At 32.1% G+C, this 125,818-nt stretch overlaps 19 protein-coding genes and 1 non-coding gene across 35 annotated transcripts; 14 read left to right on the top strand and 6 right to left on the bottom strand.

Annotated features, from left to right (window-relative positions):
• Positions 1-1,248: 1,248 nt before the first annotated feature.
• LOC101208210 (ribonuclease H2 subunit B) lies at positions 1,249-6,253 on the bottom strand. Of its 9 annotated transcripts, none has more exons than XR_004214326.1 (12): positions 6,113-6,253; positions 5,899-5,956; positions 5,373-5,432; positions 4,875-4,976; positions 4,474-4,550; positions 4,024-4,147; positions 3,874-3,938; positions 3,450-3,519; positions 2,694-2,769; positions 2,405-2,492; positions 1,554-1,768; positions 1,249-1,310 (listed from the first exon to the last, which is right to left on the bottom strand). XR_004214326.1 is itself a non-coding variant. In XM_031880615.1 (12 exons), the coding sequence occupies exons 5-12, from the start codon at positions 4,942-4,944 to the stop codon at positions 1,634-1,636; spliced, it is 705 nt and encodes a 234-aa protein (XP_031736475.1). In that variant the 5' UTR covers positions 4,945-4,976; positions 5,373-5,432; positions 5,542-5,675; positions 5,863-5,956; positions 6,113-6,253; the 3' UTR covers positions 1,341-1,633. The 9 variants fall into 9 exon arrangements, 7 of the variants coding, with proteins under 7 accessions (XP_031736475.1, XP_031736474.1, XP_031736476.1 ...); XR_004214325.1 differs by lacking the exon at positions 1,249-1,310 and adding an exon at positions 1,335-1,460; XM_031880615.1 differs by lacking the exon at positions 1,249-1,310 and adding an exon at positions 5,542-5,675 and having other exon boundaries at positions 1,341-1,768; positions 5,863-5,956.
• Positions 6,254-11,581: 5,328 nt separating this feature from the next.
• LOC101214710 (probable LRR receptor-like serine/threonine-protein kinase At4g31250) lies at positions 11,582-15,315 on the bottom strand. The gene is made up of 3 exons (XM_004138835.3): positions 14,558-15,315; positions 12,561-13,166; positions 11,582-12,466 (listed from the first exon to the last, which is right to left on the bottom strand). The coding sequence occupies exons 1-3, from the start codon at positions 15,213-15,215 to the stop codon at positions 11,724-11,726; spliced, it is 2,007 nt and encodes a 668-aa protein (XP_004138883.2). The 5' UTR covers positions 15,216-15,315; the 3' UTR covers positions 11,582-11,723.
• A 1,237-nt stretch (positions 15,316-16,552) lies between these two features.
• Positions 16,553-18,768, top strand: LOC101214952. The gene is made up of 4 exons (XM_011651449.2): positions 16,553-17,212; positions 17,417-17,771; positions 17,928-18,234; positions 18,486-18,768. Exons 1-4 carry the CDS (start codon positions 16,719-16,721, stop codon positions 18,617-18,619), a joined length of 1,290 nt encoding a protein of 429 aa, XP_011649751.1. The 5' UTR covers positions 16,553-16,718; the 3' UTR covers positions 18,620-18,768.
• Positions 18,769-22,406: 3,638 nt separating this feature from the next.
• Positions 22,407-24,621, top strand: LOC101208455 (gamma-glutamylcyclotransferase 2-1). Its single transcript, XM_004138727.3, has 8 exons — positions 22,407-22,694; positions 23,001-23,127; positions 23,204-23,280; positions 23,370-23,426; positions 23,507-23,563; positions 23,674-23,714; positions 23,803-23,874; positions 23,966-24,621. The coding sequence occupies exons 1-8, from the start codon at positions 22,407-22,409 to the stop codon at positions 24,240-24,242; spliced, it is 996 nt and encodes a 331-aa protein (XP_004138775.3). The 3' UTR covers positions 24,243-24,621.
• A 2,320-nt stretch (positions 24,622-26,941) lies between these two features.
• On the top strand, positions 26,942-31,483 carry LOC101208696 (proteasome subunit beta type-6). Its single transcript, XM_004138728.3, has 8 exons — positions 26,942-27,204; positions 27,919-27,995; positions 28,215-28,270; positions 29,024-29,096; positions 30,021-30,132; positions 30,404-30,477; positions 30,863-30,937; positions 31,042-31,483. The coding sequence occupies exons 1-8, from the start codon at positions 27,096-27,098 to the stop codon at positions 31,171-31,173; spliced, it is 708 nt and encodes a 235-aa protein (XP_004138776.1). The 5' UTR covers positions 26,942-27,095; the 3' UTR covers positions 31,174-31,483.
• A 1,752-nt stretch (positions 31,484-33,235) lies between these two features.
• On the top strand, positions 33,236-35,914 carry LOC101208941 (AIG2-like protein D). Its single transcript, XM_004138729.3, has 5 exons — positions 33,236-33,485; positions 33,759-33,831; positions 34,551-34,643; positions 34,948-35,031; positions 35,445-35,914. The coding sequence occupies exons 1-5, from the start codon at positions 33,322-33,324 to the stop codon at positions 35,589-35,591; spliced, it is 561 nt and encodes a 186-aa protein (XP_004138777.1). The 5' UTR covers positions 33,236-33,321; the 3' UTR covers positions 35,592-35,914.
• A 1,297-nt stretch (positions 35,915-37,211) lies between these two features.
• LOC101209184 (AIG2-like protein D) lies at positions 37,212-40,617 on the top strand. The gene is made up of 5 exons (XM_004138730.3): positions 37,212-37,503; positions 37,746-37,818; positions 38,262-38,354; positions 38,945-39,031; positions 40,255-40,617. The coding sequence occupies exons 1-5, from the start codon at positions 37,337-37,339 to the stop codon at positions 40,399-40,401; spliced, it is 567 nt and encodes a 188-aa protein (XP_004138778.1). The 5' UTR covers positions 37,212-37,336; the 3' UTR covers positions 40,402-40,617.
• Positions 40,618-41,541: 924 nt separating this feature from the next.
• On the top strand, positions 41,542-41,664 carry LOC116402268. Its single transcript, XR_004214782.1, has one exon. It is a non-coding gene; the product is annotated as a small nucleolar RNA snoR77 (small nucleolar RNA).
• Positions 41,665-44,487: 2,823 nt separating this feature from the next.
• Positions 44,488-46,711, top strand: LOC101209431 (chaperone protein DnaJ 2). Its single transcript, XM_011651447.2, has 3 exons — positions 44,488-44,698; positions 44,778-44,909; positions 46,204-46,711. Exons 1-3 carry the CDS (start codon positions 44,579-44,581, stop codon positions 46,288-46,290), a joined length of 339 nt encoding a protein of 112 aa, XP_011649749.1. The 5' UTR covers positions 44,488-44,578; the 3' UTR covers positions 46,291-46,711.
• A 9,742-nt stretch (positions 46,712-56,453) lies between these two features.
• LOC101209677 lies at positions 56,454-59,119 on the top strand. Its single transcript, XM_004138732.3, has 2 exons — positions 56,454-56,813; positions 58,494-59,119. Exons 1-2 carry the CDS (start codon positions 56,646-56,648, stop codon positions 59,052-59,054), a joined length of 729 nt encoding a protein of 242 aa, XP_004138780.1. The 5' UTR covers positions 56,454-56,645; the 3' UTR covers positions 59,055-59,119.
• An 8,077-nt stretch (positions 59,120-67,196) lies between these two features.
• On the top strand, positions 67,197-72,175 carry LOC101210908 (basic leucine zipper 9). Its single transcript, XM_011651446.2, has 6 exons — positions 67,197-67,586; positions 67,897-68,017; positions 71,032-71,182; positions 71,289-71,364; positions 71,449-71,574; positions 71,672-72,175. The coding sequence occupies exons 1-6, from the start codon at positions 67,362-67,364 to the stop codon at positions 71,948-71,950; spliced, it is 978 nt and encodes a 325-aa protein (XP_011649748.1). The 5' UTR covers positions 67,197-67,361; the 3' UTR covers positions 71,951-72,175.
• Positions 72,176-72,847: 672 nt separating this feature from the next.
• On the bottom strand, positions 72,848-73,670 carry LOC101215192 (calmodulin-like protein 2). Its single transcript, XM_004138836.3, has one exon. The coding sequence runs from the start codon at positions 73,478-73,480 to the stop codon at positions 72,956-72,958; it is 525 nt and encodes a 174-aa protein (XP_004138884.1). The 5' UTR covers positions 73,481-73,670; the 3' UTR covers positions 72,848-72,955.
• Positions 73,671-76,673: 3,003 nt separating this feature from the next.
• On the top strand, positions 76,674-83,695 carry LOC101209922. Its single transcript, XM_004138733.3, has 14 exons — positions 76,674-77,021; positions 77,372-77,499; positions 78,008-78,079; positions 78,166-78,279; positions 78,433-78,501; positions 78,588-78,644; positions 79,720-79,803; positions 80,023-80,085; positions 80,783-80,947; positions 81,078-81,233; positions 81,556-81,636; positions 82,046-82,116; positions 82,223-82,351; positions 83,432-83,695. Exons 1-13 carry the CDS (start codon positions 76,844-76,846, stop codon positions 82,302-82,304), a joined length of 1,320 nt encoding a protein of 439 aa, XP_004138781.1. The 5' UTR covers positions 76,674-76,843; the 3' UTR covers positions 82,305-82,351; positions 83,432-83,695.
• On the bottom strand, positions 83,607-84,598 carry LOC116402162 (the record flags this gene model as incomplete). Its single annotated transcript, XM_031881326.1, has 1 exon — positions 83,607-84,598. A coding segment is annotated over one exon (573 nt), but the record flags the coding sequence as incomplete, so codon positions are not given.
• Positions 84,599-85,875: 1,277 nt separating this feature from the next.
• LOC101210422 (protein CUP-SHAPED COTYLEDON 2) lies at positions 85,876-87,497 on the bottom strand. Its single transcript, XM_031881201.1, has 3 exons — positions 87,326-87,497; positions 86,936-87,239; positions 85,876-86,225 (listed from the first exon to the last, which is right to left on the bottom strand). The coding sequence occupies exons 1-3, from the start codon at positions 87,329-87,331 to the stop codon at positions 85,876-85,878; spliced, it is 660 nt and encodes a 219-aa protein (XP_031737061.1). The 5' UTR covers positions 87,332-87,497.
• A 5,947-nt stretch (positions 87,498-93,444) lies between these two features.
• Positions 93,445-96,233, top strand: LOC101211407 (tRNA (guanine-N(7)-)-methyltransferase). Of its 4 annotated transcripts, none has more exons than XM_031880628.1 (3): positions 93,481-93,599; positions 94,407-94,455; positions 94,899-95,882. In XM_031880628.1, exon 3 carries the CDS (start codon positions 94,907-94,909, stop codon positions 95,663-95,665), a length of 759 nt encoding a protein of 252 aa, XP_031736488.1. In that variant the 5' UTR covers positions 93,481-93,599; positions 94,407-94,455; positions 94,899-94,906; the 3' UTR covers positions 95,666-95,882. The 4 variants fall into 4 exon arrangements, with proteins under 4 accessions (XP_004138787.1, XP_031736488.1, XP_031736487.1 ...); XM_031880627.1 differs by lacking the exons at positions 93,481-93,599; positions 94,407-94,455 and adding exons at positions 93,840-93,864; positions 95,907-96,233 and having other exon boundaries at positions 94,899-95,674; XM_004138739.3 differs by lacking the exon at positions 94,407-94,455 and having other exon boundaries at positions 93,445-93,599.
• A 767-nt stretch (positions 96,234-97,000) lies between these two features.
• Positions 97,001-99,033, top strand: LOC101211157 (hypothetical protein). Its single transcript, XM_004138738.3, has 2 exons — positions 97,001-97,380; positions 98,216-99,033. Exons 1-2 carry the CDS (start codon positions 97,170-97,172, stop codon positions 98,884-98,886), a joined length of 882 nt encoding a protein of 293 aa, XP_004138786.1. The 5' UTR covers positions 97,001-97,169; the 3' UTR covers positions 98,887-99,033.
• Positions 99,034-99,977: 944 nt separating this feature from the next.
• LOC101210171 (serine/threonine-protein kinase AFC3) lies at positions 99,978-104,402 on the bottom strand. The gene is made up of 12 exons (XM_004138734.3): positions 104,060-104,402; positions 103,797-103,917; positions 103,112-103,138; positions 102,871-103,024; positions 102,738-102,786; positions 102,328-102,442; positions 102,063-102,154; positions 101,842-101,989; positions 100,980-101,044; positions 100,800-100,897; positions 100,609-100,714; positions 99,978-100,518 (listed from the first exon to the last, which is right to left on the bottom strand). Exons 1-12 carry the CDS (start codon positions 104,147-104,149, stop codon positions 100,381-100,383), a joined length of 1,203 nt encoding a protein of 400 aa, XP_004138782.1. The 5' UTR covers positions 104,150-104,402; the 3' UTR covers positions 99,978-100,380.
• A 1,044-nt stretch (positions 104,403-105,446) lies between these two features.
• On the top strand, positions 105,447-108,616 carry LOC101210665 (two-on-two hemoglobin-3). Its single transcript, XM_004138736.3, has 4 exons — positions 105,447-105,878; positions 106,191-106,321; positions 107,613-107,757; positions 108,198-108,616. Exons 1-4 carry the CDS (start codon positions 105,742-105,744, stop codon positions 108,292-108,294), a joined length of 510 nt encoding a protein of 169 aa, XP_004138784.1. The 5' UTR covers positions 105,447-105,741; the 3' UTR covers positions 108,295-108,616.
• Positions 108,617-109,922: 1,306 nt separating this feature from the next.
• On the top strand, positions 109,923-125,489 carry LOC101215433 (helicase and polymerase-containing protein TEBICHI). 5 transcript variants are annotated; one of them, XM_031881070.1, is made up of 28 exons: positions 109,932-110,135; positions 110,682-110,784; positions 110,874-111,100; positions 111,251-111,461; positions 111,573-112,451; positions 112,719-112,783; positions 113,801-113,906; positions 114,018-114,218; positions 114,450-114,650; positions 115,657-115,818; positions 115,898-116,137; positions 116,215-116,427; positions 116,607-116,957; positions 117,130-117,282; positions 118,028-118,246; positions 118,529-118,747; positions 118,842-118,959; positions 119,357-120,450; positions 120,619-120,816; positions 121,162-121,421; positions 122,135-122,324; positions 122,417-122,506; positions 123,031-123,383; positions 123,595-123,703; positions 123,842-123,976; positions 124,091-124,187; positions 124,268-124,419; positions 124,515-125,489. In XM_031881070.1, the coding sequence occupies exons 2-27, from the start codon at positions 110,746-110,748 to the stop codon at positions 124,366-124,368; spliced, it is 6,231 nt and encodes a 2,076-aa protein (XP_031736930.1). In that variant the 5' UTR covers positions 109,932-110,135; positions 110,682-110,745; the 3' UTR covers positions 124,369-124,419; positions 124,515-125,489. The 5 variants fall into 5 exon arrangements, with proteins under 5 accessions (XP_031736932.1, XP_011649742.1, XP_011649741.1 ...); XM_011651440.2 differs by having other exon boundaries at positions 109,931-110,135; positions 110,682-111,100; positions 124,518-125,489; XM_011651439.2 differs by having other exon boundaries at positions 109,931-110,135; positions 110,682-111,100.
• Positions 125,490-125,818: the final 329 nt, after the last annotated feature.

The following is a 125,818-nucleotide window of genomic DNA, read 5'->3' as shown; positions in this document are numbered from 1 at the left end:
AAACTTTTAAAATAAACAATAGGTCAACTTTTAAATAAACAATTAATCGACCTATGTCCTCCATGAAAAATTACAGATTCGTATTTGATATTTGTAGTCGTAATGCTTAAATTTGGAAGCAATTTCTTAATCAAATATCAAAATTTCAAACTTATTTCGTTGTGGAGTTAAAATTTGTAATTGAAACAGATGTTTAAACTAAAATAGAATCAAACTAACGATATTTATCTTTTAAAATAATAATAATTGACGATGGTAATTTAGTGGCTTTAAATTAAAAATAAAATAAATAAAACTTGGATTAAATTTTTTTTGCAAAGATATTGTAATAAATACTAGGGTGGGAATATGAATCCGAGACCTCTTATCCACAGAAGCATACATGTGTCAACTTGGATTAAATTTTTTTTTGCAAAGATATTGTAATAAATACTAGGGTGGGAATATGGATCCGAGACCTCTTATCTACAGAAGCATACATGTGTCAGTTGGGCTAAGCTCATGTTGGCAACTTAAATTAAATTAATCCCTTACCTATGAGCTTTTGTGTCCACTTGGACTTTGAAAAGTGTATAACAAATAGTCATTTTAAAAAATGTTCAGTCCTTTTAAGTTTTCTTTTTTTCTACTTTATAAACAGTTTCAATTTTTTCTTCCAAAAAGAGTCACTTTAATAAACCTATCAAGTATTCCTTTTAATTTTGTGTAAATAATTAGTGAAAGTTTAAAGCAGGTATGAAATTCAAATTTAAATCTAGTAAATCAATTAAATTTTAAAAACTACAAATACGTGAATCATAACATACAAGATTCAAAGTTTAACACTTAGTAAACATTTCTAAAATTTAAGGACTTGTTAGACACAATTGAAAATTTTAAAGACCTTTGTTTTAAAAATTCATAAATTAAACTGACACAGGTATCAAAATCCACGTACCAATGAACTATTTGAATTCACTAAAGAAAGAAAAATGAAAATGATTTTTTTTTCTCAAAAAGTGATTTTCATTTAAACCATTTGAATAAAACTTGTTTAAAATCAATTTTAAAAATATTTCAAAACATATTTCGAGTGGATTTCAAAGTCTACAATTTTTTTTCAAAATGACATTTCCAAAACTAAACATAAAACTAAACCAAAGACACCCTAAACCACCTAAACGTGTAACTGCTTTGAAGTAATCTAAAAATCTTAAACCACATCGTAGGTCGTAGGTGCCTATTTCAGCACCTCAGATGAGATGGAAGTTAGAAGTTGAAAGTCCTGCCTAAAAAATGCTTTGTGAAATCGGTTTGAAGTCCAATTCTGCCTGCATCAATATAAGCATTTCAAATTTTCAAGTAGAAGATGGTATCAAAAACATATTTTCAAATGGCTAAAAGAAACAAATAGTCCTAAAAGTTTTGCCTTTAGTAAGTTGGATAAGTATACCATTCCATCCATGGATTGCCTCATTTACCTATATACGTAAAGTGAGAATCACTTTTCTTCTATTTGATAAGAAAGTAAAAGGAGAGGCATTGCATGTGTAGGCGTAAGTTAATGTTTTTACCAAATTGACTTGCTGTGGCACAAATGAGAGAGTGAGGATCTAATTTGCTGGCTTTTAAATCATCGCATATCTCAAATGCTTCATCTTTTTCTTTTTGCGGCCTTTGAAAACATGTCCTTGATGTTCCGTGATTCTGTCTCCACCTTAGGCTTCTTGGCTTGCTTTCCATTTCTTGTATTCTTTGCGCCACTCCCACTTCTACTCCCACTCTTATCCTGTCGTTTCATATTTTGCACAATCAATTTGAGAACGTAATGACATATTTTTATCAACAATTCTATGCGTTTAAACCAATGATTTGATGTGAAATACTCCATGAGCATATTTGGATTGGTTAAAGAAAAAGTTTTTGAATGTTATGAAAATGTAAGCTATTTTGAATGGTTGTCAAACATTTCAATCTTTTACAAACAAGCTTATTTTAAAAAATAAGCACTTTAAGATGTTGAACCGTGCACATTCTATGTCTTTCTTCTAAAAACGTTTTAAAATCCTTTTTAAGTACTTTTCATCATTTAGCCACGTCTAAGATAAATTTGAAATGTGATTTTGATTGATGGGAAGATATTTTTCAATAATTAAAAATTCATGCCCTGCCAACTTCCACCAACCACCCAAAAGTAGTTGAGGAAAAGGATAGAAGCTAAACCGTTTTCTATGTACTTGAACTATTTCTTCCTAGTCTCATCAAATCATCTGTGGACCCAAGTCATAAAACATGAATGGGAATATTTCAACATGGCCACACACATCGGACAAGAATAATAATAGAAGCGACATAATAATGTATGTAGCATGTACGGCAAAGGAAATAGAAGATAGATGCAGTTACAAGTGATTGGGTATTTTACCTGTGAGATAGAATCAAAATTGTTCTCTATACTAGTAGGAGCCCTTTCTGAATCCGATGCTTTTCTGGTTGCTTCAGCAAAATTTAACCTACAAACAAACAAAATCAGCAATCCATGACCTCAGAACAATCAAATACACCTACTTCCATGCCGCACAAAATCAGCAATCCATGACTTCAGAACAATCAAATACACCTACTTCCATGCCGCTTAAAATGTGTCCATTTACAGAATTGTCAAATATACAACATCTAATTGCTAAGAGTTAAAGGAGTTGAGGACTAAATACTTGAGATGGTCACATAAAAGCTTCAACCAAGGTTGATCCTTCAAGTATTCCCCTAAAATTGAAACGGCGTCGCATACTGTATCAAGAAAGAAAACTTGTCAGAGAAGCTATCCATTTATTCAAAGACAAATAGTTGCAACCAAGGAAACGTAATAACTCAAACAAACTTTCCTTAAGTTTTCATGTAAAATGAATGCAATGACAGTACGATATCATCACCAGATGTTGGGTATTGCCATGCATAGGGCACCAACCTCACAAATCGATTAATTTTGTTTCTTTTTCCTTATCCAATAGTTGTTCTTTCTTTCGTGTTCTTTTTAACCACATCAACTGCCACATTATCATACTACATATTGAATTAAATAAAACCCATAACAATTTCCTGAATTCAACTACACTTGACTAAGAAAATTAGCACCATAACATGCACGTCCAAAAGAAAGTTTCCCATGAATCACAAAGTTTCATCGATTAGAAGCCTAATTCATATAATGATTATCAAGTTCAACATAGAGGTCCCAGAATATGGAGGTTCTCTTTCATGTCTGAATACAATTGCTTCAGACTATTCAAATCCAAAAGGTATAATGCAAAACTACGGATGATACCCTTCAGACATGCAAAGTGATAATAACGCATACTCTAAAATGTGACACTAGACTGATGAAGATAAAAACAAAAGAAACCCAGCTGCAGAAATTAAAAAAGAATGACATAAAAGGGTATTAAATTGTCCTCTCCCCAGAAATATACATGTTTCTTTTTCTTCCCTTGCAGCATAGTTTTTATCCAGTGTGCATAGAGTTCTTTTTAGTTGGCATACCTGCAACAATAAAAGCATAAAATAAAATAATAAGAAAGAGGATCTAGCCAATCCCTTCCAGAAAATATTATGGAAAATAATAATTGTTTAATGAAATAAAAAGAGCTAGAGAATGGCGATTAGGAAAACAGCAATAAAGCATGAAGAAGTGGCTTGAGATAATCCTGTGTTAGCAACATGCTGGATGACAACTAATATGAAAGATGGGTCAACCATCTAGTTCCTACCAACTGATTTAAAACTAGGATTTGTCAATCACCAATGCTAAGTCTATATGAACATGCTGATCATGACGTGTATTGTTAATTCTTTTCATCTTATTGAAAAGTGCTAGCGGAGAGGATGAACACAAACCTTGTGATATAACCATGCCAATACCTTTGAATCATCGAGCCTAAAAAACCTAGATGATCCAACTTCTGCAGGAAATAAGGTTAACAGAAATGAGAATAGATTGTAGTCATGCTTGAACTATTTTTCTAATTTTATGAACTACATGCCCACCTTTGACCTCACAAACTACTTGCATAAACTTCTCTGCAAGGGGCAGTAAATGCAGATATCCAGGATACCCATTGATGAACATTATGTCATCTAACTGCCTGAATTTCCCAAGATCATCCCCCTTCTTCAAGAAATTTGGAAGAAAAATCACAAAATTTAGCATTAAATTAAGAGACAAAATGACTAGTTTCAGCAACCATAAATATATTATAATGAATTTGAATGGACACAATTAGATCAAACATTTCACGATAAACAGATAGGCATCTAAATTGAAAAGCAAGCCAACAAGGGAAAACTTGAAATTGTATTTCTAATTTCCAAGCACATTGCAAACATATATCCAAACTGCTAATGTTGAAGACTGCAAAATAATGGCATGCGTATGCAGCATATAATTATGTCGCATCTCACGTTTATGATATCATACAGATTTTACAGTAATAGTACCTTCATTCTAGCTTCCTCAAAAATGGGCAAGAAAATGAATACAGGATCTACTGGAGTGGCAGAATACAGACGGCCATCTGTAGATACAAAATAACATAACAAAAACTTATTGTTGGTATCCTTTTTGCATTTAGACCACAAAATAACATACAGAATACAGCAACCATGTCTCTCCCGAGACTGAAGGGAAGAAAAAAATGCAACGTGGTCATTCTAAGATAATTTTGCAGCATAAATAAGACCCAACTACAATCATGTACATAGATTTAGTTTGCAATTTTCAATACGTTATTCTTGAGTTTGTGAAATCTTCAGAAGATTTTAGTCATTTAATAGTATACTATAAGTTTAAGAAATAAGCCATCCACAAAAAGATTTTCAGACCGATGTAGCTGGTTTACCTTCAGCAACATAGTCTCCCAAAAACCACGATGAATATGACTGCTTAAACCAGTGAATTTCCTCTAACATCTCATTTACATATAGGAAACATGTTGGGTTTCCTGTCAAAGTACATCAAATTTAATCAATTAATTGAATGGTTTAATAAGAATATGATGAACATTCGCTAAAGCTTACACTTTCATAAAGTACAGTTATCCATGATAAAGTCATGCAGAAAGATGGTCTTAATTAAATAATCAAGCCACCCATCAACAGAATACTCAACCAAACAAAGTAATTCAGATAACTATCATTTTCCCTCCAGTTGCAAACACGCTCCATCAAACAAAAAAGGATGAAGACCATTGTGGAGATTGGAGGCACAACACAGTATTTTAACTTCAAAAGTATTTTTCCTCCTTTTCTTCATTTTTTATATTCAAAGTCAAATAGGATATAGGGAAGCCATTATGACCAGGGGAGGAGATGTGGTGACAATGTGTCCTTTAAATTACCTGATTTTGGATGGCGAAGTGAAAGAAAGCATCCAGTAACATTTTCTTTGACCCCATGATCTGTAATGGAGGAAGAAAAACCAAACGAGTCAAAATTTAGAGAATGAAGATGAAATAAGTTCAAATTTTCTTTTGAAGTGTCAAAAAAACCAGAAGCAATAACTTCAACCTACGATCTTTCAGTTCCAAGTACCATATGATGGTATCAATCAAGCGTTTACAGTCAGTCAGGAAACTTTTAGGGGGGAAAACGTACTACGGGAACACACACGATCGTAACTATGGCTATCATCCACATCTCTTCTGCTAGTGACCAGACATTAGTACAAGCAAGTAGATATTAAGAAAACCGTGAAGAATCTAACGACTCCAGAGAGAAAACCCGACCAAATAAGAGAGTGCCATTAAGAAATACCGAGATAAAGAACATGAAAAGTAAATCGAACGCAGAAATAACAAGTAAATTAAAATATCAACGATAACAGAACACCTCAAAAATCCAACGATCAAGCGAGACGACACCTACCAGGAGCAATGAGGATACGAGTTTCCTCAACGCCTTCGCACCAAGCCATGGAACAACCCTGACATTAACCGAAGCAGTGACATCACAACAAAGATTTGAAAATAATATGAACTAAATTGCAACATTGAGCTTCATTCCCAAAACCTAGACTTAGATTATGCGTATGATACTCCAGTTTCAACTACAAGTGCTATAAAGAAGGTGGGAAGCGCACCGTCGGCCACAAAGAAAAGAAATGCAGTGAACAACTCGCCGGAAAACGTAAATGTGGATGTCGACGGCGGGAAACAAACGAAATCGAGAACCGAAAAAAACCGCGCGCGCCAGGGAGAGAGATAATAATGAACTGTTCGAAGCACGAAGCACAGGCGTTTTGAAATGGGCTGAATGAGGCCCATGACATCCATCCAGGGCCCAATACTTTCCCATACGAAAAAATAGCACGAAGCATACGCACTTCGGTTTGGCACAAACATGCAATTCAGTCCGGTTTCATATGAGTTTTATTTTATTTTATTTACAATTTGCGATTGGATGCGGTTTTAGCTTGAAATCGAACCAAACCGCGAACATCCCTAATGTTTAAAAATGATTGTCAACAAACAATATTTTCGAATTATTTAAAAGAAATGTATAGGCTAACGCATACTATGTATCATTAACAAAAAAGAATGGCTATGAAATTACGCTCCTTTCTCGGATTAGCTAACTACTACAATCCATTTGCAGAAGGATTCTCTGATAGGACATCTTTCATACGACAACTCTTTGAAGTTTCTATTACTTTACTTACCCAAAAGAACCAAGTTTCAAGGGCTATAGAATGAATTCAATATGAAAACAGCTGCTGATATTATTAATAAAAGTTGGTTTAGTTCACATAATTACTTACTAAGATGAGACAAATAAAGATGTATTAGACACTATAGAGAGAACTCATGAAGCTAATAAATGGTTTCATTGGGTTTCTATCCCTCCTTGCTTTTACTACTAGAATTATAAAGAAATACCTTGAGTGTGACTTTGATGTTAGACGGAATGGAATTGATTTTATTATTAGTAATGAACCAATCTGTAAATTACAAATATTATATTGATTTTGTTGTGCTTTTTGTTTTTATATATTGAGAATTTTTTTTTTACTATGGTTGGGTGTATAGTGATGTGAAACAGTTAAAGTACCGAAGATTTTTGTTAGTTCGTTTTCTTAATGAACTAGGTTATAGAAATAAAGATTTTCAAGCTCTTTAATACTACGTTGTTTTTTAAACTTGATTTGGTTGTTCAACAACAAAAGCAATACCTGTATGATGGACTTCTATGTGTGGGGCATGGAATCAGGTAAAAAGATTAGTTAACCCTACTAATGATTGTTGTATATCCGATTATCCTTTTCGAAGTTCTTCAACAGCTTGTTCTACCAACTACAAGCGTTCGTCGAAAGAGGCTTCTGTGTCCATGGTTATGAGTGGTAAGATCCAAGTTTTTGGAGGAATAGTGAGTTAGGATCAAGCCTTTTTATAGGCGGTAAGTTTACAAGAGTTTGTTAGAAGTTAGTTGTTTTAGAACTAACTTGGAGATACAAGATTAGTAACTCAAGACACACAAGTTTTAACTAAAGAATAACTAATTTTAAAATACAAGAATGAAAATTTAAGATACTAAAAAAGTATCTAAATAATACTAAAGAACTTAAAAGAAACATCAAGAAAGGAGGATGTTCTACATCAGGTAGGTTATTGGATTGGTTTGGCATTCTACTTTTCTCCCACTTTCGATAAATACTACTCATCGCTTCATCCCTAATCTCATCCTCGACCATGCTCTCATTTTTTTCTAGTTTTATTTTTTGTTATTTTGTGGAATTCTTAATTTTCTTTTAATCTTTATATGTAGAGATAGGAAGAAAATATCATGCTCCAAATACCAGTCCTTATGTTCCAATTGGCACATTTATTTATGTGTCCCAAGAAAATCAATAAAATTGCACGATACCTAGAGCTTAAGGATGGATATATATACCTTCCACTTAATAATGGAAGGTATTTAAAAAAAAAATTACAAGATCTCCCGATGCATAACATGTAGCCTCGAGAGTTCAGCGGTCTCGACGGGCATTTATGCGTCGGTGATCTTTTTTTGACGCATTTTTGTAAGTCTCCTGACGAGTTTGTGCATCGGGAGATCCCCTTTTTCGCGTAGTGCATCATTGCGTACTCCAATGGGATGGTGCTGTTATCACACCCCCTCCCAGAGCTCCTTCTTTCCTGGACACCTAATCTCGTTTTGTAATAGGGTGTGAGGGCTGGCAAGGATTGCCATACTTTGGCAACACTCACCAACCGACTAACCTTTCTAACTTAACTAGTAGTCACAACATGAATGCATGCTCGAAAGGAACAACGACACAAGCTACATCCTGAACTTTTCTTACAGAGTCAAAACTAACTTTCAAAATGACTTTAACAATTTCTAGTAATTGGTTGGTCTGGCAGCAATACGCCTAACATTAGGGAATGGCAATCCATATATGAAAAGTGAGAAGTTAGTTGAAAGGATAAGTCGAAAGATTTAGTAAGTGACGATTTTTATAAAACATGCTTTCTAAAACAGTTAAACATAAATCTTTGACTTATAGAAACATTCAAGCTGTTGGAAATCATTTGAAAGACATGATACTCAAACTTTATTCTTGATTATAAATTCACAACCGTTCTTAGCATGAAGTTTAGGTAATTATAACACCCCATCGTCAAAAGACGGACATAGGATACAGTTTGTATCCTTCTCTTCATGGGCACAACAAAGTATACCTTTCCTGATGGATTGAAGCATAGGCTCGTCAACCTTCCCATCAGTAGCAGCGTTAACCTTATGTGCACGTAGGATTATAGAGAGTACATAGAACATACGGGCTGCTGGTTGCATGCCATAGAACATCTGCATGCCTGAACATCCAATATTTGCTCAAAATTTCCCAAAACATCAAAACAACCCAAAAATTGTGCCATGACACTGCTGGCTGCATGGCATGGGTGCATGCAGCATGCACGCGCGCATAGAGCATCAGAATGCCCAGCTACATGCTTATCTTGAGCGCACACATGTCGTATGCGCCTGGCCACATGGTGTCATAGTTGCAACTTTTCAAATATGGGATGGGCGATTGTTCGACACTTGTTCTAGGTCATGGGTAAACAATGCCTTGGAAAAGCATGCTCGTGACGTTCTCCCCCACTTAAACAGTTGACGTCCTTGTTGACTGGCGAAGCTGGAACTCTTCTATCTTTTGCTTCCACGTTTCAAGGTCTTTGACACGTTCCCAATTTGTTTCTTCCACGGGGAGATTCTTCCACTTGAACAGGAATTCTTGGATTCTTGAGGACTTCCACAGGCCCCTCATATTTTCGGATGAGGCGTTGGTCTTTATGCCTTCTGAATCAAATTTTTTCCGCTTTTAGCTTGATGAGGACATGATGTCGTGCACGAAACTCAAGAGGACGCTCCTTCTTATTAGCCTACTTCTTCATCATACGCTTCATCCTAGCCCACGCCCACGCATGTCATTCGGCCTTACCCGCGTCCTCTCCATCTGCGTAGGTCTGGGCCTGTTCTGGTTGATTGGGTCGGTTCAAGCCCAATGAATTTGGTGTTGGGTCGGTTCAATTGTTTCTATTGGTTTTTCAGCCGGTTTGAAGCGTTCGGGAGTGGTTCTGTACTACGCCAAATTAGTAATGTAATAATTTAGTACTTAGCTTAATTTTGGGGGCCAAAATCAGTCCATTTTATTGTGTTTTTTTTATGCATGTGATGTATGTTTTAATTATTTTAAATTTACATTGCATTTTGAATGTCATATATATAGATTTGAAATCCCACCATAGATTAACATGTTCATGCATTAAAAGTACGATATAGTGGTTATATCGTATAGTATGCATGTTAATTGATTAATATGGAAATTAATTAATATGATTAATTAATTAAGTTATTCTTGATTAAATATGATTTAACTAAATTAATTCATTATTGATTTATTTAAATTTAATTAAATATGATATAATTAAAGGTTAAATAAATTAAAATTCATATTAATTGATTGTTTTCTATAATGGTTATATATTGTTAAATGATTGGTTTTAGATTATGTCTAATGTTTTTATAAGTGTTATAAAAAAAAATTAGACTTTTAAAATCTATAACAAAGATAAAATGCATGCTCACTTAGGTTAAACATATCTTCCAAAAAATTTCATAAAAATAAGTTGATATCATGTAAAACTGGTTACAATAGGCTTACTTGATTCGATCTTGTCAACAAGTCAGATAAGATGACTAAAGTTGAAGGTTCTTAAGTTGACGGTTTACAGAACACCTCCTACCTGGAGATCGTAATCAATTCTTAAGTCTACTTAACCTAGTTTTATGAGCATGCGTGAGAGGTGTGAGGTAATAAAAATGATTTATCAATTATACATTTTATTCTATATGGTCATGAATGAAATGTGCCTTTGTTTTTTATGGTAGTTTTCATTTTCATTTTGGAGAATTGTGTTAGATTTTGCCTTATTTCTAGGAAAATCTTTTGGTCAACTTTTTATTTGGTTTTAATTGGAAGGTATTTTTTTTTATAAAAAAAATAATAATCAAACTCGTGACTAGGGGCGTAAGAATATGGGTTGAACCCGAATAACCCAAACTATCCAACTCATATTATAAGGGTTGAGTTTGTGTTAGATTAAATATAAGCCAAATGCTTGTACGATTGAAATGTCTCAAGGATTCAGCATCAGTCCAATCTTCAATGTAACGGACCTTAGAAGCTACAATGCACCATATGAATTTCAGCTTTCATGACAAACTCGAGACATTATATTTCATACTATTTTGATTTTAAAATATGGCAAGTTATTTGTAAAAAAAAGTTATTAGATAATACATTTTTTGTCATCCTACAATTGTGCTAATTATGATTCTACACTTAATTATTTTACTTGATCTTTTATTTAAGAAGGTTAATTTATTGTGCCTCGTATCAAATATTTCATACTATTTTGATTTTAAAAATATTCTTATTTATTTTAATTAGATTTTTTATTTTGTATGTTGCTGTTTTTTTCAAAGCATTCCTTTAGCTTAATACTGTGTTGGCTTTCTTTACATTATCGTGTGGTTTATGTATATGTTCCTTTGCCAGCTTCGTATCAAGATTTAAAGACGAAAAGAACCAAAAGTGTGAAAGAACCTGATTAAGTAAATGGATGTGAAGTGTGAAAGTGTGTGCAAAAGTAAATGGCAAGTGAAGAAGATGAAGAGATGGGAAACATATGTGAAATCGGTGATTTGACAATGAAAAATATGAAGAAGATGAAGAGATGAGTTTCAAATGTAACAAAAATTTCTTATGATTTCAAATGGAACGAACGAAGATAAATTGACCGAAGTTCAAGAATGATTTGAACGTTTGAAGAGATTATGAAACTTCCCATTAACGAGAGTGTGTATAATTTCATGTTTTTGGAAAATTGTGGATATGTTTTCATATATAAAAACGTTATAATATAGAAGTAAACACAAGTTTTTTTGAAAATTAAAAGCTCATAAATAATAACACATCAACCTATCATTAATCCACCATAAAAGTTCAAATCTTTACCTTTATCATCTAGAAGAAAAGAACCAATAAGTTCAAATACAAATAAGAATATATATTTTTTAAAACTAAATTTAATAAATTTATATTATACAAATTTTGGACGACCTAAGTTCAAAATCCATATTTATAATGAACAAACTGTCAGTCACATGGCCCCAAATATTACTACCTAACTCAAAAAGGAAGATTCATCCTCATTAGTAATCATCTTCCTTGTTTTTCTTCCCTTGACATTAGAAGAATTAGAAACAAAACTCCCATTATAATCACTCCCATAAGAAGAATAATACTCTTCACCCTCATCATTCAAATTCAACTCCTCAATCTTCTCGACAGCTTGTTTCAATCCCCATCTTTTCCCAACCTCCCACTCACAACAACACATCCCAATCTTCAAAAGCTTCAACATGTCTTCATTACAATCCCAATCACAACAACCCTCCTCCTCATTTCCGCCCCCGACGACCAGATCGCCGTCGAAAACCTCCGCCGTCCACTCTTCCCTAACAACAGCATCAACCCAAGCGGCGAGATCGGAGTCGGCGCCCTTGCCCTGGCGGAGATAGTTGGTGGGGAACTTTCCGGTTAGAGTTTCGAGGATAAGGATTCCGAGGCTCCAAACGTCGGTGGATTTGGAGGTACGGTCGGCGGTGGCGGGGGAGAACTCCGGCGACTTGAAGGCGGCCATGTGGGCGTGGGCGTGGGATTTTTGGAGGAGAGGGAAAAGAGCATAGTCGGATAAAATTGGAGAGAAATTATGGTCGAGAAGGACGTTGGAGGATTTTAAATTGCCGTGTGGAAGACTTAAATTTGGGAGCTCCTTGTGGAGATAGGAAAGACCTCTTGCTACCCCCTTTATGATCTTCAGCCTTTTTCCCCAATTTAGCCTTGCATTTCCCTCTGATTTTCGCCCTGTTTTTACACAATAAGTAATATTCAATGAACATCTTCAAAAATAGAATGTTCAAAAATCAATCCAAAAGAATTTTGATAAAAGTAAAATTACCATGGAGATGACTAGCCAAGCTGCCATTGGGAACAAAGTCGGACACCAAAAGCTTGTCATCTTTCCCATAATAAAACGCAACAAGTGGAAGTAAATTTGGATGCGAGAGCCGTCCAAGCCGCCGCATGTGGCTGTAAAACTCCCCTCTTCCGGCAGCGTTCATTTCCCGGAATCTCTTCACCACCACCGACGACCCATTTGAAAGCATCGCTTTATAAGACTTCCCAAAGCTCCCACTCCCAAGAACTTCCGCCGACGCCCCAAGAAGTTCTTGAAAGTCGAACCGGAGCCGGTCGGTTCTCACAAAACACAAAGCCGACCCGCCCGGACCACTTAAATTCGAGTTCTCGTCCGAGTCGGTCGAGGAATATCGGTGGGGTCTTTCCGGCCTTTTGAAAAGAATTTTCGGAGAGAGAAATAAATTGGTTCTGGTTTTGGCGTCGTCGTGTACGGCGGCGGAGGATTTGGAAGGGCGGAGAAAACAGTAGAGGAGAAGGAGAAAAAGGGTTAAGGCGGCAGCGCCGGAGAGCACTCCGATGAGAATGTACCATTTTTTTGTGGATGATTTGCATGGTCCTAGTGGCTCTCCACACAACCCATTGTTACCTAAAATGAAAAGGTAAAATCGGCTAACAAATTGATCGAAGTTTAGAGAGTTGGTGCATATGTTTATAAATTTCAATTACCAATGTGACATTGCTACAAAATTAACTATATATTATATATGTTTTTAAGGGTTTGTGAATCTATTGAGATTTTAAAGTTATATATAAAAGATTAAGATGACAGCAACAATAAAATTAAAGATTAATACAAAGTTGTAATTTAGTCCATGAATATTAAATTGAGATTTTAGTTAATATGCAATGATCTGTTTTCCGTTTGTATGCTACAACGTGTGTGACACTCAGGATATATATTCTATGTTGAAATGCATGCACTCTTTATTAAACAATAATGTTATTATACTAATTTATTTGATTTATTGTATAGCTATGTTTTCGTTATTATTTGCTTGTGAAAATAACATCAATTATCACTTTGGGGATGAGTGTGAGGGTGTGAGAGGCTATTTTTTTTCTCTAAATGCCGTATATATAATTTTCCGATTTTATTAACTATACACATTTATAGAATGTCTATATAGATTTTATGTATATCAATTCACTAAATATCAATATAATTTGAAATTTGGGATGCTTACAAAAAAAAAAGTTACAAAAAAAATATAATAATAAAGTTTATATCACTATATTTATTTGACATATTTACAATATACACAAAAAGAAGTGTCATATACGATTATTTTCTAGATGTTTTTGTCATCTGATGCAATTTCTCTTTAAAATTTGTTATATTTTGTAAATACGCTAGTTGATTAAGAAAATTTAAACATATAAATTTTGTTTAAATTATTATCTTCTCATGATCAGCTTTTAGTTTTATAAATTTGGATAGTCTATCATCAACCAATATTTCAATTGTTACCATACATCAACTTTAATCATACCACTTTGTCCATATAAAATAACTATGAATAGTTTAACACAAATAAAATGGATATAGTTATTGGAGAGAGAAAAAAAATCAACATCGTGTAAAGTTTTTGTCACATTTAAATTATGCATTTTCTTTTGTTTTATTTTTCCATGATAAGTATTTAAAAGTAAATTGTTGAAAATGTTCACAAATGCAACAACTTTTGAATTTTATCACCTATGAACACTACAAAAAAAAATCTATTGATATTTATAATCATGAAATATGAAATATTGTTAAATTTGGTATATATTTTAGTTAACTTTTGTTATATTTTAAAACAAATCCTATATATATATATATATTAACCATTTGACGTTTTAGTAAAAGTTAGTTTAAAAGACTATAAGAAAAATATGCATTCAAATCTTAAGGATATATATTTATAATAACAATGATTAGATGCATCTATTTTAATTTTATTTAGTTAAGCAAAGGATTTAGAAGAGTGAACTTACCAAGGTAGGAAGTGAAATTACTGTCTTTACTCAATCCATAAGGAATCGGCCCATCCAAACGATTCCCCGAAAAATTCAAATATTTCCAAACCCTTTCACCCAAATCCGGTATTCTTCCTTCAAACATATTATCCTCCAATCCCAACTCCACCACCGCTTTCAACTCCACCAACGACCCCGGAATCTCCCCGGAAAATCCATTCCCACTCAAATACAATCTCTTCAAATTCCCCATTCCTTCAAACGCATCTCCCGAAATCGAACCCGAGAAGTTATTATTCGAAAGATACAAAGCCCTAAGAGCTCCTATTCGCTTCACATCGGGCATTGGGCCTTCAAATCTATTGTTCATCACACTCAGAGTCCTCAACGTCGGGAGGCCGGCTAGAGCGGCGGTGTCGACGGTCCCGCCAAGACTCATGTTCTCGAGGCGGATGCCGTACAGTTGGTCGTTTTTGCAGATTAGGCCGGTCCAGAAGCGGCGGTCGCCGGAACAAAGAGGAACGGAGGAGTTCCAGTTGGATAATGCGAGGGTGTTGGTGAGAGAGGATTTGAATCGGAGGAGGGTTTCGGTGGAGGTAGGGACGGCGGAGGTGGACGGTGGGAGGTTGAAGAGGAGGAAGAAGAGGAAGAAGAAGAAGAGGGGAGGTTTGGCCATGGTGTTATTTGGGAATTAATTAATTAAATTATGGAAAATGGTATATAAAAGAAAGGGGGGAGTTGGATTGAGAGGGCATTGACGATGTCGTATTGACGTTCTTGGCGCTAACGATGAGCTGGTGCAGGCCGGCCCCCGGTAGTGTTGTTATTATTATTATTATTAATTTAATTATTATATTACGTGTTATTTGTTTTTCTCTCCCTCTAACTCTCTCTTAGTCCATATGCTATGATTTTCATTCCACCATGAAAGCAACCACGTCAATATTCCTCCATTTTGGGCCCATTTGAAGGCACGCTGGCCCTTCTATTCAGGTCTTTTGTGGTGGGCCTCGGCCCACTTTTTGAAAATAAAATATCATGGTCAACTCTGAGTGTAATTTTATAAAATAATAATTAATCATATATAAATACGTAAAAAGTCGACAATTCAATGGGTAAAACCCTGTCTTATTGAAATCAATGAATCTATAACAAATTTTAAATCACTCTAAAATTTAGTAAATGAATTGGAAAAAACATGACATCTCTCTACATTTATCATAGAATTCGATAAAATTGATCGTGCAATACTCTTGAATAACAAAGAAAAAGATTTTTTAGAAAATAAAAAGTACTTTTTTCTTAAAAAGAAATATATAGTTTGTGGTGAGAAAAACTTTTGTTTTGTGGATTGTTTGAATGAAGAAAAATGAAAACGTGAGTTGTAGTTGTAAAGAGGGAAGGAATTTGTGGCCAAAAGAAACGGCAGGTGGCGAAATTAGAAGGTGTTTTCCCGATGCTGTCCGCCCGTGAAAGTCGTTGGAGTACCCTTCACCCGGACATTAACTTTCCTCTCTCCACGTGGCAGCCGTTGGAAGCTCAATTAATATTCAACCTTTTTCTTTTCATTTTTAAATTTACAATCATTACTACTTTTAAAAATATCAACCAAATAGAACATATTAATATCCCTTTTAGGTTTGAGCTACATTTTTTTAATTGAGATTTATCTAATCTGGTTTCAATTTTTAACATTATTAAAATAATAAAAACGGTAAAAAATAGGAATTTTGAAATATTGGCTATCAAAATATTTAAGATTTTTAAATAATAGTTAGAGGTGATTATCATAGTATTACCCAACCCTAATCTCAAACAACCCTTAGTCATTGCTATGTGTCGGTTAATAAAAGATATATGTACTTAAATTAATAAATAGCTAACAACTTAATTAAAATTACTATTTGGATTAATTGAACCGTATAACTTACCAATTCAAAAAATTAGGATTAGTCCAAAATAAAATATTTTACTAATATACATAATGAGTTTTATTTTCTCAAAATAAAGAAAACTTTTGGCGGTAACCTTATTCACAAGGCAGAACTCAGCACCTTCCTTCGTCACTCTCTCCATTGTTTCCCCTCTTTTGTTTCTTAACACAAAACTCACCGCCATTGTTATTCACTTTCCATAAATTGATTTCTCAATTACGAATTCTCTCCCCCCGTCCATCGCCATGGACTCCAGCGAATCAAACCTCCCTCTCCTCCTCCAACATTCTTACTGCAGGTCCAAATCCATAACCTCCGATGATCTGCGCAACTATCGAATCAGCTTAAAATGGTGCGCTCTTGACCACTCCTCCGCCGCCGGAAAGTTCTTCTCCTACCTCGTCTTCACTCTCCTGACCATCGTCGTCCCTGCCGTGACGATCCTCGCCGTCCAAGATCCGGGGGACGATCCGATCTCGTTCAATAAACTGGTTCAGGTTCCGGAATCGGGACTGGCGGCGGTGGGATTCTTGAGCCTGTGTCGATTCTTCCGGCGGTACGGACTCCGGCAGCTTCTGTTCCTGGAAGGATTGCAAGAGGATTCGGTGTACGTACAGAAAGGGTATGCGCGTGAATTGGAGAAATGGTTCCGTTCCGTTGCGTATATTCTTTTCCCGTCGTTCTTCGTTGAGTTGGCCCACAAAATCATATTCTTCTCCACCGTTAAGATTTATTTTCCGTAAGTTTTATTTTACTTGTTCTTAACCTTAATTAACACATCAATTAATATACTTTTTACTGTATACATACAGAAATTATATCTTTTAGTTTATATATTACTAAAGTTATTCTATATCACAAAATTTCTGAGAATATTTACGAAAATTGAAAGGTAACATTAGTCTTTTTATTCATATATTTCTTACAATAATGGATTGAACAGGGTAGGATTTCCGGTAAATTCGATCTTGTTCATATTAGTACTGGGGTCGTGGGTGTACAGAACTGGAGTGTTTTTGCTCGTGTGTGTATTGTTTCGGCTCACATGTGAGTTACAGATTCTTAGACTTCAAGGGGTTCACAAGCTATTTGAAACGAGCAACGGGTCAGAATCGGACTCGGTGTTGATCTTCAACGAACATTTGAGGATCAGAAAACAGTTATCAATTACGAGTCACCGGTACCGGTTCTTCATAATTGTGTGTTTGCTCGTTATTACGGTTAGCCAGTTCGTCGCATTGCTCTTGGTTTTGGCCTCTAAAACTGACAAAAATTTCTTCAACTCCGGCGATGTTGTGGTATGCTCTAACTTTTATTATCATCGTATATTTTCAATTTAAGACGTTAAAATTACATGCTGAAAAAAAATCCAACGAAAAATAGACTCAAAATGTAAAGACCAAAACCTCATTTATTAATAAATTTTGTATTCAACGATGGAATGGAATATTCAGGTTTGCTCAACGGTTCAATTATGTGGATTCTTCTTATGTTTGTTTGGAGCTGCAAGAATTACTCACAGAGCCCAAGGAATCGCTTCTGTTGCAACCCGATGGCACATGCTAGTCACCTCCGCTGCCTCTGGATCCAACTCAACCAAACCTCCGCCACTACTACAACCGCTCGTTAACCACAAGAAAAACAACAACAGTAGCAGTAGCGGCGAGGATGAAGACGATACCGATTCTGATTCTTCATCGGACGTTTTAATTTCAGTAAGGCCACGAGAATCTTCTTCCTTCCAAACCAGGCAAGCTTTAGGTAAGTAAATTTACACTCGTAAACTTTTAAGTAATTATCCATTATATTTCTACCATTTTGAAAAAATAAAATGACTTTTACAATTTTTCTAAAAAAGTATATTCTCAGTATAATTATAAATAGGTAAGATTTCTAACCATTCCAATCGTGAATTTTAGTATATAATATTGATTTTTGGTGCAAAATTATATATAGAGAGAGAGAGATTTGGAAATTTGAATAATGAAATTGTATTGTGATATTTGGTGCAGTGTCATATTTACAACACAACAATGGAGGAATTACATTGTTTGGATATGCATTAGATCGAGGATTGCTTCATACACTCTTTGCATTTGAATTCTCACTCGTCATGTCGATTTTGAGTAAGGTTGTCGTATTATGATCTTAGTCGACCTTAATTACTATTCTCTCTTTATATATATATACCAAATATTGTGTCTTATATATTATAGTATAAAGTATAATATAGTATGAAGTGTAATAAATATTGGTTATTGTTAATCAATGTAGTTGATATTGATTTAGAAATCATATATTTAATTTTTCTCTTTCTATATAATGTAAAATACAAAAATGTGTTTTTATGTTATAAGAAACGTTAAAAATAGTCTTATTTTCTACAATATGTTAGTGTTATTTTGTTCAATCTATTTTTTTTTTTAACAAATATACGTACTACTTCTCAAAGTATAGTAAACAATAAAAAAAAAAGAAATTAAAATATCACCTGATTTTGACGTAATAGTTTAGAATTTGTTCAATTTTAGTTCATATAATTTTAATAAATTTTATATTAAGTGGTTATTGTAGTTCTTTATAATTACTTTTTAAAGCATTTTCAGTCTAAATTTTAAAAATATATTTATATATTTATGTTTTTATTTGCAGAAAAATTACTAGATTATTTAATAAATTTGAATAATAACGGATTCATTTATTAATTGAACTAACAACAAAATATTTTTTAATAATACATTTCATTTTAAACATTTTTGTAAAAATGAATTTAAAATTTAAATATTTAATGTTTGGTTATACTTTTTTTATAAGGATTTACACGTTAATTTAAATTTTTCTAAAATAGATTATTTTATAAATGACCATCTTAAAAATGCATTATTTTAATTTCTCAAACCAAACACACTCTAGCAAAATTACATATTTGTATAAAAACTAAAATTAGACACATTCAAATTAGAGAATAAAATAATAGGAATTATATGTGAATTATTAAAGGCTAAACTATTACTTCACACCTCGAAAAACTAATTGTTTTTTATCAATGAACTTTAATCCTATTTATTTTTTATTTTTTAATTTGAAATTGACTTTCATGTTTTCTAATTTAGTAAATTCAATAATCAAAACACAATAAAAATAAGAAATTATTTAATTACAATAATCTGAATAGTTATTTAATTTCATTTCATAGATCTCAATTTCAAAGAACATCTATACTAAAAACTTTTTTTACTCATTTATAACACCGTTCAAAAATAACATTCTTTAGTCCAAAAAAGAATAATACTTTATATATATATATATGAAGAAGCATATATATACACATACTAAATATTTAAAATGTTTGTATTAGAAAGGGTTTATGTAAAGGAGAGAAAGGGATGCGTCCAATAATCGAAACACGTGGTCAATTTCAAATCTCCAGTTTTGAAAAACCAACAAAAGAATCACACCACCTCTATACTTATTTTATTATTATTATTACTCAAAAGGTACAACATTTCACTTTCACAAAATTAATAAATTTGGACACTTCAATATAACCAAAACCAACTTTAACATTTCTATTTACCAACCCTAAACCATCTTGGCACGTAAAATAGGTTATTTTAAAAGAAATCTATTTAAAATGTACATCTAAATTTTAGTATGAGGTATGATAGATTAGTATTTTTAATGTGATTTAAGAAATAATAAGGTTAGAGAGTAGAAAATTGAGAAAGATAAAAGAGTTAAAATATTAAAACTTAAAAAGAAAAATATAAGATTTATTAAAACTATGATATAATATAATAAAAACTTTTTCCTTCAACTTTAGTGGTTTGGTTGAATAACCCTGTTGGCTCTAATGTACGAAGTCCAATGTGTAACTTGAAAGACAAGAAAGGGCATTCAATTGTTTTTGAAAAGCCACAGCTAATACATTATATAATTTAAAATTTGAAACAAGGTGTCAATATGAACCCTCCAAATTTCATATCAATTCAAACATTATTCTTTATCGCCTCAAATAAAACTTATGCACTCATCCGTAGACTTTTGTTTTTGTTGTCAATATTTTAAAATGACATCGTCAATCTTGATATCATAGATTCAATTATCACACTTCGTGTATTCTAATTAAATGAGACTAGTGGATTATTTTTTTACTCCACTAACTCAAACGAGTTAAATATTTTTCATTTTTGACAAATTTCAAAAAATAATAAAAACTAAACCCATAAATATAAAACAATGACAAAAAAATATATTTTACCATTATTTATTATCCAATGTTTTTATCTTTTTAATAATTTTCTCATATTTGTAATATGTATATGTATGTATATGCATGTGTAGATCTATTAAGGGTTGGGCACATGCCATTTCACATTCTCGATTTCTGTATTTTAATATTAGTTTTGAAGTGTCAAGTTATAATATATCTTAAAAAGTGTGATATTTTTACTATATTTTGTCTTTGATATAGTGGTTATATTCTTTTTGAAGTTCTGAGGTACTATTTATATAAATAATTTATGGATACGTGAGTGTGTATATGTATATATAAAAAGAAGGTTATTAAATGTGACCTATGGGAAGTTATTAATAATAACTTAAAATACCTAATTGAACAACTTGATGTGTTAGAAATAGAAAGAGTTGAAAGGGAACATAAAGGAGGCGAAAAATGAGGGAGTCTTGAAATGATGAATTAAGTGAAGATTTTGTTTCTATTTATAATTTAAAATGTCCAAATTCATTGTATCTAATTCCACGCGAAATGAGAAAAACAGTGAATTTTGGATATCAATTCCACGGGCGTCGGTAGTAATAGTAAATAAAATTGGGCTCTCCACAACCCCAATTTCCAGCCAGGTTCAATGAATCTTCCACTCAAAACTAATATTTCACTTTACGGAAAACAAACAAACAACAACAAAACTTTACCTCACAAAGATTATGTTGCCATTGCCATGCATCATGGTGATGCTTATATGAAATGCATTCATTTATCTTTTTCTTAAATTGCAAATTTAATCCTCAATGTATATATTACAAAACAAAATTTACGATAGTAGAGTTCATGCCACGATATTTTCTAAATTTAAAAGTGATGATCTCTTATAACTATGTAATTACCGTCTGTTAGCCATGTAATTATATCACTGATTTTGTTATATTCGTTCGCAATATGCAAAATATTAGTGTCATGATTTGTTTTTTTTTTTCCTTCTAAATGTTTTTGTTATTTGATGTAACTTTTCTATATATACTTTTTAAATATGGGTATTTTTTTAAATACCAAAATAAATTAAAATATTTATAAACTATAGCAAAATTTTGTATTTTATAAAGAATAAGAACTGATAGATTTTTATCACTGAACAGTCGATTAATGCCATTGATAAAAGCTTTTATTGATAGAATTTACAAATTTTGCTATATTGTCAACTTTACTATTTTTTACAATTCTCTTTTAAACAAAACAAAATATCACAATCCGTTTACAATTCTCTTGTGATATTTTGTTAATATTTGTAAATAGTTATAGATATGATATCAACTGAGATACTTTTTCGCGTTGAGAAACGTATATTAGATTTAAGAATCTTCAATCACTCTCTTAAATTCCTTTTTTTTATAGTTAGATCCTACGAAATAAAAAAAATAACTAAAACGTTTTTTTAAAATTTATTCCTTAAAGTTTAGAAATTAATTCGATACATCCTGACCAAACGCACTTATTCTAAACACAAAAGATTAAATAAATTATAAAGTTTATGTTAGAGTATAAAGTTGGTACTAAAATAACATATAGTAGAAAAAGTAATTTAGGGATAAATGTTGAAATCAAATTCCGACTTCCAAAGTTGGGACTAAAATAACATATTTTGAAAATTAACTCTTCTAATCTTTTGAGTAAAAGAGATGTATAATAAAAAAAAATGAGATGGATGTGCATGGAAGAGAGCACCATCCATGGCGCCATAGCTTTCCGTTTTGATGAGACATTGCCTATAAATTCATTCTCTCCTTCAACCTTCCATCTCGCACAATCAGAGCACAGTGGCAGAGAGAAACGCCATAGCTTTTCTTCTCTTCCGCTAAACGTAATTCCGTTTAGCCCTTTTTTTCGTTTCTCTCTTGCTTGTTTCTGCTACTTTCCGTCTCCTCTCTCTCTCTCTCTCAATTGGATCACAGGAATTCTTCCGCTTAAATTCGTTGGAGTTCTTGTAAGAATCGATTACTCCCTTCCCCCGTCTCTCTCTCTCTTTTCTGTCTCGGCGTTTTTCGAATCAAATCATGTAACTAATTATCGCGGGCGTGGATTTGTGCTCAATTCCGTTTTCTCTTTGATTTCTTTACAGCGAGAAGGAATTTGAGTAGTTTTAGGAGGTTTTGTTTTAAACTGAAATGAATTTGTTGATTGAATTGAGTGATGAGTTAATAGTTTAGTACATAGTAAGAAAATGAGGCAAAATTTTATTGATTTGTTTCTGCCCTAATTGGTTGATTTGGGGGAAAATTTGTTGTTGCAGGGTATCATCAATTCAATCATGGTTCTTTGGGTTTTTGGCTATGGATCTCTTGTATGGAATCCAGGATTTGACTTCGATGAGAAAGTGATAGGTTTCATTAGAGATTATAGACGTGTGTTTGATCTTGGTAAGTTCCTGCCTTAAAATCCCAATTTGTTTAATAGCAACAAAAGTTCTCTAATATCTCGTTTGTCATTCCGCAGCTTGTATTGATCATAGAGGTACACCTGAAAATCCTGCTAGAACTCTCACGCTAGAGCCCAAAGAAGGATCAATTTGCGTAAGTTTCGAGTTTAATCATTTTATTCTTCATCTATAATGGAAAACTTCTGATAACCTTAGCTAATTAGCCTTATTTCTTTCTGTTAGTGGGGTGCTGCATTTTGCATCCGTGGAGGTCCTGAAAGAGAGAGAGAGGCCATGGAGGTATTTCCTTCAAATTTAATTTGATTTTACTCAAAACCCGAATGTATTTTCTTACCTCGTTCAATCTTTCTGCAATGTAGTATCTGGAGAAGAGAGAGTGCGAGTATGACCAAAAGACTATTGTGGACTTCTACAAGGTAAAGCTAAGGCCATGTGCAAGAATTTGCTACATTATTAGTTGTGTATCTATCGATCTTTTTTTGTTTATTGTTTCTTATTTTTCGATCCGTGTCATTCTTTGATTCAGGATGAAGACTCCATGGAACCCACATTGACAGGAGTTTTAGTGTACGTCGTCTATCAATGGATTGTTTTGTTTTTCTTCCTAAACATCTCTGTTTTCTTTATCTCATAAATTTGTGTTTTATGTATGCAGTTTCACATCTACATTTGATAAAGTGCTAAACAAATACTATCTAGGACCTGCCCCCTTGGAGCAAATGGCTAGGTAATGACAGGTTTTAACACTGCGCTTTCCATTGTTCTTATTCATTCTAAAATGGGTTCCATTCTAAATCTCTCGTTTGCTGACTTTTCAGCCAAATTGCAACTGCATCTGGTCCATGTGGGAACAATAGAGACTATCTATTCCGGTTGGAAAAGGCCTTGTTTGATATTGGCCACGAAGACGATATGGTGATTGAGCTGGCAAACGAAGTGAGGATTATCCTTGGGAAGGTTGGGAAGGTGGGGATGGTTTTGAAGGACAAGAAGAAGCCGATTGGACCGACGACGACTCACCTGCCATTCATGTCCTTCATCTCTGGTGTTCAGGTGCATCCGATGGTAGATGCCACCGTTGCCATGGATTCTTAGCAATTATCGACTGATTGATGTAGTGAAAAAGGTGGAAAGTTAAGCTAACTCAAGAGCTAAGAAGATTAGGCATTTGGATTTTTATTGATTGCCACGCTTCTTTCTTCGGCACTCTCTCATTCAAGCTTCTTTGATTCATTTATAATTTACACCGCTGTTTCTGATATGACCCCAATTAGGTTTGTTGTTCTTTTACGTACTTAGAGCTGTATCAGCACCTAGGTTTTGCCCCTTTTAAAGATTAAAGGTTTCCTTACACTTCCCATTTCTTCCATTAACGAGCTTTCTTTCATCGTTGGAATTACTTAGTGCATTGGGTACTAACAGTTGAATGTACACTCTATGTTATGGAAAATCAAATTACCGTTTGTTTGCTCAAGTGTTTTATTTGTTGATATTTGTAGTGAATGATTGAATTGTGATATAGCTCAAGTGGTAGGATACTATAAATTTGAAAGTTTATGGAGAAGAAGTTTGATTAGAATGTTATATAAAACGATGGACAAATAGGGCAATGATTTGGTGTGCGTTTTTTCATTTTTATAATGTTTATGGTACGAGTCTGCTGGTTATCGAACTAATTCTTCTCCTCTTTCTCCCTCACTTCTTCCAACTTGGATTACACCTTTTATGACTTTTCATTTCTTTGTTTGACAATTGAAGAGTTGGACTACACCTTTTACAACTTTTCACTTGTTCTCCTCTTTCTCTCTCGCTTCTTTCAACTTGGACTATACCTTTTACCACTTATCACTTTTTTTTTTTTGCCAATGTGACAAAATAAAGATTAGGTTCTACTATGATATCACTTGTTAGAGATAACATGCTGACATAGTCACAATTACATAAACTATCCGTTTTAGATATAAACTCTTATAGTCACAATTATATAAACTATCCGTTTTAGATATAAACTCTTATAACTTTAGTTTTAATTTTCCACGAAAAACCCTTATACCATGTGATAATTTGCCTTCCCGTGTGTACCCAACCATGGAACACACAAGTTGTCTAAAACCACTAAATTTCTTGATTAGCTCTCTCTTTGCCGTACGTATTCCATCATTTCGAAAGTATGTTGTAATTTGTTGTTTGCATGAAACAGAAATATTTTGTCTATATCAAATACAAGGATTACGTGTGCAAAATTGTAATAATATTATTATATGTGTGAATGAGAATATGTGTGCTAACTTGATGGTAAATTATATTTATCAAAACTCACCTTTAGAAAAAATAGAATTAAAGGGAGTAGATATAATTGTTTTTTAAAAAATATAAAAGATTGAGAAACTATTTACATTCTAACAGCCATATTATTTAGGTTTATAACAAATTAGACAAAATACACCAACTTAACAAATCAACCAAGTATCCAAACCCATATTTTCTAATTAAAACAAACTCATACATCCGATACACATACACATGAAATTAAAAAATATATATATGTAAACTCTACGAACATGTAAGTTTTAGACTCAAGTATTCAACTCATTATCCCAAACAACCGTCTATATTTACTTAAAAGTCGTAAACCTTTCATGATAGTGAGAAGTTAAAACCTGGCTTGGTAGTCGCAATTATTTACGGCCTTTTGTAACCTTTCTCCTAACTACAATCCTAATAGCTCATAAAACAAATTTGTAAACACAATTCAACATACAATAGATTTACTATCTACTTACACGTTCCCTTCCTCTCTTATCTTTCGTGTTCTTCTCGATAAAACAATGGCCAACGAAGATATTCACAAATTTAGCAAAACGAACCAAAATAGTTACAGATATATATTAAAATATTACCATTATCTCCAATGAACCACAATTGACTAAGATAGATCACTGACCATGTCTATTTACTATCTTAGTTGAATCCTTATAGATTGGAATATTTTGTTATAACTTGTAATTATTTTTTAAAATTAATTTAATTTTCTAACTTAGGTGTGTCTTTTTTCCAATAGGAGATGGGTTTTTTTTTAAAAAAAAAAATATATCGAACCCGCAAAATATTTACATGATAAAAATCAATTTTGAAAAGAGAAAAAGCTCAAAGGTTTATAAGGTAAAATATCAAAATTACCACAGTCAGCAGGTGATAAATCGACCATACGTGCGTGGTACACGATCGTGTAGAATGATCATGTAGAATGATCATGTAGATTTTGATACACAATCTCGAACATATATTGCCCCGAGATGAAAGAATTATTTATTTAGTTATTGAATCTCAAGCCTTGATGTCACCAATATTACCTAAAATGAAAGAATTGTGCCTTTATTTGATTTGATCTCGAGCATATATTGTTCAAGACTCCTCGAGATTAAAAGAATTCTTTAGTTATTGAATATGGGGCTTTAGTGACATCGAGATGGTTTGAAATGGAAGAATTTTGCATTTATTTTATTTGATCTCAAACATACATTGTCTAAGATGCCTCGGGATTGAAAGACTTATATCTTTAGCTATTCGATGTTTGATGTCAATTGTACCGACATATCCTGAAATTAATAAATCGGAGAGAAAATATAAATTAGAAGAGCATAAGTGGAATTTATGAAAAAATGATCCCATGGACTTAAGTAAATATTGGTTGGGTTTCTACCATACCTGGGCTTTAACTACGGGCCGTAAATATTGGTTATACGGCCCAATTGTGTGGGTCGAGCCCAAAACATAACGAGCAAAACGCGAGGGGGAAAAATAGAGAAAAAGAGAGAGAGAAACAACTTGATCGAGAAGTAAAGTCGGAGAACAAAAGCCTCCCAACACCAAAATCCGGCAATCCATTCTCTTTCACTTCCGTTTTTGAATATCGCTCTAGTTTCTTTGCTATAGACACTCACCGCCATGGATCTCAACATGGATCTTAATGCTCCTCACTCCATGGGTACCACCATCATCGGCGTCACATACAAGGGCGGCGTTGTCCTCGGCGCCGATTCTCGTACCAGCACTGGTAATTTCATCGCGTTCACTTTTTGGCCCTAATTTCTTAGTATGCTTATCATTTTTCGTACGAATATTATCTTCAAGAGATGTTCGAAATGATTAAATGCAAGTGGAGTAAAAAATAGGTAGAATTTGCTTCTATGAGGACCTTGGATGTAGATCATTCTGTATCCTTCACATTTGGAATTAAGTTTAGCTTTGTTGTTTTGAGTCTCTACATGTAGGTGTAGTCATTTAAAGATTTCATTTCTCGTGTTGTTTACTAGTTTTCGTTCCCCAGCATATAGCGAGAGTAATTAAGTGAATTTCGTCGTTGGTCGGATCCTCTTCATGTAAATCTCCAGCATTTTTCAGAACATTAAACGACTGAAATTTAGGCGGGTATTTTGAATCCTAGCCTGCTTAAAATGACGAGATTTAGTATATACTAATTGTGTGTTACAGTGACAGGTTTTGAAAATTTAAGTAATGTAGTGGCGGGGATGAACGAGCTATATTCCATGAAAAATTATGTACTGGAGGAAAAAGTAACTTGTTAAAACAGCTACCACATTATATTAATTAGTTTTTGTTTTGAAAATCGGGGTTTTTTTTAAACTGAACTCCCAAGCTATCTTAAATGGAAAAATAAATCTCAGTTGGTTTGTTTGTATCAGTCTTTTTCCTATACACCTTGTGCTGAATTGATGTTGACATTTTTCTTTCATTGTTCTTGTGATAGGTGTTTATGTGGCTAATCGTGCATCTGACAAGATTACAAAGCTTACCGACAACGTCTATGTTTGTCGGTCTGGCTCGGTATTTCCATTTCTACTGTTTCTCTTATTGAATTGTCGAGTCAGATGTTGATGGTGAACTTCACTAGTTTTCTCTGCTTAAGTTTAGTGTTTAGTTCAAGTCTTCTGTTCTCAAATGTTTCCTTCAATTTCTTGGTCTATAATTAAGATGTCAAGTAATCTCTCAGTTCATTGGTGTCTGCTATTGTTTCATACATGATTTATTCTGTGCCTCTTGCAGGCTGCTGATTCTCAAGTTGTTTCTGATTATGTGCGCTACTTCCTTCATCAACATACGTAAGTGCTTTAGTTATTGGTGATAGTATGTTGCAACTTTGAATTTGTTGGTTCTATTATAACTATATCACTTTGAGAAATTTTCTTTTATTGCCTGAATGATTGTGATGGATTTGGGGAGGTTGGATCTGTTTGCAACTGCATTTCTTTTCATCTGTTTTTCAATGGGGTTCAAAACTATACGATAGAGTTGAAAAATATTTACTTTATTTCGGCGTTGTCAAAACAAGTTGACCCATGAATCAACGATTTAGGTGTTGGGGAAAAAAGCATGATGGTTTGATTTTCTTTTCACTTATTGCGATGACTAGCCACTATGTTAACTATCTTGATGAGGAATATGGCAGTGTATGGGTGTCATGCCTTGCTGGGGATTACTGTTATAACACTAGATATGCTTGATCTGGTGGTAATGTGTACTTAGGAGTTATTGAAGATGGTTTTATTTAGAGCTTCTCTAGGTAAATATACCTGTTTGTCCATCCTCTTTGAACGATCTTAAGATTTTATGTGATTGGTAATTGTAATTTGTATACTGTTCTTCTTAATCCTAAATTGTAGTTACTATCTACTTTTCATTATTGTCTCTTTGCTGATATGTTAACCTAAAGGTAGTTTTAATTCTTTCTGATTGCTGGTTTTAGTTTTGGTTAACAGTACTTTCTTTGATATAAATAAGGAAGCCGCTTGAATTCATATGCAAGTTTTTACCTGTTGAGTTCTTGCTGATTGTATATTGTTTTCAATGCCCAGGATACAGCTTGGCCAGCCTGCAACTGTTAAAGTGGCGGCAAACCTTGTTAGGCTATTAGCATATAGCAACAAGGTAGGAATTCACATTAGTTTGTCTGAAATTAATGCATGCTAAATATGTATGTAAAGCAATTTTTTATAAGAAACAATAATAATTCATTGAAACAAAGCCAATGCCCCAAGGACCCCAACCCAGCCAAGGAGATAAATAAAAACTCTCCTGTTGGCCAAAGTCGCTGAAATGACTAATCGTGCCAGGTGCTGGACAAGAGAAACTTCTTTTCCATGGATAATCGTTTTTTGTTTCTCCAACCAGGCTTGAAGAAAATAACCACAATCATATTGACCCTCATAATCATTCCCTTTCCTCTGAACAGGAAACTGGCATACTGCCCATTTTAAAACTACATATTTTATCCTTAAAGATTGAATATTGATAACTTTTACCCTCCTTTTGGAATAAAAAATTAGTTTATAAGTCCAAATATGAGTTAAAAAAATGGAGGGAACATCCGGGACTAGCTAAAGTAGACAAAAAGATAATTCTTCAAGTGAGTCGAACATCATAACAGTTGTCTTCGTTCTTGTGTAATGAACATATCAGAGTTGCATGTTAAAATAAAATGAGAAAGAGAGGAAAATAAATGAATTAGTTAAAATATAAATGAGGTATGGGTTTTTCATACTTATATTCACTCACAATACACAACGTTAGACATGTAAAATTGTATGAATGTGTATGACCTTTATGCTTATTATATTTGTTCTAACTCTTATTTTAATTGTTATCCATTCGACCAATCCAAAACCAAGTCCTCCCTTCACTTTAATTCTTCACGAGAATGTTCTTCTTCTTCTACTACTACTTCTTCTCCTCCTCCTCCTCCTCCTTCTTCATGAGAGTGTTCTCTGCTATGTTTAGATGAAGCTATATTATTGTTCTTTGATCCATCTAAACACATGCTTTAATATCGATGTCATTTCATTGAATGCGCAGAATATGTTACAAACTGGCCTTATTGTTGGTGGATGGGATAAGTATGACGGTGGCCGAATCTATGGTATTCCTCTTGGTGGAACAATAATAGAGCAGCCATTTGCTATTGGAGGTAAAATATTGTGTGGCCTATTAATTAGACCCCAAAAAATATATATAGTAACGATGTTTGGTGATTCTTTTTTCTGGCATCTTAGTGTTTCTAACTTTTTATGACTGACATGGTCTTCTGCTTTATCAGTCTTGAATGAACGAGTTGTGATTAGATTTTTATGATCCCATCTAGCTTTTGTTATGCTTAATCAATAGCCCCCTCCCTCTCTTCTTTGTGATGCTTGCAAGCAAGTATGACGGTCACTCTGGTTCCTCTTATTATTTCATAGGATCTGGCTCCAGTTACTTGTATGGATTTTTTGATCAAGCATGGAAAGAAGAAATGAGCAGGGAAGAAGCTGAGGTATTTCTACTACTCTTCATATATATACGTATATACAATACATATGTACACACACACACATATATTTACAAATATGAGCATTTCCCTTTGGGATGACATCTAAGAGAAGTATTTTTAAAGTGAAATTCCTTGGGCACATTTGGAAGTTGTTAGTGGAGTAATTTTGGAATAGTTAAAATCATCTTGAAATATGTTTGCATGGAAATAGCGATTGACATCTTTTAGAGTGGATTTTGAACATAACAAAGTGAGATTTCTATTTCAAAATTACTCCCTAAGCCCCTTCGAGAAAGCACTAACTAAGTTGGGTTTTGCTAACTGCAACCTCTGAGGCATGAACTTTGTTGATGAGATTTTCTCTCTGATCATATGCTATAATTTGCAGCAATTGGTGGTTAAGGCCGTTTCTCTTGCCATTGCCCGAGATGGTGCTAGTGGTGGTGTTGTCCGTACTGTTACTGTAAGATAAATCTCATCTTATAATCACATAAACTACTCCAAAACATGCCCAATCTTCTATTATTATAGTTAACAAGTGTGACATGAGCTCGGCCATTTTTGCAGATAAATTCCGAGGGAGTGACAAGAAAATTCTATCCTGGCGATCAGCTACCGCTCTGGCACGAGGAATTAGAGCCTAAAAATTCATTACTGGACGTGCTGAATGCCTCTAGTCCTGAACCGATGAACATATAAAAGCTAATGCAGGGATCTTTGCCAAAAGTTCTTCCCGTAGGTGTTATCTGGTTAGGCCATTCTACTTTTCTGGAAACAAGAGAAGAAAAAAAAAAAAAGGAAGGAAAAGACGACTGTTTTTATTTGCATTTTTTCTTCTTTGTATTTTGCGTGAATTTTCAATGTACAATGTTTGAATTTACTCATGTTGGTATAATGACACATGCTTATTCCTGGTAGCATATGAGAAGATTGTAACACTGTTCTTTGTGATTAATCTTGGGATTATAGGCAGTAATATGATCCTTTTCATCTAAGGGGTTTTTAATAATGTTGTGATTGATTTTGGGATTGTTGGTTAGGGGTGGAAGCAGTTTCATGTGGTTTTTGGCTCAATTTTATATTTTGGTGTATTTAAATCTTTTTTGAAAAATTTGGATTTTTTGTCATGAGCTCTTCTTCTTCTGCTCCTCTTTATTTACTAGAAGCTAATAATATTATATCTTCTCTTTCTCGATTGTTGAAAATGTCCAAGTACAAGGATTGGTTTGTTAATAGTATTTGAGAAGTTGAAGAGTTATACCAAAGTTTGGGAACCAAAAGAGTTTTCCAACCTACAAAAAGTTGGATGTGCATATATCATTTTTATCACTTAAATGATGTTTAAATATTATTTTCGTCAATGCATATTTTCTTTCTTTGTTTGTGTGTTTATTTTTGTCCAATTAACAAAATTGACAAAATATTTTCAGTGATCTTTCTTCAAAAAAGTTATTTATGAAACTCCAATAATATTTTTATTGGGATTTTGTACATTTAGTTTTTTTCTTTTTCTCTAATGAAAACACTCATTAGAGAACCAAACGCTCAAAAAGCGACAAATTAGTTCTCTTCTCACTATAAATTAAAATTTTAAAATATTAAAAAAATTAATCAATAATTTCAGCCATGTCTTGAACTTCAAAATTCAAAATCCACGTTCTCCTAATTTTATATCAAACAATAGCAGAAATCGAGTTTAATTTGAGTAAACAAAAAATATGTAATATTTAATTTTAAATTACTTGTATTTATAAATAACTAGTAGTTGATTGCTAGGAGTCGTTTGAATTGAATAAAAAATATATTTTCTAAATACTTATTTTTGTTTAATTATTTTCAAAATAACTTGTTTTTTAAACTAAATACTAAAAAATTGTATTCTGACAAAATATTTATAAATTTGCAGTTCATTCTAGGCTTTCTAAATTCAAAGCCATAAACCCATTTTCTAAACACAGCTTTTTTATATTCATAGTATTTAAATTGTAAGCTAAACCCTCAAGTTTAAACCTCCCAAATCTGCACGCCAAACGTCTATTAATCTCTGTTACGATTACAACTCTTTTCTTTTGATCTTTTTCATTTTGTTTGTTTTGATGTATACTTTTTGTAGGGACAACGCAAGTTTTATCAGTGAATGGTGTTGACAAGTTCGTTCGGGCTGCCTTTCTTGCATCTCAATTCCAAACACACACCAACAACCAAAAAAAACAAAAATTAGAATAAAAAACGAAGAAGAAACTTGAAAGAGTTTTTTATTACATTTTACAAAATATTGAAAAGTTAAATGTAATTAATTTTGGTTTTGTTTTGTAAAATTTTATATTTTTTTTAAAAAACTCTTTTTTATTACTTCATTTATGAGTTTAGAATGAAAATTTTAAAGCAAGTTGATGGGAAAATATCCAAATCATGGGAGTTGTTAAACTTTGCAGTTTCGTAACCAAATTAATTTTGACATATAACTTAAGGTGTTTGTTGAAATTTGTTGTTCATTTCATTAATATGATATTTGAATGATTTTACACACGTGTACTATTTAATTTCTACACATTTTTAATCAATTTTCTAAATTGATTCCCATTTAAAAATTCAAATGTTTAATTTCAAACAATGAATTATGAGCAAAAATGCAAAAGAAATTAAACTTTTAGAAACGTTTTTTTTTTTTTAATCTTCAAACTTTGGGTTTGTTTAAAAAGAAATATGAATAAGAAGATAGAAGGAAGTTTGATTTTAAAAAATAAAAAACCAAAAATAATTACCGCGGCTTAAACTTCCTTTTTAAATTTTGGATTCAAGTTGATTGCTCAATAACTGTGTAGTGGACAATTGTCGCTGTGAACGATGGGTTCGATGGCGCCGTCGCCTGCGGTGGTTTCTGCTCCTGATTCCGATCAATCTAACAGTCTTCACAACGTTTTCGTCTATGGGACCCTCTTAGCAGACGACATCCTTCGTGTTCTTCTGAAGCGCATTCCTCAATCGTCTTCTGCTGTTCTCCATGGCCAGTCAGTCTCGTCCTACCTACTCTCTTTCTATCTATTTCGCGTATTTTTCTCCGTCTAAACTGAAAATGAAAACGAATGGAACGAATTTCTCAACTAATTTGGTTTCGTTACTTCTTAAGCTAATGAATTGTGATGTTTATTGCACAAAATCGATGTCTAAAACTAGGATGGAGAATGAATCTGGCTACTTGCTTTTGATTATTCGTCTGATCATCATTTAGGATTTCATATGCACGAATTTTGTTGTGAAAATTGGTTGTTTTGATTCTGCAGTCAGAGATTTAGCATTCGAGGACGTTTGTATCCAGCTATTTTGCCTGTTGTGAATGAGAGAGTTACCGGAAAGGTAACCAAAACTTACATTCTTCTCTTTGAAGCTTTGGATTTAATTTTTATTTGTTTTATTTCTTTCTCACCATTGGATTAATTCATGAGATGTTCTATCTTCCTCTCTTGTTTTGGCTTAACAATTTACGTAGTTAGTTGAAAAGTGATCAATATACTTCGTTTTGAGGTGGAGTCAGGATCATCATCAACAATTCATACCATTCATTTCTCTAAGTCATTTTGCTAACCATTTCACTTTCCATTCTTATGCTTGTGAGGTGTCAAAAGACTTTTTTCGATTTCTTGTGTAATCTGAACATGCGCACAGATTGGAACAGTGATATTAAACAATAGGAGCATCACTTTGTTCATGCATGTTGAATTGTCCGAATAGCAAATACAAACGATGAAGTCTAGAACTATAATTCAACATCTTCCTTAACTGTGAAATGTGAAGCAAACAGTAGAACTGAATTCAGTTCGAGTATAGGATGACCATAACCTTTGCATCTCAACATAGAGCATATGTAGTGATAAAAAGGACTGACCAAGAGGTGTTCAATCTATGGTGGCTATCTATCTAGGAACCACAAATGTTGTAGTACAGGTGGGTTGTCTTGTGAGATTAATAAGGTGCATGTAAGCTGCTCGGACACTCATGGATATAAAAGAACATATGGCATATGATAAATTTGTACGTATTCCCTTTTCACAAGGAACGTTTATGCTCATTGGCAGGTTCTCTTTGACATCACGAAACCAGAACTGGATATTTTGGATATATTTGAAGTTGTTGAATATGAAAGAAGGGCTGTTGAGATTTCCTTGGTGGTAAGTATTGGAACCTTTTGGTTCTTAATTCTTTTAATTTAAAAGGCAAAGATGATAATTGAATATGCAGTACCTGGTGGTTTGTACTCCTTGTTTGTGATTGCATATCAGACTTTTCACTTTTGAAATTTCTTTGAGTCTCACGTTTGCTTTTTTGATTTTGAAAATTTATTAACATAATGTTTACTTGGAGAAAACGAAACAAAACCCAAAATCTAATGGTTATGATCAAACGGAATTCAACAGTAGAGGTTGGTTTAATGTTTTGTAGCCATTTTTTTCATTAATCCTTCTTTCTTCTCAGGATGGTTCCGAGAAATTACCAGCTCTTACTTATGTTTGGAGGAACAACGTAGATCCAAACTTGTATGGAGAGTGGAGTTTCGAGGTAATACTTCTTTCTTTACTCCTTTTGTTCTTACCAAAGTGTGTTATAAATTTTAGGCTCAATACATCAAATCATCCCTAATCTACAAGGCAATTGCTCAGTTTGTTTCTAATATTTGAAAAAATTTAATGTATCCCTAATTTCTATGAAATCCTTTCCAGAAAAAACCCATTGAAATTTAAAAGCTTATGTCATTGCCTAAAGCTTGTATTGATAATTTTCTATCCATTGCGAGTTTTATGATGAAGTATTTGAAGTGGAAGGACTTCTTGTCTCCCCATTGTAGACGTGTTTACTTGATAATTATGACATTATTTTCAATTTAGTTATGAATTTATATAATATCATTCGTTTTGATTCGAAACTCGAAAAACGACCTTATTTCTCATTACCTACTACCACATTGAAACCAGGAATGGAAAAAGTTGCGAAGGGAGGAGTTTGTAGAGCTGGCTACTAGATTTGTGGAAGAGTTGCAATTGGCTGAGCCAAAGTCTGACGTGGCAATTTATGACTCGTTTTACAATATAGAACGAGGTGATATCACTCTCATTGATTGATATCAAATAATAAGTGGTATCCAATGTTGAAGAATTTAAATCATTGTTGGTCATCTTACTATCTCATGGTCCATAAAAACAAAGATAATTACATAGCTATGTAATTCCTCTCCCATAAAAGAAAAACAAAAACAAAAGTAATGTATAACAACTTAGAATTGTGTGTGGATATAAAATGTAAATCTATCAACTTCTATCCGTATGTGTGAGATACATTGATAGAAGTTTTTCAATAATGTCTATAACGAGTCGTTTGGATTGTAGATATTATTTCATGGTTATATATATTAATGTATGGATTGGGATGAATATTATTAATTAAATTATATTTATTATTAAATAAAATATTTAATGTTCAATGTTTTCTTTTTCCTCAATTACAAGATAAAAAAAGCACTCACCAAACCCACATTGTTTACACGCAACATTGATTGTGTATTTTCGCCATTGTTTATCATTTCTCATCTTAAATCATTAGCTTACCATACCACCTTTAGTAATTCTTATTTTAAGAACTCATTCTCTTTCTCTCATCATTCTTTATTTTATTTTTTACTTCAAAATCAAAGTAACGTGAAACTTGAAGATTCATGCTTCTAATATTTTGAATCAAGAATTGCATGACGTGGGCTATAGAATTGTTGCTTCTTTTTTTAAAGTTAAATGTTGAGAAATTCTCATGAATAACACAAAAAAAAATATATAGCAAAAATTTTTAATTGGTTAAAGTGTTTGATGAATTTTATTATACTTTACAAATAGTTTTAATATTTTGCTATTTTTTAAAATGATCCATAAATATTTTTGTTGGTGTTTATTATCATTTTATAATTTGTAACAATACCAAAATTTTTAAAAATTATACTAAACAACAACGGTTAAAATTATTCATAAATACATTAAAATTTTAGGTAGAACATGATAGATCCATCCAAATAGACATTTACCAATTAATAAGTTGGAAAATAAAATTTTGTTACATGGGTAAATAAAACAACTTCTCATTACAAATAATAATATACATTGAATAATAAGGAATATATTCATAAACATAACCCAATCTCTCATATGCTACCTTTCCAATGCATATATTATTCCTTATTAGTAGTTAGCCTTTTAATTTAAGAAAATTAACTTTGGAAAAAAAGAAGTTAAACTCTAAAAAATGCCAGTGTTCCAAAATTAACAGTGTAATTTTATACGAAAATTAAGTTATAATTGCGTGACAACGTTTTAGAAAGAAAATTTAGATCACTACATCATTTTAGATCGTATAAACATAATTCTCAATATTGATTTATGTTGAAATTCTAAACAACTTATATTAGAAAAATTGAGATATAAAATGCTTAGAAACTTTAGGGTATGTGACAAATTATAAATCACAGGGTATTTGACAAATTGTTTATAATTATCAAACGGTTAAATTATACGAAATATTCCTAAACTTCTAATTTTTTTTAAAATAACCTAATTTTCAAATTGGACTAAAAGAAGACTAATTTTCAATGAAAACTATGATAAAGTTTTGTTTGAAAAGTATATCGTTTGAAATTTGAAGGGTATTTTTGGAACGTTTAGGTCGTAAAATAAAAGTTGAAAGTTGAAAGTACTTTTTTTAATTCATTAAAATAATGTATTTTATGTGCTACGTATTCTTCTTCAGCGATCAAACAAATTTTCAAATATTCGGTTCAAATAAATTCCCCAATAGCTTTGGTGGAATCTTATCGTCGCTGTGAACGATGAGTTCGATAGCGCCGTCGACGGTGGTGGTTCCTGCTCCTTCTCATTCCGATCGATCAGACAGTCTTCACAACGTTTTCGTCTATGGCTCCCTCTTAGCCGATGACATCGTTCGTGTTCTTCTGAAGCGCATTCCTCAATCCTCTTCTGCTGTTCTCCATGGCTAGTCAGTCTGTTTTTTTTACAAACTCTTTTTCTATCTATTTCGCCCAATTTATCCGTCTAAATTGAAGAGAAAATGAACCCAGTGAATTTCTTTTCCAATTTGTGTTTCATAATTTCTTATGCCAATGAATCGACATCTTAACTTTTCTGGAGAATTAGTCTGTATATTTGTTTATAATTATTCATCTACTGATCATTTAGGTATTCATATGTGTGAAAAAATTGGTTGTTTCGAATCTGCAGTCAGAGATTTAGCGTTAGAGGACGTGTGTATCCAGCTATTTTGCCTGTTGAGAATGAGAGAGTTACCGGAAAGGTAAACAAAACCTACATTCTTCTTTTTGAAGCTCTGGATTTGGGTTTGTTTGCTTCCTTCTATTTAGTTATGATTTTCCCACCATTGGAGTTATACCTGAGATGTTGTTATTGAATTCTCTGATGATTTTTCTTCTTCTTCTTCTGTTTTGGCTTAATAATTTTGTAGTTAGTTGAAAAATGATCAATACTTCGTTTTGAGATGGAGTACTAGATCATGATCACTCATTCAAACTGCAACCATTCTAAATTTGAAGTCAATGATAGATTTTTCAAAACAAATCATGTTGCAAGCGGTTTCATTTTCCATTGTAAACATTCATATGATTGTTGGATGCCAAAGACTTTTATGCTTTCTGACTTGGATTTGTATGATAAACATTGACAGGGGATATGATAAATTTTTATCTCCTTCTCACAAGGAATAGTTATGCTCGTTGGCAGGTTCTCTTTGGCATCACGAATCCAGAACTGTATATTTTGGATATGTTTGAAGATGTTGAATATGAAAAAAGCGTTGTTGAGGCTTCCTTGTTGGTAAGTTATTGGAAACCATTTGGTTCTTATTGGAAACCATTTTGTTCTTCTTAATTCTTAAATGCTTTCCTCGTCTTTAACCATTTTATAATGGACGAATAACCTCAACTTTAGCTATGGATAGTGATGTAAATAGGACAATTCTACATGAATTGCTTGGTGCTTTGAACTCCTTGCTTGTGATTTGATATTAGACTTTTGGTTTGTGTACCAATAGGTCCACTTGAATGCCCAATGCATCCTTTCAAAAACTAAGCTTATAAACACTATTTCTATCCATGTGTTTGTTTGTTTTGTCGTTTATTTCACAATGTTTTAAAAATTCAAGTCAAGTTTCAAGAACTAACAAAAAGATAAATTTTAAAAACTTATTTTTTGTTTTAGAATTTGGTTAAGAATTTAAATCTGTAATTAAAGTCGTTTACTACCGGCATAATTTAAAAAAAACAAAACAAAAACTGAATATAGGTAGATGGATTTGATATACAACTGTCATTTGGGCAGGTGGTCTTGTTTAATGTTTTGTTATTGTTTTCACAGTAGTTTTACTAATCTCAATTTGGCCAACTCCTGTTTCTTTTTCTTCTCAGGATGGTTCCGAGAAAATAACAGCTCTAACTTATGTTTGGAACAACAATAGCTATCCTGACTTTTTGTATGGAGAGTGGAATTTCGAGGTAATACATCTTGTTTATTCTCTATTCCTTATCAATATTTGTGATAAATTTTAGACTAAATATATCTACTCATCCCTAATATTTCAAGCAATACTCAGTTTGGTTTTAATATTTTGAAATTCTCAAGTTTACCCTTTAGTATTTCGATAATTTTCAATTAGATCCTTAAAAAAAACATGGTTGAAATTTGTTAACAAAAAGCCTGTGTCATTGCACTAATTTAGGTACATATATTTTGACATTTGGACCGCCACTTGGATATGTTAGTAAAGTAATTTTTGTTGATAGGTGAATCAAAATTTGAGGTTAAACAAGTTGTATGACATATCAAGTAGCTTATGAGTATTGTCTATCTGTTCGAAATAGATAAATTAACTAAGACAATAGTTTCATGATTCTCAACCATTTTTCATTTTGTTTTTTTTAAAGAGGACCTTAGATCTAAAATTTAGAAATATACATGATTTAGACTTACCCTCTGAGTTAAGTTAAGAACTATTGTTATGTATGTCTTGCCATGAGAAGCACGGACACTTTACCTTGGCCAGTGTATCCGTGACACTCTGACACTTGGTAGACACCTGTCGAACACTTGTTAGTGTAGTAAATGTATTAAACATACATAGAACACTCGTTGAGTAGACTAAAAAGACACATATATGACAATAATAATAACTCTTGAGTGTATAATATATTAAGCCAAGTCTTTTAAGCATATAAATGCATCAACGCATTTGCTATGATTATTTTTTACTATAAAGATGATATATATTTTTTAAAAATAACTTTTAGAATAAACGTGTCTATGTCGTATCGTGTTATGGATTAAAAAAAAAAAAATGGTATGTCACCGTGTCAATCTTGTGTCTTGTCTATGTCTCATATCCGTGTCCGTGCTTCTTAGGTCTTGCTTATATTTTAAATTCAATATGCTAGGTTATATAATAGGGTCATTTTTTTTTATTACGAAAGTTTTTTGTTACACTATTGATGTAATTAAATTTATCATAAATTCGTGAACCTAAGCTTTTTAATAAGTTTGTGATTTAACTTATTTTAAATTAAATTACTTATTTCTCTATTTTGGATGCGTTGACTCAAGTGACGATACTTCTGCTAACTCTCCAGATTTGATTAAGAGTTTATATAATATCAATGGTATTGGTTCAAAATGCTTATATGCCTTTCTTTTTTTTCATTACATTCTATCACATCCAAACAAGGAATGGAAACAATCGCGTATGGACGAGTTTGTTCAGATGACTAGTAGATTTGTGGAAGAGTTGCAATTGCCTGAACCAAAATCAAGAGTGGCAACTTATGAATCGTTCTATCATAAAGAAGGAAATGATAGCCCTCTCATTACTTGATAATTGATATCAAATAGTTGTTCTCAATGTTGAAGAATTCATATCATTGTTGGTCATTTTACTTTGTGTTAGAAAAAGAAAAGAAAAAATATCAAGGATCAGTGTTGTTTCAACTGTAAAACACAAGTTTACTGTTATTGTGCCTTTTTCTTTCACAATAAACAAATGGAAAGAAAAACAGAAGCTTGATAATAAATGGATAAATATCATTTTCAATTTGAGCCTAAACTTTCAATTCGATCACATGTAAACAAGAGTTGGAATTTCTACCATGATTCAAGTCTTTCGATTGAGTCACACATTGAAGTAGAAAAATTCAACCCAATATTAAAATTTTTATAATCTCAAAAATTCAATCAAACAAAGGTTAAGTTAAAGCTACAAAACTCGCAAACAAAGATTATTAATCTTTATAATTTTGGAGTTAGAATTTAGTCGGTATGGTTCCATAAAAAAAACTAAATAGTTGTTTATAAATTAAATTATAATCTTTTAACTTAAAATAAAGTTTTGCAAAATGTAACTTTTATAAATCTTTACCCAAAAATGATGTGGCAATAGTTCGATGACTAGACGAAACTGACGTGGCTGTTTATGAATGAGCTGGTCGCGTACTTTCAACATTTGAATTTTCGATTTTTTCCTTCTATTTTTTCAAATTTAAATTAATTTAAATTTAAAAAAGAAAAAACGGGGAGATTAGGGCTAAAATCGTAATCTCATTAGCTGTCAATGCCCTATATAATGCAAGCGTGTATCACAACAGGTTCTTCAAATTTAGGGTTTCTTTTCAGCAGCAACGATGCTCCATTAATTTAGGGTTAATCTATCTTCCTCTTCATTCTCGATCACTTCGAAGGAGATTTTGAGAGAATCGCTAATTTTATGGGACTGAAGTTTGGCTCTTTGGTCAATTTTATATGCCTTAGAGATGAATGCAGTTCCCTAAACCATCTCTTCAACCTCTTCACCCATATTCGCTGCGGTTCCTTTTCTCCTTGTGAATATCTTTGTTGAGGTTGATACATGATTCATCATTCTTCAACTCAAATCTCTTTTGCTTTATCCTTCCTATTATTGTTGTTTTTTTAATATTTTGAGTCGGGATTTTAAATTCGATTTTGTTCCGAGTAGTAATTCAGGCAGCCCCTATGCAATTTCCATGGCATTGGAGGCGTTAAACTGCTCGTAGATCGAATTGCTTATGCTCTTCAGACTTGCTGAGGTTTCCTCTGAAGCTGGTCTAGTAAGCCTAAGTACATTTGTTAATTTTACCGATTTTGAGTCGTTTTTTTCCTTGCTTTCTGTCTTTGTGTTGTTCATAATTTGAGATCGTTTGGCTGATTAATGATCGGTAAATAAGAATATACGGAAATTGTTCATAATTTGGAGATGTCTATCAAATAAAGCACATAGCAGCGGTAGAACGTCTATCAAATTTAACATCCATCGTACAGTCATTTTTCACTAAATACTCAAACATTTTGAACTTAGGGATTGGATATTAATTTACAAAACTAAAAATTTAGTGGTTGATTAATTGTAATCGAATGAAAATTTTAAGGTAGTAGTGGCATCTTATGATCTTGCCAAATTTTGTAAATCATCCTATTTATAAACAGAACAAACAATCCAATCAACAAGTCGAACATTTATCTGATGAACCAGCCCCAATTTGAAGCCTCTTCTCTCCAGATTTATTTGTAGCATATTTTTCATTTCTTAAGAAGCTAGAAGTTTGATACAAAATATCGAACCAAGCCAAACTGATCCAATGAATTGGCTATTGTTTTCTAGTACCAAAGTGAACCTCTCGGGTTTGAACTTTTGTTAGAAAAATACGAAGTCTAATTGAAACAATTGCTACAGATGCACCTAAAACTACATCGTTCATTAGGAACTCATTTTTTAGAGGACCAATTATTGTGCACTATTTGAAAAGCAATGCTATTCAGGTTGAATTTCAAATGTTAAGATTAGGAATAGACCCAAAATCTAAACAAACAAAACAAACAAGAAATGAAAATTGATTGGGTTAGATTGGTTTGGTTCTTAATTGGTTTTAAATTCAACTTTGATTGGACCGTAAAATTGGTTGGTTTGGTTTCAAAATTGACAATTTCACTCTTACTGGGAAGAAATTTAGTATGGTTTGTAAATTATAAAAAGCTTCATCATTCTATTAGAATAAACAAAACAAAATAATTAAATATAATTAACATTGTCAAGTAATGAACAAAGATAATTACTGAATTATCAAGAATTGAGCATGGTTATATTAGCACATAGTTTTTAAAATGTCTTTGTTATAGGAAATAAAGTTGAAAAAAATAATAAAATTTTCAACTAATGTTTAAAAATATATATAAATTTAGTAAAATGGCCAAAGGACAAAATGTTAATATGTATTAGTAAACAAAACATCAATCAATGAAATAATGGCAAAAGGATATTGCTGATGCCTCTCCTAATGTCATTATAATTCTAAAAGAAGTATGTGTGTACACTTATCACTATATATGAAATATTAAAAATGATTAACACATCGTTATTAAAAATAGGTGAAACATATTTCAAAAATAGTTTATTGTATATATACTACGCTGAGTTCCATATTTTACTTATATACGTGGATCTCACATATTTCATTTTTTCTCATTATTTATATATATATACCAATATATAACAATATATATATTAAACTTTCAAATTCTAAAAATATGTTTTATTAAATTAATATATTTTTTTTTATTTTTTTCTTAAATTAATATTTAAATATCACAATCTTCCACTTTTCTTATTAAATTATTTTTCTAACTTAATTTAATTATTTCTTAATGAGAATTATATATATCTTTTTTTTTCAATTTTCAACTTTTTTTAAAAGAACTCATATATTAACAAAATATGTTATTAAAAATATATTAAACAAATAAAAGTAGTAATAATAATAATTGAGAGAGTTGAAATTACTAAAAAAATATAATAATAATAACCACCAATGGTAATTGAATAAAAAAATTCATATTTATGACAAAAGAAAAAAAACAAAAATTGGTTCGATTACAAATTAAAAACTTAACGAATAATTTTCAATTGCAAATTTGTTATTATTATATTTTTAGAGTAAGTTTCAACTTCTTTTGATTATTATTTTGTTTTGTTTAATATAATTTTTAATAACATATTTTGTTAATATGTGTTTTTTTAAACAGAAAATCAGAAAAAGATATATAATTTTGGTTAAGAGATAATTAAATTAAATTAGAAAAGATGAATTAATAAGAAAATTTGAAAATTGAGATATTTGATATATATATATATTAATTTTTTTATTCAATTAGTAGTGTGTATTGATTTATTATTATTATTATTTTGAGTAACTTCAACTTATTCTAATTATTATTATTACTATTTTCATTTGTTTAATATATTTTTTAATTGTTAATATTTGATTTTTTTAAAAAAAATATTGAAAATTGAAAGAAAATGTATAATTTCGATTAAGTAATAATTAAATTAAATTAGAAAAAATGAATTTGATAAAATAAAAGTGAAGATTGAGATATTTAAAAATAAATAAAGAAAAAAAATTAATTTAATAAAAAAATATTTTTAGAATTTGAATGTTTAATATATATTATTATATGTGGATATATATATATATATATATATATATAAATAATTAATGAGAAAAAATGAAATGTGTGTGATCCAGGTATATAAATAATAAAAAAATAAAAAATATGAGATCGAGTGTAGTATATATATAAAAATAAGAAAAACATAGAAGACTTGAGGTCTATACACGTCTTCACCTCAACTTACCCATTTTTTTAAATATGTTTCAAATTTTATATTATTTTTTAAAAAAATGCTTATTATTTTACTGAAGTATTAAAATTTATTGGAAGTGTTTGCGTAGTAATAATGTTGAACTTATGTAAATATTATTTTTAAATTAAAACAACAATTTGATTTTTCTTCAAAAAAAGAATTTGCTTTAATTATTATTATTACTTTATTAAATTATTTTCTTACTAAAATTTTAATTTTTGGCTTCCGTTGGCGCCGAGATGACGTGCTTTCGTTCCATCCTCAGAAATAATAATGACCGTGACGATGAAGGAAAACCATTCCGTTCTCTTGTTCATTGTTTAGCTCCGTTCCCGCTCCAATGGCCACCATCGCAACAACTCTTACGAAAATCAACCTCGTCAGATTTTCTCCATCTCGATCCTCTTCCCCTAGATCTTCCTTCAATTTTGCTCGTTGCTCACCAATCCAGCAGGTCCAGGTACAAGTACTTACTTCTATACTCTCTATGAAAACTCACTGTTGCTTCTATTTCTTACTGTTTTTGAATTTCCTTTAAGGCTGATTCAACAATTGATTGCGAACCTTGTAACGGTAAAGGATGGATAGTGTGTGATTTCTGTGAAGGCCAGAAGACTAATGTGAAGGTTGAGAAAAATCGTATCTACCGACGCTGTCCGACTTGCCGAGCTGTAAGTGAACTGCTAGTTTCTGCCTTTATTTGTACTTTGAAATGGATGTTTAACGCTATGCCGTTGCATTAGCGATGAATTTCTGCTGGAATAATGTAATGCTGCTGATTTGTTGGTTATCTTTTCTGAGACTCTTATTTAAATGAGGATAGCTGAGGTTGTTAGTCCTTATTGGCCTTTATTTCCATAATTTGTGCTGCTAATTTGCTTCCTATGAGGGACGAGATACATAGATTCTTGTAAAGAATTTTTGAACTCAAAGCCAAGCATTACGTTAATACATTTATTGAAGTTCTTGAATCGTTTTTTTCCCTCTAATCTCTCAAAATCTAAGCATTTGAATGAATTGGCCGTTAATTTCACAATTGGTGCTTCTGCTTCCTAGAACTCAAAAGCGAAGCATTACGTTAATGACTGATGATCTTGAATCCTTTTCTTCTTTCCTGATCACCATTTGTTTTTCCCTGTCGGATTCTATTTTTGTCTTCTTGCAACTACCTTTGTCTCTCATGTTCTATTGTGCTCCCCTCCAGGATCCGGCTATTACAGCTTTCAAGCTTGGTGTTATTCCTGATACTTTGAGCCACTAGTATTCTATTTCAGTTTCTTTAGGAAATATAATTCTAGTGGATTTTGCTGATAATCAGTTTCTTAAAACCTTTATAGCAACCTCTTCTCCTCCTAAAATATGTGTAGCAATGGAGTTAACTAAATGTTAAGGGCAGAAGAAGTGTGGTAAGCTTGTCCTTAAAAGTCTTCACTAGTTTGAGTTCTGCTAGGGACGACAATGGAGAAACTACAGCCGATGATCTTCTGCTATGACGTATATATTGCTGACCTAGGAGAGTATTAGTCAATAACAAAGTCTATCTAATAAAAAGGTGTAAACAACCATCGGGAGTATGATAAGATATCAGAGAGATATTAAGGGTATGTTAGTAAATAGTTACCTAATTTGTTAGGGAAGTGGTAATTAATTCGGGAAATAAGGGGTTAAGTAATATTTGACGAGAAAGTGATCTTGAGATTGGGAGGGTCAATTACCACAGACACTTGGTTTATCTTGTTTTTGTTATCATTTATAATTCAATATATTCAGGTCCTATCATAGTGATATTATGTTTCAGCATTTTGTTCATCTATTCCCGGGAACCAGTGTTTGGGCTCTATCACTTTTAGTGTGGAGAAGTTCAACATGTTGGGAAGCAATAGCTGTTTTGATGCTTCTTTGTTAATTTTCTTTGCATATGCTCACCGACTTAAAAAGCCTAATAAGGCACTGCAATTGTTGCAGGTTGGATATGTTTTATGTTCAAATTGCAAGGTGTTCAAGTGTGTTACTTTCCCAAACTTCAATGACGGTGCAGACCTATCCTTTTGAACCTTCTTGTATCCCTTCAATGATATGGAGTGTAGAGATCTTTGTTCAAAAGAAATTCTGTTGGAAACGGCGTCTTCTGATATGACTAATACATTTTTACCATATCATTTCATGGAAGGAGACTTCCATCGGGCAATGTGGTCATGTCCTTGTATTATATACAAATGTAAAATATAAAAGAAGCAAGTGCAAAGCATCATTTGTTAATTGACTAGTTCACTGGTTTTTTTTCCCTATGATTTTATCTTGGATGATGGTGCTACTGGCAAATCATGAAAGTAATATCTTGGGATAACTTATATTGCAGCCTTTTCTTTTTCCAGGAGTGAAAGGGGGTTGAAGTTGGACTAGAGGAGCTCTCATCTTCTCATTGCTAAGAGTTTTTCTTATATTTTTATTTAATGTGCTTGAACATTGAGTATTTGCTCTTCTGATTATCTGAAGCTAACCTAATTATTCTTGTTTTGTGGTTTATCTTGCTATCCAAATTAACAAAGGATATGCAGGTAATAACAGGGAAATACACTCAACTGTTCGGATGTTGAGGTGAATTTCAAATTCGATAAATGTCTGATTCATCTGAGCATCTTTCGTATATGCATGACTTCAGTTAACGCTTATTAACATGAATTATGTGGAGGAACTATTATTCTTTCTTACCATTCATGGTTAGGTGGTTGATGTATATATTTTAGGCTTCATCTATACCGATGCATGATACCTTATGCACTTCTTCTCTCCAATTTATTTCTTGGTAGCATTAGAATCATGATAGAACACTGATGTAGTGTTTCTGTTATATTGATAATTCAAACACAACTTACAATATAAAACAAAAATTGTGAACCTCAGAATGAGTCACGTTACAGTTAATTCACAGTCAACAAGCAAAGTAAACCTCCTAATCCAAAATATCAAAAACAACACACAAAACAAAATACTAAAAACCAAACCAAAACACAGAACACCAGCCTTTTGCTTCCCCCGTCTTTCAAGGAGTATTGCAGACCTCTTTTACTTCAAAATCTCCTCCTTTCTCCTTTCCCCTTCTCATCGATTTAACTCCCTCTTCCCAGTAACTGTCTTCCAAGTAACTGTATCCCCTTCTTTCCTCTTCTTAACTTCCTCTTTTAATTTTTAATCAACTGTTGGTACCTCACGTGATTTATTTTCCTTTCTTCTATTATAAGTAAATAACAATGGTGGTCTAACACTACTCTCCTCCTCCAAATCCACCTTGTCCTCAAGGTGAAGTCAGGGAATTGCTGTTGAAAATCAGTGCATAGTTCCCATGTAGCTTTGTGTGGTGGCAACCCCTTCCAGCCAATTAAGACTTCTCAATCCTTCGTATTTGGATTCTTTCAATAACCATATACTTCTTCCAGTGATGTCATCCATTCGCGATTTTCATTTAAGGCACTATTTGATGCACTTGCATATGATCACCTACCGCCTTCTTCAATTGAGACACATGAAATATTGGGTGAATTGCAGCAGTGGATGGAAGTTTGAGTTTATAAGCTACTGCTCCAATTTTCTCAATAATTTTGTATGGCCCGAAATATTTAGGAGATAACTTCTCATTCCTTTTCTTTCTTAAAGAAGTTTGTCTGTATGGTCTAAGTTTGAGGAAAACCAGATCTCCCACTCCAAACTCTATATCCCTTCTCTTCAAATCGGCATACCGATTCATCTGTTCTTGTGCAATGATGAGATGTTCCTTCAAGACTCCCAAAACAATATCTCTATCCTTCAGCTGCTGATCTAAAGTGGAATTAGGCGTTTCCATATCACCATAATATGTTAATGGTGGTGGTAGTCGTCCATACACTGCTTGGAAAGGAGTCATACCAAGTGAGCTGTGATATGTTGTGTTATGCCAAAACTCTGCCCAATGCAGCCAATTGGTCCACTCTTTCGGTCTTTCTCCACAAAAACAGCGAAGATATGCTTCCACCCCCTATTAACAACTTCAGTCTGTCCATCTGTTTGTGGATGATAAGCTGAACTTCTGTGGAGTTTAGTACTAGCTAGTTGAAACAACTCGTTCCAGAAATTGCTGATAAATACCCTATCCCGATCAGACACAATAGATTGTGGATATCCATGTAACTACTTTACCACCTCTTTCACAAAAACTGCAACCACTGTTTTAGCTGTATAAGGATGTTTGATGGCCAGAGAATGAGTCACGTTACAGTCAACAAGCAAAATAAACCTCCTAATCCAAAATACCAAAAACAACACACCAAACAAAATACTAAAAACCAAACCAGAACACAGAACACCCCCTTCTCTATTCCCCTTCTCATCGATTTAACTCCCTTGTAACTGTAACCCCTTCTTTCCTTTCTTAACTTCCTATTTTAATTTTTAATTAACTGTTGGTACCTCAGGTGATTTATTTTTCATTCTTCTATTGTAAGTAAATAACAGTGGTGGTCTAACAAATCATTAAAACTTTAATTATTTTGCAGTTAGTGCGCTACAGTGACATTTTTATTTCTGTTGAATGTTTGATTGATCTTCTCAATCTAGAAGATTTTGGTTAATAGTATTCTTTAATTATTTGTTTGCTTATTTGCTTGAGTAACAAGAGGGTTCGGGCACGGTGATGTTTGGGCCGTTTTTAGGTTTCATATTTCTTTGGGGTTCGGATTCGAAGTGTTTTTGTATTTTGTATTTTTGTTATTTAAATGAGGTTCTCTTTCTGGAGGGTTTTGGATTTCTTTTACACCTTAGATTTTTTCCCTCAATTGAATTTGATCGTTTATAGGGTAAAAATTCTTGACTTGGATAAAGGTTTTGTTTCCATCGTTTGTGTAATAAGTTTTTAAACATTCAATTTCTATTCTACATGTCCTTACCATTTTAAAAATTAATCGATGTATACGATTTTTTTTTTTGGGTTCAATTTAAGAGTCCATTGACTACCCTTTCTATACTAGGAGGAACATGAGCCGTGTATTTATTTAGAGGCTAGTTATATATTTTAATTCTGTTAGTCAAAATAGTGGATAAGTTTGTGCATTACAATTTTTTGGAAAAAAAGTTATGGAAATATTTGTTGTCAGTAGAACTTTTTCTTTCTTATCACCACTTCTAACTGAAAGACACCTTACATTTATCACAATTTTGCATGTGAAAGATATCTTGCATCGTCTCCCGATTTCAAAATGTAATACCCCCTCTCCCTTCCAGCAATGCTATTGATGTACATATTCTAGCTTAAAACTTTTAGCTATATAGATAATAGATATGTATGTGTTAGCGTGTGTGTAGGCATGCATGCATGTACCCATATCTGCCAGTTTAACTATCTGTTCTTTTATAACAAAATTTGAGACATAAACTTTTGTTGCTATCTTTCTCCAAATCAATTACGTTGGGAACTTTATCTTATGTTTACTATTGACTTTCTTAAACAGTCTTCTTTCCTTGAACGAAGCTAGAAGCTATTTTCTTCTAGTAAGTTCTTCAATTTCTGATGTATATATTTGTATTTGTATTTGTAGCTTGGTGAATATGGATCCTTGTTAATTTGAGTTTAAATAATCTTTACTTCTTCTGTTTACTAATTATGTTACTTTTATAAGCCAAATGTGAATCATGTGATGTTGTATAAATAAGGTTATTTCCTGAAAACTTTTTACTGATTTGTTTAAATCATCTTTACTTCTTCAGTTTACTAACCTCAGTTGTTGGTTTGAGACTATTTATAATACACTTCCTCTAACATCTACCTAGGGATATGAGCAATGCAGTGTTAGATTGGGTGGCGCCCTCGAAGTTGCAAAGTGACAGCCATAATTGGCGCCCTCTACAAGCTCGATTGGTCGACCTTGAACTTGTGGGCTTTCTGGATGTGCATATATCCATGGCAACTCTAAAAATTTTCATAAACTAAAAATTAAATGATCGAATAAAGATTAAACAACTAAAGAATGGAATGCCAATGAGGATGAAAACGATGAAACGCAAAACCGACTTATTTAAAAATCCTTCATTAATTTTAAGAATAAGCGTAATTGATTGCCTTTTACGACTGCTTTAATTTCTCAAAGTCAAATTATATGCATTATTAATTAATCCTTTCATTATACATATTCAGGGTTTTTGCTTAGCGGTTTCCATCTCCAACCCCTCAGTGGAAATATGAGGTGTCAAAGCTCTTAGAATATTTCCACGAAGTTCATTTTCCAGGTTAGCCACTCTTCTCTGACTAATTTATAGGTTTCTTTTCTTGCTAAATGGAAAATTCTGTCTCACTCGAAAGTTTTAAATAGTAGCCACAAAATGACTCTATGTCCCATACCAGTAACTAGTGGCCTCCAAAAATGATAACAATCTTTTCCTGAGTTTGATAATGGATGTTTGGTGAAAAGGTGAGTTGAAAAATAAGTTTGGAGCATATTACCACTCTACAATGCCTTCAAGTTTCCATGAAGGGACACCTGATTGAAGAAAAGTTTGAATCAAATCATCCTAGTCTAAAATGCACCTAGAATTTTCTATGAAAAGAAAGAAATTAGGATGAATATGATGTAGAAGAGCGTGGTGTTTCCTTCTTTTTTAGACAATGGGTGGGTGTGTGGATCTTGGGATAGCATATCCTTCCTTGAATGGCCACTTCACCATGACAATTTGGTGAGATGGTATTAGCCAGCTTTTCCAAAAAGCTAGTTTCTTTTCCCAACTTAGGCACCATATAGTTGTGTGGAATAGATGAAGAGTTTTATAAGGTTGAAAACTAACAAAGCCTGAATTATGAAGAGTTAGAATGGTCTTTCAAGCACTAAACAGCCAATACATGGGCTTATGTGGAAAACACAAACATATAATCCAAATAATTGTCTGCCACAACATCCCACTTTAAATTTTCAAAAATTTTAATTAACAAACGCAACTACCCATTATACTATTATCCAATACTCTGTTAAAAATTATTTCTTGCATTTTAGCCTTCTCTCTAAAAAATGACCACCATGAGCATATTTCCAATATTCTTGTCTATTGGTTTCTAATATTGCCTTTCATTTCCCTAGAGAAACCCTACAAATTTACCACTAGGTTATTGCATGTGGTGTACTCATGGACAAATGAACAAAAAGTTGAACAAAAATTAAAAACCAATTATCTTGGTTTAGTTTTCTGGGAGCTAAACGGGAATTGGTACAAAAATTAAATAAAGCATCTTAAAAAATTATAAACTACAAAGAAAAGTTATCTAAAAATAGCAAATTAAGATAAAGTTGATAGAAGGAATCCCTTCAGCCTAAATATTTAACAAAGAAAGTTTAATTTGAATTAGTCTGTAGTTTTCATGTTTAAGACATGGAGAAAAACATCCAATATATTAATATGCTTAACCAAGAAATTAATATTCATTTGAATCTATCCAATAATCAAGATGCCCTTCCAATACGAACCTAATTAATCTTGAAAAAACACTTCAGGAAAAAAAAACAAAAAAACAAAAAACAGCTCCTTTTCATACCTTTTTAAAAATGTATTTTTTTTTCGTCCAATTTTTTCAAAGAAATTCTAAATTAATGAATGTGGATTTCTCATCACAACTTCTATTTCAGTTGTTTTTTTGTTTTATATGATTAAACTAACAATATCTTTGTACCTAATAGGAGCATTAGCTCTGTATCTCTAAACTTTTACTTGGTGAACCATTACCAAATTCCCTAAAAGCTATTAATATTGTTATATTAATTAATTAAGTAAATAAAGTATCTTTTAGGTCCTGAATTTTTAGCGATTGGTTCGTTTGGTCTTTTTAAAACAACCAATATGTATATATATATATATATATATATATATATATATATATATATATATATATATAATTATTGGCTGCCAACCTAACGTAAGATTTGAAATTAAGAAAATAATTAAACTGAAATAAAATTTCTCCCTTCGTAGCCAATCCTTAGAGGCACTTATTTCCCTTTCTCTGAACAACAGTAACCTAACTGTATCCTATTTCTAGTGGCATACTCATACCGTCGACACTTTTTTGGATTTGCTCGTGCCGTCACGGGTTTGTATTGGATGATTAAGTTTGTGTCAATAGTATTTTGTTTTTTGGCGAGACTTTTAGTTCATAGAAATATTGTACTTTCTTTGACAATTCTATACTATAATAAATCTGTCTTTATATATATTAGTGGATTTCACATGTAAATCTCCATCTAAATTTATAAACATTCCGGTGGTCCATAATAAGTTGAGGGAGTAAGAAAGAGTCTTCTTCATTCTCCAGTGGAAACTTCCATTCTCTCGTAGTATATTGCAAATTTCTCCCTAAGTAATCAGGATGACATGACATGGTTTTGCTTGCTTTATTTGGGTTAGGTTGAGTTGCTAGGGAAATAAACTACTTAAGTCGTAAGGGTTGGGTGCCATTTTCTTTCCTCTTGTGGGTTAGGTTATGTTATTGCAAAAGCAACCTTTCTATCTAGTTGTGTCTCCTCACATGAGTGAGAGATTGTAAATAACGGAAGAAAAAAAAAAAAGAGGAAATGATAGGTTAAAGGACATTTATTTCCTAAGTTGGTGTTAAATAACTCAACTCCACTAATTTCAAAATTCATTATTGAAATGTGCGTATGTATTAGTAAATTTTATACCTTCTTATTTTTCTTTTTTGCACATTTGTTCATAGACTTCGTATTCTTAGTTTTGCACCTCAAACACAAAATCTATGGGGTTTTCTTAATGTTATTGGGTATATAGGGTTTTAATTGATTTTAATTTTGTTATTAATGTCATTTGATTATGCATTTAATTCTTTATTATTTAAACTTGGTGGATTAAATTTAAAAAAAAATGTGTGGACGAGTTTTTAGTAAAAGTATTTTAATTACAAGTACTTTACTTAAACGTGTTTAGTTATAAATCACTTTAATAATTAGTAAATGTTTTTTTTGGAAAGAACAAAATCAAGAGCAACTTCTAATACTTTTCAAAAGAGAGTAAAATTATTTTTAATCTTTTAATAAAAAAACTTTAAAACTTTTTCGAGAAGAATTTGTATGTTATTGTCAAACTTTTTTTCCCACGTTGATAAGTCCCAATTACAACTTAAAAGGAATTGACTATGAATGATTTAGTTTATGAAAATTAGAAAATGAAATTGAGAAACAAAATATTGTTTGTTTTCTCTATTTTGAAAAACGTTTTTTTTTTTAACTTTAGTTAAAAAGTGGCACATGTCCGTGTTTATTTTTTAAAAAGAAGTTTTAAATATATAACCACACATATTACTTTTTAGTTATAATGTATAATTAAAATTAACATTGAACGACTAAAAAAATATTGAAATTGAAATACTATATTTAAAATTTGATGAAATTAAAAAACTGTAACATTAAATTAAATTAAATGATATGAATTAAAATAGTATTTCGACTCTATTAAAGTTACAACCAGAAAGATAAGTTTAATATTATGTGATTTAAAGTATATTGTCAATCTTTTCACTAAATTCTTTGTAATTTTCTAAGTTTAATCTCAAATCGTAATCAATCTCTGCCATCTTTATATGGGTTTTATACGATTTTTTTATTAGGAGAAAAAAAAAGTTTTTTTAAAAATTTCATATTAAGATTATTTTGAGTTTTTTGTTTTCATGTTAAGATTATTTTGCTCCTTTTGTTTATTTAGAGGTCATTTGAAGATGTTCTTTATCTATTTACTTATTTCATTTTTGAAAAAGCTCTCCATGGAGAAAAAGTTTTCCTTTCATGTTTCTAAATTTCTAGAAACGTTTATTTTTGTGATCTTTTATTTTTTACCCATAAAATGCATATAGAATAATCTTTCTTTTCAAAATAAATGCTCAGTGAATATCATAAATTATCCAATTAAGTTATACGGAAAGTTGACATTTTTCAAATTTGAAGAGGTTGGTATGATTAATCAATATTTATAATTAGGCATCCAAATAAACCAAATTTATAACTCCGAGTGAATGGACGATACGAATAATTACTGTACATAAAACTAAAATTAACTTTAGATAGTATAGCATTCTATTTACTTGTGTGAACTGATTAATCAATATTTATAATTAGGCATCCAAATAAACGAATAAAATCAGTTCACACAAGTAAATAGAATGCTATACTATCTAAAGTTAATTTTAGTTTTATGTACGGTAATTATTCAGATCGTCCTTTCACTCGGAGTTATAAATTCTCCTATTAAATAGTTAATTGGATGCTTGTAATGGAAATCAAACATAGTTATCATAGCCAACATGAACTTAGGACACATGTATATATTTATAGATTTGACACTAATATATCATTTGTTGTATTTTCTATCATTGATATACCGTTTTATATGTCTATCATTTATAGACTATTTTTAATTTACATTTTTTGTAGAGTATTTTATTCGATGTTTATAACTAGTAGAATGCATTTTTACAAAAGGGATATACATTGCTATTAATAATTTATTGTTATTAGCTATAATTAGAACGAGTTTATTAAGGAGTTTATATTCTCAGTTTTTGTATTTTATTATTAATTTTGAAGTGTTAGATTACAATATATTTTAAATAATGTTTTATTACTTTTAAATTTGGTGTTTGATAGAGCGGTTTTGCAAGTCTTGGTTTCAATTCTTGCCTACTTCATTATTGATAAATAACAAATATAAATATTATTGATGTACATTTTTTTTAATGTTTTATTGGTATGTTATATAAATGATAGACCTAATAACAAATAAAAATTTGAACTAATACTAATGGAAAGAAAATTAATGGTAACAGAGTAAGTTGGTTGACATGATTTCTAGTACCATACTGATTGACATGTTAAAACTGTCATATTTACAAATACATTTCGATAGTAATAGATATGCTATTATTTTGTTTTAGATGATTTTCTTATATATAATTATTCTAATTAATTTGTTTTCATAAGAAAACGAGATAACTACTAGGGAATAAATTCATGTTTTTTTTCTTTCAAATAGCAAACTAAAATTGCAAGCTAAAACAATATATTAAGTAGAATTCCACGAGACAAGACTAATTAGACTTTGTCACACAGATGATCAACTACAAACAACTAATCGAGTACAACAACGAGCTACTTCGAAACCTTTACGATGAGAAACATGAACATTGAACAACATAAAATATTTCAAAATTTGTCTTTTAAAGTCTTTTAGCAACACACCTAAAACTGTAGGACCTTCTTAATGCGACCATGTACTCATCAATTAATTTCAATTAAATGATATAATTATTAGGCTTTAAAAAAGTCCAAACAAAGAGTATGCTATGGTATGAGGTGTAGAAACAACAGATAAAAAGTTTAACTCATGTTTGACTGTACTAATAACTATCAAGTTTGTAATTTGAATTTATCTGATTGTTACTAAAATAGAAGTGTAAATCTAGGCCTGATACATTTTTTTCTAAAATTAAAAGGAAAGAAAATACTTCTTCTCAAACTACTTCTATTTCAGATAATAAGAATAATAAATCATTAATAACTTTTTGTTCTCTATACTTTGGATACAAATTAAATACTCACATTTTGTTTGGGTTGCTAATATCATTAGTTACTCAAAATAATTGAAAATAATTCTCACTAATAATAAAAAAAAAAAAGTATCTTCTTTGAACTAAATATTAATAATAGAATAACAATTAAATTCAAAATCCATCAACTAAAATACATTTTCCTAAAACACTATTAGAATCATTCACTTATTTATTAACTCCATTATAAATGAACCAACGTAAATATATAGATCAAAAACGTAAACGGAATTTTGACCATATATTCTAGATTTAAACATTTTTTCTAAATTTTGTTTCATTTTAGTTATTGGAATTTTAGAATACTAATTTTAATTATTGTCTTCACAAAATCCTCATTTTAATTTTTTTTTTTTTTTATTATTCTACATGGACCCATTAACACTTTATTTTAATCTTTAATCTTTTTACTTTTAAATTTGTGGTTTTTCGATTATTTACTCCGGTAGAAAGACAAAGTTGGCATTAACTTTTACCCGATTGATTTGATTATTCTTCATGGGACGTTTTTTTTTTCTTTGTTGAGTGTTGTTTGGTTTGAGCATATTGGAAAAAGAATATAAAATAGCTTATATGATATAATAATAATAATAAGGGCAAAAAGTCCACTCCACCACCCTCCTCCCCCCACCCATTTTAATTCTCAATTCCCTACACACACACACACATATATATACATAAGTTACTATGTATATATTTTGATCAAGAAACAGAGAATTAACATAAGAGAGAGAGAGAGAGAGAGAGAGGGAAAAAATTAATTGAAAAAGAGAAGAAGAAAAGAATGGAATGGAAAGAGAGCCATTTGGATTTGATATTAGTTCCTACGGGGTTTATATTGATGATGTGTTATCATTTAGGGTTATGGTATAAAGTTCGAACTCAACCTTTCACCACTATCATTGGAATTAATACCTCTGGTCGTCGTCTCTGGGTTTCTTCCATCATCAAGGTATTTTTTTTTTCTTTTTTTTTTTTTTGCTAATTTTCTTTTGATCTCTAATTGCTTTTTGGTTCTAGATTTGGAAATTTGGGGTTGTTTGATTTTCGATTGAGTTTTTTTTTTTTTTGTTTTCTTCTTCTTCTTCTTTTAATTGTTTTCTGAAAGTTAAAAAATCTGTCCAAAAATGAAAGGTTTCTTTCTTGAACTTGAAATTTGTGTTTTTGTTGAGAAATGTTGTTTCAGGATAGTTATTAAATTTTGAAATTTGTGTTTGAATGGTCTTTTCAACTTTCTTATTTATGTTTCTAATAAATTATTTTATTGAGTATTGATTATTGATTATTGATTATATCTAATTAAGTTGTGTGTTTAAAAGGTTTCCTTATACGTTTGGTTTTTCTTAATTAAAAATTAATGAAACTATTAATTATATACGTAAAAATTACATCTCTAATCACAAATTTGAAAACTTCAATTCCTTTTGTTGTTATTGAATTTGTTTTCTCACATTCTCTTAATCACGTTCTTCATATTTCATATATATCATGTTCACAAAACATTAAAATATGAAAATTGAAGGAAATTAAAAAGAAGCTAATATAATTATAGTGTATCATCATAATTTAAACTCTTTGTTTGTTTTTTCAAAATTAAAAAAGGGAAATAATTTTGGAGTGATTAAAAAGTGTCAAATTAGTATGGATTGCATGGTGAATGAGAATTTCATGAGTTTTTGAAAAACAAAGTAACGTTAAAGTAAAGTTTCCATGAAATTTGTTTATCCTTTTCCTAACCGACAAAATATCCCACGCATTAATCCCTTTTTTTTTTCCTCTTTCTTTCTTTATTTATTTGTTCATGTTTTATATTTGATATATTTTTCTTTTTTTTTTTTTTTTACAATTTTTATGTGAAAAAAGTTATACCTTTTTAGTTAATTTTGTGTTGGTAATTGGTATAGTGGAATCCACCTCTTTTTTTTTTAGCTGTTGGTTGCTATAAATTCTCACTATTTTATTCTTCTAATTAATCTATTGCTTCTAAATATATAGTAAACATTGTGGATTTTGAGTTGTATCAACAACATCCACTTTTCTTTTTAAAAAAATACTTCTGAATTCTCAAATTGATACATATAAATTATGTTGTATTGTATTATAATAAAAAATTTTAACAATTTTTACTTTGTGATTCGTTTTAAAACATTTATGATTTTTAATTAGTAACTTTTAAAGAAGAAGTTAATGATTTAGAATTCAAAAAAGAAAATAGAAACAAAATCCTTTTCTTTCCATTTAATAAAAGGAAATAAAAGAAAACAAACTAAATGTAAATAGCTTTTCTTTTTCTATTTTTTGAAAAAAAAAAACTTCTTTAATAAAACTAAGCTATTTATTTTTTCAATATTCTAATTCAATTCTTAAAATTGAAAAATTGTCATTAATGTTTTTCTAAAAAGGTGTTGTTCACGCACACAAAAAAAAAAAAAAAACTGACTTTTGTTGTTATTATTATTATTAGTCTTGGAGGGTTATTTTTTTCTTCTCTTTTTTAGGGGAAATATATTTACTTGCAATTCACTCAATTAACAATATTTCACAACGTTACCAAAATTATAACACAATTTGATATAAAAAAAAAAAAATCTTCATTATTGATTAACTAAAATGGTATTTGTTTCAAGTTCAGGATATTGACAAGAAGAACATTCTTGCTGTTCAAACTCTAAGAAATGCCATAATGGGATCAACTCTTATGGCTACAACCTCGATCCTCATCTCGTGTGGCCTTGCTGCGATTTTGAGCAGCACCTACAGCATCAAAAAGCCACTGAACGACTCTGTTTTCGGGGCGCACGGCGAGTTTATGTTATCTCTCAAATATGTCTCCATTCTCACTATTTTCCTCTTCTCCTTCTTGTGCCATTCCCTTTCCATCAGATTCATCAACCAAGTGAATGTTTTGATCAACACACCACAAGAACCGATGTCGCCCGTGACACCTAAGTACTTGTCGGAGCTGTTCGAGAAAGGTTGCATCCTCAATACGGTCGGGAATCGCCTCTTCTACACGGCTGTTCCTCTTTTGCTTTGGATATTTGGACCCGTGCTTGTGTTTTTATGCTATCTTTCTTTGCTACCTTTGCTTTATAATTTGGACTTTGTTTCTTGTAATGCTCATAACAAAAACAATACCACCAAAGTTGAAGCCAATAAAGGTATTGTTGTTGGTAGTGAAAACTTTGTGTAGAGACATCATTTCTTAAAACCTATATGAGATTTATGAATCAAATTTGCCCCCATACATTTTTTTTCTTTATCTATTTTATTATGTACTCTTATGCAAATTCAGACCAACTTTTTCTTTTTCGATAAAAAAAAATGCACCTCTTTTCAAATGATCATTTTTTGTCCAATCATATTTAAATGCACAATCTTGATGGGATCTTCTTCATTAATATTGATATTAATGAAGAAGATTACAAGAATTCAACCTATTAAAATCTCTATATGAGCATATAGTTTAACAAATAAAACGTCAACTATCGTCTCAATCATTCAATTTAAAACACAAATGATCAAAATTACTCTTATTCCTTTTCAAACTTATAAATGTTTTTACTCTTAATGCAATTTGGGACCTTAAGCTGCAAACTATGTATATATGTTGTATGCAATATCGTTTTTAGTACCAAAAGAAAAATGATCATTATACGGTGTATGCATGACAACTTCTTAAATCGTCACCCTATTGTATTACTATTCTTGCTTAATTCATGTTAATTTTAGTGAAATTTAGTTTTGAAGATTAAAGTTACATTTAACATTTTGGACGGCTATCTTCATTATTTTTCACACGTGATCTAAGTAATTAATAATCATTTTTTTTCTCTAAAATGTCATCTCTTTGGTTTCTAACACGTTGAAATAGCAAATGTTTTTCTTAATGTAATTATGTCTTTGAAATTTTTTTATTTTTTTGTTGTTGTCGTGGTTGATTGTCGAACCAAAAACATGTAAATGATACCATTAATATGGAGAGCATATATATTTTTGTTTGTATAAAAGTATGGTTTAATTTAAAACAGTTTAGACACCACTTTCTTTTCGTTGATATAGAAAATTAAAGGAAAAATTATGACTTAATGATGAATAATAGTTGGTTGTTTGATTAATTAACAATGAATGAAGAGGTTAGTAATAATCAATTGCTATAAATGTAGTCATAAATAACAATAATCTAAATGCTTTATTCACTAGATTTATATTAAAAGAGTATGCATAATTCAACCAAACATGTGTAGAAAAAAAACAATTGATTGGTTGTAAAAATGAAGAATAAAATAATAATATGATATACTCAAATTAAAATTATACATAACTTTTTTTATATAGATAAAGTATGTTTTCTCAACATCCACCAAATGCTACTATTAGGTAGATTTATATGGACGTTAATAACGTTTAGTCTATAGGTACACATAGAGTACACATAGAGTGACACATAAATTAATAGAAGTTTGATAACTGTTGCTAAGTTTGTACGTTTCGATCACACCTAATTTTTTAAAATATTTATAATACGGTTTAATATTTAGTTTCTGCTTTTAAAAAAGAAGAATATTTTAGTTTATAATTAGATGATATTTGAGAAGATGGCAACGAGAGTTGGAGGGATACTGGGCCTGAAAGTTGGCCCATTATCTAAATGGGCTTGTGGGCCTGTTCCGATCCTATTCAAACTCACGACTAAACCTCGCTTATCTGTTAGAACGATATGTGAATGACGTCATGCCCTTTGAGTTGTTTAAAGGTGAAATGTGAGATATTAAAAATAATTATTATAATTATAAAAGAATTAGAATTTGAGTATAAATGTTTTGTAAGTCTTATTTAAACGTTTATAAAGATTACATTTTCATGTTAAAAATGAGGCAAAGGAAAAGTGATGACTTTTATGTAACAACGATAAATTTTATTTAGAAGAAAACTAGTAGAATGGTAAATTTGTTTCAAAAGAAGAAACAAAAGCGTGGCCTGCAAAAGAAAAACTGAATTATAAAGTGAACGAATGTAAATGCTTTTAGCTAAAGTTGGAGAGTGAGAACACACTTACTTTTATTGAACTTATATATTCAAGATTATCAACCTAAGGCATTAAAATTGTAATTTCAAGTTCAAACCAAGTCAACTACGAGTCAATAGGGTTAGGTCATGCCCCGATGTAGTGTGATTATTCTAAATCTTCACTTCAACCTTGTTCGAGGTCATGGGTTTTGAGCCAACATGCTTTCAAGTCCAAATGAGTCCTATGGTGTGATTTTGGCTTGAGTTTCATCTCTTTTCTAATCGAAACCAAGTTTGAGTTTTGGGATATATGGGTTCTACTTATTTTATTGAGATGGTGAATGGATTTAAGACTTTGGAGGCAGTTTCTGTAAAAGGATAGTTGGGGAGAGTTTTGGAGAAGAAAGAAGGTTTGATTCCAACCAAAGAAACGTCAACTCAATGATGACAAAACTCTATTTATAACCATTTAAATATTTCCCATTCTCTTTTCCAATAAAAACAATTTATTAGTTTTCTATTTTATTTTTGGTAAAATTATTATTTTTTAATTACATTCTTACTTTTTCACGTTTGATTTGATAACTATTCTTTTTTTTAATTTTGCTTTTAATTCTTTTTTCTATAAGTAATTCATAAACAAAAATAACTTTTTAAAAGCTTTCAATTTTATTGCTTCGTTTTTTGAACTATTGGTAAAAGGTAAATAACAAGAGAAGAAAGTTGGAGACAAAGGTAACATCTATAAGAAAAAAAAAAAAAAGACAAAATTGTTATCAAATGAGATCTTAAGGCTTGGTTTAGGTTCATGATTCAAAAATTATTTTGAAAAACAAAGAATTTAGTGAAAACAATAACACATTCTCTTTTTTTTTATTGTATTTGAAAACTCGTTTCAATTTAAAATTTTGAAATTCAAATTTAAATTGTGTTTGATTGTGAATTTGAAAATAGTATCTTATGTTTACTATTTCTAGAAACAATATTTAAAAACAAAGAAAATAAAAAAAAAATCGAAAATGGACTACTTACCATGTTGTTTTTTAAAATTGATATTAAAAACAAGTACACCAAACAATTTTTGTTTTGTTTTAGAAAACATTAAAATAAATTTGAATCACAAACAAAACGGGCTTAAATATTCAAATTTATTATTTTTAACACAACATTTATAAGAAGCTAACATGATATATGCCCATTGAATAAATTTAGGGTTTAGACAAATAAATAAACCTTTCATCTAAACAAAGATCGATAATATTGACTATTAGAATTGAATAGAACCCATTTGTTCAAACTTTAGGACTTACGTGTAAAATATATAAACTAAAATATAATTAAAAATCAAAGAACCTTCAAAGGCATAGAAAGATCCAATGACGAGTTATGGGATGATATTCGTTGTGTCACGAAACTTTGGTCAACTAGATCAAAACTTTTCGCTAACTACAATGCCATCTCTATTGCTTTAGATATTTCCTACTTAATAAAACAACACCGAAAACAAAGTTAAGAGATTATACCAACTCTAAGATACACTATATAGTATATGAAGGTAAGAGACAAAAAATTAAAAAATAAATGAAGAATCAATATAAATTAGAACAATATCTTACTTTATAATATTAATTTACTTAATTAAACAAACTAATAAAAAGAAATGAACTTATTATAGAATATATACTTCAAAACAAGAAAACTCAAATATATTTTTAAAATTCAACATATATAAAATTTGATCAAATAGCATCGTGACACATAATCTAAAAACCTAATTAATATATAACAACAAATGCTATTAGTAATAGTGACACAAAAATTAAACAAAACCCATTAAACTTCCAAATTTCCTTCTCAAGAAGGAAAAGGTAGAAAGATAAAAATTAAAAAAAAAAAAAAACAAACCAAGATGTGTTTGAATTGATAACCACTAGAAAAGGAATTAAAATATACCAAAAAGATATATATTAAAGCTAAAGATGAAGGGGTAATTTGGTAATTGCGAGTGTAAAGTTAGGTATGACTAAAAAGAAAAAAGAAAGTTAAATAAAGCAGCAAATTTTCCCCTTTTTTTTCTTTAAATAAATATATAATAACAATAATAATAAAGGAAATTAAATTAAATGTGTGTGTGTATATATATATAAAAGAAAAAGGGGAAAAGGTTATTTGTGAAAATAAAAAAATAATTTTACAAAGGCATTCCAATAGCTTCTCTCTTTTAGTTCCTTTCTGGTCGGTCGGTGTCTGTCATTTTCAATTTCCTCTTTTTATTCTTCCCCTACAATCAACTTTGCCCTAATTCTGATAACCACTTTCTAGGGTTTTTAGTGTAATTTTGGTTGAAGAATCGAGATTAATTTGAAGATCACTCGATGGAAATGTTTTGATTTTCTTTTAGATTATTGGCTTGATTGTTTTTTAGGGTTTATTACTACATACATACAATTTTACTTAATATTGTATTGATTATATCTAGGATAAAGATTCATACATTTTTATAAGTGCCAACATCGTCTATGTTCTAACATTAATTTCTCGAATTTCTCTTGAGAATGAAGATTTATACTCTATGCATCTACGTCGTATGTTTTTTATTCGAAAGAGAATACCTAATATAATGATTGCTTAAGCCAAACATACTTAGCTTAAAGATTAAGTTCAATGTTGTAAAGAAATTAAGTTTACTTTTTGTTGATGTATGTAGTAACTATCAAACTTTACTCAATATTTTTCTCATTGATATATTTGTTTATTCATATACATCTCTTACGTGCTAGGACATCATTATAGTTGAGTTATAATAGTTTGTGTTCAGGGTGTATATTTTAGTTCAGATTATAATAATATGTGTTACGTTTGTAGGTAAATTATTTTAGTTTTAGAATAAAATAGTAAACACTACAACTAAAAAAATTATTAATGTCAAACAGTAATTAAAGACAAAAGCAAATAAAAACTATATCGTAGCAATTATGAGGTTTTGAAATAGTATTTATTATAGCTAAATTAGAGATTTTAAAATAGTATTTATTGTAACTATAAGTCAATATTAATTATAGTCTTGCATAATTCTCGTCTCAAGTGACATCTAAATATATTTTTTTAAAAAATTAAAGTCTATTTTGATCCTAACTTTTAGCTTTGATTCATTTTAGTTGTAGTATATTTTCAAAATGACAAATATTTCAAAATTACATCAATAATCAAAATGAATTGAAGTCTAAAATATATATATATTTTGGTGAAAAAAGATCTTATACTTCACTTCCATAGGAATTCCTATATACACTTTTTAAAGTGGCCTATACAGAAAGAAAAATATTATAACCTACTTTGAGATTCAATTCATCGAATATATTGTAACTTTAAAGATGCAAAATCGATGGATATTTATTTCCACAAAAGAAAAATAAATAAATAAAATGCAGAATCAGTATCTTTTATCTTAACATATTGATTAGATTCAACACAGGTTGAAGTTTCATAAAATCAAGTTGAACGATCAACATATCTTCCATACCACATTTGTAAGAAAACAACCTACTATATGTCAATCTTTTAATTTCATCCATATTTTTATTGTAATGTAAGAAAACAAATTAAAATAACATTATCATGAATATAATATGAACAAGCTAAGGTTAATTAAAATATAATTATCAAATCGTATGTAGTTCAACTAGAATGCGACCGTGATTAAGAGATTTGTAGCTTAAATTTATTTTGAAAAAAATAAATTTTAAATCTTAGAGACCAAGATTGGTAACACATTATATAAACAATAAATTTAATAAAAGTAGAATGTTTGATAAAAGGGCTAATTTAATAAGAGTAAAGTATTTGATAAAGGACCTCATTTTGAAAAGAAAAAAAAGTGTTTAATATTAGCCACGAATATATACTATAAATTGAATCCATAAGATAACGTCTTCCTACAAAATTAAGTAATAACGGTCTTTTAAAACACATAATTTCTTTATACTTTATCAAAATTATGATTATCACCATAAATTGAATCCATATAATTTCTTAGTACTTTTAACCAAAGGTACGAGAGAACGTCTTTAAAACACATTGTGTATCGAAAAAAGAAGAAAAGAGAAGAAAATATTTCTTCTTTTTCATTGGACAACCTCTTGCCTTTTCTTCTTTTACAAAGATGACAAGGCCTTTTTTTTAGGGTTTGAATTCTCCTTTAGGGCAGGCATCTTTAATTCATAAAGAAACAATATTGTTAAATGAAGTATTTCAATGTTTTATATATTCTTAGCTTTCAAATAATAATGCCATCTTAATTTATATTATAATATATATATATATATATATTTTGTGAATAAAGTTTAATTAGTTCCTGATAGTGTGGAAGAATATTCTCATTCACCATCAATTTGATGTATTTTCCAAGTTTTTCCATATATTTCAAAGTAAATTTTGTTGAAAAAGAGTGTCTTTTAATCAATTTGGAAGAAAATTGGTGTATTTAATGTCCGACTTTTCCAAATATACATATCTTCTTAATTCATTTATTTTTTAAACAAGGTTGAAACAACCTTATATATGTTTTAATAATTACATAACATTTTGAATTTAAAAAATATAAAGTTTTTAGAATTATTCTAGAGAATATTGTTTTTTCAATCATTATTCTTTAAAAAGTATGTTAGTAACCTTTCAAATACACATTCTTAATCATGAAAAAGACTTTTAAAAATTTAAACACTAATTTCACATCACTTTAGTTGATTAATTAGTTTATATTCTAAAAACTTAAGAGCCAAAAACACTTACTATTCTAAAAATAACTTATTTCATATGGTTGCTCCTATTATTCTAATTTGTTTTAAAATATGAGTTTATAATATAATTATATAAGTTATTTAATTCACACGAGTTTATTATTATTTTTAATTTTCTATAACTATTCGCTTTATATTATTAACCAAATAGAAACACAAATATAAATTTATGGTATATAAATTTCTCTTAATTTAGAGAAAACAATATTCATTTTCTCTCATTTATCTTCTTTCTACTATTACTAAGAATGGTGTTTAATTAATGGGTTAATGCATTATAATTGTGAGAATCTATTCTCATTATAATGGGTCTAACCACTTATTATTTTTTTTCACGTCACTTCTGATTTTAGTTTGATTATTACTTAAAACTATGTACTTGTATATATTATAATTGTATTTTAAACCCTTTTTTTATCCATTTTATATGACATGTTTTGAAAATTAGTAATAAAAAGAAAGTTGAATTTATCAACGTATATAACAATAATGAATAATAAAGGAATTAAAAGAAGGTAGGGAACGGTCAGGCGGGGCAGGTGGGTTAAATTTGGGGAATTATTTTGAAAATAAGGGGAAGGACAATGATTCTATGCAACTTGGCAATTGGAGGAGAGAAAGAGATTGTTATGATGGATGAATTTATATTTATATAATATATAGAAGGTCAAAAAAAATTCACTATTTCTCGGGTGGGGGCCTACGTGGTGGGAAATAGCATATTCTTTTTCCACCTGTCAGCTTCTCTTGATTCTCTTCAAGATTCTCCCACTATTCCCCCCAATCCAACGGCTCCCAAGCCCACACCACTCTATCAAACCCCAATTGCTTCCCCGTTAAGTTCCCCGCCGGCTCCTCCTCAACTCCCACCACCTTTCTCTTTTTCAAAACATACACGTCATCCAAAAGTTAATCTCTGACTTAACCATTCTTTCCCTTTTTATATAAAAATAAAATATATGTGCCAATTGAAGGGGTTTTTTTTAATTATTAATTAATAGTTATTAACTTAAAAAATACCATTGGTGAGTATTAACTACTACTTTTCAAAAAGAAAAAAAAGTAGTGATGTATGAACTAAATAGATGAGAGGAAGATGATGTTTGATTTAATGTACATGTTTAAACAATTTAAGGATGAATATTTTTATCTTTATGATTCTTGGAAGGGAATTACGATTTTTGATTTTAGAATTGGTTTAACATTTACTGAATTGATCCGAAAATTAATATGATCACCCATTGTGAAAACTTATAGTAAGTTAGAGAACTTTATTTTTATATTTTATATTAGTGTGGAACTGAAGTAGTGTAAATATTTTAGGTTGATATAGGTGACTTCAAATGTGAGGGGCAGCCATAATTAGAGAGAAAGTGGAAGGGCAATTTGGTCAGAAAGCCACGTCAGACATTTTAACCGCATGTGCCGTCCACTTTCATTTTCATAGTCCCACGCCACCTCTTCTGAAAACAACGTACCCCTTCGTTCATTTTTCTTTTACCCTTCCTTCTTCACTTACTACTCTCTCTAAACCCTATATATCCCTCCCACACTCTTCTATCTCCCCCCTTTCTCTCTCTTCCCTCTCCCCCCCCCCCCCCCCCCCCCCCCGAATGAAGCATAAATCCCTCTCTCTCTCCCCCGCCTAGCTATCTCCGATCTTCCTCCCCACCAAATAATCGTCATTCACTATGAAGCGTAGCTCCTCCGAGTTGGCTCTCGAAGAGTTCCTCAGAAAGGCCGCCGTCATCTCTAACGACGACGCTACCGACCCCGAAGACGACGTCTTCAAAATAGACGACCAACAAATCATAATTAGAAGCCCTAAACGAGGCAAGAACTTTCAAGATTCCCCCGATGCCACCTACTTCTTCGGCGATATCGATTTCAGTTATTTCCTCGTCAAGAATAACCGGGTCCGCTCTAATCTCTCTCTTTGTAAATCTATTTTTCTCGACCGAGCTAGAGCCATAATTATTGATAGTTTTATGATAATTGATCTTTTTTTTAGAAGGAAATTCCATGATTATTTAAATATATATTAATTGACGTCGTAAGGGGTTTGTTTAAATGCATGAAAAGATTATTATTTTAAAATATAAAATGATAAATAAAAAATAGCTCATGCAGCTAGCTTTTATTATTATTATTATTATTATTATTATTATTATTTATTATTTTAATTAGTAAAATTATTTTTATTGAAAAGTTAAAAAAAAATTGCAGGAGATAATGGACGCAATTGTTAACTGTGGAGGTGGGCTGGCGGAGGCTCCTTTACGGTCACAGAATCTCACTCCTAAGCGTTCAAGCTTTTCACCCACTTTAGATTCCCAATCCTCTATCGGTACGTATGACCATTACTTTTTATATTTATAATTTTTGGATTTAATTTTTTTGTGGGTTTTAAATAATATTATTATATCATAAATATTGATAGACGATGGCGTATATATATATATATATAATTTTTGGATTTAATTTTATATTAAGAGGAAACTAAATGTAAATTTTAAAAGAGGATATATTGAAAAACTTAGTATTTTGTTTTTATTAAGATAATTAATTATATGAGAAATGAAATGATAGCTACGTACATTGCTTTTAGAGTTTAATTAATTATTATATTAGTTTGGGTGATATTTTGTGTATGTACGAATAATTTTGTGGGTCAGATATGGTATTTAATATACTTGAGAACTATGTACTATTATTTATGTATTTATTGTTTGTATAGCACGTGCATTTCATTTATTGAAATAGAAAATGTACATTTTAGAAAAATATAATTAGAATCAATTGAAGGTATGAAGATTTTGTCTACAACAATTGTCTTATTGGTAGATTATTGATTGACTTGCATCAAAATTTTGGTTAATCGTTTTTAATTATAATTACATTCCAGCAATGATCAAAATATCACATTAAAGTAGACTATAGTCTTTTAGTAAAATAGATTATAATCTTTTTTACTAACATGACGTATCAGTTTAGACATATATTCTTAAGTATAACTTAACAAATATTGATGTGTGTGAAGATGCATATTCTAATGTTGTATGTTTATTTAAGTTGGTTATAAAAGTATAATTAATGAATATAAAATACTTTTTGTTCCCATTGAAGAAAAAACAGTATAAAAATGACTGACCACCCACTACAGAAAAATAGAGAGAGAGTTTTTATTTTTCATAATTTTCGATAAAGAAGAAAAAAAAATTATTCATTAACATAAATAAGATGGAGACTCATTTTTAAATATAATAAAATAAACAAAAATTATTTATAAAAATATATAATAAAATATTACAATGAGCTTCAACAAACCACATATAATATTCTACTTGATTGACACGAGTAGTTTGTGATATTTTGCTATGTTTTTTAATAGTTGTAGTAGTTTTGTCGTTTAAAATAATTTATAAATAATATGTTAAAAAAAACTAAACATCTAAAATTTGAATCTCCACGCCTTATTCTAAAATATTTAAAAATTATTTTCAATTATTATTTTGAAAGAAAAAAAAGTTCAAAAAAGTACTATAAGATGACTATGAAAAAAAAATCAAAACGACATTTCGAAAAACGTGTCATTAGAGATATACAAAACTCATAGGACATTGATTCCTAGCTTGGTGGCTACTATGGATCAACTCATTACCTCTTAGTTAAATTTTTAACATTTTATCATTAGGTCAATCCATGATGGTTACGACACTGTTCCTGTTTAATAAAGTCTTATTTGTCGACACTTGTTTGACATCGTTATTTTTCAAGTCAAAACACATATTTTTTGACATATAAATGATAGATGTAAATAAATTAAATACATGATTCAACTTACCCACATATCTTTAAATTTATTTTTATTGATAATAAAAAATGTACCTTACATTGTCCGTAAATGTTTTATAATAATCCAATAGATAAATTAATTGTAATACATGTATTTGTGACCTAATCTAATCAAACTAACTCATAAATGGAAGTGATCGATCTCATACTCCATGAATTCTTTAACTACCTGCAAATTGGGTGAGCTTCTTCAAACAGCGGGCAAAGAGTTCTTGAGATAGAGGGGGAAACTCGTGAATAGTGTTTGTGAGAGAGGGGAAAACGTCGCTAGAGAGCGTTTGCAAGAGAGAAAAACAACAGTGACATGGGATGAAGTAAGAGTTTTTTTCGGTCATGGTTCGCAAGAGGGATGAAAGCGTCAAATTTTTATGAATGAAAGAAAACATTGATTTTTTACTAAAATAATTTTTAATGACACATAATTTATGTCGTTAACTAATTAACGACACGAAAATTGTGTCACGAAAAATTTTGCATTTTTATTTTTAACGACACCTTTTATTCCCTCCCACATCTTTTTCTTGATTTCAAATGTCATTATAAAACTCATATTTTTAAATAAACTTATTCGACGGTAGTGGCTAGATTGGTAGGTTCGACGATAAAAGCTTGTTGTGGCGACAATGATGGTTGGAGTTTAATTTGAAATCGGCGACGACGAGTGACAGAAAATTAGAAGGCAAGGGTTCTTCACAACAAAGTGGTAGCCCACTTTGTTCGACATGATTTTTTTGCGTTTTTGGTAGAGAGAGAAAAAAAAGTGCGTTAAGGCTTAGTTGGAGGACGACATTTTTGCTTGAGAGAAAAATTGAGGTTTTTATTTAGTTTTAATTGGCAGAGGGAAATTATTGCTTTTTTTTTAATTTGTGATTTTTTTACATTTGAAAATTATTTAATGACACAAAAGATTTATCCTTAATCTATAATGCAAAAAATTTGTCAATAAATAATCTGTACTTAACTCATTTTATAAGAAATAATGAAACTAAAGAAGAATAATTTCACTTTTAATTTTGGAGTGAAAGAGGAACTAGGAAGCTATTTATTAGCAGTAAGCAACAAGCCATTCAATTTTCTTTTTTATATAAATATAAAGTTTTCCAATATTTCTATATAGTTATCAACTTCATATACTATTAATATTAAACAATAAATAGTTCTATCACTTTTTATGATTGATATAATCTCAAATTTTGTTACATAGGTTATATTTCTAGAAAAAAATATGCATTTTTCATTTGATGTTAGTTTATGATTTATTTTTCTCGTTTAAAAATTAGAGTTTCAACAAATTATAAGTTTGTCCTTTTTATTTTATTTTCTATATACTACAAATAACTCTAAGTAATACTAGAAGACTGATTTTAAAATGAACTATAAGTGAAAAAACAGTGTCCGTGATCTCTTCCGCTGGTGAACATAACTAACATAGTGTTAAGAAATCACAAAAATCTTTACTTTTCGCTTACTTTGATTGTGGATTAATGAGGGGTTTGGTGTGGTTAGTGGGCAGCCCAACATCAGCCAGTAATTTGATGGGCGGAGAACACCAAAGAGGAAACAATAGTGGGTCCTCTGAAGATCAATCTGATGATGAAATTGAAGCTGGTTCTTGTGACCAAAGTACTGACGCTCTTGCTTTGAAGAGAATGAGAAGGTCACCTCTTTTTTTATTTTTGCCTTCATTTATTACAATATATATTCAACTTTCATCATTATTATTCTATCTCATCTCTCTCTCTCTCTTTGCCTTTCACTTTCAGAATGATCTCTAACAGGGACTCAGCTAGAAGATCAAGAAGAAGAAAACAAGCTCATTTGGCTGAACTCGAGAACCAGGTTCATTATCCATAATTCCTAATCAACCCAATCAACCGCTATTCGAGTGTTTGTTGTTTTAAATATATGTTGCTTTTATCTCAGGTAAAACAGTTGAAAGGCGAAAATGAAACCTTGTTCAACCAACTTCTAGACGCTAGCCAACAATATCGTGATGCTAATACAAACAACCGTGTACTTAAATCAGACGTAGACGCATTAAGAGCTAAGGTACAATATTATTATATTGCATTTTGTATTTTCTAAGCGCTTGGAAAAGTAATTAGTTCAATGTTAAAAACAACTTTTTTTTGTTGTTGATTTCTAGGTCAAATTGGCTGAAGATACACTAGCTAGAGGCTCAATGACATGCAGCTTGAATCAGCTGTTACAGAGTCATTTGAGCACGCCGCAGCCACTAACGGCACTCCGACGAATGCCGACATCACCACTCGGTTTTTCTGGAGACGAAGTTTCTTATTCCGGTGTGACAATGTCGGGGCAGAACCCGACAGCGGCGGGGATCCCGAACTCAGAGATGCATATGAAAACTGGAATGGGTAGTGAGGCGGTTAGTTGTATTTCTGGGATTTGGCCTAGAAATTAGGCCTTTGATCATCTCTATTTGCCTTTCAACACTAAGCATTGTTTGATTATGTCATGGCGTAGTGTGTTTGGCTTTGTATGATTGGTAGCCTCCAAGCCTTCTTTCCTTCATTGCCCACCCTCTCCCTTCTCTGTCGTTTGTTGTCTTAATTTTCAATAGGCATTCCATGATCATTTGCTTGCTTTTATATATATATATATATTATTGGGTCATTTTGAATTGCCATTTTACTCTGTTTTTGTTTGTATAAATTCAAACCATACACTAAAATGTGGTTAAGTTAAATGCGTTAGACTTAACATATATTTGAATATCCTAAGTAATTAAAAAAAAACCCTTGGACTAAAAGGCTACATATTTCTTAGCTATGCTAGAGAAAGGGAATGGATTTGGCCAAATTAAAAGTATTTTGAAGAATAATTAAGTGTATTATGAGATATATCTATCTTTGTGTACAACTCGTTTAATGGTCCAATTGTGATAAATATTTTTTATTTTTTCATATGATTACCGAAGTTGCAAAAATGGATTCAACTCAAATTGCATTCAAATAACTCAAATGGTTTGTTCAAGAGGTTGAAATACACTTACAAAATAAGATGAAATAGTAAAACATTTGTTGGAATAGAGTTGAGACTATGATAGTAGGAAAGAAGGTTAAGTTGAAATCGGTGTCAAAGAAAATGTATTAAAGATTACAAACGGTTCTAAAGTCTCCAACCAAACGTGAACTTTGAAACATGTTAAACTTTTTTTATCCTAACCAAGAGCGACGTTCGTGTTTTAGAGAGAAATCTATACAAACCATAACATTAGAATTAAACATTGATCCAAAAATTTACACTTATTTGCAAAAGAAAAAAAAAAAGACTAAACATAGAAGATGGTAGAAAGATATTGAGAGGGAGGAAGTTTTTTTTTTTTTTCATTTTATTTTCTTTAATTGAACAAAGATTATGCCAAAACTACCGTTTGTGTAGAATTTTGGCATTGAAAAAGAAAGAATCAAAGACATTTAACACCCATCATTAATTCAAACTCACTAAAATCAACTTTACCATCTAAATTAACATCCACAACACTAACCATTTTCTCAATCTCCCTAATCCCCCACCCTTTATCTAACCCCAAACAATCAATCACTCTTTTCAATTCAATGGTATCAATAAACCCATCTCCATCAACATCAAATATCTTGAACGCTTCATATAGCAGCTCATTTCTCTTCCCTTCTTCCTCTCCGATCATCTCCTCCACCGCCACCTCATCCCCGCCCTCCCCTGCCGCCAACTCGAACTTTTCCTTCTCTTCTATCAACCCAAGTTTCTCCACCACCCCTTTTGCTTTTTCCGTTTTGATCCTCCCGTTTTCCCTCATCCCAAACACTGTAATCAATGCTCGAAGTAGTACGTCGTCGTATACCATTCTGTTGGGCTTCGATTCGCCGGCGTCGATGGTGGATTCAACCGCTGCTCTGGATCGCCCACCAAGTGTCTGTAGAAAGTCCCCAATGAATCTGGAGATACCCATTTGGTGGAAATTGGTTGAAGGGTTGGTTTGTGTGTGATTTGGGAATTTGGGAGATGGATTATTTATGAGTGAGGATGGGAAGATTGGGAGCTGGCAGAGAAATAATTGTTTTAGAAATTAAGGGGATTTTGTGGATCGAAATGCGTTGTATTTGAAATTTAATTATATGAAAATTGTGATAAGTTTTAGCAATGGGGGGACAGGATGTACTTGTTTATAGCCAACACGATGCGAATCCCTTGGAGAAGCTTAGGATTTCAAAATCTATTGTTACTACTGACAACTCTGTTTTCTTGTTTTACAAAAATACTTCAGTTTTTTAGTTAAATTTATGACCATCAATATCATTTACGACCTCGTAAGAATATACATATCCGTTGATTGTTGGCAAGTGCAAGCATGAGAAGGAGCATGCGAGAGTGAGAGAGAAAGGAAGAGCGTGAGTGTAAAGGAGTGATAGACTAAGAGTTGTAGTGTGTGAGAGTGCACTATTGTATAAGATTATTATAGATGACCTCGAGCGCAAGCGTGGGAAGAAATAGCTCTAACGTATAAAAGCATTATTCTAGATTGAGAAAGACAATGTGAATAATTAACATGCTCTTACTCTAGCCATCCTTTATTGTATTTTAAAAATGGGGTACATTACAACCACATTAATTAAAGTTATAATTTGTTACCAACATTTTTTTTTAAGTTCATAAGCTTCCTTTTTAAAGTTTCATTTTCATGAACTTAATCAAACATGGAAGTACATGTATTAAATTGATAAGTTTATGATATTTAACTTCATTTTCTAGTGGTTGAATTTACCTATTTTATTTGTCTCGTTTTTTTAAACTTAAACTAAAGTTTCTTTCAATCAATTTAATAAATTATAGTTTTGTTTAGGACAACAATTACAAAAACAAGAGATCAAATATTTTTTTCTCGAATGAAAAGTTGTGTCAATTATTTGTTGAACTAAGTTTGCTTCGACTAAATTCTTTTAATTAAAAATAATAGTTATATCCGAGATGCATGCTACATGTAAAATAAATTATTACACATTATTAATTAAATAAAAGAAAAATAAGGTACGTACTGGTGGTTTTATTAATGGAAAATTATTGGGTATTTATTGAAAATAAAATTAAAGCGTATTATTATTTTATTTTGCATGTGAATATGATGCACGCACTTGGCAGAAACCGCGTTACCAAGCTGTATTTTTATTAATATTATTTACTACATTATTCATTATGATCATTAATTAATTATTAATGCCATTTTTATCTACTTTAAGCCATCACGTGATGAGTGATCCCTCTTTTGAAATAATAATAGTAATAATACAAAAGTTTAATGCAATTATCTCATATATGTTCCACTTTGACATTATTTACTTTCTACTTTTTTTATATATATATATAGTTTAATTGATACCTAATTTGTAGTGGTTCGTACGATAATTATGACATATGTATTCATAATCATCTTAATGTAACGGTTAACAATATCTTTATAAATATCAAAGTGAACGGCTCATTAGTATTGGTGTGATCTGCATCGTCCCTAGGGTTTAAGGTTTGATTCCCCAACCCACGAAGTAAAAAAAACAGGGTAATTGAAAATATAACAATTAGATTTAAAATAATTAAGTATATAGTAATATTTTAAAAAAATTATAAATACAGTAAAATCTATCACTGATCGGATTCTATCACTCATACATTATGTAGCAAATATTGGCTTATTGTTGATATACTGTAAGAGTCTATCAACAATAAAAATCTATGGTTGATAAAATATGTTGTATTTATGATTTAATAAAATATTATCACATACTTAAATAATTGTTTTTAAAATTATTGTTAATCGTTATAATTACTCTTTCCTATATAACAAAATTAACTAAAATAGTTATCAATATATTAAAATATTAATAACTATCATCGTAAATATTGATAGACTCTACTATCTTCTACCGTTAATTGATACGTTTTATTGTATATTTTAAAAATATTCTTTTTTTTTATCAATTAAAACAATTATCTATTAAAAAGTGAGATATTATAGCATTTTAAATAAATGTTTAAACTAAAAAATATTTCAAAGAGGCACTTGATCATGTTTCTCAAGTCAGTACCTAATTATCTAAAACAATAAGCTTATTTATCTTTAATCTCATGGGATAAATATTTATTTATCATTTTTAAGTAGTAATTAATCACTTAAAATTTTTAAATGCCTTATTTTCAAAATAAATCACTTTAAAACTTAAAACAAACAAATTATTTCAAACGGAAATCAATTTTAACTTTCTTTTTGTCTCTTTTTCTTATTCATCAATGTTAATCGTAAACTTTAAATTATAAAAATATTGTTGCAATTTGAACCCTTACAAATTCCACTTCAACACATGATTAAAGAAAAAAAGAAAAATGAGTGTGTGCTCAATAAATTATAAAAATACAAAATTAATAAAAATTAGAGAAAGTAACATTAGAGGTTTTTATTAAAAAAAAAAAAAACTATTTTTCATGGTTAATTTTTATAGTGATCAAGTTTACTTTTTTTCATAACTTTATTTCATTTAAATCAATTTGTTTATGTATATCTTTACACTTTTTCTATTAAATTAGTGGATGGACTAACAAAAAAAAAAAAAAATGTACTCTAAATTAAAATTGTTAAAATTGTTTATAGTTTAGGTTTAGTTTCATTAACTTTAATCTTAAGCTTGAATAAATATTTACATTTTTCACTCTAATTCAACTATACCATTAGTTCACTGCTCGTTTTAACCAAACATACATTTGATAATGTTCTAAATTGATATTAAAAATGTAAATAGTTGTGAATTATTTTTAAACACATCTATAATTAATTTGTATTTTTAAGTAATAAATTTTAACTATTTCTTAAGGAATAATATCAATTTATATTTCTTTAAAAAATCAATTTATTATCTATTAATTGTTTAAAAAATTATCCCACATTTAGTTAACCTAAGAGTTGAAATTTGACACAAATGTAAAATTTGAATCACAGTATAAATTTGAAGTTTCTTATGGGGTAAATTGAAAATTTTAAATTTTCTAAACACCGAAGTGAATAATATCTGTTTGTGCCTTACTGCCACGTATGCAGATTTCGAAAACCCCAATACACGTGTCAGCCCTGTTGGCAACTTCTCGGCCTTTATTGTTTTTGTTTCCTCTAATTTCTCCAATTTACAAAATTATATTATAAAAAGAAATCTAAATATCTCTTTTTCCTCTTCATTCTCTGTTCTTATTCGAACCGCGAAACGTTTATTCACGACGAACACAAAATCCCTGCACTAGCGGCAACTCCTTTTCCTCTTCTCCTTTGGAATCCATGGCGGTTCCGAAGGTTATCAGCCTAACGATTTTTCTATCTTTAATTGTCTTCTCCGTCGCAGCGGACGCGATCGTCGACGGAGACGACGTAAGTGAAGTTGTGAGAGAGGATGGCTCTGATTCTTCCGTGCTTAAGATCGAATTGGAAAAACTTAATTCTAAGATCCGAGAGCTTGGTTAGTTCTTTTCTTTTTAGTTTTTCTTAATTTCTTGTGCATTTGAGTTGGTTTGGTTGTAGGAAGATGTGGTGAATGAAGTATTAGTGCGAACTTTTTTGTTTTCTTGACGCAAAATTAATTAGGAATGTATTGGAATTTTTTTATTTCTTTGTTGGTTGTTTCATTTCTCTTTTCTGCCGAATTGATGGTGTTTCAAGTTGAAATGATTTTTCCGAAGCCGTATGGATTCTAGAAATAAGAAAACGTTTCCTGTGATTAAATGAAACTCCGCCATTTTCTTTATATCTCTGGAAACAGGTTGTGATGACAGAGTTTCCTGTGATTGAAGCGTTTTCCTATTTCTGCAGAGGTCCTTATCGATGGAAAAGCACGGGAGTTGGAGAAAAAGGATTATCTTATATCTCAGAAGGAAGAAATATTTAGGGATAAGTCAGATAGAGTTTCATTTCTTGAAAGCGAGATAGAATCTCTCCAGGTTGGCTCTCATATGTTTCTTGACTGAAAAACCGTACTAATGCATGTATCGTCATGATGTTTAGATATTTAATAAAGTTGAATTGGTGATTTAATTGGGAAGAAAACAACAACAAAGGTTTGAACACTGAGCCTCTCAGCCGAAAGCTAAATTTAATATGATATTTGATGTCCCTCACTTGTGGACTTCAAATACGAATAAAGTGAAAATTAATATTAATTGGGGAGTAAACAACAACTCAGTCTCTTGAACACGGAGAGGTCTGAACCACTGGACCACTTGCTCTTGTACCATCTTAAATCACGAATTCAATTCAAAAGGTTAACCAAATTTAGATATTACAATTCAATTCAAAAGGTTAACCAAATTTAATATAATATCTAACAATAATTATAGAGATTAATTTTCTTATACTGTTACTGCCTCGTGTAATGTGACCTTTACTCCACTATATTCTCTTTTTGGGTATTGTGAATTTTTATGCTATTGTAATTCTTCTTTTGAGTAGAGAGAAGGGAAATTACATGCTGAGGAAACAATTGCAAAGGCTCATTCACGTGCTGGTGAATTAGAGAAGCAGGTAAATACGACATAGAAATCTTGAACAGGATGACCATTGCAACTGTGGTATGCACTCAATCCGTCCGTCTTTGTATGTCTTTTCAGGTCAATGAACTTAAGAAGGAACTAGATGCTCAAAACAGGGAGAAAAATACTCTGGAAGTGCGATCAAATGAAGCCCAGAAGAAGATGGATAAGATTATTTCAAAACTGGAGAAAGTAAGTGGAGTGCATTTGTGGAAACATGTGGGTTGGAATTGGCAGCCTCATTGCTGTTCACAGTTCATGGGGATGACCTGTTTTAGTTTTTCCTTAGTTCTGTCTGTTCTTATTGTTTTGATTTTAATTTTGTTTTTTGCGTTTTGTTTACAGCTTCAGAACACTAATGAAGAACAGAAGAGCAAAATTCAGAAACTCCAACGTGCACTTAAAGTGGCTGAGGTACTTTATATGGTTGTGCTGCTACTGACGTGCATTTTATGGAATCTGATTGTTTCTGTCTTAGCAATTTTCTTGTATATTCTCAGGAAGAAATGATAAAAGCGAAGTTTGAGGTCACTTCAAAGACTGAAAAGTTGATGGAGGTAAAGCTTATAAATAATTTATTATGGTCTATCATCATGCAAGTGAATTCCAGTACCTTGTGCATCCTTCTGTGTAGCCAAATAATTCTTGAACTATGTGCTTCCATTTCCGGAAGGGCTTCCCACCTCAATAAAATTTCTCATTTAGATTCTGGCTCTGGGTGAGGTTTAAGTGGTTATTAAAGATAAATATTTATTGTCTCAATATTATCATTTAAATTCCATGCAAAAACTGGTTCTGGAGCTCCTTTGTGAGTTTATGTATATAGTTTCTTATGAAGCATAGAATTTGACGAGGTAAGTTTACCTTGAGGCAGGTACATGTAGATGATTGTTTATGCAGGAGAACCAAATTTTATGCAGGAGATTCTCTTGCAATTGAGGAATACCTTTTCATATAGTCCAGAGGCTTCTCTTGATTTTTCACTTGCATGGGCGTACCCCTGCAAATTATAAAGTCTTAAGAAAAAGAAAAAAAAACTCAATTTGCTGAATAACCGTGCTATGTGCAAGTGTATGGAGAAAGAAGGGGAGTGAACGAGGGAGTGAAGAGGGAATCTTGGATAAACAAGTAAGATTGAGAAGATGGATGAGTCTTAAGAGATGGGAACGAGAAGAAGGTGGATTTGGATGTCTATGGGTGGCGTGGGGGAGGTTGAATAGAGATCTATGGGAGATGGGAGGGGAAAGAGGCTGAAGAGAGATTTAGAATCGGTGAAGAACAAAGGTAATGGAGAAGGAGAAAGGTGGGGAGTGAAAGTGAGACATTGAAGAGGTGGGGTAGGAGAAGGATTTGGAAGAAAACTAAGAAAGTGAGTTTAATGACAAATAACAATGAAATGACTTACGAAGAAAACAAATAATATTAGATAAAAGAGCTTAGAGCCACATATGCATAGGCATATCAGTTCTTGACAAGTTCATCTTGCTCTTTGTTAGTGTTACTTTGTCACAATGTTTAGGTTAAACTAGTTTCTTGGCATTTGAGCACAAAACAGAATTCTAACATGTGATGGAGTCATCTTATGACTGAAATGACACTTAGCTAAATAAAATTTACACAATTCATTATCAGGTCCACGGTGCATGGCTACCACCATGGCTTGCTTCATTCTGGGACGTGCATGCAAAGCCTACAATAAATACGGTGGTGCAGAAGGTACTATTTTCTTTTTTCTTGAGGTTATTTGTTGATACACCGTGAAATGATTTTTCTTGCATCCTATCATCACCATTCCTTGGCTTGCTAGCGTTCCCATTTTCTTTCAAGTTCATCAACCTTCAGTGAAAAGTTGGTTTCTATCATCTGTACACCGTCTTGTTCAAGAAAAAGTTCGTTAACTTCTTATTATTGTCTTCCTTTTTTAATTGGTTGCAGGTGTGGGAGGGAAAGATGCATGTGGAGAATTGGTTGGGACCCCACGTAGAACCAATTAAATCTGTGAGATAATTTTCTTAATTTCTGCTTGTTTATTTTCTTGACATATAAGCATAGGTTAGTAGCTTCAGATCACATTAGGAGAAGTATTAAAACATCTTCGATGTATATTGTATACATCTTCTTGAACGTTCTTCAAATAATGTAACAACTATATGTCTTTATCTAAAAAATTGTCACATATCAAGGCTTGGTTTAAATTTTAATATTGATTTTTGTTTGCTTGTTGCAATGACTAACTTCTCTTTTTATTTCTTTACTTTTTTCATATGCTAAACAGATGTTGGGTAAAGAAGTAATACGCTGTTTTTTACATGGAGAAATTATTTTAGATTCAATTTTGAAAAGTGATTTACTTTGTTTCAATGCTCGATCAGAATGCTTTGTTTCTGTTAAATACTCAGTACATTACAGAAACAATTTGTAAACTTTATAATGACGGTTGATTTGAAAGAGAAAAAATGACTGTGCTTGTATTGTAACATTTTTTAGTACTTCTTAAGACTGCAAATTTAATACTTTGGAAGGTTTACACAATTAACTTACAGATTTGACTTTTGAGTAAAATTCATTTTTTTGGAAATTAATGGCCATATTTATTCTAAAGGTAAAAAAACATTGTGGTTATCGGGTGAGCCTACTAATATTTTTGTAGGCATTAGATATTTGAATGAACTTGTTTACTTGTTGCCAATTGCAGAAGTGGATCCCTGCCATGCACGAACAGTGGTTGGTGGTGAAAACCAATTCTGAACCACACTGGCAATTGTTATGTAAAAGAAGTTCAGAAGCTTACAGGGCTTCAAAACAAGCTGTGATTCCACATTTAATAGGAGCACAAGAGTTTGGCTATCCCTACTTTCAGGTATAAAACTTGCAGTTTGTTAATTTGCTTTCTTCCTGCCCTGTATCACTGTTCTGGTTTTATTTTTTTTTTTTTCTCTCAATTTCTTTTTAATCTTTTTTCTCTCTTCCCTCCTTTTTGATGTGGTTAGAAAGTAAAAATTGTCTGCAAACCATATGTTGATCATGTTGCTACCATAATGAAACCTCATGTTGACAAAGTTCGAGTAGCCTTAAATCCATACACAAAGGATGTTGTGCATGCTTGTGGAAATTTTATGCAATCTGCTACTACACATCGTCAGAAGGTACAGCTTTTTTCTGAGTTTAGTTTATTTCTATTTCGGAAACAGATAAAACGGAAAAAATCCAATAAGGTCTAATACTCAGTGTTAGTTAACTGCGGTAAACTTGTCCAAGTATGAGAGCAGAACGTTATATAACATTTTTCATCTTCTGTTGCTTTTTATCATAAATTATTAGCCTGGCGTACCACTTCTTACTGTGTTGGAAGCTACTAGAAGGAGAATTCTCCTTTTGTCCAGAATCAAAACATAAACAATTTACTCTGAAGTATGAAGTTCTTAATTCAGTCCTTTATACTTCTGTTATTTTCTTATGCTTACTCAGGTTAAATCCACCATCCAAGAAGTGCTCAACAGGCATGACATTACAAGACCGGTTGCTACTACAGAGTTCGAGTGGCTTTTGGTTAGTATTATTCTAGAAAGTATGACCTTGTTAAAAGACGATATGCAGATTTTCAGTTTAAAAACCTGTGAAGTTTTGTCGCCCTTATACTTGCAAAAAGAATAAACGGTCTCTTTTGAATATTTTTAATTTTTAAATTATTTTATGAGGACATTATACACATATCAAGTCTGTATTGAGTCTAGAAACCAGTTGTTTAAATAATATTTTAAATACCAAAAGGTCAATGGCAAGGACCAGAATTTTTAATGGAAGTCTAGTACCAAAACTATATTTTTTTAGTATAACAACCGAAATGACACAGTAGTGGAAGTGTGAAAATTCAGGGCTAAAACATGCTTTGAACATAGATTTTCATATTATTTTACTAAATTTTTTAACTCCTATTGACTCTCAAATCTCAATCCAGGATTCCGCATTATTGGTCTTACCTGTGTTAATATTGTTCCATCTTTGCTCTTGCTGTGGCGGCATATCCCGGTATGACTTTTTATTTTCTTTTCTTCCCATTTCTTTACAGTATGGAAGTGTGCTCTTTTTTCCCTATAGAGTAGACACTTGAGGGTATAATATAATCTTTGTGCAGTAAAAAGAAGAGGACATCTGTTCGGGGTACCAGCACCAACCATGTACGTCGTAAGGGCAAAAAGGGAAATTCAGGGAAGTGAAATGTAACATCATTTGCTGGTCCTCTGTTGTAGACGAAATTTTAAAGGTCGGGTTTATCTTTAACATTTATGTTCAGAATAAATAAATGAACTGCTGTTACTATATTTATGATACTCTGAAGTGGTATATGTTAAAATCTTATGCGGATAATGCACCTTCCCTTAATTGGTTGGTTCTCTTGGCCATCCAACTGTTGATTTAGCGTTTTGGCGGTGGTGAAGGCTGCCTAACCGTTTTAACTTGTCGTGCTTTGCATGACATGCCAGTCTTCTCCTGCCACAGGGCACTGCTTAAATACTTGTCACAGCTCATTGAATCAACCCAGTAAATCAAGTTAAATACGTTAGTTCTATCAGCTGCACCACCGAATGCTATCTGGGACATAATTCAACTCACTTTTCATGCTACAGCTATGAAAAACAGGAGTTTTAATTCAGGCCATTGTGTAACAACCTTTTTGCACTAAAAGTCTCTTCATGCTATCTTCCCTTGGATAGATGCTTGTGAAACCACTTCCTATTACTCCAAGCTTCCACTAACTAGACTATTAGAGCTCGAATAGCAGAACCACCATAGTGGTATTGCAAAGACTTGTCATCTTCATATGAAAAGACTAGATAAGGTTGATAGAGTATAATTGTTTGGTTTTCTGCACTCTGTCCATCTCCCTATTAATAGTCCAAGAGAGAGTACTTAAGAAAAATGGCGGAAAAAAAAAGCCAAGAAAGGCCTAAGTAATAACTAACTTAAAGATGCTAATCTATATAAGCTGTGTTCTGCCCCTTAAGGCCGTGACCCACAAAGGCCTTAGAGAACACTACAATTTTTCGTATAGGAATTAGAAGATGGCTTCTTTTGCACCTTGTCCTTTAAATGAAAGTACCTTTCACTGAGTTGCACATTTGGTTTTCAATTATTCTGTTATAAAGTATATTGATACTGTTGATTGTGATAGTATGCTCAAGAAGTAGGAAATGAGGAAAACCAGAATGCGATGCTTGATTTTATAAATATTTTCGTTGATGTACTTTAAAACTTAACGTTGTCATTACTATCCTGAGGGTAACTCATTGTTGATACTATTTTGCATGCATCCATGTAAATATATTTCGATATTTTTTTGCAGATGGACAGCACACCTTTGGCTTGCCAAATTCTCTAGAAACCTGGAACTGAAAGGTCTGATATTTTTCGAAGCTCTAACAGTTTCATCTCCTTTGTTAGCCACGATCATCACACACACGCTGCTAAAAAAAATACCCAAGAAGTTTAGAAGTTGAAGTTATACTCTGTTTTTCATGTTTTTTGACTGATACCGGAGCTGTACCAAGTTTTTGTTCGATGTGTTGTAAAATAGTCGCGAAGTTAAAAATAAATTATTTCAAATTCCCATCTCTTGTTACCCTTCACTGCTCAATTCTACTTTCTCTGTGATGTTAGCAGCAGCTTGAATGAAACTTTGCAGCTGAAGTGTCTTTCAGCTGAAATCACGGTACGTAGCAGTTACTTTCAAGGTCAAATCTATGAGATTATAGGTATTAAGTAATCAAAAAAGAGCTGTTTGACTGCTTACTGATACAAGTAGACTCCAATTTCGGAGTTGAAACGGCACACATCAACAAAAGAAAAAAAGAAAAAGGTGGTTTCGTGAAACGTCCAACAAAGGGAGAAGTAAGAACTATCTCTATGCATATATTTGGCTATGATCAGCTGCTTCATTTTACCAGGTAGGCCAGTAATTCTCTAGGTCCATGCAATGATCCATGTTCATAAATCTGTTGCTATGTCCGCTGGCATTGTTGTTGATCTCCGCTCCATAGGCAGTCTCAGGAGTGATCGTACTTGCCATCATGGATGAAGCAATATCCTGACCAATTGTCATTGTTGTTGCCACTGGTGGAGGCGGCACTTGTCGCAAAACTGGTTGTGATATTCCTCCTCCAAGGTTCAAGTTCAACCCAGATATTGTAAAGCAACCTCCTGTATTTGGATAGTTAAACTGGGGCTGCATTGATAAATTGATACCTTGGGTCGATCCTCCATTGCTGCCACCACTGCCACCAGTTCTCAAAACTCGGTTAAGCTCAGCCAGCTCTGTGCTGGTTATGTAGTTTCTTCCATAGCCGTACTGAGTGGCGGAAGGGTCCCCGAGCTGCATGATGGGTGGTGGAAGAAGAGAAGAGGGAATTTCAAGGTTGACATAAGGATTCACTGCTCTTGATTGGTTCGGAGGATACTTTTTAGCCCCAGGACTCTTTTGAAATACTCGGCAAACCACCCATTCGTCCTGTGTTCAATATGAAAACCAATGAAAAAAATGACCCTTCATAACGTTTTTTAAAATTACACAGAATAACATATTTTTATCTTTCAAAAATCAATTTTAACAAAGTGGCAATTGCGTATAAAAGTGAAATCTCAGCCTATAATTCAAATTTTGTTTATGAGAAGTGTATGAGTAGAACAATCTGTATATCATTCTTGTTAAGAAGAGATTTTTAGCATTCACATAAAAGTACTATCATAGTAAAAGTTAGGTTAAAATACCATACCTGTACTTTGATGATGATCACTCTATTTTAGTCAATTTTAGTTATACTAAGTTCCTCCAAACTAATTTAAATTTGTACTAAATTTTGAAACAAAATCGAACGAACTTAATTGGAAAATTTGAAGATTTAATATCAACATAAATTCAAAAGTTAATCTGCAAATTAAATTCAGAGACTAATAGTTTAATCTTATCCATATTTATTATATACGTGTGGTAGATATTGCCTACTCCCGTAAGTATATACATGTGACATGTCACCGACGCATTTGTGCTTCCTTGTAAAATTTACCCACATTTGGATTATACTTTTAGACAAAATGATAAGCATACGTATATGAAAGAAAAATTTGTGGGTCTAGAAATTGCTATTAACTTTTAACTCGGACAATCTTAGGTCAAATATTTACTATAATTCGTCATCTAATTCATGTCTCCAACATTCTTAAAAGTTTCTTTTATGGTAAGTTAAGAGTTAAAAGTAGAATTTTGGTTAGATTACTTCTAACATGATTGGATTAATAATTGAAGTGACCAAAACTTATTAGACACTCATATTATCTTTCTTCAACACAGGTAATTTTCCCATTCATCGACATAGTTTTAATTTTTAACCTATAGTGTATAATATGACCTTTGATATCTTTTTGTTTAAGCAAGTGATGAAAGGTGGAAATATTGTAAATTAAAGAGCAAACACGTCAAGTATGGAAGTGTTGAAATTAGATTTTTAGATTTTCAAACTTTTGATTTTAAAAATTTGGGTTCCTGGAAATTCTACACTTTAAAGTTTATAACGAGACAAAACGAGACAGTTGCAAACAACTGTAAATATAACAAAATCTATCCAAGTTTATCAATGATAAAAGTCTACCTTTAATAAATTATATTGCAAATTCCATCACTTATAGATTATAAGAGTTTATCAGTAATATAATACTATCATCCACAAATTTTGCGGTTTTTGCAAAGTTTTGATTATAATAATTACCATATTACTTTAGAAGTGGTTAATTATATTACCATTTAAACAAAATAATAATAATAATAAACAGCGAAAAATGAAAAAATGAAAAGAAAAAAAATATATTAATTACCTTAGCAGTTCTGAAAGCAGTTTTGGAATGAAGGCGATATTCATGCATAACCCAATTGGTTTTTTCTCCTCTTGGGGCTCTGCCTTTATAGAAAACCAATGTCTTCTTCATTCCAATTAACTCAGAAGTATTGGAATTGAATATTTCTTTGTCTTTCCCTGTTGTTTTCCAATACCCTGTGTTTGTTGCTCTGTTTGTTCTCACTCCTGTTGGGTATTTTCTATCTCTTAGGCTGAAAAAATACCACTCTTTTTCTCCCATTTTTGCCTTCCCTGTTTTTCAAAAACCGACACCAACTCCGATCTTAATTAATAACATCTTTACATCCATGTTTGAGAGCAATTTTAAAACGTGTGTTAGACTCGTTTGAAATCATCTAATATATGTCTTTAATACATGAATGATGAGTAATTATATATATATATATATATATATATATATGAAATTTAGTTTGCATGGCTAGTTCAAATAATACATCTTCGTGTCTAAAGGGTTTGTAAACCATATTGTACACATCAACGACCATTCATCAATATTAAGAAATGATATCTCTTTGAAAATAAAAGAATAAAATAGTTTGAAACACCAACTTCCAATATTCCATGCAAACCCTAATTATTAAAACTCGAGTTATAATTTTTATGCTGTTTAAATCTTTTAAAATATATGTTTTTTTTATAATTAAACTTTAAAATTTAGTCCTTACCGTTATTGTTTTGATTTAATAAACTTAAATGACATCTTAATTAGCTTGGAGAGATATGTTTAATGCATGTTAGTAATTAAGCTTCATGTCATACATAAGGTTAGATTGAGTATTAGACAAGTAGATATATATTAGATGGTAAAATAATATAAATAACTGAAGTTAAAAGATTTTAATGACTAAAATAGAACAAAACTTAAATCTTAGAAGAAGAAAAAAAAAGTAGAAACCCTGATTAAAAATATAGCATAATTAATTAGAATTATTAGCAAGTACCTGGTAGTTCCCAAGGTTCAAACTTATTGAGATCAACATCAGTTATAGCCCTTCCTGTAAAGTTAGCATCTGATATCTTATTCAATAGATAAAAAGTGATTAATTCTTCATCAGAAGGATGAAACCTAAACCCTGGAGGCAATGTTTGATCTTTATCTTGTTGATGTTCTTGATCTTGTGTTTGATTATCTTGAGGATGACGACGATGACGATCTGATTCTGTCGTCATAGTATTCTTCTTCTTCACCTCCGACCTAATCTTCCCGTCCTCCTTCTCCGTCATCAAATTATTTCCGCTCGAAACCTTGAGAATAATTCAAAAAAATTAATACAACGCGACCATATGCATCAAAATCAATCAAACTTAAAATAGAAAGAGAGAGAACTAACTTGCATGGAGAAGAGGGTGAAATTTCAGATTCTTTGTTGGTTTTAGGGTTAGCAAAAAGGATTTAGAAAAAAGTCTTTTTTTCTTTTCTTTTCTTTTGGTGGGTAAGTAATGCAAGAAATCTATGGGGATTTATCCTTGTAAGAAGAAGACAAAATATTGGGTGTGTTCATCAAGATTTCACCTAATATTGCCCTTCAAATTTACTCGATATAATTTGCTTCATTATAATACATTTTCCTCTTCTTTTTTTCGCTTTTTTTGTCGTCGTCGTCGTCGTCATCTTCGTCGACTTAGTAAGGGAAGAAATTACCCTTTTAGTTTAAGAGCTAGGTTATGTATGGAAGGCTGCTGGGAGAGTTTACATTATTAGGGTTTAATCAAATGAGGTATACAATAATTAGGAGAATTTTTTCACAATTTATTTATAAGCTATATGGGCAGTATATGTACAGATTATCAATTATTGATCAGCAAAGATCTAGTGGTTAAGACTATTATTAAAGCATTGGTATTGATCAGAATTTACTCTAATGAACCCATTAGTTTAACCAAACATATGAAGTCAGGGAGTAATTAGAGGTTCTTCTAATTGTTGATGTCATTACTTTCAAGTAATATTGATCATTTCTACTCAAATAAGTTACCTTCTACATATTATTTTTAAACTCACAAAAACATGATCAAGAGAGAGTCGAAGGCAATGAAATAATTTAATTTATCCCAACTTAATTATAAGCTTAATGCAAGTTCTTTTTTAAAAAAAGCTTGGTAAGAGGTCTAACTACGTCTAATGTGTATATATCAATATGAATATTATTAATAAGAATATTACGAAGAAAAAAATTACATGGTGTATAATATATATAAAACAATACATTAGTGATCATCATTTTTAGCAGCAAAAACATATATCGGTATCATAATTAAATTAAACAATATATATAGATCATCAACTTGGAGTTGAAACTACATTGTAATTTTGTCAAACAAATTGATGATTCCATAAATGAAAATGAATCATGTTGGTTTAAAATATTTTGTTTTCCACAGAGAAATGATTTCATTAGAAAAATAGTACATGAAAGTTTGTTTCCTATGATTCATGAAAATCATTTAATATGCAAAATATGTAAATCATTATTTTAAACTTTAGTCAAAGGTATTTTTATTATCTATTAAGATAAGTAGAATGAATTTAATTTTCGCTTCCCAATGATAAATCTTCTATCAACTCCATTTTGTCATTAATTTTACCAAGTGTGTGTGTGTGTATACATATATATTGTAATATATCAAATATTAATCTGTGTTCATATAAAAATTGGAAGTAGGTGAAATTTTCATACCATTATTAATTAAACCCTGCCAACTATTATGGTGATATCGAATGGGTTTCATACATTATAATTATAATTATAATTGTATTATATATATTGATTGTGAAACTGTCAAATGAATTAGTAAATAAAAGAAAAGAAAAAACACACAACAGAAAGGAAAGTAATGGAAACATAACATAGACTGCATTCACAAAGAGTCAAAGGCCATTTGGAATTACTCAAAATCATGAACACTAAATAATTTGGTTTGAAATTAAGGATATGATTAACATTTTAAAATCAATTATGTGGAAGATAAGTTGAATTTAAGAACTGTTTTGGCCTTTAGGGTATTTTGTAAATTTTTTAAAATATTCATTTGTATTATATCTAAAGATTTTACATTTTAATATTCTAGTTGTTTTTCAAAAAAAAAAAAAAAAAAAAATTGTGGATGATATTGCTTTTTTTTTTTTCTTTCTTTTCTAAAGGTAATTAATTTTCTTAACTTTCTAGCAAATAGTTATAGTTATAAAATTTAAATGCTTGTGTATTAATTTAATCATCATTGATTTTCAAAGCACTATATGAATTCATATATACTTTGTTAAATTAATGTAATTTATAGTTTAATATACTTTTAAAACACAAAAATATAATCCCAAAAATTGTTTTAAAAGCTTAATATTACAAAGCTAATTTATATAATCTTCTCTCAAGAGTTTGTTCTTGTTTCTTTTCTTAAGGAAATTAAATTGGTAGAGTTACCTACCTAATAATTTATTATTTAAAATTTAAAATGGGTCATTTTCTTTCATTTAATTTGTATATGCATATGTCACACATGCATGTGCTTTCTTTATAATTAATATGCAAATTATTTAAAGGAACAAATGGGGTTTACCTAGCTAGGGTTTTCTTCTCAACCCAATAAATCCATCCTTGTTACTATATATATAGCTAGGGTTTCATATATGTAATGTGTGCCAAAAACACAAATTATATTAATTACCGTTAAAAGCTTATAATAATGTGTTTGGGATATGTTTTTCTAATACCTTCAAAAGGGTTTTGATTAATTGAAGATTTTGATCAAATTCACTATAACTACATATTATATCTTCAACATAATTATATAAAAGAATTATGAAGAACAAGAAAATATATTATATGATGTTTAAGTATTGGTATGGCTCTTTTCATTTTATCTAAATTCAAGTTGGTCTATATTTGATTTTGAATATTACACTTCTAAAAATCATTTCTCACACTCAAATTCATTGCAAACAAATTTGTTAAAATTGAAAATGAAAGTGGATTATATAACACAATAAACATGATGATAATATGTTATAACAACGATAATCGAGAAATAGAATAAAAGTGCACGCACACGCTTTATTTTAGGAGGAATTTTGTGCTTGGATGAAAGAAAACTTTCATTATATAAAGAAATTAGCAATTGTGTAATAAAATACTTATTTAATAAAAAAATTCTTGATTGACTAATACATACACAACTTTACTCCTCATATATTCAACTTGGACTCTCTTGATCGAGTTTAAACTCATCTCACTCCCACAATAAAAAAAAAAAAAAAAAAAAAACTTCTCTGAAGCATTTGTATAATCAAATTTCCTCAATACAATATATACTTAAGTTCTCAATACAAGCTTAGTATGAGATCTTCTCATGATGTAATGAATTAAACTTAAAAACTTCTTCTAATGAGTAATCTAAAGCATACAAAAATTCAATTCAAGGTTATAAAAATTTATTATTTATTTACCAAACATTATAACTTCATTTTTTAGGACTAAAAGTTTAAATTTATTAAACTGATTCGAGTCCACACCTTCGACGAAAAATCAAAGCTCGTTAACAATAACTTGTGTTGATTAACTTCTTGTGTATATGATCAAATAATAATACATATGACTTTGTGTGAAAAAGTTCATCATGAACAATTGTAGTGTATATATATATTATAATTATATGTTTTGTTTGACAGTGCAAAGACAGATTTCTGTAGCTGAGAAGATTTCCTATCCCCTACTTGTTCTACACTTCAAGACTATTTTGTTCAAGATAATGTTCACATAAAAAGTACAACTATGATCTGCTCAATTTTTCAAAGCTTGAAATATATATATATATATACTCTATTAAGTCATCATTTGTCTTCAAATAACACAATTAAAGTTATATATAATTAATTAAGTTGTTTATAGTATATATATAGGTTATTCATTTATTACAAGTCACACAATTAATTAACCTCATAAGTTATAAATACAATGTTTTTAACAACCAAGTCTATGTTGTTATGCAACTAAAACAATAAACTAAGCTTTACTTGTGTTGTTGTATAAACACCAGCTACAAGAATTTCTACCAATTCAATAGCTTCATGAACACGTCGTAAAGATACGTGTTTGCTTCTATATATTCTAGGTCATCATTTACGACAACGTTATCGACAACTCATTGATGAAGTAGTTGAAAGGTATTTGTCAAGAAAGACGACAACTCTCTAGAAGCAATCAAAAGGACGAAGAACTAACACTAAAAAGACAGAGACTAGGTCGGATTTTATTCATTATTCTTGTCAAATACTTCAAAATAAAATATTAAGTAGATATGTAGTAGCTTCATCTCCTAATCAATCTATTTAATTACGTCCCCTTAGTCATTTTATATTTGATCATGAATTATAATTTGAGATAACTAAGTTTCTTTTTTGTAAAGGAGATATATAACGTAACTAAGTTTAATTAAGTAGATAACTATTAACTGAGTTCTTTTTCATATATATAAATAAAAATTGAGATTAACTAAATTTTGTCACTAAAAAGGAAGCACGAGCAATTTAGTTTATGTTCACTTAATTAATTAATTAATTAAACTATGTAGAGATTAGAATGCTTAAAATTAAATTAACTAATGAACATGCATCGTGCTTAATTAATATAAATTAACAAAGCTATATCTATCACTCATGCTTAAATATATTGATGAAAAAGAAAATTAGTTTTGATCAAATAAAGGAAAATATACTCTCTCTCGCTATATATATATATATATTAAGAAAAAAGAAAATATGTTTGCTTATGTAAAATAAATTTTGTTTATATTTTATTCTAATGGAAGAAACATTTACTTTGAATTAATTATCTCCACAATGAATATTATTAGAGAAATTTAACTTCAAATCTCATACAATAATTTTTTTAAAAACTAAATTTCATATAATAAGTTAATGTGTTGGGCTATATATACTCATTAATTTAATTTTAAGAAAAAAGGGGAAAAATAAAGTAAAATTAGTTCAACCATTTGAAAATAAATTATGAAAATTAAAGTAATTATTTTTATGCTATTTAAAAAAATGAACTATTTATACTCCGTAAAAAAAAACTCACTCAAATTTTCTATTTTTAACAATTTTTCATATTTTTATTTAGTATATAATAGTTTAATTTGATATGTTTATTCATTTTTATTATTAATAATGCTCATTTTTATTATTATTAAAAAAAATCAGCAAGAGGAATAAATTAAAATAAAATCTAAAGAATTTAAAATTTCACCGTTTTGAAAATTTGAAATTTCAATAACAAATAAGAATTAAACTAAAAACTCATAGATAAAATGTAGAGCTCGGAATTGATCAATTTTAAAATTTTGCATACAAGACTATATAACATTATCCACAAGTTAAAAGAAAAAAAAGGTAGATAAGCAAACCTTGAAAATGGCATCGGGAAAATCAATGCTATTTGTTCATGAAGATAAGTAATTTTAGTGTCATGATTTTTATATAATATATATTCAAATACAATTTCTTTTTCTTTAACATTTTTGTTGTGAAAATTAAATTAGGCACAAAACTATATAATCTTACCTCCAAGAGGAATATAATAATATTATGATCAAAATTTATTTGACCCCTGAAATTGTTTAGTGTATAAACTTCTATTTTATGAAATAATGTATCTCAATTTTAAACTGCATTAGCTAAATCTTGATTTTAAGTTTTGAAACGCAATTTTAACTACTTATTAAGCTTTTATTTCAAAATTGTTAAAGGAAATATCATATTTGTTTAGAGAAAAATGTCCTTGGGACTAAAATTTTCGTTGAAATGTATCGACTTGCAAAAAAAATATTGTATTCATGGACTAATTTGTCCATTGATCCAACTTTTTTAGAAAAAAAATTATTTTATTGATATGAATGTGCTTACGACATTTTATGCATAAAAATTAAAAATCGGTGGGTTAATTAGTACTAAAAGTTGTAACACTCGTATAAAGTCAAAACGGTTGCAATTTATAAGCTTAGAGTTGCGAACACTTTTTTTTCCCTTATAAATGTTATGAACAATTATAGTATTTAGAAATCAAAATCAAAATAAACACATAGTCGAATTTAAAAATAAAACAAAATGTCAATAAAATCAAAATCATGAGATCATCACAGGTTATAGTTCAATCGTATAATATGTATATTATTTTAAAGTTATAACGTTTTTTCTTAAAAGAAATTATCCTTAAATTTAGGGATAAAGACATTCCATGGCTAAATATAAAAATATAATTACAAATACAACAAAATAATTAAATAATTAGGTATATAACAATATTTTAAATAAGCTAAATATAACAAAATATCTCAAATCAGATTCAAAATATATTTTGTTTAGAACATGACTTTAAATTTAGATGGGAGTGGATGTGGGCTCTGATAGTTGAGCCCAAAAGGCCTAGTCCACGGCCTAGTAAGAAGCTTTTCTTTATTCTTAATTGGGCCTCGACTCGTCTTTGGTCGTTCTCGTAGCCCCCAGGCTCCGTTCAAGAACAACGACTACAGATTTCGCTAGAAAGCGCAACTTTTTGTGCCGGCGATTGCCCTCTACTCCTGCAGGCTTTAGCGTTTAGCAGTGTCTGTTGGGTAAAATCTTCTTGTATTCTGGGTTGATTTTTCATTTCAAGTTTTTTTTTTTTTCCCGCCTTTGGAATTTTGTCCTATTGCCATTAATGGTAGCTACTAGAGAATAGAGGATCATTACTCTTGGGCTATGCTCTTTAATTTCTTTATGTTTGTTCCTTCTTTATCTATTGGGGATGCTTTTAATGTTTACGGATTCGAGTATTATTGTTTTCAATTCTCTTGACGTTGTCTTGTTTGATAAATTCTTTGCTTATTGATATGCAGAGTAGGTGTTTGATATAATGCCGCTTTGAATTGTTTTGCTTTCTGTTCCTTATAATAGTTTGTCTTTGGCTTTCTTTTCAAGTTCAAACTCTTAGCATACGTTCTATCATAACTTTTGAGAGTTGAGATGAGTTTAGGTGTTTGATTTTCTTGTGGGCTTTTCCAAATCCTTGCCCATCGATCTTCGTTGCACTACAAGATGCTAGAGTCTTGAAATTGGATAATCTTCTCCTGTTTTTAGTTATTTTATGGGGAAATTAATGTTTGGAATTAGTTGCATTGCAAATGCCCTGCCTTATGAGAGACTAGATGGTTCTCTTTTGCAAAGTGCCTAAATACTAGAAACTAGGAACTTAAAGCTGTCGAGAGCTTTCTTATGTTCTTATTTGCATTCTAACGAACTTACTTTTTTTAACCATCGTTGTATTAAATTAATTTTCAGTAGTTTATTGTTAGGCCTTATTGCATCTCAACCCGAAAAGGCTTACGAAATAGAGGCTATTCTTATATGATTTGATAAATAATTTCCTTGCATATTGTCAGAGACCCGGATCTCAACAGAAAGAGTTAAGATTGTACGCCTAATGTTGGAGTGAGCCACTTTCTAATGAAGTACTTTGATCAATATTCTAGTTATGATGTTTCCATTATCTGCCTGATTTCATTCATACCTTTGATTTGGTCTCACTCAAGTTTTTTTGGTTAATTCCATTGAATCGTTATATTTATACAATGGAGGTTGCATTTTCCTTTGTTAGATTGAAACGTTTTCTTTTTTTATTTCATTATCAATAAGAATTGGGATATCTGTATCTTGAACTCAAAAATGCTTGTGGAGCTTAAATCTTTCTCGAATGCATACTCTCCGTAACTGAAGGGCCAAAATATTACCCATGCGATCATATTTTTTATTTCTGCATTCTCTAGGGTTCTTTGTATGACTGCGCTTGATGAGATAATCAATAAAAAAAATCCCATTATAAGTCCTTAGTAGGTTGGGTTTCCCTATTAACACTCTTTCCTGTGGCCTTGCAGCATTAACCATGTTGGAAAATGAAGCTAATCCAACTATCAGCAAGTCAACTGGCCTGCCTCGGAAGCGGTTCTACCGTGCTAGAGCACACAGCAACCCTCTAAGTGACTCTCACTTCCCGATACCAATCTCCCCCAGTGAAGTTGATTATTCCCTTCATTACCCTCAATTATTCCCTTCAAATGATCAGCGAGATAAAAACAAAAAGATTGAATTTGCTGATATTGGCTGTGGTTTTGGAGGCCTTTTGATTAGTCTTTCGACCCTTTTCCCGGAAACCCTGATGATTGGAATGGAACTTCGGGATAAAGTAACAGAGTATGTTAAGGAACGGATCTTAGCTTTGAGAGTAGCAAATCCTGGCCAGTACCAAAACATTTCAGTAGATCGAACGAATTCCATGAAGTACATTCCAAACTACTTCGAAAAAGCACAACTTTCGAAAATGTTTTTCTTGTTTCCAGACCCTCATTTCAAGGAGAAGAATCATCGCCGACGCGTAATCAGTCCATACTTGCTTGATGAGTACGCATATGCTCTGAGAGTTGGTGGGATTATATACACAATCACAGATGTGGAAGAGCTTGGAGAGTGGATGAAAACTTGTCTAGAGAATCACCCTTTGTTCGAAGCTCTAACATCGGAAGAGCTTGAGGCCGATCCAGCCGTGAAGCTTTTAAGTTCTGCAACTGAAGAAGGACAAAAGGTTGCAAGGAATGAGGGACAGACCTTTCAGGCTGTTTTTAGACGCATCAGTGCAGCACCATGATTGGAAGGAGTGAGTTTTCTTGGTTCATTTGATTGAGGCAATGAATTGTTTTACTTGAGCTTATGCATACATCCCAAGTCTTTACTTTGTATTCTATTTTCTGCTCTTGTAAGAGATGCATCTTAGAAATTTTATCTAATTTACTTCAAGTGTGAGCTAAGCTGAGAATTTTTTACCTAATCTGTCATTTCAAATCAGTTTGATACAGTTTCTGTTTTCTCCTTTTTTTTACAATTTATAGGTGGTGGAATCAAACTTCTAACCATGAAATAGATGGTAGAAACTTTATATAAGTTGATTTACGTTCGTGCTGCAACAAGCCCATTAATCAAATAATCGAACACGTATGCAAAAATTCTAAACCTTTTTCATCCATCGGCTCTCATTGACCTATTTCAAATGTTTAACTTAACCAGCAATCTTCTCAAACAATCCACCTGAGATGATTCTTCTTTGGTTAAAAGTCATTGTGTTCGAACTTTTATAGAGATAGTAATGCAGTCTATAAACTTTCAAATTTTGTATTTTCAATTGTTTAACATTTAATAAGTGTACTTTTATATAGAAATAGTAACGTAGTCTATTCAAACTTTCAAATTTTGTATTTTCAATTGTATATTTAATAAGTGTACTTTAATTAAAAAAGTTTAAACGTTGCACTTCTCAATTTCTACAATTTAACCATTGCTTTAAAAATAATTCAAAATTAAATGTTGGCTTTTTTTATTTAATGATTTTGTGCCTTGGATCCCTAATTAGTTTGTTGATCTTGAATTTTAAAATATAGCAATTAAATTGTTACATACTAAGTTGAAAATACTAAATTGATTCAAAATTTGTTCCATGAAAGTTTATAATGAAAAGATGGTTTCATAAATTTGAAAATTTGCCTTTTTTACTTCTCTAAGTTTTGAAAAATAAATATATTTGATATTCGCAGATTTTTTAGTTTAAACTTTCATCCCATAAATAGATGCATTTCGTCTCTAAATTTTGTTAAAAAAATTGTCTCCTAAGTCTTAAAACACATTTAAAAGTTTCCTCAAAATTACTTTTTAATACAAAAATAGTTATGACATTTTTTACAATTTTCTTATTATTATATAATTATTTTTAAAAAAATTTAAAAAAATCATTGTCAATGATAAAATTTCAGATTTATATATTTTTGTTCATGTTTATAAATATCACCATATCTTTAAATTTATTTTAAAAAATACAGAGCATATATTATATTCTGACTGACTACTGAGATGGTAACTTTCTCTTTAAATTTTAACCTTTTTAGTTTTTCTTTCTTTTCTTTTCTTTTCTTTTCTTTTCTTTTTGACCTTTAATAATCACGTGATTCACACGTGGTCTACTTTGAACCTCATTCTCCTTTCAATTTAACACTTCAAATAGAATAAAACCGACTTGTGGAAGTGTGAAATGAGATAAAATCTTTGAATCACACCATAACAAAAACCGACCAATTCGGACGGTGTTTTGGAGGTCACTAATCATGGCGGCGAATCAGAGAGAAGCTCGGCGGCGGCGGATCCTGGAGCGAGGTTCAGACCGTTTAGCCCTAATCACCGGTCAGATCCAGTCCCTCCCTTCTTCCTCCTCCGCATCTCCTCCGCCATTCGATCAAAATACCAATTCATCATCCCAGCCGTTGATCTCTAATCTTCAGGATCTTCGGCCGCCTCCTAGTTCCGATCAACCTACTGGTAGCTCCTCCTATTTCCTTCTTGCTTTCTGGACTTCTGTGAAAATGCTGTTCCGTTGCCTTTCTTTTTCTGTGTTATCTGAGTGGAGGCGATGTGATGAGAAGCTAATTACGAGCTTGGTTATTAGGAATTTGATATAAACAATTCGTTTCTTCTCCTTTTTTTTCGTTTTTTTCTTTTTCTTAGCGAGTCTCATGTGAAAGAACAGATAATTGCTTCACCTGGGTAGGTAATGATTTGTATTTACTCGAAAATTATGCTTATCATCCATGAAAAGGTACACCGTTTAGTTTTTTTTTTTTTTTTTTTCCTTAAATTGACAATAATTACAGTGAATTGCAGAGAGTCTACTTGGATCTTCGAAGTTCCTGGTTCTTAATTGTCGCCTTTTCTAGCAAAATGTAGCTTAATATTTTGCTAAGGAATTGTTGCTGAGCATGTTCATTGAATTTGAATATCAATTAAACTTGTGCAGTTATATGGCATAGATTATATTTAAACAATGTAGCCTTGGAATTGAAATAGCATAGATTGCTATTTGGCGTCTGTTAGTTTTAAAAGGTTGCATGAAAATTGAATGCTTTGATTCTTTCACATTGGGTGATGTTTTGTACTAGAGAAATCTTCACGATCATTCTAGAGTTTTACTCTGCCCTTTTTTTGCCTTCTCGCAATATTTTTTTGCAATATCACCCGTTTAGCACGAGGATTTACAGCTTTGACCATGGTTCTCCTGCTCTTAACGATATATTATTATGCACTTCCTTTTGTTTTGTGTTATTGAACTGCATATTAGAATTGTGATTTTTCTCATATTTCGTTCTGTCTTGTGCAGTTTCTCATGATATCGACAAGACGGTTGGTTCTACATTGCCACATAATGATCCTCAGATCAGTGCTAGATCTTCTACTTATTATGGAACCAGTACAGCGCCACTCCTGAGCAAATCTAATGAAATAGAATCTGCAGTAGCTTCTACTCCCGAAGACAGTGGAAGAGCACCGCCCGGTTTCTCCCTGTCCGAAGGTCAAGATGCACCTCTTTCTACAGTTGCCAGAGATCAACACTCCAAACCAAAATTGCCACTTGTCAGTTCTTTCTCTATAAATGAACTAAGTTTGGTGATTTCTGAATCTGAGAAGACCCGCCTTTGTTTTTCGACTATTATAGCATTTCTAGTAGTTGCTCCATATGTAGGATTTCCGTTCTTAGGTCAGAGTGTTATGAGAATTGTTTTTGGATTTAGGCCACTCTATCTAGTCTTGCTCACTAATGCAACAATTGTACTTGGTAAACTTCTTTTCACTAAACAAAAGGGTTATAGAGTAACTAATAGAGGAGATGGTCAAGTAAATCCACCTGAGGCACAAAGTTCAGTTGAACAAATTGGTAAAGTTTTAGAGGCAAGTCTAGTGGCTCAGAAGGCAATGGGTGCAATTTTCATGGACTGCAGTGTGTATGCAGTTATCGTCGTATCGGGACTTTCGTTGGTGCAGCGGCTTTAGATTCAGTCTGTGTCGATGTTTTACTGTTTCGTTTTGTTTTTCATTCGAATTTTGTACTGTAAACTTATCTTGGATCAATGATACTTGTATCAAGGTTGGTTTGGTAACTTTCTTGCATTAAACCAAAAGGGCCTTTTTACAATCCAATGGTTCTAATTAACTTAAAAGGAACGAACTAATTTTAGAATGAAATGATGAAGATTATAAGACCTTGCTCGTTGTTTGATAGCTTCCTTCTCCACCTGTTGGTACATTCCATAACATTTTGTTTATTCAGATCATATTTTCATCGTGCAGGAAGATTGAACTCGTTTCCAACTTGATTTTGATGCATTGTAAGAAATCAAAGTACCCAAAATTACAGCTTCTAATCTTTCATAAATATTTTTGAACTAGGATTGATCGACTAGAACATCCACCAAACTAGGGATTGAAGTATATAGGCAAAGAAAATAGATATTACTATAGCACTTAAATTTTCTTCAATTTCATCAAACAAGAAGTTCTTCCCTTTCTCATCTGCCAAATTATGACATATCTCATTGCATAAAAGTGAATTCTAGCTTCATTTAAGGGATGGCATTCAATGAAGTCAAGATTCGCTTATATTGAATTTCCTTGGTCCAACCTACTAAATGTTTGAGCATTAAAAACCTTTTAAATTAATAAAATGTCCTTTCAACAACCAATTGGGTGTTATATGGTACAATTGAGTTTTGGAGTGAGGTAAAGAGGCCAAAGATTCTATAATTTGTAATAGTCATAGTTTGCACGTTCAAGCTCATTCATACAAGACCTTATTATCTTGCGATCTGAGTGATAGGACCTCTAAAAGAAGTGAGAACTTTCTTGCATCAACATATAATCCATAAACTAGCTTTTATCTCCTTAGAATGACGTTTAAAATACCTAAAAGCACTTTGTTTGCACTTCAAAAAAATGCAGTTTTTAAGCGATTATACGTATGCACAACTACAAGTTTAGCATTACTTATCACTTTCAAGAGTTTGAATGAGAGTAAAAGAAGGATCATGTATAAGCTATAATCTCAGCACAATCGATACATCGAATATGTTCAATAGAAAAAGAAATTAAAAATTAAAAATGAATAAATAAATAAATAAACCCCTCATTTTCCATTACAAAAGGTGTAGAGATTGAGACCGACTTATTCTCGGTACTGTGGGTTAGAACAGATACCATGACCAAAAGGATGGAGGTTCAAATCTCCACACTCACACTCATGTGAATTCATGTTGTCAAAGTAGTGAAAAAACCCTAGCCTAATTGACAAATGCATAAAAGAGTTCTCACAATAAATTTGAAGGCAAATATTGACATGCTTTTCATTGATAATCATACTTCTACAAATACAAGTAGAACTCATTGTCTGCACTAGCAATCTTAAATCTCTCTGTCCCTCTAAAATATAAACGCCAGCATTCTGCAGACAAACTTGTATTGAACTCTAACTTAGCAAGGTAATGTACCTTCTCAAGCTATACTCTTAAAGAAGGGATGATTAAGTGCTTGTCGAGCAGTCGGACGTTCCGAAGGGTCATATTTCAATAAATCATACAACAGATCAGTCAGTAGAGACCTCGAGAAACCCACATATTGTGAAACCATATCCTAAAAACAAAGAGATATCAAGTTTAAAATCATATTCTCAACATAACTGTATAAGCATAGCATATAAAAGAAGCATACTAATAACCAGACCTTCAAGCGATCAAGCTTCTTCACAGCTCTAATGCTTTCTCTTGAAACTGCTCCTTCAGGCCAGTTTAGACGCAACCCTCGTTTGAAATATTTTTCGGCGTTTTGGCTACAGGAAGCAGATAGAAAATTAGTGTAATTGTATAGTCTACTACAAGGGAAATAAATGAAGAGAAATCTGAATTTTTCAGTACTCGGCACTCTGAATCATGTGCCCTGGAAGAGGTCCCAACACCCTCTCCATCATTGCCAAATGTTCCAAGTTCTCGTGAGTTTGGAACAATGCTTTGCCCTACAGGTTTCCAGAAATTAGCAAGTTTCTAATATTAACTTCCACCTAATCAAAACCCAAGTAGGGTTCAACAAATACTAACCGAACAGAGTTCAACAAGAATGCAACCGATACTCCACAAATCGCATGGATAACTCCACCCGAGACCTACAAAACATCCATCAATGCAGGTGAGACTACAGCGTGTATATTATATAGGAAAGGCATTTATTAAGAAACATCTAACGTTTCCTTGCAGAGATTCTAATAATTAGGAGGGATAATGCAATAAAATTTTGGCTGTCATGTCCATCTAATGATAAATTGGCAGACAGAGCCCAATGGGTTGGAAGTGTTTAAACTCAACAGATGCTGAAGAGCTTACCGTAAATGTCGATCTAATCTCAAAAGAATTTTGCATACCCAAGTGTTAAAAAATTGGAGAATTCCAACATAGCATAAACATTTTCACTCACGAGGCGATTCAAAAAAGAACAAAAATCTTATTAAAAAGAAAATGGACTGCTGTATACATATGTACGAACAGCTGGACAACGAGAGCCACAAATCATCTTCAACTACAAGAATTATTGCCTTGTGGGTAAGCGACCAGACAGATATAACATACAATATTTTAGAAAGAACAAAGCAAACTTAAATTTATTGAAACATAAGGGAGAAAACCAGCTTCCCTATTAGAAGGATGCTCCATATATCACAAGGTATTTCTCAAAAATAATATTTTGAAGATTCCGTCTTCTCCCCCTGTTGCTACAACTGGGGTTCATCATTCACCTTCCTCCAGATACTACTTAATTTCTTAGCAACAAGATAAATAAAATGTAAGTTTTTTGCTTCGTTCAACAGAGAAGGTTCCTCAATTAGGAAGCAGAGAGTGAAAGAGGGGTGAAACCATACACAAACACAAATTTCACTAGCCATTAGCCAACCACATAACTAGTTACCTAGAATAACCTCAGGGGCTCTGTAATGCCTTGTAGAAACAATGGAGCTATGATTCTCATTATCAAATGCAGTACTACCAAAATCAATCAGCTTAATTGCACTAGACTTGGGCAAGCATCTGAATTGCGTTTCATCTGACGAAACCCTCTGTATCATTTCAAGCATCCTCTTTAATATTTGAGTTTTCACCCAAATTTTCAGATTTGAAATATTTAAATACCTTACAACCAGGAAGCTTTATATATTCAGAAGACACAAGAAGTATATTTTCTGGCTTCAGGTCTGTGTGGATTAAGTGTAAATCATGCATATCTGCCAGATATGATGAAGCAAAGTAAACAAGTTAACCCAAATGGAACGATAAGACGTTTTCCACCCCTGAACAGAGGAAAAAACGTTGAAAAATGGTTTTGGAGTTCTTTAGGGAAAAAGAGATAAATGAAAATCAGAGAAATGATGCATAGGTTGAAAATAAGTCCACACACATGCTACAGATTCCAAAAGCTGTCGTCCAAACTCCCGAACAAGGTCCACAGGGAATGGGCAGTATTTATTTCTCTTTAGAAAATCAAATAAGCTTGGTCCAAGCTTCTCAAATACCTGATCAAACCATTCAAATGCATTCAAAGGAAGGCTTCTGTTAATTTCCCAATTCTATGTATAAGTTCACATGTAGGAAATAACTCGTTGTATATGCAAGCAATGCATGTACACAATAATAGATAATAAGGTTAACACAATGTCTAAAGAAAGACCGCAACTGTTTTAACCATTGAAAGTGATTAGTTTCAGTTACCAGAAAATAAGACATCAAAAGATCACAATAGCACCATCTTAAATAACAAGAGAAGGAGGGAGAAGGGATAAGTCAATGGACATGAACTTAAATACTTACTATGCATATGTGATTGCGGTAGTCAAACCAAGTTCTAATCTGCACACAACTGCATGAGGAACATTTTACAAAGCGGAGTTAGATTGTAAAATATTATGAACTGAATACTATCAAACGGGGATTAGAAACATACCATAAGCTGCCCATTTCATTCTGAGCAAGATGTTTAAGTATGTCCACCTCGACCATGGCTGCATCGCGATATTTACGTATGCTCCGAACTACCTTGATGGCTACATATTCTCGAGTTTGACGGTCCCAGCATTCCAAAACTCGACCAAATGTGCCTACAGCACTAGCAATTTGCTAAGTGGACTCGAGCAGTATCACAAAAACATAAAATCTTGCAGACAGCAGGGAACTTGACAGCTAACCTTCACCCATCTTGCTGAGGATTTTATCTGCAAGACATTCATGTTATCAACTACCTCAGTAAGATTCAAGTATAGCAAATTCAAAGACTCAGACAGTTAAGATCATGACGAAAGGAAAATCTAATCATGACTAAGGGAATGGATAATTTGAGTAAATGACAAAAAAGAATGAGAATACATATATGATTCTGGGTTTTTTATAACAAAAAAAAAGAAGTATTGAAAATTTTATATGTGATTTTTTCCCCTATAAAAGGCAATTTCATTGATAATATGAAGTTCACAAATAGAGTCAAACTCAACCTGTGCTGAAAATTGCAAAAAGATCTATACTTCAAAAGAACTGATGACATAGTCAAAGAATCGCATTGCAGCTCACACCAGGTGGCAAGGCAGCAATCAATATACATATGTATATCAAGAAAGTTCTAAGAATTCTTCCTTACCCTATTTGCTTTCTTTCTTTCAAGAAAACGTGATAAAAGAAAGATTCTTATGATATGTGCAACAAAAAATACTGGTTTGATTGTATTAGACTTCACTCTAAATTCCTTGTTTGATAAGAAGGAAAAACCCACCAATGCAGACACTATTTTACACGCTCCAGAACAATCATTGCATAATCAGAATCCAACACAAAGGGCAAACCGCCAGAAACAAACAAACAAAAAAAAAAGACACTCACATCTCGGAGTGAGATTCTCGCCAAGGTTGAAGACATAATGTCCTTCACGATCATCATCTCTTCTCGGGGGAGATACATGCCTTTTGACCTCGTTCTTAACCACCGCCAAAGCCTTATTAGCCTACACAGGCGAAAAAGAAAACGCACCCAACAACCTTCATGATACGAAATAAAGCCCTAATTGCCAAGACCTCCGGAATTCAAAGTCCTCGTCTCAGAAAATCCAATCCCAAAACACAGAGACGAAAAGCCAACCAACCAACCTCTTGTGCGGGTGGCACCACGTCCCATGCGGAACGAGGCCTTTTCCTGCTAGTCCGCTGCTGTTCTTTCTCCATTCTGTCAGCTTCCATGGCTACCGTTCATGAATCAGCGCTGTCTCTATAGGTATATCTCGATACTTTGTGCGTGAATGTACAGATAAACAACCAAGAGATAAAATGTGTGAGAATCACAAGAAAATTAGGGTTTCGGCGACTTGGTTCAACAAAATACAGAGATTCGGCAACTCGCCGACCACCACGGATAATATTCGCAAGAGACGAGCGGGTTTGAATAGGAAAGACGAGGCTGCTTCTTCACGCGCGTCAATCTCGTATATTCGATATATATAGTGCAAAAAATACATGATTTTAACATGGATTTTTAATTCTCCATATTTAATCTCTCGTAATTCCTAATATTATTTAATATCTCTTCTCTTCTACTTAATTATTTAGTTTTAATTAAATAAAAAAGTAACCCATTAATACTTTTAACAAAAAGATTTAAAACGCATGCATGGTTTGTACTTATTTGTAAATAAATAATACTTTGGGGCTTGTTCAAAAATAGTAAAAAAAATACAAATCATTTATTCCTGTAGTATTTACAAAAATATATAAAAAAAAACAATTCTAACTATAAAAAGCACGTAGATGTTTGATATTATCTAATAGTGATAAATCTAAACCAAGTGTTTTTTACTATTTTTTATTTATTTTTGTCATCTTATTCAATTTTTCTTAATATTTTACGGCAACAAAATCACTAAATGACAAAAATTAATTACACTTTTTCAGCATTTATTTGTCACGAAACAAACATTTCCATAATCCTAATCCTAATTGTGACGTTGTATACTACGAACAATCTTAACTTTGTTTTAGTGTGACTTAAAAATGTTCTATAGCAAAAGAGACCATGTTCATACTTACATACTTTGATAAGTTTTTTTACAATCATGGTGTGATTTTATTTGTGTTATTGCAAAAAATTCACAAAGCATTCGCTTTGATACGAGACATGATTCATGACATTTGATTACACTGTGAGAATCAAGCAAGATTAAGATGTTGGAGACACCGACATTCATGATGTTACATTTAGCTTAAAAAAGAATGCACGGTTATTGGAGATAATCAATAAAGTTGTTAGTAGTTAGAGTTAATCACTAAGGGTAAGGGTGATAGTTGAAGTTGATCATCAAATGAAGCAATAATGTAAATTTTGGTGTCGAACATAGTTCTTTATCACTTGGCCTTTAAAAGCATTTGTTGAAGCATGTCACGAAGTCGATAGTTGGGGGCACGTGAACCCCACAATTCACAAAATATCCACTGCATCTCCCACGTGACAAACTCTTCACTTCTTTTCCTTTTATTTAAAATATATTTTAGTTGCTCGAATGGAGCGACATTATTAGCTCATCATGAATTTATACAATTAACGAATACTTACCGGGCCACCCACCGGTATTACGCAGCCCACAGATTCGAGTTCCCTGTCCAATGGCGTAGCTCCATCCGCACACCCAATCGCTCGAACGGAGAATCTCACCCCTGAGTTTCATCTTCCCTATAAAGTCCATTCGTACTTCGCCTTTGAGGCTGTCTAATCTAGCTTAACAACGCCTTGACCATCAAGTCACCGACCCCAGAAGCCGCTCCACTTCAAGGGAGAGAAGATGCAGAGTTTGCAAGATAAGGCTTCCGAGTGGAGCGGAGTGAAGCGTGAAGATGCCTTCGCCATCGACGAAGTCAATTTGTTTCAGAAGTTAGGTCTCCAGACGTTCGTTAATCTATCGACCAAATTCTATAACAGGTATGTTTCTGTTCATCAATGCAGCATGGGCGAAGTAATTTGAGTTTCGGGTTGTTTTCTTATTTTTCTCGGGAGGAAGTAAAATTATTGCCTCTGATTCCTAATCGAATTTTGTAAATTTTTGTTGATTTATTTTGAGTGAGCATGGAAATGACTGTTAATTGACGGATGATTGATAAACAAGATAATAGACGTGTCCATGATCAGTTGATGAAATGCTATTTGCTTTAGCTCTATTTCACCAGAATCAAACTGATTGTAGTCTGTACTGTTGGTTACTTTGTTTTATTGTTCCATTATTGTGAATACTAGGGTGTATGACGACGACGAGGAGTGGTTCCGATCAATTTTTGGGAATTCGAAGAAGGAGGATGCAATTCAAAATCAGTACGAGTTCTTCGTGCAGAGAATGGGAGGTCCGCCTCTATATTCTCAAAGAAAAGGCAAGTTCTTCATTTTTTTCTCGCATGTAGTTTTCCAGTATTGATTGAAAGCATAAAGTTAAACGACTCGAGGTTCGTACGTGCTGTTTTGTTCCTTCTCAAAATATATTCCATAACGACAATTCTCTTAGATTCTTTCCATCACCATGTCTCTGTTCAGGACCTCTTTCCGAAAAATTCTTCTTAGCTATTTTTCTCATCGTCAATGGAAAAACTCTCATCATCTAAGCAAATCTCAAATAGGCATTCCGTTCAAAAACAAAAATTGAGAATTAATTCAAGAATGAGGGGACATGTTGAGAATTACATCTTGAAAAAATTAAGGTAGCGACTCATTATATTTAATAGTCTCCCGAAATGTTGTTTATTATCTTTTGGTTTTTTTTATTTTGTATTTCTAAAAATCAAGCTTGTAAAAACTACTTAGGACTTATGTTTCAAACTAAAAAATATTTTAACTACTTTTTTTGTTTTTTGAAAATTGATAAGAATTTACGAGTCTCAAATGTTCTTGTAAGTCTCAAATACCGTTTTACAGGTTATGAACCTTGACCTCCTACAAACTTATGTTTCAAACGAATATAGTATCATTTTTTGTTGTAATTGAGCACCAGCAGTGTTCTTCATGGCTTATTAAGTGACATACACAAAACAGTAATTATGATCGTGATTCCTGTTTGTTCCCCTAATATTTATATATGGGAGTCTGTCAAACCCTCATTTGAGTTGAGGCAATCAATGAATCATGCCTTCAACATGTTCAAAACTCTTTACCCACAATTTATCATTGAGACCTCAATATGACCCTTTTGCCATGCATTGTTGATGCATTAGCATAAGAAATTTGGTTGTCATGCAAGAATGTGAGCAGTCTGCAGTTTGGTTTGTTTAAGGATAAAAAACAACGTATTAAATGATGAAAGATATGCTCGATAGTACTTTTCTCGTGTTTAAAAACACTTTTGATAGGTTCGAAATATTTCTTCCAGTCATCTTAGTTTGAGAATAACATAAAAGTTTCATCTTCAGTAAAAACAAACTATTAGTATACGAGAAAATACTCCTGTAGCGTATAGTGATTGTGTATCTTAGTGCAATGTTAGAAGTGATTTATTATCAAGCAATTTTTATCATAATGCATATAATTCAAGATACACAATCAGCCTAATGGTGGTTTAACAATTAGTTAAGTCTTTGATGACTAGTACAGTGCAACTTCACGAGTACATGAAATGGTAATCTATTTGCAGCATGATTGCTATGATCCTTACAAAAGTTGGTGACGTTTCAGGTCATCCAGCTCTTATAGGTCGACATCGACCATTCCCAGTCACGCATAGAGCGGCGGAGAGATGGTTACATCACATGCAACTAGCATTAGACGAAACCCCAGATATAGATGCAGATTCAAAAGACAGAATGATAAAATTTTTCAGGCATGTATTCTTCTCTTGTATTGTTCCTTCTACCTTCAATCATAGACGTCTACGGCTTTTTGTTTATACATACGTATATATTATAAGCAATCACAATTCCATTGAGAACAAAACTGAAAGAATACAAGGATGTACAGATAGGAAAACTCGTAAAAAGATCCAAACTAAAACAAAAATGGTTTCCAATCTAAGGAAACAGTAAGATCTAAAAGGAAAACGCAAAAAATCCTGTACACCAAAAAATGATAAATGAAATCTAACTAGGGGCCATACCTCTTTGAGGACCTCTCAGTCTATCTAAAAATTCTATGGTTTCGCTCAAGTCAAGTCCCCTATAAAACGACACAGATTCTCGTGCCAAAAGAAAAACATATACACTCTTTCTTTTTCGTGTCTTGAGTTTCCATGATTAGGTATGCTTATTTTCTGGTTGTATGCAGACACACAGCTTTCTTTCTAGTGGCTGGAGATGAAATGAAGAATCAAAACCTACAAACTCAATGCAAGCATGGTATCCAGCAATCTGCTGCGCCGTAGACATTCTAGGACAGAAACATAGCTTTTACACAAACAAATAATTTCGAAGCATAAGATTGTTGGAACTAGGTGATTCTTCGTGTATTTCCATGGCCAACTGACCTTTAATCTTTACAATGAAGAGAGGGATCTCCTCAATTTGACTTCAAATGAAGGCAGCTTATTTTGAAATGGTTAATGTAAACCATTTTGTAATATGATGCAATTATATATTTCATTTAGGTGCCTTATGTTCAACTGTGTTGATTTATCTCCTTCGTCGAACATGTGATTCTCCACTTTGATTGACTTTCTACATGTTTATTTATACTTTTTTTAAAAATCAACAAATGTACTGTAAATTGTTTTTAAGTTAGTTTGGCAATGTAGGTTAAAATTAGGACAAATTACAAAAGTTCCCTTCCCCTCTAAATATATGTTACAATTATACTCTTAAATTTTCAACCGTCAAAATTGAGGTTTCAAACTTGTATAAGACTTTAAATCAAACCTTCAAATTTACATACTTATTGAAATTGTAATAATAGTACAAATTTGAGGATTTAATTCTTATTGGTTGAGGTCCAACTTTTATGATTGTTGTAAATTTGAGTGTACAATCTTAACAATCATATAAGGTTGAGAGCTTAATTTGTACAACCAACCAATTTAAAAGTAATGACACATTTAACTATTTGAAGTAATATATTTGTATGAACAACCATCGTGGATTACTTTATTAGTAAGAAAAATGAAACAGTCTCAAAAACTAACCAAAAAGTCAAGGTGACTAAATTAATGTCTTACGAGTATTCTATAAGATTAGTCAAGTGTGTATAAGTCTAAAGTGACTTAGACACTCACACACGTTTATATATAAAAAAATTTGCGAGAACGTGCCAAAAGAAAAACATATACAAACACAAATCAACTCTTCTATTATAAATTTATCTCGGCAGCATGTAACTTTTTGTTTTCCTGTTGTACTTCTTAAATCACAACTTCAATTTTTAAAATAGCTGTCAATGATATGTAAAAAGTCAAATATAAGAAACTTGTTACTTCAGGTTCCAACCAATTTGTATTAAACCCAAATAGATTAATATGTTGAATACATCTACGCGCACATATGAAGACGTACAAATCTTAATCGGTTAAGACACCATCTATCTCCTCAAGTTACGAGAAAACGCCTCGAAAATAATAATACAAATTGTCTTCTTCTCAAATTACGACAAAACATGTCAAAATCAACAATACAAACGGTAGGTAGATGAGCTATGATAATATATGTGGTTAAATTGATCCCTTAAGCTATGATAATACGTGTGGTTAAATTAATCATTTGATGTTCTAAAAAAGTTTAACATGTACATTTAAAAGCAACACCACACTTTATTTTGGATTTCAATAATCTTGTGTAGTCCACTTCGATCACACGACAGAAAAATTAAAAGATATTGTAAAATTAAAAAATTCATATTGCATGATGAAAAATAATATACCATAGATTATAAATACATATATTTTAAATGTCAACACGAGTATAGCAATACAAATGTGTATATTCTTGAGGTCAAACTTTAGACTTAGAGATTCCATCTTCATCTTCATCTCCCACCTCACACTGGGTAAGAACGAAAGTAAAAAGGAAAAGAATGTAAATAACTGCAGTCAGTCACTGTGTGCATAACATTTCGTACATCGCCTTTGGCGGTAAGCCTCAGAGTTTTAAAACTTCATTCGAAATCCTTCACTTTTTGGCGCCTAGACGCTGCCAAGATCTTAGTTTGGACTTTCGCCAAGGTTCTCTCCATTGCTCATGAATGGCGTCCGGTTCTCCTCCTTCCCGCATCGACCAGGTTTTCTTCCACCTCAGTTTTTATAGAAGATGCCCTTTAGATCAACACTAATTACCAACTTGTATTCAATTTTACTATTTCTTAATGTTTCTCCCAAAGCATGTTGAATTTTCGTGGCAAAAATGGCTGTTCGTGTTCTTCTTGCCGATTTGGATGGGATTCTTTTAGGTTTTCGATTCCTCCTTCCATGTCTTTGTTGTTTTATGGGATTTTGCTGGGAAAAGGGCATGGGGAAGAAGAAGAAGATTGTATCGTGTTATGTTTGTGCTTTGGATATTATGCATGGGGGAAATATCTACTTGGGTTCTGAGAAAGTTAATTAGAGGGCAAAGAAATTCAATTTACTCTTTGTTTTTTTAGAAAACTTAGATTAATTCGAGGTTTATTACAATCTTTTTGTCAATTATTGATGGGATGGGATGGGATGATATTTGTGTTTCTGAGATATTAGTTTGGTAATTTGGGCATGTTATTCGTTCCTATTTGAATTGATGGGTGGACATTTTAGCGGCTCTTACACGCGTGGGTTTCCTATAATGTGTACAGTTCTATGCTTCAAAGAAAAGAAAACCTCTTACTCCCAGTCTGAAGTCTGGGAGTTACGACAAGAATGGAAAAAAGGCACTTGAAGGGTCGCCTGGTGCTAAAGGTACGTTGGACAATTACCTGGTGATTTCACAGGACCATGGCAGTTCTGATAACCCATCACATTCAGTTCGAGAAAACTTGTCTGCGCAGAACTTGGTAAAGAGAAACTTATTGTTGAAAATTAATAGCTCCTTTAGAAATGAACACGGTGAAACAACTTCGTCGAGAGGGTGTGACAAGAAAAGAACTCTGGAGGACTCATTCGAGACAAGAAGTTCAACAGTTAAATCTACGGCAAGTGATTGTGGTATCACACCCTGCACGGAGAAACCAGAGCTTAAGCAGTTTGCAGCTGATTTCCTGTCTCTGTACTGCAGGTATATGTAAACTTCAGTTCGTTAAAGATTACAAGGTCTTCTTGTATTATTATTATTTTTTAATTAATCATAATAATATTATTTTTGTGTGTTTCTGTTTCTATTTTCCATGTTTAACTAAAATTATAAATGTTATGACTGTATCTGTAGCAATGAACTACAGACAACTGTTAGCTCGCCAGTAGAGCAAAAAGTGACTTTTCTAAAGCGGCACTCCAGTCCATCTCATCTAGAGGGGGAGGCTAAATTACCGAAGAAGATGCACTCTATTGTGGGTCCATCAAATGCCGAAAGTGAACCTGATTCCTCAAATGCATTGAGTGAGGGAAACAAGGAGTCCAATTTTGTTGTTGAAACTGGGGTATGTGTTTCCTTCTTCTGAAAAGTTGTGATTCGTTTGACCTTCGTTTTATAGATTTATATACTTATTTGAAAAATCTGATATCATTCATCTGCATGACTTTTATGGCAGGATACTGTCAGTCATCATCCTGCTGTGCTCAAGGCATGCATGCAGAAATGCAATCAAGCTCCTACATCACCTTATTGTTTGACTGAATGCAAAACACCAGGCTTGTCAACTGGCACTACATTTATTCGTCAGACTCCCAAGTCCGGAAGCTCGACATTTTCTCCTGGAGAAGCTTTCTGGAAAGAAGCAATTGTGTTGGCAGATGGTTTACGTGCTCCAAGCATTGCCCTTATCAATTGTGATGCTGAAGAAGCTAATCTTGTAGAGAGTCAGAGTAATACGAAGAAACTTCCTATACCAGAGGAACCTGCTCAGAAAAGGTTAAAAGGACAGTTTGGTGGAGGCAGTGGTGGAGTCCGGCTTGGGGAACCTGGTGCTTCATTAAGGAGTGATTTAAAAGAGTTAGATAGAGTAGTGTCTTCACTACCTGTTAAGCATTTTGACTTCTCGGCTGATGATAAAAACTTGGATGACAGTACATCACCTTGTTGTGCTTCAAATGAATCTAAAGTTAATGCATATGACCTTAATGAGCAGTCTGATCGTTGTTATACTACTCACATTAGTCTACCAAAGCATAATGATAAGACCCGTGACAGTGATTCTCTTACAAAAGAGAAGATACAAGAAACAATAGTAACTTCCTCTGTTCCGGTAGTGAATGAAGTGAAATTAAACATATTTAGCCCCTCTGATAGTATCACATCTGACACAGCAGCTCATGAACTTAGGGCTTCTACTATTCATGATTCTAGAGACGAAACGACACCTTCAAGTTCAACAAGACACAAAGATTGGCTGGATCTAAGTTGCTGGCTACCTCCTGAAATTAGCAGCATTTATAAAGAGAAAGGAATAACAAAACTACATCCTTGGCAGGTAGAGCAAAGTATTAACAAACTTTCTAATTGCGTCCTGGAAAGTGTCTCTAGATTTTTGGAGTAAATGGAATTTCTTTTTTTGTACTCCATAAAATTTATCATCTTACACCTGAAACACATTTCATTTTAGTTGGTTCTATAAAATATTTTACCATTTTGATAGATGTCGCTTTTTGCCATATGGTTGAGTTACTTCGTTTAATTCTTTACTGAATTGGTTTTTTTTATAAAAAAAAACACTCAATATTCTGCTTCACTTTTATAGGTTGAATGCCTTAAGGTAGATGGTGTCTTGCAGAGAAGAAATCTTGTTTATTGTGCATCCACCAGGTACTGTAATTTAGGGCTGACTTTTCCCCTTGGCTAGAGTGGGTTACTGTTTTAATACAAAAAATTTACAGTATCCAAGAACAGCAGAAAAGCTGTTGCTTGCTAGCTTGTAGTTCAGTGGTCTCGTAGGGTTACCCTTTCAGAAAAGGGATATAATTTATAAGGTAAGTTTTGGAACCTTTGTTTCGAAGTTTTCTCCAACCTATACGTTAGTAATAAATAAAAGGGGGCTTCTCTCTTTTAGCTGCATTAAGAAGTAGTTTTCTTCTTTTCAAAACAAAAGATAATCTTGTGAAAATATCTGGCTCGTTTATTTATTTATTTATTGTGTGTGTGTGTGGGGGGGGGGGGGGGGGGGGGGGGTGATTTAACGTTCTAGTGATTGCAAAGCAATGATGCAGGGAGGCTCTTTTACATCTCCTCTCACATGGAAAGAGAAGCTTTGGTTGCGAGCTAGTTTCTTTGAATTGTTTGGTTTGGGAGGAATATAAGGTGGGCGTTTAGTGTGTAAAGGGTTTGGAGCACCACTCATTTCAATATTTTCTTGTGGGTTTCAATGAATATTAATTCTTGTAAAATCATCCTTTATTGAATCATTGATAATACTGATCTTTGACCATTAGTTTATTTTCATTTTTCAACGATAAGCATTGTTTCCTTTTCTGAAAAGTGGTGATTGCAAAGCAATGATCCTAACAACCACCAAGGTGGGCAAGTGAAAACAAAAAATAAGTAGTTTTAAAGAGCTTGTCATTGTGCTGCATCATCGTGGGAGTAGGTATAAGCCTCAGCCCACTACAATGCTTTTTCCGTTGCCTTCCTGTTGTTAAACCCTTCTTTTTATCTAGCTCACCTTGTTTGCGTTTTTCTCTTCCTAATGTTGGTTTAGTTGCTCAATAGGAAAGTAGTTTATTATCAATTACCTTTTTATGAAGAAGGAATTATAATAACAAATGCTATAAGAAACACTTCCAAAGGCACCCTATGTGTTACTTATTTTGTCTGTATCATCTGCAGTGCTGGAAAAAGTTTTGTTGCAGAGATTTTAATGTTAAGGCGGGTAATTTCTACTGGAAAGATGGCACTTCTTGTACTTCCATATGTGTCAATTTGTGCAGAAAAGGTGATCCATGCCTTCCAAATTTAGTTAACTATGCAGATACAACGATTTTTTCAATAACTGTATTCAAATTTGATAACTTTATATTTTGTTTGCAATTTCTTTATGTTCTAGGCTGCACATCTTGATGTTCTTCTTGAATCTCTGGGTAAGCATGTGCGTAGTTATTATGGAAATCAAGGTGGTGGTACGCTTCCTAAGGATACTTCTGTGGCCGTTTGTACAATTGAGAAGGCAAACTCTTTAATAAACAGATTGTTGGAGGAGTGTCGTTTATCGGAAATTGGGATTATCGTGATAGATGAATTGCACATGGTAACTAAGAAAATCAATATGAAATTACAATTTCTTTATGAAAAATATGCAATGTGAGATGGAAATAGAAGAAGACTGTTCCTGTGGTGTAGCATGCATGTGGCTTAAAATTATTTGTTTCACGAGTACATGATTTCCTATTTTCTTGAAGAGGCCAATTTATAGATAGGCTATACCTTAAACCTTTCCCGGTCAGGGTACTCACCTAGACGATTCTTGTTTTATTGATAGGTTGGAGATCAGACAAGGGGGTATCTTTTGGAACTATTGTTGACTAAACTTCGTTATGCTGCTGGGGAAGGTAATTTAGATTCTAGTAGTGGTGAGAGTTCTGGAACTAGTAGTGGTAAGTCAGACCCTGCTCATGGTATTCAAATAGTTGGCATGAGTGCGACCATGCCAAATGTTGCAGCTGTTGCAGATTGGCTTCAGGTTAGTGAATTAATAAACTTCAAAAAGTTAATGGGAAATATGATTGTTGTTAGAGGAAGCATGGGTGTTATTTTTCCGAAGTTTAGGCTTGTGTAGATGTTGGTTGTTCAATTGAGAAACACTGCGTGACTTCTCATTAGGATGTGCCTGGTAGAGCCTTTAATATTATAAAATTTTGAGATATTTTTGAGTGCTTATTATAAGTTTTGCTCCCTTTAAAAAAAAGAACTGAAAAACGGCTAAAAGGTATGCTATTAGAATAACAAAAAGATATGACATAAATAAGAGAAAGTGTGTTTAAGAAGTTAGTGAGAAAACAATTGCGTCAATTATGGAAGTTAGTTAGAAAGTGTGTTTAAGAAGTTAGGGAGAAAATTTTACAAAAGAGAGATTTTATGAAAAAATTTATTGAGAAAAGTTAATGAAAAAAGTATGGATGTTGAAGGAAATTAGAGGGAGATACACATAATTCTTCCTAAATAAGTAAAGAGACTGTCTCGTGAGATTAGTCAGGTGCGCGTAGACTGGTTTAGATGCTCACAAATATAAAAAAGTGAAGCAAAAGGTGAAAGGCACTTATATTAATGAAAGGTTGATATTATCCATTTGTTTTTTATTTTTTTTAAAAACAAAAGATATTATGTTCATCCCGCAATTTATACGTGTGAAAATTATACATAATTGTTTGATAATGAAATCTAATAGAGGGTCTAAATTGATTCACTTATGAACGATTATGGTTTTTTATTGATGTAGTTATTTAGTTTGGGGTTTTAATTGATAGATACAACCTTAAAAATTTAGTGTAGTTTAATTTTTGCCAAAAAAAAATATTTTCAAAACTTACAGTAAATAATTCTTTACATTTTATATACAAAATTTCAGATCTTATTACGTGGTTTGGGGATTGGGTGCTATAGTTATATCTTTTGAAAAGTCTATAGACTTGGTCCTTGCATCTTTGATGTCAGACTACTCTATTGTCACTTTGAAAATTTGCATGCAGGCAGCCTTGTACCATACTGATTTTCGACCTGTTCCTTTAGAGGAGTACATTAAAGTTGGGAATACCATTTATAATAAAAGTTTGGACATTGTTAGAACAATCTCAAAAACAGCCAATCTTGGTGGTAGGGATCCAGATCACATTGTAGAATTATGTAATGAGGTACGATTTCTTTTGATTTGTTAAGTAGGACTTGTTCCTAAATTTGTATTCAACAATAATTCTTTTAATTGTATTTTAGGTAGTTGAAGATGGACACTCAGTATTGATCTTTTGCTCCAGTCGGAAAGGATGTGAATCAACAGCAAAACATGTGTCAAAATTCCTCAAGAAGTTTTCTGTCAAAATTCAAAACGACAACAGTGAGTTTACAGACATTTTTTCAGCAATTGATGCACTGAGAAGATGTCCTTCTGGACTGGATCCTGTATTAGAGGAAACCTTTCCATCTGGTGTTGCCTACCATCATGCCGGCCTTACTGTATATTCATCATCTCTTAGACCTACATGTAGATCTTATTGTTGAGCATCTTTTAATTATTTATTACTTCTCATTAGGTTGAGGAGAGAGAGGTTGTTGAAACTTGCTACCGCAAGGGTCTTTTACGTGTTTTAACTGCTACATCTACCTTAGCTGCTGGAGTTAACCTGCCAGCTCGAAGGGTAATTTTCCGACAACCCAGGATTGGACGAGACTTTATCGATGGTGCAAGGTACAGACAAATGGCTGGTCGGGCTGGCCGGACTGGGATCGATACCAAGGGGGAAAGTGTAAGTCTTCCTTCATTCTTAACTGAAGTGCCAGTTTTGTGTTAATATGCTGATTTAAGAACATTTATCAATTGACCGACTCTACCTTACCCCTTGTTTTTTATTTGTTGTATTGAAACACTTAACTTTTGTTATATTCTTCTTTTTCCTGACATTTTTCTTTATCTCCATCTGAGCAGGTACTCATCTGCAGACCAGAAGAGGTTAAAAGAATTAATGAACTTCTTAACGAGAGCTGTCCACCTTTGCAATCATGTTTGTCTGAAGATAAGAATGGAATGACACATGCTATCTTAGAAGTTGTGGCTGGAGGGATTGTTCAAACTGCAACTGATATTCATCGATATGTAAGGTGTACTCTTCTGAATTCTACTAAACCATTTCAAGATGTGGTTAAATCAGCGCAGGAATCCCTTCGGTGGTTATGCCATGGAAAATTTCTCGAATGGAATGGGGATACCAAGTTGTATAGTACCACGCCTCTTGGACGCGCATCATTTGGAAGCTCTCTTAGTCCAGAAGAATCACTTGTAATAAACCTCTTCTATATTCCACCACCGTTACTCATGGTGGAAGCATGAGTTAGAAAATTATCATTAATTTTTAAGTTTTCATTTGGTTCAATCAGTCAATTACTACGTGTGGTAAATGATAAGACTTAAGGCTTTCTTTCTGATTATTTTATTTTAAATCTCTCCTTAGATTGTCTTGGATGATCTTTCAAGAGCTCGAGAAGGATTTGTGCTTGCATCTGATTTACATTTGGTGTACCTAGTCACGCCGATCAATGTTGATGTTGAGCCAGATTGGGAGTTATATTATGAACTGTTTATGGGCTTGTCTTCTCTTGACCAGGTAAGGTTGGTTTCTTTGCTAGTTTAGATCCCTCTCGAATGATCTGAAATTTACAATTAGTCTCATTTTTTGATCAAATCAAGGTTTTGTTATACTTAAGCACTTTGGAGAACCACTTAAGTACAACATTGATCATTCCATTCTAATCAATGTGGACGAAGATAGCCCATGCTACCTTGGTTCCCAATAGTTTTTAACCCTCTCTACGAACTATAGTTAATTTAGAAGATAAATGTTAGTTGAATGCAAACGAGTAACTAACATATAGTTTTGGACCAAGTGATGTTTAGTGTTCTGACATTTGACAAACATTTTAATATTGCTCTCTTTGGTGCTTATTCCAGTTATATTAACGCTTTATCCCTTTCATCTCCCTTAAAAACACCCTCCATTATTTTCAGTATGTTCTCTTCTGTATTGAATGGATGATTGTATTGAATGGATGATTGTTTGCACGTGAAATTTCATTCGCCAACAATGAAATCTGCCAACTTTTCTTCCATTACTTCCAATCAGTTTTCCATTTATCTTTTAATGCAATTATTCCCTCATAGGTGGGGCTGCTCGAATGCAACCTGTGTTTCCTTTTGGTCAGCATTGACCATGAAATTTCAATGGTCAACAGCCAAAAGAATTTCTCTTTGCTACACAACTAGCAAATTAAGTTTGTTGAACTGTTGAACTTTTTCCCTCTTATTTTTTCTATATACTTATCTTCTAATAAATATGTAAAATAAAAATGCAGTCTGTTGGAAATCGAGTTGGAGCTACAGAACCATTTTTGATGCGTATGGCACATGGCGCGCCTGTTCGACGGGCAAATATCTCAAGAAATGGTGTTGCGGGTTTACGTACCAAGCGTGATGAACATGTCGGTGTGTATGGTGACAGACCTTCAGAGGAGCAAACTATTCGAGTGTGTAAACGATTTTATGTGGCCCTCATCTTGTCAAGACTTGTTCAGGTACGTGGAGTGTTGTCGTTAATCTTAGATTTATTTCTACATGATTGGTAACGTTAATGTTTTATTGTGCCCCTACATTATAGAAATTCAAAACACATCTTTTTTCTGAATTACCTTAGCATGTATGCTGAAACAATAAAATTCTTTTATTTGCTCTTCCTCTTAACAGCTGAGCAAATAAATTACATTCCTTCTTTGTGGTTATTCATATTTAAATTTAGCCTAGTAATTGAACAGCTTTTGAAAGATTTCCACCTAATTTAATTCATGCTGGTTCTGAAGGAAACTCCCATTCCTGAAGTTTGTGACGCTTTTAAAGTTGCCAGAGGAATGGTTCAAGCATTACAAGAGAGTGCTGGAAGGTTTGCATCTATGGTCTCTGTATTTTGTGAGAGGCTTGGATGGCACGATCTGGAAGGTCTGGTAGCCAAGTTCCAAAATCGTGTTTCATTTGGAGTTAGAGCAGAGATTGTAGAACTTACTACTATTCCTTATGTTAAGGTTAGGCACTGTCTTTGGCTTTTTTGTGTTTCTCTTCCTTTGTTTATTCCAATCAGCAGCAGTGTGTTATTTACTTTAAGCAATTTGTTTTCAGGGTTCTCGAGCCAGAGCACTCTATAAAGCTGGTTTACGGACACCTTTAGCAATTGCAGAAGCCTCTGATGCTGAATTAGTTAAAGCTCTTTCTGAGTCTGCGTCATGGACTACAGAAGGTGAGAGATGCGATTATTTGTTTGTGCTGATTCTGTTCAGCAGGTAAAATTGTCCTTGGTATTATGCGTTTTCTCACCCAAGTAGTTTGTTCAAATTTTGTTGTTAATTTTAATGGGAGGGTATAATCAGTAATGGCTGTATGAAGCTCAATGAGCTCTGAACTGTATTTAAATATGCACACGTACCTGATACTCTAATGATATTGCATTTAGTTGTGATAATTTGTTGAGTCATTAGAATTGTGGATACATTCTCTATTCTTTTACTTTTCAGTTATTTTCAGATTCAAACGACTATATTCTTAGAGATTAAATGGTTTCTGGCTAGTGGCTGCTGTGATAATTGTAGTTGTCTTCCTCCAGTTTCAAAATTCTAATATTGATATTGATTGTATAGAGAGTACAGCACAAAAACGGATGCATGTTGGATTAGCTAGGAAGATCAAGCATGGTGCTCGTAAAGTTGTTCTTGATAAAGCTGAAGAGGCAAGGATTGCTGCATTCTCAGCTTTTAAATCGTTGGGGTTTACTGTGCCACAAATTTCTCATCCCCTGTCAGCAAGTGCAGATGGAAATATAACAGCACAAGTGGCTGTTGGCACCCAACAAATGGAGCGTGTTTTAACTTTGTCATGTGTTGGAGGAACTTCCAGTTCTGAAAAAGTCGTTGGCAAGAACCCCAGTCAAACAGGGGCAATTTCTATTGATGTAAAACAGTCCAATTCTGGTGTTAATCCTCCAGTGAATGCTGAAGGGTCTGCAATCCAAGATTCAAATACTGTTGGTGAATGTGCGGGAAAGGTAGATGTTGCAATCTCTAGTCATCTGGAAAGAATTACTGATAAAGATGCTCAGAGGGAACAACATAGTAGTAAGGTTTTACATTCGCTAAAAAGAGATGGTTCTTCCATGAAAGGACCTATCCAGGCAGCTAGTACATCTGGTGGATTTGAATCTTTCTTGAATTTGTGGGATGCTAGCCAGGAATTTTATTTTGATCTCTATTACACCAAACGTTCTGAAGTGAACTCTGTCGTCCCTTTTGAGTTACATGGAATAGCCATCTGTTGGGAAAAATCTCCGGTGTATTATGTGAACATTCCAAAGGATTTGTTGGGGCCCAAGAGTGGAAAAGGTCTTTGTCCGGATGACAGCATATCTGGTGATCAGGTAGATGTTTCACAAAACGAACATTGGTTTGAGATGATTGAAATGAGATGGAAAAAGATCAATGAAATATTTACGAAGAAAAATGTTAGAAAGTTTGCATGGAATTTGAAAGTTCAGGTTCAGGTACTTAAATGTCCTGGAGTTTCCATCCAGAAATTGGGTTTCCTGAATTCTGCTCGACGTAATATGGGCCTTAAACTTGTAGACGGTTCATACATAGTGTTGTCCAGAGTTCACATGAGCAATGTAATTGATATGTGCATCGTAGCTTGGATTCTTTGGCCAGATGACGAGAGAAATTCAACCCTGAACCTGGAGAAGGTATGGCATATTCAACTCAACTAATGCAAAAACATAACTGAAAAAATAAAATTTTCTTGTTAGTGTCATTTTTCAACCAAGATAATGCATGATTTTGAAGGATTTTCTGCTATGATTAATTGAGACATGTTTTAATCTTCAAATGAAATTGTGATGGTGATGAAATAGGAAGTCAAGAAAAGATTATCTGGTGAAGCTGCTGCTGCTGCTAACCGGAGTGGCCAGTGGAAGAATCAGATGAGAAGAGTAGCCCATAATGGCTGCTGTCGGCGTGTTGCACAGACACGAGCACTATGTTCTGTTCTATGGAAGCTAATAATTTCTGAAAAGCTCTTGGACGCTCTCAACAATATAGAGATTCCATTGGTAAATTTTGCCTTTTGTTTTGCCTGTCATTTACTTTCAGGGAAGATGGCATCGTGATAGCAGTTGATTCTTCTAATGCCCAATAAAAATAGTAAACCGTAGCTGTTAGTGGGTTGTTCGCTGTAAACATGATGCATTTTTTATCAAATTGTTATAAGAAGAAAAACAATCAGATTATGTTCATATTTGCTCTTGTTGCTTTTTAGGAACATTTGAATGATACTTAATATGAAATTTTCTTCATCCACAGGGCAGCTGAATAGTATCAAAAAGTTCAGCCTAAATATATTGCCGATTTTACTATTGAAGCAGTTGAACTTGTTTAACCAATGGAAACTTTTGTAGGTAGGTATTCTTGCTGATATGGAAACCTGGGGTATAGGTGTTGACATGGAGGGATGCATTCGGGCCCGTAATTTACTGGGAAAAAAACTTAGGTGCCTTGAGAAGGAAGCTTATAGGCTAGCTGGCATGACCTTCTCCCTGTACGCAGCAGCAGATATTGCTAATGTTCTATATGGACATTTGAAGCTCTCTATTCCAGAGGGGTTCAACAAAGGAAAACAACATCCAAGTACTGATAAACATTGTTTGGACTTGCTGAGGTAATAAATTGATTCTAATAATTTTTATGCATGCATGTGAAAAAATGAAAGTAAAAGCAAGGATGGAGGAAATGGAACAATAAACAAAAACGACCTATCCATTTTTCCTTCTAACTCTAACCTAGTTAACAACGTTGTTAAGTCTTCAGATCTTATTTCCCCTTAACATACCAACATAAGAGGCTCTAGGCTTAGCATCTAAATTTTTAATTTGTTGTCTTGAATGATGGGCTTCATATTATTCATCATATTTCAGTGAGTAATCTTATATCATATCCCAGAAAGTTGACCATCCTCTTTTGTTGAAACCAGCTGGAACGAATTGATCTTTGTTTCATCAGTTGGCCAAACAAAACCAATTCCATTATCCAGCCTGAAGGGATGTGTTTTCTCAGAATACGAATAAGTTCCTTCTTGTTTTTTTTTTTTTTGCTTAAAGAAATTTGTACAAATAGAAAATCACATCATTTTCACCGTAGCATTTTAAAACCAAGTTGAGACTATTAAGGGGGAGGGAGCATTTTTTTTTTTTTTTTCAATTTAATAAAAGTTTCTTTGGATCAAATACAGAAATATTTGTTTTCAACACTGCACCCGCTTTAGTTCATACTTCAAATTTATCTTACTTGCTTACCTTTGCATCTTTTGTGCATTTTTTCAACCCTCTCACATGTCCAGGGAGCCAAGCATTTGATATAGATCTTATATTTCAGGAATGAACACCCTATTGTTCCAGTCATTAAAGAGCACCGGACATTGGCAAAGCTCTTTAACTGTACTTTGGGATCCATTTGCTCGTTAGCTAAGCTATCTGCAAGGACACAGAAGTATACATTACATGGTCATTGGCTCCAAACATCCACAGCTACTGGTCGGCTTTCCATGGAGGAGCCTAATCTTCAGGTATGGGGTTTTATTAACTCTTTTCCACATTCTGTTGATGAAACTAGGGATGAAACCACATGCTAAAGTTTGGACAAATTCTTGGAGTGCAGTGTGTTGAGCATGCGGTAGAATTCAAAATGAATGAAGATGATGTTGATCATTGTAAAATTAATGCTCGTGATTTCTTCATCTCTACTCAGGTATTTTCATTAAATAAATTTTACTATCCTCTTCTTTAGAATTTATGGTGGATGGGGTTTACCCTCCTTTTTTATTTCATTCGTCAATGAAATTTATTGTTTCTCTAGAAACACTTCTTGAGCATCATGGATCTTTTTGGGTCCGTGCTTCTCATTCATTTGAATATACCAACCTGTGTTAAGAAACTCTAAGACTCCCTATTCACTTGCTTCTTTCCAACATTTTTTATAATCCAAACTCCAGAGTGTGGACAAAATGTCTCAATTTCCTTCTAACTGGGCTTCTTTTTAGTTTGTTGTCTGTCCATGCTTTTAGTTTCATATCTTTCCCAATAGATTCATCCAAAAACACAAGTTTCATTCATAAAAAGATTTATGGCCACCGCTTTTCTCCTGAGGTTGGCATTTAGCTAATGTCTTGTCTGAAAGTGAGATGGTTGTTTTTTCTTTTATTTAATTAAAGAATCAAATATTCTATTTTACTTGCAACCGTGGTTGAGTTGTTATTTTAATATACATGGTAGGAAAATTGGCTGCTCTTATCGGCAGATTATTCTCAGATAGAGTTGCGGCTGATGGCACATTTTTCAAAAGACTCCTTACTGATTGAACTCCTCAGTATACCTCATGGGGATGTGTTCACTATGATTGCTGCTAGATGGACAGGGAAGACAGAAGACTCCATTGGATCTCATGAGCGAGATCAAACCAAAAGGTTGGTATATGGAATTCTTTATGGAATGGGCGCCAAATCACTTGCATTACAACTGGAGTGTAGTAGAGATGAGGCTGTGGAGAAAATTCAAAGTTTCAAAAGTTCTTTCCCTGGCGTGGCTTCATGGCTTCATGAGGCGGTCGCATTTTGCCGTCAGAAGGGGTAAAAACTTATTTTTCTCTTTGGTGTTTTTCTATTTTCATTTGTTTAGATAAATGCTCATTCTAAGTCGTAGGAGTTCTGAAAATGGGTCCTCTGCATATGCACTTGTAAATTTGTATGTGAGAGGGCGCACCGGAAGAATATAGACAATTAAACTTGCTTTGGATTCCCTTTCACTTTTGTGCATCATATTTTATCGCAAAATTTTCAGGTATGTTGAAACTCTTAAAGGTAGAAGACGCTTCTTGTCAAAAATTAATTCTCCTATTAGCAAAGAGAAATCGAAAGCACAGAGACAAGCTGTGAATTCAATTTGTCAGGTATTTCTACCTTCCCCTTATGTATGATTAATGATCACTGTTATTCTATTCTCGGCTGGCTTTATTCCTCATCTCTCTCTATCTCCATCTTGATTTGAAGTGTTCTGTAATCATATGCAAATGTTTTTCTTTTACTAGGGTTCAGCTGCTGACATAATTAAATTGGCTATGATCCACGTTTATTCCGTCATTGGAACGGATGCCCCAGATCTTACAGTGTTACCTGCGGCTAACTCCAATATATTGAGGGGTCACTGCCGCATTGTATTACAGGTTCATATGCCATTTCCTTTTTCAAACTGCATAACTTTTACAGTTGCCTCGTTCATTACTTTCCATTCCACATCATTTAGAATCATTTTGGTAATTGCAAAGTTTTTTACTCAGGTGCATGATGAGTTAGTGCTAGAAGTGGACCCTTCCTTCGTCAAGGAGGCAGCATCCTTGTTACAGAAGAGCATGGAAAATGCTGCCTCCCTTCTTGGTAAATATGCAGCATTACAATTTTTCTTTTGCTACTTTTAAAATGTTTATAACAAGATCTTTAAATGTGATTCTTTTCAGTTCCTTTGCAAGTCAAACTGAAAGTTGGACGAACATGGGGTTCTTTGGAGACATTCTTGCCTGATAACTTCCAGATTGAAGCTCTTGCACCTGGATCTTGACCACCAAAATTTTTGTATTATGAAAAGGAATTTCCACATGATTGGACCAAGGTACATGTTATAGCCCATATAAAATTCATATATTCCATGAAATTGATCAGAATATGATCATCTGATGGAACTTAAAAGGGTTTCATTTTCTTCAGCAGAATGCTTAAGCAAAATAGAAAACCTGGTCTCAACAATAGAAAAAAGGCTGATGGAAACAGTGCTTGCCATTATTCTGAGACCTTTTATCCGATGCTTCAATGGGTATTTTCTTTTAGTCAGCAGCCTCCAAATCAACTAACAATTTATTGAAAACTCTGTTGAGTATGCTGCAAAGTAAATGGTTGGTCTGCCTTCGACACACAATGGTTGGGTACCTCTCATTTCTCTTTTGCTGCTGTTTCCTTCCCTTTAAGTCTTCTTTCACCATCTGCTTGTTCCTAAGCAGAGTTACATGAGTTAAATGGGAATTGAGGGAAGACGCATTGTTACTGTCTTCTAACGACAGTTTTGCCTTTCTGACTGTACTGGTATTATTCTCAACCGGTCAGATGAAAAAGAGACACTACTGCTAATATTCTCCCCACACAACAGGATTATGCATAGAAGTTTTTTGAGATCCTGCAAACAATATACTCAGCGACGCTGTAGAGTGACATCTTAGTGGAAGCAAGAATCCCAAGGCGGGATAGTTATTAAGGTACACATATTTATCTTTCCAAGAAAGACCTGCATTTGGTTCCTCGTTTGTGGTACTACTTCATTGCTTTGAGCAAATCAAACCGGTTTGAACATTTCCGGCATCATCTAAGTCATACTCATGTCTTTACTGCCAAATTTTGACCACCATTTCTATAAACTATAACGTCAAATTTCACAGCTGTTACCTTTGGAGATGAGAGTATATTCAGTGTACTTCAATGCTGGCCTCATCCCATCTCCCTTGAAGTCTCTTGTTTCAACCTGTACATAATGGTAGTATTCTTCTTCAATAATTTAATGATATTTCATTCTTTTAGTGTGCTTTTGTTACTTATTGAACTATTGAAGAACCTTTCCTTGGTTCATTTAAACTCTCCATTGCTTTGTTTTGCAAGTAAAATGCTTTATAGTAGGATGATTTGAAAAGAAAACTGTTATCACACATTCGAATTATGATTCAGGTAGGAATAATTTATCTAACCACCGTCCTACTGTTTTTTTTAGCCTTCTCTTTTCTGATGTGACAAGTTTATATTTAATGATCACAAACTAATTTTCCTAAAATAATTATTATTTGAAAATTTGGATCCTTTACGGTTACAAATGTAACAATTTGATTCAACGTATTAACACACATAGTATCATTTTTAAAAATTAAAAATATTTGTCTGTCACTTATGAGACTTAATGATAGAGACCTATGGTTATGTTTGCCATTTTTTAATAATATTGTTACACACTGATTATCATCTCTGATTTT

The sequence above is a fragment of the Cucumis sativus genome, chromosome 2 (assembly GCF_000004075.3).
Source record: "Cucumis sativus cultivar 9930 chromosome 2, Cucumber_9930_V3, whole genome shotgun sequence".
NCBI classification, from domain to species: domain Eukaryota; kingdom Viridiplantae; phylum Streptophyta; class Magnoliopsida; order Cucurbitales; family Cucurbitaceae; genus Cucumis; species Cucumis sativus.
This window is presented reverse-complemented; position numbering and strand designations above follow the sequence as displayed.

What these genes read in the sequence shown, in the direction of transcription:
- LOC101215433 (XM_011651440.2), top strand. Translation starts at nt 110,100, where the DNA reads ATGGCGTCCGGTTCTCCTCCTTCCCGCATCGACCAG. An exon ending in CAAAACTACATCCTTGGCAG is followed by an intron (nt 112,452 to 112,718) that starts GTAGAGCAAAGT and finishes TCACTTTTATAG; the next exon opens with GTTGAATGCCTTAAGGTAGA. An exon ending in GCTTGTCTTCTCTTGACCAG is followed by an intron (nt 117,283 to 118,027) that starts GTAAGGTTGGTT and finishes ATAAAAATGCAG; the next exon opens with TCTGTTGGAAATCGAGTTGG.
- LOC101208210 (XM_004138726.3), bottom strand. Translation starts at nt 5,947, where the DNA reads ATGGCTTGGTGCGAAGGCGTTGAGGAAACTCGTATCCTCATTGCTCCT. An exon ending in GGGAGACTATGTTGCTGAAG is followed by an intron (nt 4,551 to 4,874) that starts GTAAACCAGCTA and finishes TTGTATCTACAG; the next exon opens with ATGGCCGTCTGTATTCTGCC. An exon ending in TTGAGGAAGCTAGAATGAAG is followed by an intron (nt 4,148 to 4,473) that starts GTACTATTACTG and finishes AATTTCTTGAAG; the next exon opens with AAGGGGGATGATCTTGGGAA.
- LOC101211157 (XM_004138738.3), top strand. Translation starts at nt 97,170, where the DNA reads ATGGCGGCGAATCAGAGAGAAGCTCGGCGGCGGCGGATCCTGGAGCGA. An exon ending in TAGTTCCGATCAACCTACTG is followed by an intron (nt 97,381 to 98,215) that starts GTAGCTCCTCCT and finishes TGTCTTGTGCAG; the next exon opens with TTTCTCATGATATCGACAAG.
- LOC101208455 (XM_004138727.3), top strand. Translation starts at nt 22,407, where the DNA reads ATGAGATGGATGTGCATGGAAGAGAGCACCATCCATGGCGCCATAGCT. An exon ending in TAGACGTGTGTTTGATCTTG is followed by an intron (nt 23,128 to 23,203) that starts GTAAGTTCCTGC and finishes GTCATTCCGCAG; the next exon opens with CTTGTATTGATCATAGAGGT. An exon ending in GAGAGAGAGAGGCCATGGAG is followed by an intron (nt 23,427 to 23,506) that starts GTATTTCCTTCA and finishes TCTGCAATGTAG; the next exon opens with TATCTGGAGAAGAGAGAGTG.
- LOC101214952 (XM_011651449.2), top strand. Translation starts at nt 16,719, where the DNA reads ATGGACTCCAGCGAATCAAACCTCCCTCTCCTCCTCCAACATTCTTAC. An exon ending in ACCGTTAAGATTTATTTTCC is followed by an intron (nt 17,213 to 17,416) that starts GTAAGTTTTATT and finishes TGGATTGAACAG; the next exon opens with GGTAGGATTTCCGGTAAATT. An exon ending in CCAAACCAGGCAAGCTTTAG is followed by an intron (nt 18,235 to 18,485) that starts GTAAGTAAATTT and finishes TATTTGGTGCAG; the next exon opens with TGTCATATTTACAACACAAC.
- LOC101210171 (XM_004138734.3), bottom strand. Translation starts at nt 104,149, where the DNA reads ATGGAAGCTGACAGAATGGAGAAAGAACAGCAGCGGACTAGCAGGAAA. An exon ending in GCTTTTGGAATCTGTAGCAT is followed by an intron (nt 102,155 to 102,327) that starts GTGTGTGGACTT and finishes CATATCTGGCAG; the next exon opens with ATATGCATGATTTACACTTA. An exon ending in TTCTTGTTGAACTCTGTTCG is followed by an intron (nt 100,898 to 100,979) that starts GTTAGTATTTGT and finishes GGAAACCTGTAG; the next exon opens with GGCAAAGCATTGTTCCAAAC.
- LOC101210422 (XM_031881201.1), bottom strand. An exon ending in TGAACCTTGGGAACTACCAG is followed by an intron (nt 86,226 to 86,935) that starts GTACTTGCTAAT and finishes TTTGAAAAACAG; the next exon opens with GGAAGGCAAAAATGGGAGAA.
- LOC101215192 (XM_004138836.3), bottom strand. Translation starts at nt 73,480, where the DNA reads ATGGGTATCTCCAGATTCATTGGGGACTTTCTACAGACACTTGGTGGG.
- LOC101209922 (XM_004138733.3), top strand. Translation starts at nt 76,844, where the DNA reads ATGGCGGTTCCGAAGGTTATCAGCCTAACGATTTTTCTATCTTTAATT. An exon ending in TTGGCTATCCCTACTTTCAG is followed by an intron (nt 80,948 to 81,077) that starts GTATAAAACTTG and finishes TGATGTGGTTAG; the next exon opens with AAAGTAAAAATTGTCTGCAA. An exon ending in CTACTACACATCGTCAGAAG is followed by an intron (nt 81,234 to 81,555) that starts GTACAGCTTTTT and finishes ATGCTTACTCAG; the next exon opens with GTTAAATCCACCATCCAAGA.
- LOC101209677 (XM_004138732.3), top strand. Translation starts at nt 56,646, where the DNA reads ATGGAATGGAAAGAGAGCCATTTGGATTTGATATTAGTTCCTACGGGG. An exon ending in GGGTTTCTTCCATCATCAAG is followed by an intron (nt 56,814 to 58,493) that starts GTATTTTTTTTT and finishes TTTCAAGTTCAG; the next exon opens with GATATTGACAAGAAGAACAT.
- LOC101208941 (XM_004138729.3), top strand. Translation starts at nt 33,322, where the DNA reads ATGGGTTCGATGGCGCCGTCGCCTGCGGTGGTTTCTGCTCCTGATTCC. An exon ending in TCTGCTGTTCTCCATGGCCA is followed by an intron (nt 33,486 to 33,758) that starts GTCAGTCTCGTC and finishes TTGATTCTGCAG; the next exon opens with TCAGAGATTTAGCATTCGAG. An exon ending in ATGGAGAGTGGAGTTTCGAG is followed by an intron (nt 35,032 to 35,444) that starts GTAATACTTCTT and finishes CATTGAAACCAG; the next exon opens with GAATGGAAAAAGTTGCGAAG.
- LOC101214710 (XM_004138835.3), bottom strand. Translation starts at nt 15,215, where the DNA reads ATGGCCAAACCTCCCCTCTTCTTCTTCTTCCTCTTCTTCCTCCTCTTC. An exon ending in TAATTTCACTTCCTACCTTG is followed by an intron (nt 13,167 to 14,557) that starts GTAAGTTCACTC and finishes TTTTCATTTTAG; the next exon opens with GTAACAATGGGTTGTGTGGA. An exon ending in CTTGGCTAGTCATCTCCATG is followed by an intron (nt 12,467 to 12,560) that starts GTAATTTTACTT and finishes GTGTAAAAACAG; the next exon opens with GGCGAAAATCAGAGGGAAAT.
- LOC101209431 (XM_011651447.2), top strand. Translation starts at nt 44,579, where the DNA reads ATGGCCACCATCGCAACAACTCTTACGAAAATCAACCTCGTCAGATTT. An exon ending in CACCAATCCAGCAGGTCCAG is followed by an intron (nt 44,699 to 44,777) that starts GTACAAGTACTT and finishes ATTTCCTTTAAG; the next exon opens with GCTGATTCAACAATTGATTG. An exon ending in GCTGTCCGACTTGCCGAGCT is followed by an intron (nt 44,910 to 46,203) that starts GTAAGTGAACTG and finishes CAATTGTTGCAG; the next exon opens with GTTGGATATGTTTTATGTTC.
- LOC101208696 (XM_004138728.3), top strand. Translation starts at nt 27,096, where the DNA reads ATGGATCTCAACATGGATCTTAATGCTCCTCACTCCATGGGTACCACC. An exon ending in TACTTCCTTCATCAACATAC is followed by an intron (nt 28,271 to 29,023) that starts GTAAGTGCTTTA and finishes TTCAATGCCCAG; the next exon opens with GATACAGCTTGGCCAGCCTG. An exon ending in GCAGCCATTTGCTATTGGAG is followed by an intron (nt 30,133 to 30,403) that starts GTAAAATATTGT and finishes ATTATTTCATAG; the next exon opens with GATCTGGCTCCAGTTACTTG.
- LOC101210665 (XM_004138736.3), top strand. Translation starts at nt 105,742, where the DNA reads ATGCAGAGTTTGCAAGATAAGGCTTCCGAGTGGAGCGGAGTGAAGCGT. An exon ending in TCGACCAAATTCTATAACAG is followed by an intron (nt 105,879 to 106,190) that starts GTATGTTTCTGT and finishes TGTGAATACTAG; the next exon opens with GGTGTATGACGACGACGAGG. An exon ending in AGAATGATAAAATTTTTCAG is followed by an intron (nt 107,758 to 108,197) that starts GCATGTATTCTT and finishes GGTTGTATGCAG; the next exon opens with ACACACAGCTTTCTTTCTAG.
- LOC101209184 (XM_004138730.3), top strand. Translation starts at nt 37,337, where the DNA reads ATGAGTTCGATAGCGCCGTCGACGGTGGTGGTTCCTGCTCCTTCTCAT. An exon ending in ATGAGAGAGTTACCGGAAAG is followed by an intron (nt 37,819 to 38,261) that starts GTAAACAAAACC and finishes GCTCGTTGGCAG; the next exon opens with GTTCTCTTTGGCATCACGAA. An exon ending in ATGGAGAGTGGAATTTCGAG is followed by an intron (nt 39,032 to 40,254) that starts GTAATACATCTT and finishes CATCCAAACAAG; the next exon opens with GAATGGAAACAATCGCGTAT.
- LOC101210908 (XM_011651446.2), top strand. Translation starts at nt 67,362, where the DNA reads ATGAAGCGTAGCTCCTCCGAGTTGGCTCTCGAAGAGTTCCTCAGAAAG. An exon ending in GCTTTGAAGAGAATGAGAAG is followed by an intron (nt 71,183 to 71,288) that starts GTCACCTCTTTT and finishes TTTCACTTTCAG; the next exon opens with AATGATCTCTAACAGGGACT. An exon ending in TGGCTGAACTCGAGAACCAG is followed by an intron (nt 71,365 to 71,448) that starts GTTCATTATCCA and finishes CTTTTATCTCAG; the next exon opens with GTAAAACAGTTGAAAGGCGA.